The sequence below is a fragment of the Anabrus simplex genome, chromosome 3 (genome assembly GCF_040414725.1).
Source record: "Anabrus simplex isolate iqAnaSimp1 chromosome 3, ASM4041472v1, whole genome shotgun sequence".
Classification (NCBI taxonomy): Eukaryota; Metazoa; Arthropoda; class Insecta; order Orthoptera; family Tettigoniidae; genus Anabrus; species Anabrus simplex.
The window spans coordinates 17,423,869-17,545,764 of NC_090267.1; the positions used below are offsets into that span (position 1 = coordinate 17,423,869).

A 121,896-nucleotide genomic window follows, 5' to 3' on the forward strand; every position below is an offset into this window, starting at 1 on the left:
ATGTCATTTACTGTTGTATCCACATCTTGAAAGTTTAGATTCTCTTTTCTGTTGGTATTTAGTAAGTATTTAGTCCCAACAAGTGACAATTTGCTAACCAAACTTGGACATGATAGGCAAGAGTTTGAGATCCAATATACTGTATGTCTCTTTGACAATCAGTCATCTGTGGGAACACAAGGCATAAACAAGTGACAAGTCATCTAGGAAGACTAAATAGGATGAACACGATGACCGGATGTTGTGGGAAGAGAGAAAAAGAGATGTGGGTATTGTACTTGTGCTTCTAGTTTGTCTTCTTCTGTTACTCCCTCATCCAGAGCTGCCCTTTTTATCTTATTATCAGTTCCTTTTCTTGCTCCTGTTCTTTATATAATTATGATACATGGAGTTTATTTCATTTTTGCATCGGGAGAATATATTGATGTTTTTATTGTGCAACTATGAAATTTATATTGTCAGCTAGGTCATGTATATTTATAAACATTTACTCCAGTTATCTCTTTACTCTAAATTTCTTACCTTTGTTTGCTTATTTGTTCCTTACAGCATCCTACCAATGTTAAAGATGAAATTAGCATCGATGAACCCACAGTTAGTCAGCTGGTTACTTGTCTCAAAGATGAAGACAAGTAAGTACAATTTATCTCAATTAGATTTTACACCCCTAACAATCAACAATATGGAATTTACTTGTCTTCGGACAAGTGTTCAAGTGAAGACCTCGAGAACCCATTATCGAGGCTTGAGAACCAGCACAGGTCCATCCACATCACTCTTGAATTCTGTCACTTGTATGTTACTTGCGGTATTAACTTGTTGGTTCGATCGCAGCGTGACAGAAAATCCCACAAAATAAAAGTAACTTCACCCATGGTATCTAGATGTCACCACTTGGTAGCTGAGTCAGTAAAAATGTTATTAATATTACCACCACAGTTATGTTCATTCTATTGTAATAAGTGTTTTCTGGGAGGGTGTATCTGGTTGACCATGACCTTGCTTTTGGCCATTGACCAGTCCAGTGAATCAACCTGCAATGATTTAGACACATGATTCTGTCTCCATTCATATATCTGTAGATTTCTGCATTCTGCTATCAAACCGCATTTTCTTTAATTAGTGGCACTTCGCAAACATCTTCTTTCTGTGATATCGGTTGGTTCTTGAAAAGACAACTGGATTTTCTCTTAAGAATTATTCCTGCTGATGAATCATGTTTCACACATTATGGAAGTCGTAATTTTCTTACCACTGATATGCAGAGTGGTGAAAATCCTCATCATGTTGTTCAGTCATGTTCAGCATGTGTTCTCATTGAATGTATACGTAGAAAGCTAGGACTGAATCATTGGCCCTTAATACTCCTACTGCATTTGCTGGCCAACAGTACTGGCAATTCCTATTTGAAATGTTGCCTGAGATTCTCAATTACATTCCTCAGCACATACAATTAGGTATCATGCTCCGTCATGGTTGTGCTACCCTTACATTTTTCTGTCATGCAGGAGTACTTAAACTCCCACGCTGGTATCTTCATCTTGTCGCGATGTGGGAGCTTGCGTGCCAAGTGATCCTGAGAGCTGTGCCGGCAGGAGCATAAGCTCCTGGTAGGGCCACCCAAGTCGGACAGGTCAAAGGTGATAGGCCAGACTAAGAGGGATACCCTGGTCCTCCAGGTTGGGGGTTGATCATGGGGCTAACAACCCTATATCGGAAAAACAACTCGTTACGAAACTCACAGACAAGAATAGCCGGACTGATGATAATGGTAAATGACCCACGCGAGGAAATGGAAGATGCAAACGGAAACATGATATGTATGTAGCAACCTGGAATGTACGAACCCTGAATAAACCAGGAGCCCTAAACAATCTAAAACAAGAAATGGAGAAATATAATATTGGAATAGCAGCAATTCAGGAAGTCGGATGGAAAGGAAATGGTGTTTTTAGAAGTGGTAGATATACAGTTCTGCATAGTGGAGGAGCCAAAGGTACAATAGGTGGCACAGGCTTCCTAGTGGATGACAGATATAAGTCAGCAGTTTTGAATTTTAAACCTGTAAATGAAAGAATATGCACTCTAAGGATGAAGGCCCATTTTTTCAATATCACCCTTGTGTGTGTGTATGCACCTACAGAAGAGGCTGAGGATGAAGAGAAAGATATGTTCTATGGACAATTGGAACAAGAAATAGAATGCATCCCAAGACAAGATGTAAAAATCATACTTGGAGATTTCAACGCTAAAGTGGGTAAAGAAGAAGCCTATAGGGAGACAGTTGGGAAGGAAAGTTTGCATGATGAGTCAAATGATAATGGACAGAGGCTAATTGATTTTGCCATGAGAAACTCAATGGTGGTAAAGAGTACATGGTTTCAGAGAAATAATATACGGAAAGCCACTTGGTGTTCACCAGATGGTGTCACCTTTAATCAAATAGACCATGTAATAATTGATAAGAGACATGCATCTGACATACTACAAGTTGACAGTTGTAGGGGAGCTGATTGTGATTCGGACCATTACTTGGTACGGATAAGATACAGGCAACGTATTGCAACTTACAGATCTGCTAAGAAAGGGAAAGCTCCAAGGAGATATATGGTCTCAAAATTGAAAGATAAAGAAACTGCACAACCATATGAATGCAGGATGGAGAAAAAATTGGAGGCTAAACAACAAAGCTGGGCAGTGGAAAACATCGAAGGAAAGTGGATTTTATTGAGGGATTCATTGCAGGAAACTGCGGATGAAGTACTAGGAGTTGAGGTAAAGACCGAAAGGCAAGGATGGTTTGATGATGATTGCAGTAGAGCAGTTGAGGAAAGAAATGAAGCAAGGAAGAAAATGTTTAGCAGGAAAACAAGAACATATGTAGAAGAATTTAGGAAGAAGAGGAAAGAGGCAGACAGAATTTGTAGGAGAAAGAAGAGAGAGGCAGAAAGGAAATGGATTACAGATTTGGAGGAACAATATGATATGCAAGAAGTACGGAAGTTCTATGGAAAAATAAAGGACGTACAGAAAGGTTTTCAACCACATGCTGTATTCTGTAGAGATAAAGAAGGAAACATGATTGGAGGAAGAGACCGGATTCTTGACCTATGCAAGTGATAAAAATCATTGTTATCCGTATTGAAGATACTGAATGTAGGATGTTAAAAGGTTTGTTTTTTTCCACCTATTCAATACATATATATTTTATAATTAGGAATTTATTGTAGATTCCACTTGAGACATGTTTCGCCCTTCATTGAGGGCATCATCAGTCAAAATATCACCTCAAGGTAAAAAATCAGGTAACTGGTTAGTAGTAGACATGTACAAATTAATACATATTATTAACAACATATAAAAATTAAGTATGGGAAAAAATTTGCACAAAAGTCATGGTTGAACATGTAGGTTTAAATGAAAAGTCAGCACCAATGCCTAAAAATAACAAAGTAGAGTTCTGCAGTGGTGCTCTGGAGAAACAGTTGACGCAATCATATGAAAATAAAAAGTTTAAAAAATATTTACAATAAAACAATTAAGGGAGAAAAGGTGTAGTGTTTGGCATCAATGTTAGTAACCAAAAATTGATGTCAAAGGTTGGTAACTATACAGTATTTACATAGTTCAGTTGAACAGTTGAGATAAAGTTTTTTAAAAATATTTACATTTAACATTCAGCGTAAATGTTTGTAATAAAAACATGTTAATGATTGGTAACTATATAGTAATTACATTATCTAATTGAAAGTTGAGAATTTACAATTATATACATATTTACACAAGAGCAGCTGGTGCGCAAGGATAAAAAGTTTTAGTACCAAGTGCGTCCTGATGTTTTAGAGGTTGGAAGAAAGAATTAGCATTGACATTTCAGAAATATGTAGAGCAGATTATTTTAGTTAAAAATCACCGGGGGTAGGGGAAATTTTTTATAGCCAAATGAGGTTTTATAGGCATCAAGCTGAAAGTTTTCCAGTTGAAGCTCCGTCCCGATCTCGGCGCTTCAACTGGAAAACTTTCAGCTTGATGCCTATAAAACCTCATTTGGCTATAAAAATTTCCCCTACCTCCGGTGATTTTTAACTAAAATAATCTGCTCTACATATTTCTGAAATGTCAATGCTAATTCTTTCTTCCAACCTCTAAAACATCAGGACGCACTTGGTACTAAAATTTTTTATCCTTGCGCACCAGCTGCTCTTGTGTAAATATGTATATAATTGTAAATTCTCAACTTTCAATTAGATAATGTAATTACTATATAGTTACCAATCATTAACATGTTTTTATTACAAACATTTACGCTGAATGTTAAATGTAAATATTTTTAAAAAACTTTATCTCAACTGTTCAACTGAACTATGTAAATACTGTATAGTTACCAACCTTTGACATCAATTTTTGGTTACTAACATTGATGCCAAACACTACACCTTTTCTCCCTTAATTGTTTTATTGTAAATATTTTTTAAACTTTTTATTTTCATATGATTGCGTCAACTGTTTCTCCAGAGCACCACTGCAGAACTCTACTTTGTTATTTTTAGGCATTGGTGCTGACTTTTCATCTAAACCTACATGTTCAACCATGACTTTTGTGCAAATTTTTTCCCATACTTAATTTTTATATGTTGTTAATAATATGTATTAATTTGTACATGTCTACTACTAACCAGTTACCTGATTTTTTACCTTGAGGTGATATTTTGACTGATGATGCCCTCAATGAAGGGCGAAACATGTCTCAAGTGGAATCTACAATAAATTCCTAATTATAAAATTTATATGTATTGAATAGGTGAAAAAAACAAACCTTTTAACATCCTACATTCTTGACCTATGGGCGGAATACTTTAGTGAACTGTTGAATGTGGCTGCAGAGATGGTGCGATTGGAAGAAGTGGATGGGCAGCCTTGGCAGGATCCTAGCCTAGATTTAAAACCAGTGCCTGTACCATCTATAGAAGAAGTGAGGACGGCAATTAAGTACTTGAAGAATAATAAGGCTCCAGGAAGTGATAACATTTCAGCTGAGATGATTAAATACGGGGGTGAGCAGTTGATGCAACTTGTTCACCAACTAATTGTGGAAGTTTGGGAAACAGAACAAATGCCAGAGCATTGGAGCTTAGCAATTATTTGCCCAATTCATAAGAAGAAAGATAAAGCAAATTGTGAAAATTATAGAGGTATATCTTTGCTTAGTGTGGTTTATAAGGTCTTAGCCAAGGTTTTGTCTATGAGACTCACTCCACTGGTTGAGCAGATACTAGGAGACTACCAAAGTGGCTTTCGACAGGGTAGATCAACAACAGATCACATCTTCACTGTCAGGCGAATAATGGAGAAATGCTATGAATATAATGTGGATGTGCATCAGCTGTTTGTGGCCTTTCGGCAGGCTTATGATAGTGTGAAGAGAAGGAAACTTTATCAAACAATGATGGACATGGAGTTCCCAACTAAATTGATAAGACTGGTACAAATGACCCTAACAGGTACTAAATGGATGGTTAAAATAGAAGAAAATCTTACTAAAGAGTTTGAAGTAAACCAAGGTTTGCGGCAAGGGGATGTGTTATCTACCCTGCTCTTCAATGTGGTTTTGGAGCATGTGATGAGAAAGGTGGAGGTCAGTAATCCAGGCGGTACGCTGTTCAACCGTGTAACACAGAATCTGGCTTATGCTGATGATGTTGATATGCTGTCTAGAAGATTGAAAGACCTAGAGGAAGGACTGGATAGATTAGAAAAGGAAGGAGGTGAAATGGGCCTAAGAGTGAATAATGCCAAAACTCGTTACTTGTTTGCATCTAGGAGGACCGTAGTAAGGGAAGACAAGTGCATGAAATTAAATGGGATTAACTACGAGAGATGTGAAAAGTTTAAGTATTTAGGAGTGCTGGTGACAAAAGATAATGACATGAAAGAGGAAATAAAAGCGAGGATTGCTGCGGGCAATAGGGCTTACTTAGCTTTATTGAAAGTGTTTAGATCACGCAGCCTTGGTAGAAGATTAAAGTTGAGAGTCTATCGAACAGTATTACGACCAGTGGTAACTTATGGCTCTGAAACATGGACAATGACCAAAGTAGATGAAGAACTGTTGAACAGAGGGAGAGAAAAATACTGAGAAAGATTTTTGGCCCGGTGAAGGAAGGGGAATTGTGGAGAATAAGGAAAAACAAGGAATTGGAAGAACTCTATGGACATCCAAGTATCGTAACCGAAATAAAAAGCAACAGATTAAGGTGGTTGGGACACGTGGAGAGAATGCCAGATAATAGGGCTGTCAAGAAGATCTATAAGGGAAATCCAGATGGTAGAAGATGGAAAGGAAGACCCCGGAAAAGATGGCTGGATGATGTGGAGGAGGATTTAAGAAAGATGGGAATAAGAAGATGGAGGAGGCGTGCAGAAGATCGTGAAGATTGGGCTACAATCGTCAGAGAGGCCAAGGCCCTACAAGGGCTGTAGCGCCGAGGAGTAAGTAAGTAAGGAGTACTTAAACACAACTTATTTTGGGTGATTGAATTAGTTTTAATCATCTATTTCAGTAGGTGGCATGAAGCCTTGAAGTAAATCCCTTTGATTTTTATATCTCTTTTTTTTTGCTAGGGGCTTTACGTCGCACCGACACAGATAGGTCTTATGGCGATGATGGGATAGGAAAGGCATAGGAGTTGGAAGGAAGCTGCCGTGGCCTTAATTAAGGTACAGCCCAAGCATTTGCCTGGTGTGAAAATGGGAAACCACAGAAAACCATCTTCAGGGCTGCCGACAGTGGGATTCTAACCCACCATCTCCTGTATTCAAGTCCACAGCTGCACGCCTCTACGCGCATGGCCAACTTGCCTGGTTTTTATTTCTTGGGGCCTTTTGAGTGGCTCAGGGAGTTGAGGTGCTAACCTTCTGACCCCAACTTGGCAGGCTCAATTCTGGCTGAATTTGATATTTGAATGTGCTCAAATACGTCAGCCTCATATTGGTAGATTTACTGGCACGTAAATAAAGTTCTGCAGGACTAAATTCTGGTACCTTGGCATCTCCAAAAAAGCAGTTAGTTGGACATGAAGAAAATAACATTATAATTTTACCAGCGGTATGTCCTGTCCGTGAATTCAAATGCCTACTTTTCATGGTTATGCTGTCATTTAATTAAAAATCACCAAACTATGTGTTGTCCTAAATGTTTTATCGTTAGGGATGAAATGTTCCTAGCATCAATTTATTAGTGATTCCTGGTGTTCAGCAACTCTGTCATTGAGAGTTTTTGTGTTTTGAAGTTGGGTTACCCGATCAACATTCAGTTGTTTATTAATAATACTGGAGTTTTCAACACTGCGTCTAATTTAATCCACCAGTGATATGGTTTGATATCACAACTATATCACCCTATCAAATTTTAGTTGATATTATTGTTTACATTACTTTATGTTGACTGCTCACTTTTGTAATCATTTAAGGAAAAGGCTAACAAGACAACAGATATGGAATCTGCTTTATGGGTGACTGCCTTAAATACATATTATTATTGATTGATTGATTGATATATAGACCAGGAGTTTTGAGGGACCTAGTATCTTGAAGCAGTGTGTTATTGTGTGTTCCATGTAAGTGAGGAGATCAGCTTCGGGAGACATATGGAGCATGTTAGAGTAGTGATAGTAATGTAGTTCTCAATATACCTAGTGAAAATAGTTTAATAGAAAGGGAAGTAGTAAGGCCATCAGTGGATATTTATAATGACAGTCACAGCAGAGGACTTGCTGTGAAAATTGTGTGGGAATGTAGTGTCAGGGCAATACACGGTAGTGTATATCCTGGGGCTAATCAATATTATTTATTAAACACATTGTGTACAAGGTATTAATTCATTAAACAAAATTAGCATCATTTGCATAGTGTGACAGAGTCAATGTCCTGTCTTTACCCTCGATGATATGATAAGTGTTGCATGGTCGTCCACATATGGTGCACTGACATCTGTCAGTGGGGCTGTGATATCCCTTGGTTGAACATATTCAGTGATGTAGTCCATGGGCAGGCACTCTAATATATAAATGGTGCAGTTGGTAGTTGGCTATCCTGGGGCTATTACTTCTGTGATAATGGTAAGTCTTCACAAAAAGTATTAAACATCTGAAATCAACTCTGTCCCTCTTAAATTCAGATAATTTCTTAGTTGTGAAATTACCCCATAGGAATGATCTTCCAGAATGGTCTTTAGTGAATAAGGAATTTAGCAAACCTCACAATTTTTTTATTAGTATCTATAAGCACTTTAATACTATTAAGGCATGTTATGCATATCTACAACAGGAGTATTGGTTTATCGGTTTATTGGTTTATTGAATATTGAACAATACAGTCGATCAGCCCCGATACACATTCATAAAAAAATATTAAAACCAATAATAGTAACATTAATGCTAATAATAATAATAATAATAATAATAATAATAATAATAATAATAATAATAATAGTCTTCCTGTCCCAGTTTAATACAGTAAAACTAATCATACTAACTGGATACTCTAAATAAAACCAGTCTAGCCCTTCTCTACCCTTACATTCTATACATAACAGTTACAACGGATCATTGCTGCCAGAACCCCGACTTCGCATTTCAACCTACTCAGCACATGTCCTTGACTATTCAGCTACTGAGATCACATTCCTTGTTCACTGACCTACTACTCACTGGAATCTAGTGCAGGGGTAGTCAACAATTACGTAATAACCTGCCATATCACAATTGATAAGGTCTCTTACAGTTATAAAATACCACATAATTCACATATACCTGTAACTCAGCAACTAAATTCTCTTCGATATAACTTGCTCATACTTAACCTCCAGGCTAAAATTCTACCTTCTCAACTATGAACACATCTCCAGAACTCCACTTACCATTAAATCTATCATACAAACTCAATCCACTGTATACCATCTAACTATTAAACAAACCTCCCATACACACTCTTCACCATCATAAACACATACCACCATATCCCTTGTAAACTGTATTTCATCGTTGAATTGACTGCACATTCCTCATAACCACCTTCATTCTTGCCACATACATTACGTAAACATACCTCCAAAATACCTTTCACCAATAATTTAAATTCATACCATCTAAACTAAAAACAAAACTCCAACTCCATACTCCAATTCCACTTCCTTATACACACACCTCTCACTTTACATCCTTTTCGCATACACATATTCATCCCATGTCTCCTCCTCTTTCTTCTTACTCTCACAAGATATCTTAATCGCACATAAGTACCTGTTCAACTCTCCTCCGTCTTCCCATTGCTTAATAATCCACCTTATAATATTCTGCTCATCCCCTTTTCCTAATAGTTCATGATGATTGGCACTCAATAAACTATTTCTTATCTTACTGGTTTCTTTACAATATCAAGTAATTGAAAATCATTGTTTACTGCCCCACATAGAACACAAACTGTCTTATCTCTACCATTTAACCAACCCTAATTCCTGTATAGTCCCATCAACTACCATACCAACCCACCCCTGCTTAACCTATCAACGTATCTAATATTTATTCCCGTTACTTTCACTACTTTATTAAAAACACTAAGGGAACTTCTTAGCCTAATTTCTTCCAATAATATCTGCCTATGTATATCTCTAATCCTCCCCGAAAGCACCTTCAGCCCTTTTGCTTCTTTCTTCGTCCACACCTCCCCCCACATGTACCCCAAACCTATGTTCTCCAAGTATCTTTTAATTTTTTCTAGCCAGCATACCTTATACAGTCTCTTCCGTTGTTGTTCGTACGCAGGTTGCAATGCCCTCCCGCCTTCTTCTCTTTTCAAAATCATCCAGTATTTAACTATTCTTTTCACACACTCAACTTCCGTATCTTCCCCACACATTAATTCAACTCCTGCATTCGCTGTGCACTGAGGAAGCCGCATCACTGACTTAACCAAAATTACTAATAATTTGAATTAATTCCTCTCTTTTCTCATCCAACCCCCACACTTCTGCCCCATACATTACCCTACTGAAAACAACCATTCTTAAAACTAACCTCAAGGTTTTATAACTAATACCCAGAAATTTTACAAACAATTTGTTGACTGAGGCTAGGGCAGCCATACCTTTGCTTCTCGCTCTTCTAATTTGCTACTCCCAAGTCCCGTTCCTGCTAATAATGGCTCCTAAATATGCCAATTTACTTGCTCCAACCTTTCTTCCTGCACCATCTATTTCCCATCATTCTTCTTTCCTTTGTGAGCCTTGGCAACTAGTACTTTATATTTATTCCCATTTCTTTGCAAAATCTGACACTGCATTTACACTCTTCTGCATCCCTCCTGAAGTAAGAGTCATCAATATCACATCATTTGCAAAGATCAACCCCGGAATCTCCAACCCGTTAATCACCAGCATGACCCAGTTTTTCCCCCCGTGTTCATCCAAGATATCGTAAATAAATGAAATCAATATCGGCGATAATTTACACCCTTGATTTAAACCCACCTTAGACTCTATGGGTCTGCGCAACCTGTCATCTCCCAGTTTTACACAGCACCTGACCTCCTTATATATCGCCTCCACTGCCCGTATCATCTTTCCCAAAACCCCCAACCTACCCAGTTTTCCCAATAGAGCCCCTCTATTAACCTTATCAAAAGCCTCTTCAAAGTCAATTGCCACTACATACACCTTACCTCTTGAGAAGCTCACATACATCTCTAAAACCGTCTTCACTATCATTATATTGACCTCTGTTCTTTTCTTTTTTTCTAAATCCCTCTTGGTAATCTGACAATACTTCGTTTCTTTCAGCCCGTTAGCTTAACCTGTTCACTAACACCCCTGTATAAATTTTACTTAAGAAATCTAACAGAGTTATACCCCTATAATTATTCATACTGTCGACTCGTTGGCTGAACGGTCAGCATACTGGCCTTTGGTTCGGAGGGTCCCGGGTTCGATTCCCGGCCGGGTCGGGGATTTTAACCTTAATTGGTTAATTCCTGTGGCACAGGGGCTGGGTGTATGTGTTGTCTTCATCATCATTTCTTCATCATGATGCGTAGGTTGCCTATGGGCGTCAAATAGAAAGACCTGCACCTAGCGAGCCGAACCCATTCTGGGATATCCCGGCACTAAAAGCCATACAACATTTCATTATTCATACTGTTTTTGCTACCCTTTTTCTTATATATTGGAGATACAATTCCTGTTTCCCCTCCAGATGGTACTTCCTTTTGTCAAAAATCTTATTGAATAATATAACTATACCCTCTATCATTGTCCCATTTTTGCTCATTTCTTTCCAAAACTTATTATTAATACCATTACAACCCCCTGCTGACGTGCCTCTGATTCTTCTTATCACCCACAAAGTTTCTTCTCTTGTAATTTCTTTGTCTAGTTTGTATATTACAACTCTTCTATTCCTCCAAATTGCTTCTTCCCCCGTCTCACACAATCATTCCTCCCCCTTCCTTCCAAGTAACTTACTAAAGTAGTTCACCCACTGTACATCTTCAATACTAGTTTTCTCTAGACTGCTGCCACCCTTAATTATTCTGTTTATCCTTCCCCAAACTTTTTCAATACTGTTCAACTTACATTCTTTATTTATCGCTTCAGTTTGTATGCCTTTTTTGCCTTACAAATTTTCTTTCTGTACTCTTTCCTTAACTTACAGAATGCCTCTCTTTCTGCACTCCCGCCTTTTTTCCTATACTCTCCTAGTGCTCCCAACACCCTCTTTCACATTCCTTCATACTCTTTATTAAACCATTCATCTCCCTCTTTCTTTTCTCTCCTTCTACCCTTTTCATTCTGAGCTATCCTCTTTATTGGATGTAGCAGCAATTCCAAGGCTTTATCAATATTATTATCCTCTAACGCCCCTTCCCATCCATATTTTAGTAATTGTAATTCTTCTTTTGCTACCTTATCCCAGTCACGTTCCACATTCTCTGTCCGTTTGTACTTCTTGTACCCACTCCCTAGTTCATCCTTAATCTTCTTTCCTTATATCCCCCTCTTTTTAACAGTACCCACACTGGGAAATGGTGTGATTTAATACAGTCTCTTACTTCCATTCTTGCAATATCCTCTAACACTCCTTCCGAGCTTAAAACTATATCTATCACGCTACCTCCATGCTCTGTAACATGGTAATTTTCCCCGTACTGTCATCCTCCTCCCATCCATTCAGAATATATCAATTCCCCGCTGCGTACATCTCTAAGAGCTTCTCCCCATAGCTTTTTATGATTTTATCCTCACTTCTTCTACTTTTCAACATACACCTCCCTTCACTCCTACTATATACTGGGGTCTGTTCCCCTATTCTCGCGTTCCAATCTCCAAATAGCAACATGTCATCTTCTTCTGCAAGCTTCTCTCTTATCATACTATCCAGGTAATATCCACCAATAGATCTTCAAAAAGATGCTTATTTGTATATACGGAACTTCTAGGATGGCAATATACGAAAGCTAGATTTATTTTCTTCATCCTTCCCTCTACCCATCCCATATTAAATCTCATCCAGATAACTTGTTGCATGTCTGTCCCAGTATCCTCCTAGTTCACTAATTTTTTCCTTGATTAGTACTGCCATTCCTCCTGGGGCACGCCCTTATTCCTCTCCTTTCTTCTATATTTATATTTAACCACAAACCCATTCCATGATATTCCTTTCCCTGTTTCCAGCCACATTGCTAAAAGTGCCACACCGGGTGAGTTGGCCATATGGTTAGAGGCGGGAGACTATGAGCTTGCATCTGGGACATAGTGGGTTCAAATCCCACTGTCAGCAGCCCTGAAGATGGTTTTCCATGGTTTCCTATTTTCACACCAGGCAAATGCCGAGGCTGTACCTTAATTAAGGCCACGGCCGCTTCCTTCCCATTCCTAGGCCTCTTCTGTCCCATCTTCACCATAAGGCCTATCTGTATCAGTGCAACGTAAAGCAAATTGGAAAAAAAATGCCACAACATCAAAACTTTCTACTAATTCCCTAACCTTTTTATTTCCTAGTTTGCTTGCTAACCCCTCAATATTTACACATCCTATTTTCCAATATAGTAATAACTCATCCTCCCTCCCTTCCATATTTCCTCCCCTATTCTTACTTGTTGTAGCTTTTGCCCCCTCACTCCCTGTTTCTATTCCTCCTTTTTTAATATTTTTTGCCTTTCCATGCCCTCCATATCCTCCATCCCCTTGCACACTTTACCCCACAAATATTTTAGGCTCCTACTTCTTCCTCTGCTCATAACAGGTTTACCTTTCCATCGATCAGCCTTATCATGTCCTTTCTTGCTCTTTAAACTACTGCACTCTTCTCCCACCTGTTCTTGCAGCTCCCCCTCACTCACCCCTTCACTGCTCAGTTTTTCTGCATCCACATTGCATTGGCCACTTTCACCTGGGTTGATCTCCATTCCTTTCTCCACTCCATCCCTAGTTGTTCCTGCTTCCTTCCTTCTTCTTTTCACTGCCATCTCTCCCACCTCGGTACTGACGTGTACGTCCATCTCTTTCAGTTTCGACACTGAGTGCTCTCTAACCCATCGTCCATTTGTCACCACTAGTCTCTGACCTCTTATGCAAGCTTTTAACCCTTGCTGTGTCGCTCTCCAATGGTGCCTGTTCAGAATCTTCATATTTTCACCACCTTCTTTTCCCATGTCTCTTTTCAACCATACTTTCTGACCCTGTAAATTGTTGCTGCTTCTTAACACAATTTCTGCCATTAGGGTAGAGAATAACTTTATTCTAATTGGTCTCCATCCTTTAGCCTTGCCCACTCTATCCACATTGTCTATGTCAGCTTCACTGAAATTAACCTTCATCCTATTCTGTATGACCTCTACAACCTTATAGATTAAATCAATCTTGCCTTCTTTCTCACCTTCCTTTACACCATATATAAATACGGCTTTCTTCATTCTCTCCTGCCTGTACCCCTGTGCTTCCTTCTTCATCATCATCACCTCCTCTTCTAGATATTTTACCTTCCCTCTTAATAACTCTGTTTCTTTCTCCTTGTAGCAGGCTCTATTATTTGATTCTTCATTCTTCATTTTTAAGCATTTCTTCATGTTACCAATATCCTTTCGCTGCTGTTCCATCATGTCCTTTATCTCTTACACTTTATCCCATTGGCAATTTTCTTATAACACTTCCCTCACCAACACCTTAAGTGCTGCCAAATCTTCCACGCTGAATTTGCCACTGGTATTTGGGCCTGGGTTTAATTCCCCCCCCCCCCAATGACCAGAAGCACAGCTAACACTGCTGCTACCAGCACTCCTTCACCCATTTTTATCACCTCTTCTATTATTACCGGTCCATTCTTGTTCCTGAGCTTCCACTGCCACCTCCCAATCGCAGCCCGGTACTGCTCAATACCAACCACGCTCATGGTGTGCACTGCACAACACGACCTTGCTCCTCACTTGCTCGAGCTGGACTGTATAACAGGAGTAGATATTTCTTGGTGAGGGAACCATGTACAAGTATTAAAGATTTTACAGTACCACAGTATGTAATTGCACTTCCATACTCTTAAGAGGTAACTGAAGGCACTGGAAGAAGTATAGAAGAACAGAGCCATGAAATTCAGAAAACAAACCAGGAAAGAGAGGAATTTTAAGTTAGCCAATTGCTACAGTCAATCTTTAGCGAGGAAGGGGTTCTCAGATTGCTCTTGGTAAACTGTCAAGGAGTAGTAAATAGACCATTCAAATTCAGTATATTGGTGGAATCTGATGAGATTAATGTGATAGGATTTGAATCGTAGAGCATGGTTGAGTGAAGGTGTGGTAATAGAGGTATTTCCAGAAGGTTATACTGTCTATCACAGAGACCAAGGATATAACAAGGATGTTTATTCTGGCAAAGGAATTTTATAGCTGACATGAACAGTTTACTAATGAAAGGGATAAAATATTAAGGATAAAATTAGGTTGTGATAATATGAAAGAGGTGAGAATTATTGGAACATATAGGCCTGGGAGAGGGGAAAGAGACATGGAAATATTTGAGAAACTAATATATTATACTCGTAAAAACAAATATAATAATATGGTAATAATTGGGGGAGATCTAAACTTGCTTGAAGTTGAATGGAATGGAGCTGCAGGTCATGTTTCTTAAGTATGGTTCGTCATTTGTTGGAATATACAAACAGTGTTTGGGATTTTGACCAGGAATACATAATAAAAGAAATAGATTCTGTGCAGAGACAAGCAGTAGAATATGTACTGGATTTCAGGAGAAAAAGTAATGTATGAGAAAAATTAAATTAACTGTGTGGGGAGCTTCAAGTAAGAGAAGAGACAGGACTAGTCTTAAAGAATTATATAGAGCCCATACAGGAGAGTAGACCAGTGGGGTGTGATATCCGAGAGAATCTTCATTTGGAAAATAATTTTGTCTGCTTGGCAGACCACAAGCAAAAAACTACATGCTGTTTCAGCACAAGTGATTGAGGTAAATTTTCATTGTCTGGAAAGGGCTTGAAGGTGTGGAACAGTTTACCAGGGTAAGTGTTTGATTGTTTTTGAAAATGTGTGCATATATTGAAAAAAAATGAAACTGCAACAAAGAAATGAAGTAAAATATTTGAGGGCATCTGACCTGTGCATGTTGTTGTATATAAAGTATTCTTGTGAATAAATTAATTCCGTCCCTTTGTCTATGGAGAATGAATAGCTGCAGTAGGGGACTGCCCCTAGGAGTGAAGTACAGTGACCAGTACAGTAGCTGTAAAAACCCATCAGGAACTCTGAAACGGGGTGGAAAAAATGGCTCTGATTAAGACTCATCAGGTTGTTAAGGCATGATAAGTACCAAAATGGGACAAGAGGTAATGTAATTTAAATCTTATAGCCATTGTTTAGTATTACTAGATGTGATTCTACATGCTGTGTATGAGTTGATTATCTGTAAGTGCAGTAGGTATGTTGTGTAGAATTTTATAAATAATATAAATTTATTACAAATGAGCTCTGTCTTTAATAGAAAATTTATTACTGTAAAATGAATACTACTATCTTTCGTGAAATTTTCTTTTTTAAATAAAAAATTAATGTTTGATAGTCATGTATTGTTGTGTATCATTTGCCACTGAGGTAGACACCTAATTTGCAAATACAGTAAATTTGATTTGATCTGATTGGACCACTTTGCATGAGCAAGTAAATCTGTGTTTTGGCACTTGTTAGCTGAAAAGTGTGGGGCCACTACTTGTAGAGAGAACAAAGAAAAGGAAGGAGCCCTAGTGAGCGTAGCGTGTGAATATGCATGTGTTCCTCGTAAGCCTGTGTTATTGTGTAGAATAAGCAACTAGATAAAAAATCTTACATAGAAGCTACCAGTTGAATATTTATTTACCTACCAACATGTTAACTTGTTAACGTATGAAATATCAGTTTTACCATTGGGCTTTGCCTGCGGTACCATTTCTTACCTTGGGTAAATATTCTAGCTTTGTACAATATCCAAAAGTATGCTTTCAAGACAACCTCCTTTTTATGTGCATCTGTCTACTGATGGTGGTGTAAGGCTGCTTAGATTTTCTGTTTGTGGCTTAGTTGCCTGGTAATTTGAAAAAAATTACTTTGGCATCTATATTGAGTTTGCTTTTGGATACTGTATTTGATCTTGTTTTTTTGTAGGGTTCCATTGGATAAAGGTAATACTAGTTACAGGATATTGGAAAAAGGAATTGACCTGATGTTTGATTTGCCACCTCATAATGTACGTGACATACTGCTATTGTCCCACTCTGGTCAAACCCCAATCCATCCTATTAGTGAGTTGGAACTCTGGTGTAATGAATGTGGTAGGAAGTTTAAGCAGAAATCTCACCTTAGAAAACATCTGCTAACTCATACTGGCGAGACTGGAATTTCGTGCAACGCATGTGGTAAAATGTTTTGTGAAAACCACCACCTGAGTAGACATCTAATAACCCATACTGCAGAGCGACAGTATTGTTGTAGTGAATGTTGTGAACGGTTTACTGCGAAAGGTGCTCTTATTAGACACCTGCGTAATCATACAGGTGAGCTTATACAGAGGTGTAAAGAGTGTGGTAGAAAATTTCGTGATAAATACAATCTAAGAATCCATATGATGTCTCATACTGGAGAGCGTCCGCACTGTTGTAGCCAATGTGGTAAAAGGTATCGTGCGAAGAGTGCTCTAAATAGACATCTCCTCTTTCATACTGGAAAACCTGTCTATGACTGTAAGGTATGTGGTAAAAGATATAGTGAAAGATGGAAGCTTACTAGACACCTGCTAACTCATCACAGTGACAAACGGACGCTTACTAATCACCTGGCAGCCAATCGCAGTGATGGGCGTCTGCACACCTGCAAGGTGTGTTGTAAGAGTTTTCGTCATAGAGAATCACTTGCTAGGCACCAGCGTTCTCATAATTTAAATTGTCCGTATAAATGTAAAAGATGTGGTAAAAGATTTCTTGAAAAACGCGCGGTTTCCGACCACATGCTCACTCATACTGGAGCACGTCCACACGTTTGTCATCAGTGTGGTAAAAGATTTCGTCTGACAGGAGCCTTAAATGCTCATGTCACTATCCATACAGGAGAGCGTCCACATATGTGTTTACAATGTGATAAGAGATTCCGTCTGAAATCCATGCTCGATAGACACATGCACACTCATAATGTACATCGTCGATTACAATGTAACTTATGTGCTAAAACATTCTGTGTGAAGTTCTCGCTTATTAGTCACCTGCGTAAACATTCTGAGGAGCGCATAAACGTTTGTGTGGAATGTGGAAAAAGATACCGTTTAAAAGCCAAGCTTGATAAACACCTGCTCTCTCATAGTGCAAATCGTCCGTTCTGTTGTAACGAGTGTGGTAAAATGTTCCGGGCGAAGGTTGCGCTTATTAATCATTTGCGTACACATACTGGAATGTATCCGAACTAATTTCATGAATATGGTAATATACTTTCCCTTCAGTGTTATCTTGAAAGACACCTAATCGCTCGTACATGGAATTTGCTAACCTTATTGTAATGACTTTAATTAGAGTTCAATTAATAAGCAACTGTTTACAAATACTGGAATGCACTCTCCCGTCTTGAATGTTGAACTTTACTTTCCCTCAACTATAATTTTCAAAAACACATGTTCGCCCCCACTTATAAAGGAGAGTGGTAGTGACTTTTAATCAGCAATCTAATTTTCGAACTCACCTGCAAACTCATGCCGGAAAACGCTCACGGTTTGTACGAACGAGGTGCGAGTCTTAGACACATTCGGTCTGTCATTCCATGCTACAGGAGATAAATTTGCTCAATCATTTATTAAAATTTACTTAAGGTGACTCGTGCTGTGGAACGAGGATATTCTCCTTACGGATTTGGTAAACTTTTCTCACACTCTCGTTCCGAATTTGGTAATAGGTTCTCACACAAGATTGTAACCAATATGGTAATAATTTCTCACACACCTCCTCTCTCACACTGTATAACAAATGTGGGAGAATGTTTATTGTAAAGGCAAATTTTATTTAACCCTTTCCCGCCCGCATTTTCACTCCGCTTATTCCCAGGTTTCAAGCTATTATTTAGCAAAAACTGAAACAGTCCGTATTGTTTCAGAAAAAGTTAAATACAGTAAAAACTATTGATCACAATCAATTCAAATTTTCAATAACATCAGAAAATATACCACCACATCCATTTCTCTGTTTATTGAGTCATAATGTGTGTTTCACCCCCCTCCTCGTGATACTTGACACAGAGACAGTCTGCATTTGTTACATTCCCATGTTGTCTGAATCCCTCAAAACCAATAATCACGTGATTTTGGAAGTGGAATGATGCCCATGTATATAAGATTTTATTTCATCTGGGCAAGGGTCTCCCGATTCTGTTTTTATCTTACCGGAATGCGACTGTTTGAAGGCTGCATTGTTATATGCGCAATAGGCTATGTCACTGAATTGTTTTTCTCCTAACACACTTAAAAACAATCTCTTTCCCCTAGCACTCTTTCCGAATTATGCCGAGGTTCAACATCATCCATTTAATCATTCGGAGTAACGAAACGTAATATTTGTGTTACCTGAATTGCCGTGGCATCGCCATCAGGTCCGATTTATCGATATTCGTTTTCATTCATATCACTGTTATCACTAAAGTTATCTTCGTTGATACATTATTCACTCATTAAAAATTCACCTGCACCCTTACTCAAAGATTATGTGTCACTTTTTTCGCCCATATTCAGCTCAGTTTCAATATACACGATATTCAATCCCGCCATGTTTACGAACGAAACAGCTGACCCCCGCTCACGGAAGTTCAAGACCGTTGCCTAGGCAACGTCAAGACAGATTATCTCTCTTCCTTTATTCCCTAAGACTTGTAGATTGCACTGGGTGCCTTATAAATATTTCACTGATGAGAAAAATAAAAAAACTATCGCACAGATCGCAGACGAATGCAGATAATGCAGCCGGGCGTTTTCGGGCAATAAGGACCGGAAGGCTAAATGAACAATCGGGCGCTAAGGGCTAACTCTCGTAACTACTTTTTGTAAGAAGTGAGGAGGAACGTTTTTTAGAAGACTTAGGAGGACCATAGTCGCTAACTCTGCAGAACCGACACACCATTTGTATACAACAGTTAAAACTTTTTCGACGAGTCACATCTTCCAACAGATCTGGTAGCGCACTCTAGTGAATAGCTACTCTGATGTAATGTATCATTTGTCGTTACTTCTTTTTGGAACTACGCTCCGCAGGAACATAGGTTTAGATGTTACTGATAACGACCATGGTATGTTTCAACGTTATATTCAGGAATTCCTAATCTTTAAAAGGATTCAATTAGAATGACTACACTCTTATATTCAACGTGCAAATATGCTGAATTCCGAAGTCTCAGCTTTTTTGACAACTGTTATTCTGTGCTAAGGCCAATCCACAGTGATGTACACAATATTAAATTTTCTCAGTAGTACAATCGTCGGTGTTACCAGTCCTCAAACGGTTGATGTGCAGGCTTCCTGCCCCTAAGTGTCAGGTTTGATCCTGGCTCAGTCAGGTGTTCTTTGAAGGTACTCAGTTACGTGAGCCTTGTGTCGGTAGATTTAGATGACCCAAAAGAAGGCCTGCGGAATTTAATTCCGGCACCTTGGCATCTCAGAAAACCATAAAAATAGTTAGTGGGACGTAAAGCCAATACCATTATTAGTATTGTTATTAACCAAGCGAACATCACGCCTTCGGTTCCCTCGAAAAGGCCTTGAAAGGTCGACGCTTCCTGACGGACGCTGTTGTGCATGAGGCGGTTACGGTCTCCTTCACGCAGCAGATCACGGTGTTTTCCCACACGGGTGGTTCGTCGGTGGAATGTGGACCTCGGTGCTCACAGCGATCTTTCCCGATTGGGATCGGAATTCAGAACTGTACGGCCGTCGAACGGAAACCTCTTGATCGCTCCTTATTTTAAACATCTATAGAACTCGCGTTATTTCCCTGGAGTAAATGACGAAATTTCCTTTTTCTTCCGTACAACTGTGATGTTCCGTATTATTACTATACTAAGGACATCCGCATCGAAATGTCCGCGTGGCGTAGGGTGCTGATACAACGATGCAAGTTACTACCTCAGCTTGTAGTTAAAAGATGATGCACTTAGCTTAAAGCTGACTTGTAGCACACTATATTACAGTGAAATTTCACAAGTCATTTATTCATTAATTCTTTATTCAGCTGCCATTGCAATCAGAAAACTCCTGAGTTCAATTCCAGGCGTATCAATAATACCTGTTTCTTGTGGAAGTATGATGGCCAAAATTGGCGGTGACAGGAAAAATCAAACAAAAGTATTTATTTGTAAGGAGATTGCACAGCGTTGTCCTCACCCAGCTCAGCGTCCACATACTAGATGAGGCACATGAGTTAACGCTGACTTGTATCAAGCAGACATTACAGTGAAATCATTCAAGGCATTTGTTCATTAAATTCTGAAAATTCGACTGCCTTTGCAATGGTACATCCGCCGAGTTCAGAAAATTTGTATGACGAAGGTAGATTAGGGAAATGTTCCCACAAGCTATGACGCGACCAGAAACGTCTCATCTTGTAATTTACATAGTTGGGAAAGTAGTGAAGGAATATCCCGACACAGCAGGTGACTAATTCCTGAAGTGTTGTGCAGTGTGGTCAAAAAAGAGACAAACGGATTTCATTGTTCTGACATTCGTCGCTTTCCTTAATTTGAAAGGCTTGCATTAAGAGTTGTAACTATTTTCCAGATGATAACAAACATGTAACAGTGTTGGACATTTTGCTTATTTGAAGCTAATCGCGGCATGAATTTTGTCTTGCAGATAACACAGGAGTTTTTCTCCGATAATATACCTATGTGCGTGATTATACATCGTAATTCCTCACTATGATGGAGAAGATTGAACTGACACCGATATGAATTCGAAGATAGTATGACCAAGATCCGTAAGTATGAAATGTAGGTGTACTTTACCGTGCTATTCCTTGTACTTGCAATTGTTCTCCTAGGGCACACCCAAGTTTCAGTTAACCTGGAATGTTAAGGCATCCGTTTAAGTGATGATTAACAGAAGATGCGTTATTGCACCATTGATATTTTGCAGTGAAGTTATTTATTTCCCCTGCCCTGTGTGTCGCCACACGATTAATATTCAAATTAGAGGACATACTGTTGAGGCTCGTTCGTCACCGATGCTGATGAGCCTGCGTGGTACATTCTAGTGAGACATGATATGTGCTGTACTACTTAGATTGGCATAGCATTAACGTGGCCGCAGGCACTGGCATATAAAAGAACTTCTGTGGGACTACATCGGCGTCTCCGAAGACCATAAAACTAGTTAGTGGGACGTAAAGTCAAAAAATTTGCTTTGTTAGTCCAACCCTTGTCCCATTTCACTACGCAATCGGGTATAGGTGAGATTAATATGTCGTGGCGTGTTTTTATGACTGGATGCCCTTCCTGACATCAGCTTCATCAGAGGCGTAATGAGATGAAATGAATAACGTGATACATGATATTAGGAAGGAGAAGGGTGAAACCCGGTGCCGGCACGTAGCCCACTCCTGTCGAATAACACCAAGGGGTCTGCTCGTAGCTTAACGTCTTCACCCGACGGCTGAATCACCATCAACTTCGTCATATGCCCTCACTCCATATGAGCCCTGCGGAGAGTTTTAAAATTTAATCCAGGTATTTGGCACGCGTTGTAGTGATTAGAAATTCTATACCTCAACCTCCCCCACCCTGAGCGTCAACATTCTGATAGTGAAATTTTTTCGACCAACTGGACTCGAATCCGCTAACCACGGTGTCAGACCATTTGGATTTCAATGCCTTAACGATCATGGCCACTGGGCGGGCTACGTAAAGCCAATAACATTATTATTAAATATTTTAACCGGATAAATCGTAGTTGACCCCGGAGTTAAAAACCCAAACCTGCAAAAGCAGGGTCAAATCCTCACAGCTGGCGAATCTAATCAGAAATATTAAGTGTGCTCCTGCAAACTTTTGTGAGGAGATTTGATTACCCGACAGAACGTATGCTTCATAATGGTTCTCATATAGTTGGTGTTAAGAGTCAGTGCCGTATTTAACAAGGAAGCTGACAGCTACTGGAAGTGTAGTCTGATGTTGAAAGAAAGAACATGAGAGATTTCGTGGGATTGAATAAAATGAACACTCAGTTGTATCCTCCTGGCTGTTAGAAAACAGAACTGCCACTGCATGTTTCTTACGGACTTTTATTCAGTTATGGTGTGACCAGTTTGACGTAGACAAATAAGTATTGTATGTAATTATTTACTGTCTATAAGACAATTCCAAACGTGAGCTTTTCCTTTTGAGCGAGGGTCTTAAGTTTTGTTGGTAGTAGCTGTTAAAGTTTTGTTTTTCGACAATAATTGTTGCAATTTCAGTTATTTATATATTTGGATAAATAGCTGCTTGAAAATGGAGGCCTGATATTGTCGCTGACCACAAGAACTTTACTCTAATCATTATGTCTGAATAGAATGTATCTTTTTTAAACTAGGCTAATAACCCTAGTGTTGTAGCTATGGTAGCACTTAGCGAGAGACGGAAGGAAAAATGGACTATGAGGACTGTATATAACATATTTCTTCTCCAGCTAGTTCAAGTCCAACATTGTGTCTTATTTGTTTTCATTATCGAGGAGCCTTCATATACTCGAAATCAACGTTTGTGGCCCATTTGCAGTGTCCGACGGAATTTGTCACCCCTGCTGTGCAATACTTACTATCCCCCGAAGACAGTTACTAAAATGTGTACCGTGTTTTCCAGAAACACAGGTTTATCAGTAAAATTAAGTGTAAAATCACTCAATTTTTATCTGCATTTAGGACAGTCCCCCACGTGGCAGATTACCAATCTATTGTTTTCCTAGCCGTTTCTCAAATGATTGCAAAGAAATTGGATATTTATTGAACATCTCCCTTGGTAAGTTATTCCAATCCCTAACCCCCCTCCTATAAACGAATATTTTCCCCAATTTGACCTCTTGAATTCAAACGTTATCAATCAATCAATCAATACTGACCCGCATTTAGGGTAGTCGCCCAGGTGGCAGATCCCATATCTCTTGTTTTCATAGACTTTTCTTAAATTATTGTAAAGAAATTGGGAATTTATTGAACATTTCTCTTGATCCTATCATTCCAATCCCTAACTCTCCTCCCAATAAACGAATATTTTCCCCAATTAGTCTTCTTGAATTCCAACTTTATCTTCATATTGAGCTCTTTCCTATTTTTAAAACACCACTCAAACTTATTCGTCTACTGATGTCATTCCACGCCATCTCTCCACTGTCAGCTCGGAACATACCACTTAGTCGAGCAGCTTGTCTCCTTTCTCCCAAGTTTTCACAGCTCAAACTTTGCAACATTATTGTAACGCTACTCTTTTGTCGAAAATCACCCAGAACAAATCGAGCTGCTTTTCTTTGGATTTTTTCCAGTTCTTGAATCAAGTAATCCTGGTGAGGGTCCAATACACTGGGACTATACTCTAGTTGGGGTCTAATCAGAGACTTATATGCTCTCTCCTTTACATCCTTACTACAACCCCTAAATACCCTCAAATCCATCTACAGAGATCTGTACCCTTCATTTAAAATCATATTTATGTGATTACCCCAATGAAGACCTAGGTACACCTAGGTACATACAATGATCCCCAAACGGAACTCTCACCCTATCAATGCAGTAATTAAAACTGAGATTTGAGAAACACAACCTGAGTTTCAACCCCGTTTATTATCATACCATCTCGCAACATTATCGAGGTCAAATGTTCACAAACTTATAACTTATTTATTGCTCTATAGAGAATAACATCATCTGTAAAAAGCCTTATCTCTGATCCCACTTCATTACACATATCATTGATATATATAAGGAAACATAAAGGTCCAATAATAATGCCTTGAGGAAGTATTATTACAGGTACAGTAAAGTTTCGACTACTCTAATTCCCATAGTTGTATTTTCTAGAAACATAGCCACCCATTCAGTCACTATTTTGTAAAGTCCAGTTGCACTCATTTTTGCCAGCAGTCTCCCATGATCTACCCTATCGAACGCCTTAGATAGGTCAGTCACAATACAGTCTCTCTGAAATCCTGAATCTAGTATATCTGCTATATCTTGCCGGAATCCTACAAGTTGAGCTTCAGTGGAATAACCTTTCCTAAATCCAAACTGCCTTTTATCAAACCAATTATTAATGTTGCAAACATGTCTAATATAATCAGAAAGAATGCCTTCCCAAATTGACTGGCCTGTGATTTTCAGCTTTATGTCTATCACCCTTTCTTTTATACACAGTTGCTACTATAACAACTCTCCATTCATTTGGTATAGCTCCTTCGTGCAAATAAGTACTTCAGATATGGTACTATATCCCAACCCATTGTCTTTAGAATATCCCCCCGAAACCTTATCAATTCCAACTATTGTTCTAGTTTTCAAACTTTGTATCTTACTGTAAATGTCATTGTTGTCATAGGTAAATGTGAATACCATTTTAGCAATAGCCAACTCCTCTATCTGTACATTATCCTTGTAATCAGCAATCTTTACATACTGATGACTTCTGCCTTTTGAAGATCCTCACATTAATGATTCCTGGAACGTCCTTCTTGGAACCTGTTTCTGCCTTAAGGTACATGAATATACGCTTCCATTTTTCACTAAAATTTGTATGACTGCCAATTATGCTTGTTATATTCAACTGATTTCTTTGTTAGATTCAGTTTTCTAGTAAGTTCCTTCAATTTCTCCTTATTTCCATAGCCATTTCTAAATCTATTTCTTTCCAACCTTCACCCCTTCTTACTCTCTTTACTTCCCTGTTATAATGTAGTGAATCTTTACCATTCCTTACCTCCTTTAAATGTACAAACCTATTTTCAAATTCCTCAAGAACTGCTTTAAACACATCCCAGGGTTTGTTTACATTTTTATTTACCGTCTTCCACCGATCATATTTACTTTTTAAAAACTCCCTCGTGCCTGTTTTATCAGCCATATGGTACTGCCTTATAGTCCTAATTTTAAGACCTTTCCTTCTTTCACATTTATTTTTAACTACCACAAAACAGTGTTGTGATAAAAAAATTACCATATATTACTTAGGTTTCTTTATGGAGCCCACCTGGTTTTACCAGCACCACATACAGAATATTCTTCCGTCTAGTTGGTTCCATCACTTTCTGCGTTGGATGCCCTTCCCATCTATACATATAAAATAAGAGTCTTGTCTGTACATTGCTCAGAATTTGAAAAGAATGGTATTTCTGTATCGATCATGTCCACAGTAACAAGAAAGTGCAGTTTTTACTTTTCCGTAATTTCTGTCTGTCTGTATGTATGTACACGCATCGCGAAAAAACGGCTATGTTAACATGAATATGGATTTTTGTTGCTAAGTCCATATGAACGCCGAGCCCCGACAAAATGGGTTAACAGAATTTAATGAAAATCGGTCTATAGAGTCTGGGAATAATAAACTACAGTTTAAGCTATAAACAATGTTATTCACCCTGGATGAAATGGTAGTTTAGGAGAAGGCACCTAAAATTTAATTTTTAAATGCCTATGTCCTTGGTCCTATGGAAAAGTACTACATAACAAAAGTTATAGAGAATACAATTTCCGATCATTTATGTTTTATTCAGTTTTACCGTACCAACTATGATAAGAGTGGTATTTCAGAGTCGGAAGACAATTAATAATGTGAAGGCCTACAATATCGGAAGCGCGTAACATTGATCAACAATAACATTACACTGACCGTTGTTTGTTGTAATGTTCTTTGTCTCTTATGCTGACATTCAACTCCGATAGATGGGATTACTGCTGCGTACCGAGTATAAGAGCCTAACTGAATATTGGCGGGAAATAGCTGAGGAGTTAAATAACTTTCTTCTTTAGCATGCCAATCCTCTGGTTCATACATTTTCTGATACTGCTGGTACGTAACACACTGGTCCATCATAGTATGCCCCTGTTCGATACCTACTCTAACGCGCTGTTTTGAATGAGCAGTGTGCGCACTTAAGTCAGAGGCTGTTAGTAGTCGTAGGAGTAGTAGTATGAACTGGTCTAGAATTACAATTTAGGCCTATTTCAAATTATAGTACCGCAATTCACTAAATAACTCAAAATTCAACCCTGAAAAGAGCCGTTTCTTAAGAAAAGCTTCTTTCTCTTCACTTTTATTATATCTACATTAATTTAATTCCAAATTAGCAGCGATGATTTGGTTTCTTCTCTGGCTTAGAGAAAAAATTGCCTCTACGTCAGAGAGTTCTTTCCCCAGCCAGTAGAGTGAATTGAGATTTTCCGACTCATCGGGTACTCCCAGGAAACATATAAGTAAACGGGCATAGTTTTTGCCCTGGGACTATCCACTATTCGAAACCCCCCCACCACCGAAAAAAGACGAAGATTGTTCACGGATGTCTGCGGTTTGGTCATTCCAGCTCTGGAACTTTGGACTGTTAGTTCGGCAGCATAGTACTGTTCGTTAAAAGTGAGAAAATGTGTGGTTTTTCATTTGATCGAGTATTTCATATGAAAGCATTGTTTTTAATCGCGCCATTCCTACCGACGTCATTGTAATGGCCCTTGTTCATTTCTTTTGCTATTTGCTTTACGTCGCGCCGACACAGATAGGTCTTATGGCGACGGTGGGACAGGGAATAGGAAGGAAGCGGCCATGGCCTTAATTAAGGTACAGCCCCAGCATTTGCCTGGTGTGAAAATGGGAAATCACGGAAAACCATCTTCAGAGTTGCCGACAGTGGGATTCGAACCCACTATCCCCTGGATGCGAGCTCACAGCTGCGCGCCCCTAACCGAACGGCCAACTCGCCCGGTCCATGTTCATTTCAGTTGGGAAAACCACTAAGAGAGTCTTTCTGAGAATCTATAAAGGTAGGCGGAGAGTGAGTGTCTGCCATTATTATGAAAACTCCCCAACCTGATTGTGACTGACGGTAGGCAATCTGGCCTACCATTACAATGAAAATTCCCTAACCCAGTCTTCACATGAGAAAAGACGTTGGTGACTTCCCCGTCGTGTTTCTAGGGCAACGTTAAGAGCTATGCAACTAATACAATCTTGCTCACAACGTTCACACTACTTAACCTAGAATTCTGTATAAAATTTAGAATTCCGTAGCGAAGCACGGGTGCGTCAGCTAGTATTAACATATTTGCCATTTGTTGGTCATTCTTCCTGTCGTTCGCATTACGTTCCCAATTGACATTTGGTAAATTGAGATCACCCGCTGCAATCACGTTCCTTGCTTTATCGTTTCCCACATAGCTGATTATCTTATCAAAGAATTCTGAATCAGCGTCAGCGCTACTATTTTCCGGTCTGTACACTCCAAAGACATCAAGTTGCCTGTTATCTTTTGAGATGAGCCTCAAACCTAGAATTTCAAGTTTGTCATCTTTAACATTTTTGTAGCTTACAAATTCTTCTTTCACCAGAATGAATACCCCCCTGCTACTATTCCTATCCTATCTCTACGATACACACTCCAATTCCGTGAGAAAATTTCTGCATCCATTATATCATTTCTCAGAGATGATTCAATATCTGGTAAGTATACGGTATATCTATTAAATTACTTAATTCTATTCCTTTCTTCACAATACTTCTACAGTTCAGCACCAACATTTTTGTGTCATCCTTACTTGAATTCCAGATCCCTGTTCCATTATAACCGTCCCCCAGGCCACCCCGTTTTCCGTTACCAGCATTCTGCTTCTATCTACAAGTTACGCTTGTAATTTCACAGAAGATAGTTTTCGACTATCAGGACAATTTATTAGCGAAACAGACTATCTCCTCAAGATAGAACTAAGTGTATATAGAACTCTCGTATTGTATAATTGTACATTTGCAACAGACATTCAATTTAGGATTTAATTTCAACATTAACTGCGTGCATTCAAACAAGTTACAAGAAAAATTCAGTTTTATTTCTTATATATATTGTATCAAATCATTGAAACAATAAACTTTATGTTGTGTCACTGCATACCAAGTTCCTTGTATACAACAGTTGCAGTATTCATGCTATTTTCTGTAATAAGTGAGTTCCAATCTGCAATCACGTGTCACTGACTGTCGGACGTAACGATTTGCCTGATACTGTCATCTGACCAATCCATTGCTAGGATTATGACAATAATCAAAATCTAAAACTAAATTCTATAATTCGTTTGTGAATAATGTAAATAAATGTCGTGTATCTTATGTGTCAATGTAGAGTGGATGCAGTAGTTAGCAAAATAATTTCTGTGATTTATTGAAATGTGCTTTTAACCTGAACGCGTGTTCACCACGGTGGTCTCAGGTAATTTCGGCGTTGTTTGCGTTAATTTATCGTGCAGAATTAATGGTGTTTAGTGAATTTTATTATAGATTTAAGTAAAGCTCACATTGGAATTCTATTAAAGATGAATAGTTTCGTATTACTTCCACCTCGCACGATGGAAGGTTTACAAACACATGTAAATATTGTAAAAATTCTAAGGCGTGTGTACCGTTAATTTATTAATGTCGTTAATTATTTTCAATTTAATTCTGAAGGATTTTCATGGGAACAGTGCTTCTTTACACTCATGATAATGTTTGTGAAGTCTTAAATCATCATAATTGTTCGAAATAACGTTAAGTGAAATATTTTGAGAAAGAAATCTAGTCAAGTTTCGATTAAAAATTATTTAATTATCAGAGGAATTTTCTGGTAACTAGATAAAATGATAATGTAAATATCTCAGTGTTATTTGTCAGATTTTCGCGACGTTATTATTATTTAAATTCGTTTTGTAATTGTGATAAAATTTCAGAATTTTTGGTTGTAAACGTCCTATCGCGTATTCAAAGAATAATTATGATTTTTCTCGACCCATGTGAAGGCTAATTGTTATTTTTATTAAGATTTCAGTGTAATTCAGGCTTCGTTGTGGGATGACCAGGGAGTCAGTATGTTATCAATCAGTCTTATGAGAAGAAATATTAAAACATCAAGATTTTATTTGTAAATTTTATTATTCGAGGAGTGCTACTATAAATAAATGTCAATTTTTTAAATCTGTTTGTTTTTCCATTGTTGTCTGTCTTTGTCCCTTTAACTGCCCCTAAAATAAGCGACGCCAATGATTGAACGGTCCACCACTGGGACTCTTGTTGACCGGCTGACCCTACCCGGGAAATAGGGGGCAATTAAAATATCATTATTTTCATAAGTATATTTTAAAACTTTAGTCACCTCCTTTATTTGGACATTTTCCTTGTAACCAACAATCTTTATATACTCCCCTTGTTCATTAATGATACCTGGAATGTCCTACTGGGAAGCTGTTTCTGCCTTGAATTATCTATACATTCCCTTCCATTTTTCACTAAAATTTGTATGACTGCCAATACCCACAGAGGATGTATTTGGTCCCTGCGGGTACGCAATAGCTAGCCGTGTCCCACTCTCTGATTCCTCTAACGAGTCAACGTCGCCTTGTGAGCCAGTCAGTGAGGGGAAAATCCCAACTGCGGCTTGACAAAAGAGTTGCTATGTACCTTATAAGGAATGAAACTCTGATATTGTTACACCATGCAAGGATGCTTGGCACAGACAAGGATTTACGGGAATACGAAAACAAAAAATAGGGTACAAAAACTTCTGGAGTTGAAGAAATCACACCATGTGGAAGAAGAGGCAAGAATACTAGCAGAGTCTGCAAAATATTGATCCCTTTTGGCACCCAGAAAGGAAAAAATCCCAATGGATAATGGGATATTTGGCAGCTTTGACACATCAGATAACTTTGAACAAACTAATGGAGTTATACAGGCAGAATGCATGAGCGCAGTCTTTTTCAGTATATTCACAGGAGACATCACAGACATCCTGAAATGTACGACGGAAACAGAACTCCTCCTTTACCCAGCTTTTCTAAGCCATGTGGGCAAGAAATTTCTTTAGAATAGAAGACAAGGAACCGGCAGAAGCGTATAAAATGAATGATATAAAGGTACCAGCGGAAGAGAGCACACAAGTAACACCCACATAAAACTCTCAGACGATAAAGGAATAAAAAAATTAAAAGGCATCAGGGATGGACCAGATCAATGTAGAACCCCTATAATGCAAGACCTTCAAACGAATAAATGAAAACGGGAGACATTCCAGTTCACCATTCAGATATTAGGGGTATTGCTGTTACCCTAATAGTGTTTGCATGACCGTGTATGTCGATAAATAAATTATATCCGAAATAAAGGGAGTTTCATGTTTTTGTGAATGTTGTCAGTAGGCTACCTTATTTATCCAGCGGTCCCTCATTGGCTTGGATACGTCACTAATGTTTTAAAACTTCCTTATCAATTTCAAAACTCTCTTCTTCTTGAGTGACTTGAAACAATGTTCTCCAATACAGGTCTCAGACATTTTTCAGGTAGGAAGGGAGGTACACTTATTGTAGACAACCTCTTATTATTCAGCATTCTGCCCCACGTTGGTACTAGAGAAAAATAATAGTTATCACCAGCTGTAAAAATCATATAACCACATTTAAGTTGATAATTGTAGTGTAGATATGGCCAGTGGCGAATGCTGCAATCAACCGGAGTAGCTTACTGTGCTGTCGATGCTGTTTCAAAACTTACTGCCCTAGCTTCTACCACTTCCAATACTCAACACCTGATCAGTGGAAATGGTAGCTGCGGGTTTAACCAATTATAGTCCTTTATGGTTAAATGGGTAGAATGTTTGCCTTTGGTCCGATGGCCCCGGTTCAGTTCTCGGAATCAACCTCCTTGTACTCTTAATTCCCCTCACTTCGGAACTGGGTGTTTATGACATCTTCATGGGGTCACCACCAAGCCTCTCCAGAAGCTATGCATCAGGTTATTATTATTATTATTATTATTATTATTATTATTATTATTATTATTATTATTATTATTATTATTGTACCGGGCGGTACACATCCACGCCGCTAATTTAAAATTTGCGCCAGTTGAAACTCCTCTGCTGGAGGAAGTCTGAACTTTATTGACGGTATTAATTTTCAAGTTTCTCAGAAGATGTCACTACTTGGAAAGTTTGGAGTTTTTGAACTGTGCCACTTTTGATGTACTTTCGTTTTACCGGTAGTAAGAAGTGTGAACTTTCTCTTCTAGAGGACACTACTGAAAAATTACTATGGTGCACCCTAGTGCGGAGTGAAAGAACTGTTTTTTGGAGAAAATTTAATTTCAAAAGTTTGTTCTGTGCTAAATTTCTTTTTGTTATTGCTTAAGTTGGCTGTATACCCCTCTCTTTCCCCTTGTTTTGTAGTTAGCCAATCCCGAATTTCTTTAATTAATTTCTGACCAATCCGATGTATCTTCCCCCAACTTGAATATGCTGCTTATCCCTAACAAATAAAATCCTTGTGGGAGGGTGTTCTCATTCCTGAAACGCCTCGAACTTTCCGCGAGAGTATATAAACTGCTGATTTTAGGGTCTCTGCGCCACTTCTGTTCCATCTTTTAGTGTGTAAAGTACATAGCAGGGGGCGGGAAGCGCCTCTTTTCTTCGGCAGCGGTCAACAACAAGGTAATGGCCAATTAATAACTTCTTTTCTAGCTAGCTCAGCATTTTAACTCTCGGGGCGGGTCCGAAGCGTTTCTATCATGAAACCTTTTCCTAAAATGTACCTACTCTTACCATCTGTTATCTTTTAAAGCTGCATATCGGGATAGAGAGTGCTTAACCCTCTCGAGCTCCCAATCATATTGTTTTGAGGTGAACTTATTTTTCTCAACCTATTCTTCGTTAACGTAAAGCAAATTGTTCTTTTCTAAAGTCACCTCAGTAGTATGGGATTAGCCCTTGCATTAGTGGCCTAGAGCCAAATTAGGGTTTGAAACAAATAAATTAGGAGTGCAGATCGCCTCCTCTCAAATTGTTATTTTAGAGGTCATGTAATTAACCTTTTTCATTTAATAGACCTCATTAGGTTGGGTAGGTTACCCCTGTGTCTATGTCCTGAGAGGACAACTTGAAGGTGGAGTTTGGTGTGGCCTTTGAGAGGCCTAAAGGTTGAGAGCGTGTGGCTCTTTCTTGAAAATTGAGTGTTGTATGCCTCGAAGAGGCTTTTCTGTGTAATTTGGAGCAAGTGCTCCTGAACATGAATGGGGTTTTCTGCCCCTCTGGTAAAACTTATTTTTGGAGTAAAATTGGGCTAATTGCCCTAGAAGTGTGAATTCAGGGCTCGAAGCCCAAATACTGTAAATACTGTAATTGCTCCTTTTGTTGCCTTGCTACTCTGTACCTGCCGTACTTGTTTTATTTCTTAATTTTGAAAAGAAAATATAACCTTGTTAAATTTTACATTAACTTTGAGTCCGTAGTTTGAGACCCGTTCAAGCCCGCACCTTCTTTCACCTCTACCTACCGCTAAAACACGGTAACAAGTGGTAGCAGAGCGTGGTTGAATGGGTCTCAATTTAGCCCCTTTTGACGGCTAAACATTGCTTTGATTCAAGCTCTAACAATTTTCTCAGTTGCTGGAATTTTCTGATTTTTTCAAAATGGTCTGTCATCATGCCCGGCCCTCGCGATGTTCTCCATCTTAACTATTTGCGCAAGGAGGAGTTGATCTATGAATTAACTATCAGAAATGTGCAATCTGGAGGCACGGTTGCGGTAGACACCAACAAGCTTAGAGAGTCCCTTGATTTGCCCATTTCCATCCCCAATTTGGGAGAGAAAGAAATTGACGACTCTCTTTCCACGATCACCGAGAATACTACTGGGCTAGCATCGGTAGTTAGTTTTTTTTGACGAAAATGATCCTTCTCCTAATCAAATTAAGCGTGTGCAAGCCAGGCTATATCATTTTTCAAATAGAGTTAACGATCTGTTGTCTCTGAAATTGAATGACGTTCAGAGGAAGGAAGCTAGTACGTTGCTTGAAAGTATTTCTGAATTATCTAGCAAGGTCACTCAATTGTTAACTGGGGAAGTTCCTCCGAAAATTGATCAACCCACCACGATGAATGTAGGTAGCGAGGAAGAGCCTCCTAAGGGAGAAGCCAATAGGATAACCGTTGCCGCTCAAACTATCTCTACCCCATTGGACAACGAGTCTGAACGCCGTGAATCGTTGAATAATATACGTTCTGAATTAACTTCCTTGCCATTGAAACCTTTACCTACTATGTCGCCCGGGTTTAGCAGCTTGCCTCATCCATTGGCAATGTTGCTCAGAGGTATCTCTAAGTTTTCCGTTAATACCACCAGTGAAGTTATTTCCTTCTTAAGGTTTTTAGTTGAATTTCAGGATCATGCCCTTGTTTTTTTTCTTTCTCCGTGTCAAATTTTGCAAATCATCTATCCTTATGCAATTGGTATTCTCTCTGACAAAATAGTAAGAGCCATAGCCGAACAGTCATCTATTGAAGATTTTCATGCACACTTACTTGCAAATTTTATTCCCGCCCGCGCGAGGTCATCTCTGATTCAGAAGTACTATTATCGGGTACAGCGCTTGGATGAAAACTTGGCAGATTTCATCCAAGATATTAAGTTCTATACTAGGGTGTTTGCTCTTCACTTCCCTGAGGATCAGATTGTACAAGCTATTGTGGAAGGAATTTCACCATCCTATAGGTCATATTTGTGTTTCGCGGCGTGCCCGCAAACCTTCTCTGAACTTGAAGCATTGGCCGTCTCAGCGGAAGGAGTTAGATACGCCGACTCTTTGCGTGTCGCGAAAGAACCCCCTCCCTCTTTTAGTAATCTTCGGCCTCCACCTCGCCGACCAGTCACACCCCGTAAATGTTATGCTTGCGGGTCGCCCGACCATCTGCGCAATAAGTGTCCACTGATCAAGTCGAGTGGGACAAGGAATGGGGCTGGTTCATCACAAGGCTGTTTTAAATGTGGGGCTTTCTCACATATCGCCAAAAATTGCCCAAATTCAAATAGCACCCCCTCCTGCTCAACTTCTGGTGCAAACTCCACCAATGCCAATAATAAAAAAAAGACTAGTGGCTTCGGCTGAGTCGACTAATTCTGCTTCCCAAGGCTCAGCCCCTGGCAAAAAGGTCGTAAATTCAGGGAACGTTCAATTTGCAAATCCACCTTTTGAAAGCCCCAAAGAGTGTCTTAGGATTGCGGCGGATACCCCCGCACCTGTTCCTTTTCTTAAGATTGAGTTAAATAACGAGCCTATAACCGCTCTATTAGATTCAGGCAGTGTTTGTTCAATTATTTCGGACCAATGGTATTCAAAATTGAAGTCTGTTTGTAAATTACCTGACTATGTCTCATCTCCTGTTCGATATGTTTCGGCTAATTCATCTCCATTGGAAACCCTAGGTTCTGTAAATGTCAAAATTCGTATTTTTAAATTTACATGGAAAATCAAATTGTTTGTGGCTAAGCACTTGTCTTGCCCCATTATATTGGGAGCTGACTTCATTTCTTACACTGGTCTTGTGCTCGATCTCCAGAGTAGGTCGTGCACATTCAAATTTGCGTCCAATTGTAAAATTCCCCTGTTAAAGTGTAATTCTGTATCATGTTCATCTATTTCGCCTACCCATGATGAGATGTTGTTAGACCTTAGACATCTACCTGAGGAGCAGGCTGATAGTATTCGTAAATTATGTCAGTCATTTCCAGAGGTGTTCTCTGATACTCTTGGTGTTACTGACCTTATTGAATACAAAATTGAGGTTACGGATTCGATTCCTGTCCGTTTTCCACCATATAGGCTATCTCCACCTAAAATGAAGGCATTGAAAGAAATCATCGATCAAATGTTGAAGGATGGTATTATTAGGCCCTCTAAGTCGGCGTATTCTTCGCCTATTTTTCTAGTCCCGAAACCCCAAGGAGGCTTCAGGCCTGTCATTGATTATAGGGCTCTCAATCGGAAGGTGGTGTTGCAATCTGTGCCCCTTCCTGACCTTCATTCTTGTTTTTCATGGTTTCGTAAGGCCAAGTTCTTTACTATCTTGGACTTGAATCAGGCCTATAATCAAATTCCCCTTGCCGAAGAGTCTAAACATCTTACAGCGTTTGCCACGGACTGGAACTTATACGAATACAACCGCGTGCCTTTCGTGCTCCCCACGGGAGCAGCTGTACTCACTAGGCTGCTAGATAGGGTCTTCTCCGACATCAAATTTGAGTACTTGTATCACTACTTGGATGATGTCGTCGTATTTTCGGAGACCTTTGAAGAACATCTAGATCATCTGCGAGAAGTTCTCAATCGCCTTCGTAAAGCTGGGTTAACTGTCAAGTTGTCCAAGGTTGCCTTTGCTAAGCCCTCTATGTCATTCCTAGGGCATATTGTGTCACCTGATGGTGTTGCCGTCGATCATTCCAGAACACAGGCCATCCGTGATTTTAAACCTCCCAAGGACATTAAAGGTATCGCCAGGTTCATTGGTATGGTGAATTTCTTCAGGAAGTTTATTCCTAACTTCGCTAATAGAGCGGCGCCCTTAAACCATCTTCGTAGGAAAGGCATCAAATTCGAGTGGGGACCTTCTCAACAAGCCGCTTTTGAAGATCTTAAATTAGCTCTCTGTAATGCCCCTGTACTTGCTATGCCTGATTTCTCGAAGAAATTCATCGTCCACACCGACGCGTCGTCGTCAGCAGTAGCTGCAGTCCTTCTTCAAGAGACTGAACTAGGGAGGCGGCCCATCGCCTATGCATCTAGGACTCTATCGGCTCAAGAAGCCAAGTATTCTATCTATGAGCTCGAAGGTTTGGCAGTCTTATTTGCCTTAGAAAAATTCCGTCTCTATCTTGAACATGTCAAATTCGACCTGGAGACAGATAATCAAGCCTTAAGCTGGGTCTTAGGTAGGCCGCGTCGTACTGGTCGTATAGCCCGTTGGGCCATCCGTATTTCTGCCTTCCAATTCGATGTCCGGCATATCAGAGGTACCGAAAATATTGTTGCTGATGGACTCAGCCGTATGTTTTCCAACGACGTTGAGAACCATGAACCGGTCGATAGTTCATCTCCTCCCGAGTCCATGCTATCTGATGTTAATGCCATCTTAACAGATGCTCCCATGCTCTTTAGGGATATCGAGAAATACCAACGTGAAGATCCGACGCTGGCTCCGATAATGGAAACCCTTTCTTCTGGGGAACATGCTGTCCCTTATGTTCTGAGGAATGGTGTTCTATGTTGCCCTTCGAGGCATGATAAGATGATGAAGGTTGTCGTTCCAGCTGTTCTTGTGCCTATGATCTTCAAATACTATCATGAGACCCCATTAGGGGGGCATCTTGGAATCTTTAAAACTCGTGAAAAGATTCGTGAAAGGTTCATCTGGAAGGGTATGGACGGTGAAATCCGTGAACTTGTAAAAGCTTGTAAATCTTGTTTGCTCAGTAAACCAACCATGTCCACCAAGGTAGGCCTTCTGTCTTCGCATCAAGCGTCGCGCCCCATGGAACGCCTGTATATTGATTATGTAGGACCCTTCCCCCAGTCAAAGGGAAATGCCAACAAGTTCATCTTTTTATGCGTAGATGGTTTCACAAGATTTTCCTGGTTATTTCCGACTAAGCTGGCTACCGCTCAGTCCACCATTACTTGCTTAAATTCTATTTTTACCTCTTTTGGTCCGTGCCAATATATTGTGTCTGATAATGCTAAGGCGTTCACATCAAATCTTTTTCGTAAATTCTGTTTTGATTTGTCCATCTCTCATGTAACTACTTCTGCTTATTACCCTCAACCATCTCTGGCTGAACGGGTTAACCGTAATCTTAGGTCCGCGCTTATTGCCTATCATCATGAAGATCATTCCAGGTGGGACACGTCCCTGCATTGGTTAGCTTTTGCTTTGAATTCGGCGGTTCATGAATCACATAAATTTACTCCAGCCTCTTTGATGTTCAAGTTTGTTCCCAACACGCCGCTCTCTAACCTTTGGTCTCTTAATGATATTCTACCTGGGACAATAGATCCGGACAACATTAAAGATCATTGGAAGAAGGCTAAAGCCAATCTTAAAGTGTCTCATGAAAAGGTTAGGGAAAGGTATGATCGTGGACGGAGACCCACCCCTTTGAAGGTAGGTGACCAAGTGATGGTCAAGAATTTTGTTCCCGCGGCCAAGCTTGCCCCCAGATTCCATGGGCCGTGTGTCATTCTCGATTTCCTTACGCCGGTTACGTTGTTATTAAGCAATCCAGCCACCGAGAGGATATTTAGGGTTCACTTGTCGCAGGTGAAACCTGTATAATTTCTGTGCTAACTTGCCTCATATTATCTTGAAAGGAATATGAAGGTTATATATATTTTTTTTTGAGTTTTCACTTTTAAGGCATTCTGCCCCTTCTATAAGATTTTGTTTTATATGTAAGCATTTTTGTGAAACCTGCCCCGAACCATTAAACTGCCATCCTGTCCTTGCCACGGCCATTACCACGCTCCCGTCTCCTGCTCCACTCTACACAGTGGCTTAATTAATGCCATGGATATCTGCACGCCTCTGGCCCCTCAACCTCTCCACAAGCCTGTGCCCTCAAAAAAAAAAAAAAGATGATGGTCCAACAAATTCTGCCGCCTAGTTTTAATGTTTCAGTGCCCCCGCAGCCGCGCGGCGCCGTGCCGCGACTGGGCTAGAGGAAGGGCCCCCTCGACCCCAGCGAGGACGACATGTGCACGGCGAGCCGGAGCTATCCTCCCGGCCAAGGCTGATGTGCGGCGCACGACCTGCTACTGGCCCGCAGCCTGTATATGTTCACCGCGGGCGCGGCGTGCTTCAACACCACTGCTCCCCTCATAGTGCGGGCGAGCGGTATCTCAGGGTACTTGTGGGGTCCGAGCGGCCTCCTTTGGACGCAAGCTGCAACGGCCGGTCTGGCCATCCAACTTAATCAACATCAACTACATGGACAGTTACTATCAGCAATTACTACACTTGGGAATTCAAGAGCAATATTTGGTGGACCTTACAAAATTTTTCATCACTTTCAAGTATTAAAAGTTTATCTTCTGAATTCAACTTCTACAAACATAAAGACTTTACTTCACCAGCAACAACAAAATTTTGAAACTGAATCAAACCCAATTAAGGAAATTTTATAAATACTTCTGCAATTAATCTCCATATCAGCATCAAAACTTGGACCTGGTTTTCAAACAAATTTCATGTGTCACCCCTGGAGGAACTTTTTTTTTGGGGGGGGGGGAAGTCTGTACCGGGCGGTACACCTCCACGCCGCTAATTTAAAATTTGCGCCAGTTGAAACTCCTCTGCTGGAGGAAGTCTGAACTTTATTGACGGTATTAATTTTCAAGTTTCTCAGAAGATGTCACTACTTGGAAAGTTTGGAGTTTTTGAACTGTGCCACTTTTGATGTATTTTTGTTTTACCGGTAGTAAGAAGTGTGAACTTTCTCTTCTAGAGGACACTACTGAAAAATTACTATGGTGCACCCTAGTGCGGAGTGAAAGAACTGTTTTTTGGAGAAAATTTAATTTCAAAAGTTTGTTCTTTGCTAAATTTCTTTCTGTTATTGTTTGAGTTGGCTGTATACCCCTCTCTTTCCCCTTGTTTTGTAGTTAGCCAATCCCGAATTTAATTAATTTCTGACCAATCCGATGTATCTTCCCCCAACTTGAATATGCTGCTTATCCCTAACAAATAAAATCCTTGTGGGAGGGTGTTCTCATTCCTGAAACGCCTCGAACTTTCCGCGAGAGTATATAAACTGCTGATTTTAGGGTCTCTGCGCCACTTCTGTTCCATCTTTTAGTGTGTAAAGTACATAGCAGGGGGCGGGAAGCGCCTCCTTTCTTCGGCAGCGGTCAACAACAAGGTAATGGCCAATTAATAACTTCTTTTCTAGCTAGCTCAGCAGTTTAACTCTCGGGGCGGGTCCGAAGCGTTTCTATCATGTAACCTTTTCCTAAAATGTAACTACTCTTAGCATCTGTTATCTTTTAAAGCTGTATATCGGGATAGAGAGTGCTTAACCCTCTCGAGCTCCCAATCATATTGTCTTGAGGTGAACTTATTTTTCTCAACCTATTCTTCGTTAACGTAAAGCAAATTGTTATTTTCTAAAGTCACCTCAGTAGTATGGGATTAGCCCTTGCATTAGTGGCCTAGAGCCAAATTAGGGTTTGAAACAAATAAATTAGGAGTGCAGATCGCCTCCTCTCAAATTGTTATTTTAGAGGTCATGTAATTAACCTTTTTCATTTAATAGACCTCATTAGGTTGGGTAGGTTACCCCTGTGTCTATGTCCTGAGAGGACAACTTGAAGGTGGAGTTTGGTGTGGCTTTTGAGAGGCCTAAAGGTTGAGAGCGTGTGGCTCTTTCTTGAAAATTGAGTGTTGTATGCCTCGAAGAGGCTTTTCTGTGTAATTTGGAGCAAGTGCTCCTGAACATGAATGGGGTTTTCTGCCCCTCTGGTAAAACTTATTTTTGGAGTAAAATTGGGCTAATTGCCCTAGAAGTGTGAATTCAGGGCTCGAAGCCCAAATACTGTAAATACTGTAATTGCTCCTTTTGTTGCCTTGCTACTCTGTACCTGCCGTACTTGTTTTATTTCTTAATTTTGAAAAGAAAATATAACCTTGTTAAATTTTACATTAACTTTGATTCCGTAGTTTGAGACCCGTTCAAGCCCGCACCTTCTTTCACCTCTACCTACCGCTAAAACACGGTAACAATTATTATTATTATTATTATTATTATTATTATTATTATTATTATTATTATTATTATTATTATTATTATTATTATTATCAAATGAACGTGTGGTATTTTACAGCGTTACAAGCGGTCCTACACATTCACTGGTTTATTAGCTTTCTCAGTAAACCAGTGGTGGTGTCCGACCATGATCACGGGTTTGATTCCAAACAACAAAAGAGAATACTGAACCTCAAAGAGTACATATCATTTTAGCAGATTTACGTATAAAAAATATACTACTCCTATAATAGCAGACATTGCAGTCTGCCTACAAGGATGTACAAGTAGACGAGAGTAAAACTGAAATACTAGCACTCTGTTTTCTACGTAATTAAGTCAGAAGTATGAGGTGAGGAAGTATATGTGATAAGGAACGCACGGTTGCTCTCTCTTCCTGGTTAGCAGTGTCGATCTGACGGACTGAAGCTTTGCACACCTATCCCCTCGGTCCCTTCACCAATCTGACATACAGCTGCAAGCCGCGCGAGGTGAGTCGAGGGGAGAGGGACGTACCGTCAGGACTGCAATGTCGGTCTCCGATGCCTCGCACTCAGAACTACGAGCGACATTTTTTCCTCATTGCTTTCAAGTTTTGTAAGTGGAACAATGTGTCAAATGCTTGCATTGTAATGTACTTTAAGATTTCCATGGTCTAATTTGATTTTTGGGCTTCACCCGTAGCCTTGGTAGCCCTCAGTATACGCCAGTGGATATGGCATATTTCGATAGTACAGTATCTTGCATGCCATATTTGTGTATCATTCGCATGTATCTATTAGAGCATAGTAAGATAAATAGTACTAATTATAAACTGTCTAAGCATTTAACTTTTATTGGTAATATTTGAGTAATTCCAGCAAATTTCTTTATTGATTTTGCTTAGTAGTAACAAATGGTATTGTAATTAGGATACGTCTGAACGTAGTTTAAACTTATTGTAGTGTACTGTAGTATACGAGTAATCTCTCTTAGAAATTAGCGTGCTTATTCTATTATTGTAAAATATTTGTGTAGTATAGTAGAGGTATCCGTACAAAATATCTTAATAGAATTCTGTTGTAATCAGGATAGGCTAACTGCAGTTTGGAATTGTGTAATTCTTGTGTATTCCTTTCGGAATTCAGTAATTAACAGCAGTTCTTATGCTGTTAGGGTGTTGTAGGATAAAAACTAGAATACAACTAAATATAGCGTAGTAGTATATTAATTACCTTATTGTCGTGTGGTCTTTGTGTACTATCCTAGACTATATTTCTTTCCTTTCATTTTTTGCACATAATAATTATTTAATTTTTCCTTTCCATTTCATTTTTCCGTAAAGAATGACTAAGGAGTGCAAGTGTAGGAACTGTGAGTGTGACCAGGCATTAAGGAGTATACGGAAGGAGTTGGAGAGTTTGAGGGAGATAATTAGGATTCTCTCAGAAGGCAGGAAGGAAGGTAAGCCTCCCTCAAACAATGTGCAGGATACAGTAGGTGTAAAAGAAGTTTGAGAAGGAAAGGGGGGGGGGTTGTAGATGTCAGATGGTCTAATGATCTGAAGGGAAGGAGATTGCAGGCTAAGGGCTCTAATCAGGATCAGAATTCAGGAGAGGTGTCTGTGAGAAATCGGTATGAGTCACTGAAGGTAGAACAACAGAAGTAAGATGAGGAACAGGGAACTGTTGCTGAGAAGTGTGGAAGCAGGAGGAAGGGAAATGTAGAGTAGAGGATAGGACAAGTCAGGTGGAGCAGGGTCATGGGAGGGAGGAAAGGGAGGAAGGAATTGCTTCTGCAGCTGTCGGTAAAGATAGCACTGACCAGGAGGTGAGCGGATCAAAAATACGTGAGTAGGGATGAGTCTCTCGTCATAGGGGATTCCATTGTTAGACATGTAGGGAAAGTGAGTGGATGAAAAGGAACCAGGTTAGAGTGTTACCCAGGAATTAGGTGGAGGCAGATGTTGAAGAAAGTAGAAGGGAAGGAGGAGGGAAAGGAGAAGGTGGTGGTGTTTCACGTTGGTACCAACAACGTAAGGCAAGCTGGTATAAGTACCAACATTACTGGGGATATGTGGGATCTGGCAAATGCAGCACGAGTGAAATTTAAGTTAGCAGAGATTGTTATCAGTAGAATCCTGTGTAGGAAGGATACTGACTGGAGGGTGACTGGGGATTTAATTGGGACTATAGAATGGGTATATCAGAAACTGGAACGAGATTTCTGTATCCTATTGGGTGGGTAGGAGATAGGGATCTGCACTCAGATATCCTTCACTTAAACCGCAGTGCTATGTATAAGTTAGGAAATTTATTTTGAAGTGTTAAAGGGAGTACATTCAGGGAAACAAGGTGGTCTAGGAAGCGGTGATAAGGGTAGAGGGATCTGGAAATCAAGTAGAGATGAGATAAAAATGTTAGTGTTGAACTGTAGAAGTACTGTAAAGAAGGATCAGAATTAAGTAATTTAATGAATGTATACTTACTGGATATTTAAACAGGAGTTGAATCATGGCTGAAATATGATATAATGGGTGCAGAAATTTTCTCACGGAACTGGAGTGTGTATCGTAGAGATAGGATAGGAATGGTAAGGAGGGGGACTTTTCATTCTGGTGAAAGAAGAATTTGTAAGGTACAATATAGTTAAAAATGACAAACATGAAATTCTATGTGTAAGACTCATTTCTAAAGATAATAGGCAACCTGATATCTTTGGAGTGTACAGATCGGGAAAGGGTAGTGCTGACACTGAATCAGAATTATTTGATAAGATAATCAGCTGTGCAGGAAACGACGTGGAAAGGAATGTGATTGTAGCGGGAGATCTGAATTCACCAAATGTCAATTGGGAAGAAAATGCGAACAACAGGAAGTATGACCAACAAATGGAAAGTAAGCTAATATCGGAAGGACAGCTGATTCAGAAAGTGATGGAACCAACTAGAGGGAAAAATATCCTGGACGTGGTGCTGGTAAAACCAGGTGAGCTCTATAGAGAAACTGATGTAAAAGATGGTATCAGTGATCATGAAGTTCTTTTTGTCGTAGTTAAAAGTAAATGTGATAGAAAGGACGGTCTTAAATGTAGAAGTATTAGGCAGTACCATATGGCCGATAAAAGCAGGCATGAGGAAGTTTTTAAAATTAACAGTGATTGGTGGAAAATGGTAAATAAAAATGTAAACACCATCTAGCAGTCTGCGTCAGCTGGTGGTTATTTACAGTGGCATCCAGTTTCTTGTATACTGTTAATACCACTCAAGTAGATTTGGTGATTGACGACCTGACTACAGAATCAACATTTGCCAGTTCCTCCTTTGCAATTGAAATTGCAATGATTAGCAGTGATGGAAGTAACAATCGTATGAATATTAATGCAGGAAAAAGTTTGGATGATGAGAATAGTATGAGAGCATAGTTTATTTTTCAAATTTTACACATAGTACATCCCAGATTGTTAATGTTAATTGTGTCTTTGTACATTTGCTTAGTCATTAGATGGATTACATTTAGGCTGATGATGGGCAACCAAGGCCAAAACTACTGTAGTCCCTAGTTTAAAAATGTAATTTAAAAAATAATGCATATTATAGTATTGAAATATTGGACGATTATTACATTAATTTTATAATTATTATTGTGATCACAATTCAATACGTAACAAAGCCATAAAGTATATATGCTATGAAAATTACAGGCCAGTACGTTTGACATGCGTTGCATGTAAGCTCTGGGAAGGCATTCTTCCTGATTATATAAGACATGTATGCGAAGTCAATAACTGGTTCGATAGAAGACAGTTCGTGTTTAGGAAAGGTTATTCCACTGAAGCTGAACTGGTAGGATTCCAGCAAGATTTAGCAGATATCTTGGATTCACGAGGTCAAATGGACTGTATTGCGTTTGACCTGTCTAAAGCATTTGATGGGGTGGACCATGAGAAAGTACTGGCAAAAATGAGTGTAATTGGACTAGACAATAGAGTGAGAAAATGGGTAGCTATATATCTAGGAAATAGATCTAAGAGAATTAGAGTAGGCGAAGCGTTATGTGATTCTGCAATAACTAAGCGGGGAATTAATCATGGAAAAATTACTGGACCTTTATGTATTCTTATATATATAAATGATACGAGTAAGGAAGTGGAATCAGAGATAAGGCATTTTGCGGATGATGTTATTCTGTATAGAGTAATAAATTATTTACAAGATTGTGAGCAACTGCAAAATGAACTCGATAATGTTGTGAGATGGACAGCAAGCAATGGTATGATGATAAACTGGGTTAAAACTCATGTTGTGAGTTTCACACATAGGAAAAATCGTCTCAGTTGTAATTACTGCATTGGTGGGTTGAACGTTCCTTATGATGATCACTGTAATTACCTACGTGTTCATATAAGGAAAGATCTTCATTGGGGGATTCACATACATGGGATTAAGAAGTAAGTATAAATAACCACCTAATCGATATTTTATTAATGCCTCAGGCAAAATTGAATAAAATTAAAACTTACAGGACATGTTTCGACCACTTAGTAGTTCTCTTCAGCTGTATAAATAAAGATCTGAAAAGAAAAACATTGACAATAAGCACAAATAAAAGTTCTTTGGAGACTCCTTTGATAAAAATGGAGGTCGTCAGAATAGGTCATCTTGCCTTTCGTTCTTGTTTGGAAAAGATGTTTATTCTGCGCTGTCAAGAGGGTCTGTCTTTGAGCGCGACCTGGTGAAGTAACGATGTGATACAGTTTGACAGTTCATGGAAAGCTCTGGAGAGAAGGGAAGTAGAGTTTCATCGTCATCTAAAATAACATGTGAGGGAGGAGGGAGATTGGGCTGTGCCTGAGGCATTAATAAAGTATCGATTAGGTGGTTATTTGTACTTACTTCTTGATTAAACATCGATACGGTCATGAAATGGACAACTTGTAATACATGGGATTGTAAGTAAGGGTACAGATCTCTGCACATGGTTATGAGTGATTTAAGGGTTGTAGTAATGATGTAAAAGAGAGAGCATATGAGTCTCTGGCAAGATCCCAAATAGTGTATGGTTCCACTATATGGGACCCTCAACAGGATTACTTGATTCAAGATCTGGAAAAAATCCAACAAAAAGTAGCTTGATTTGTTCTGGGTGATTTTCGACAAAAGAGTAGCATTACATAATTGTTGCAAAGTTTGGGCTGGGAAGACTTCGGAGAAAGGACGTGAGCTGCTTGACTAAGTGGAATGTTCTGAGCTGTCAGTGGAGGGATGGCATGGACTGACATTAGTAGATGAATAAATTTTGGTGATGTCTTTAAAAGTAGGGAAGATTACAATATGAAGATAAAGTTGGAACTCAAGAGGACACTTTGGGGCAAATATCCGTTTATATTAAGGGGAATTAGGGACTAGAATAACTTACCAAGGGAGGTGTTCAATAAATTTCCAATTTCTTTGAAATTACTAAAAAATGGCTAGCAATTTTCAACAGATAGGAAATTTGCCACCTAGGTGACTAAATGTAGATCAGTAATGATTTATTGTTGAAATAAATACCATACTAACAGACTGAGTAATCCTTGAGCTCTCTCTCAATTTCCTCGTTATCGACGGGCAATTCAAACGTTAAGCAGAACCAACCCCTCCCCCCTGCCCCAACAATATCCACATTTATGACTGTCTACAGTCGACTCTTATGTTACCAATAGTAGATAACTCTTGACCTTTAGCATGTTTGCTTTGAGAGCAATAATTTTGTGTGCGTATTTGTAGCCTTTTCCAGACTTTGTAAGGCAAACCCTCTGGTAAGTTTGGGCTTTATGTCCGTACTTCAAACGCGTGCCAGGTCTGGACCTAGCTTGCTTGTTATATCTCCAGTGTTGCATAGCTGCACGGAGTTCTGTCCTGTCCTGCCGTTCGCTATCAGGGGCTACAGATTTAAAACACTAAGCTTCATATGATTACCTTCCTCATTTCTTTGCAGTGTGAGTTTCAGTTGTATTGGTTTTTATAATAATAATAATAATAATAATAATAATAATAATAATAATAATAATAATAATAATAATTATTATTATTATTATTATTATTATTATTATTATTATTATTATTATTATAATAATATTATTATTATTAATAATAATAATAATAATAATAATTATTATTATTATTATTATTATTATTATTATTATTATTATTATTATTATTATTATTATTATTATTATTATTATTATTATTATTATTATTATTATTATTATTATTTTAGCACCCATCAACTGTTATTCCAACTGTCCTCCAACGTACAGTGTTCAGTTGAGTGTTGACAATGCTGTGTCTTGAGTTAAAGAAATTCTGACATCCCGCGGACAAAGAATATAAACACAAACAACCAGCCAGTTTTAAAACGCATGCCAGTCGTTACCGACGAAATTGCGAGAACTGTGCTTTGGGTTAGTGCTAACAAATCCTTTTCTACATTCAGCCTGTTCTACTGGCTTACAGAAGTCTCATTTTTTCTTCATGAATTTAGTTTAAGTGATAAAAGGTTATAATTTACAGTTAATAACCCACTAAACGGACAATGATATGGAAAAGTGAAGTCATGTAGCTATTTCAGACAAAGAAAGGAATTTTTTATCGACTCTGAGCTGGCTGCAAAAATGTTACAAAATTGTCAAGAATTTCGAAACATAAAATTCTGAAATTTATAAACATTGTATAAAACATTCCACTGTATAGCATGTTAAAATTTGGATTTGATCAGATAAAGGATTCTTAAGAAATAATTTTGTAAGTTGACGTGTGGTCGGAAAACGTTTAACCACCATTAGTAGTGTTGTCCTCACTTACGTGAGAGGTAGTGTTTATATGTGCTCACTAACAACAGCTTGGTATATGATTTTAGTTCTTATACAGGCTCTTCTTATCAGTTTGAATAAATTATACTAGTCTTTGGTTATTTTCTATCATTGTCCTGTTCACTAATTCCGTTCAAATTCTTGAAAAAAATATTGAGCCTAGGCATACTACTTTTCTTAGTTCTGTGTGCTCTTTGCATATTGAGCGTCTGCACCACCGAGCACAGAATAACATAGAGATGGCAATGTGCCGTCTGAGTTGAAGTCAGTGGACAAAAGCGGCCGCCATATTGTTTGTACCAAAACATTGGAGACCAGTTAGTGTAAGTAAGTGAACAGTGCACCACGTGTGAAGTAAATAAAGGAAGTTTGTGTTATGGTTTTAAAATGCCGACTTGTGTAGCGTATGGATGTGCAAACAGAGCTTCAAAGAAAATACCAGGGATAACTTTTCACAGGTAAGCAATATGTTTTTGCGAATATTCAGTGCCGAATTGTTTTCCCCTTGCACATGCAGTATAGGTTAAGAAGCCCCTTTATCATTTACAGTTTTCCTAAAGATAATGAACGACGGAAGAAATGGATAAGAGCTATACGAAGGGAAAATTGATCCCCCACACTTTTCAGCACTATATGTTCAGCTCACTTTACTAAACGTGATTTTGATCGTACTTCATTGTGTGTCGTAAGACTGAGGGAATGGGCTGTGCCATCTGTGTTTGCTGCTTTCCCAAAGTACCTACAAATAAAGTCAAAGGTTAGTTTCTCTTCATTTTAGCATTTGACTGTGAAATATGTCGAAATACATATTTACGCATAAACCGGCTTCGGTGTTGGGGTCATGTGAGGCGAATGGAGGAGGATAGGTTACCTAGGAGATTAATGGACTCTGGTATGGATGGTAAGAGAAGTAGATGGAGACCAAGACGACGATGGTTAGACTCAGTTTCTAACGATTTAAAGATAAGAGGTATAGAACTAAACGGGGCCACAGTACTAGTTGCAAATAGAGGATTGTGGCGACGTTTAGTACATTCACAGAGGCTTGCAGACTGAACACTGAAAGGCATAAGTCTATAATGATAATGTATGTGTGTATACATTACAAAATAATCCTTGAGATGACCGGCTCCATGGCTAAATGGTTAGAGTGCTGGCCTTTGGTCACAGGGGTCCCGGGTTCGATTCCCGGCAGGGTCGGGAATTTTAACCATAATTGGTTAATTCCGCTGGCACGGCAGATGGGTGTATCTGTCGTCTTCATCATAATTTCATCCTCATCACGACGTGCAGGTCGCCTATGGGAGTCAATTCGAAAGACCTGCACCTGGCGAGTCGAACTTGTCCTCGGACACTCTCGGTATAAAAGCCATACGCCATTTCAATCCTTGAGATGAATTAATTAATTTCATCAAGTGTACTAATGAAAAATATTTCTCTGTTTTTGATATGATTTACTTGGCTCTACAATTCTATAATGATTAGGCCTATTTACCTCATACTTACTGGTCTTCCAGGATATCTTTATTATTGACCGTGTATTATTTTGTTTATAGGCCTACAGACTGTGTATATTTTTATTGGGTATGATATGTGTGGATGTGTACTGTATATGGTATCTCTAAAATAGGTCTTTATGAACATGTTCCATTATTTTTAGCTGCACCTTGCAAATCGGCGATTCGTTTGAGCTAAATACAATCTGATATAATAACAGGCTATTTGTGCTCATATTTCCGAATTTTTAACTACCATTACTGCGATTAAAACAGTGTTCTGGAGTGTCCCGTGTTTATAATTATGACTAAGGAGCTTTCCTACTGCGTTATATATGTTAACCAATGAAATAATGTTACAGAAATCTTTTATAATGACAGACTCTGATAGGAATTAACGTGACTCGGATAAGAATTAACTAACACTGCGGGTAATACCAACATGGCGATGCGCGCAAAACTCGGCTTCAGCGAGCCAATGCATTGCGGTAGGCATTGCCATCTCTATGTTATTCTGTGCTCGGTGGTCTGCACACATCACAGGGAGCTGACGTAAATCAATTTTTTCAGACTGCGCAGTAGACACATCTTGGTTTCCACCCGGGAACGCCTGAAAAATATAAATACCCCAGTTTTTTTGTAATGAGTATAAAGAAGCTTTACAAAATGCTCAGTTAAATTTTTATAAAAATGAAGAAGTGATATCTTTTAGCAATCATTACCTGGGGCTGCTGGTATTGCATTTCTGATGGGAAGCTCTTGGACAAGGATGGAACTTCTGAGACCAATTGACAGAACATCGACTGAAGCACGTCGCAACAGATGTGGCTGTACGATTTCCAGGGCAAAATTGGTGATGTATTTTCTCCGTGGAATTGAATCTCCTGTGTTAGAGAAATAAATAATCTGGGCATAGACAGTAGCCAGATCCAAAAGACCACAGAAGACTGCAAAAGGCCATCTACTCTTTACCCTCTTCACACTGTTGTCCTTTTTCTTCCTGTCAACCAACTCCTCCTTTTGTAAAGTTGTAAAACGGAATGACCTCTGGCTTGTTGACAACTCCGGTCGCAGCGTCGAAGGTGTCATCATTATGTAAAGTGGACAGCTTAAGAACTTTTTTATTTTTCTTGGAAACATATGAATCTAATTGTGTACTATTAGGTTCTTTGCCGAATACGAACATGCTATTTCCAACAGGTCTGTTCTTGACATTGAAAAAGTCTGGTGGCAATTGAGGTTTGTTTCTTCCTACTGAGCCAACTATTGTCATTCTGTGTTGAGTAAACAGATCATTGACAAGTGGAAGAGATGTATAGTAATTGTCCATAGTGATGTTCCTTCCTGAGTTGTCAATTGGTTGAATTAGTCACTTCACAACAGTGGATGCAGAATTGTCTGTAGCCTAAGGGCTTCTAGCTGGTTCTCTATCGGGATAAATATCCATATTTACAGTAAAAGAAGGTCCTGGCATCAACCAAGGCATAGATTTAAATTCCGTATTAGTCTGGTTTATCCCTGATGGGACTGACAGAATTTACACCTTCCTTGGAAACCTTCAAGCATTTCACGAATCATCACATATTCCCCAGGTGTAAAACTTGAAATACAACTGCTGATGAAACTATCAAAAATTTGTCTAATAGGGGCCAGGTTGTTAATTATCATACAAGCATTTCGAGTACGTTTGTCATCAAATCGAATAGCTCTGTACAAATGGTAAAATCTTCTTTCGCTCATGACCTGAAAAACTCAGGAGCTGTACCATTAGTTTCCCACATTTCTGATGTGTTTAGATGATTGCCTTTCTTCACACCCAACATATTTATATAAAACACAAAAAAAAGGTAATAGTTCATCAACATTGGTTTGTAGACAGTCCTTTTCACCACCTTTATAAGAACTGGCCATTTCAGAATATTTGTGAATGATTGTTTCAATAGAAAAAAAAACTTTCCGACAATCTACAATACAACAGCTTTACAATTTTCTGCAGTATCCTTGACAACTGGCAATTTTCCAACTATATTTTGGCTTAAAGTATTTTCTTTCTTATTTTTGTTTGTTTGTTTGTGTACGTACCATTTGGTATATTTATCCTTTCCAATGTACTTAAGTCCAGAAGGCTACGTTATGACTGTAGCAGATGGACGTTTCAAGTTTTCCCTTATCTTGTGGGCTGTATTGTGGTTCCTTCAGGTGCAAAAATCCCAGGTGACTGTGTTGTAGATATGGAGGGTATAGGCTGAGTTACTTCTGTACCAATATCACTTTCCGATTCGTTGGATTGCTCCGTATGGAATGTTCAGTAGGAACATCAGTAAATGCGTTGTCCTCTTCTTCAATTCAGCTCAAAAACCTATTCGCCATTATAACTTCACTAAAACATTACACCAGCACAGAACGCCCAAAGGTATCGGGGCTAGAATGCGCCTAACAATACATGTGACGCGACCGATATCGTAGCGAGGCGCGGGCTAACACGCCAGACCGTTGCCTACGAGATACACAAGGCGGGAAATACAGCACACTAGACTCGTCCTCGAGATACTTCCGGCAAGTGCCGCTAGAGTTCTCTTTACTGTTCTGTCTCGCCCGCTCATTAAAACACATTCGAATATGAAAAACTATAAAAATTCATTAAAACTAGTAATTTCAGAAGGCAGCAAACAGATATGAGGTCAAAGATAGACCAAGAGCAATTGTTTGACTTATTTTCTACAACGTATTTCTTACAATATGCTTAAAGGAAACAAGTAATTCACGAAAGAAGCAGAGAAATCTGGTAGGGAGTTTGTCACTTCTTACCGATTCCTTTAATTGTGCCTCAGAGTGTCCGATAAGCGGATCGAGATTGCGGTCATAAATAACTTTAGGTTTAATCGCCCTTTATCCAATTATCAGCGATCTAATCTTTTCCTCCGCACATCTGATATTTTGACATTCGTATTGAAGCCGCTGTTTGGTGAGCGATGTTATGCCCGTTACGCAAATATTTAGCGTCGTTTCACCGTATTTCTCTTTTTTCTTCCCGTAAAATTAAATTTGTGTTCGCCTCTGTGGTGTAGTGGTTAGTGTGATTAGCTGTCACCCCCGGAGGTCCGGGTTCGATTCCCGACCCTGCCACGAAATTTGAAAAGTGGTACGAGGGCTGGAACGGGGTCCACTCAGCCTCGGGAGGTCAACTGAGTAGAGGTGGGTTTGATTCCCACCTCAGCCATCCTCGAAGTGGTTTTCCGTGGTTTCCCACTTCTCCTCCAGGCAAATGCCAGGATAGTACCTAACTTAAGGCCACGGCCGCTTCCTTCCCTCTTCCCTGCCTGTCCTTTCCAATCTTCCCATCGCTCCACAAGGCTCCTGTTCAGCATAGCAGGTGAGGCTGCCTGGGCGAGGTACTGGTCATCCTTCCCAGCTGTATTCCCCGACCCAAAGTCTGGTGCTCCAGGACACTACCCTTGAGCGGTAGAGGTGGGATCCCTCGTTGAGTCCGAGGGAAAAATCAAGCCTGGAGGGTAAACGGATGAAGAAAGAAGAAGAAAATTAAATTTGTTCTAACAGGAATAAAGCTCCTAAATGACCAATTTTAGCATGCTTTTCAATTTGGTTTGCTTTTTGGTCAAGTTCAGATACCGTAAATTTTTTTTTTTTCTGATTTCATTAGCTGTATCCTACTTCTCAATTTACAGATTATTTTCTGTAATCTGGTACTTAATTTTCTCATCCGTATATTTTTTAGATTTAACAGAGATACTCGTAGACTCTTCTTGATATAGAAACGAGACTTGTACTCCTTTTTCGTTTGTGGCTGAAGTATGTTCATCGTTATCTGAATCGGAACTTTTACTAAATTTTGATGGCAATACATCATTTTTGGGAGCTGGACGCTTCCTGCTTTTGACATTTTTCTGTTTGTGAACAGGATACACAATGAAAACAGAAGGCAATTTGATTGATGTGCATACACTGAAATCTGTTTTATGAGAAGAATTGCTAGGTACCTAAAGAGATCCTACTATATCACTTTGCCTAGAAATAGTTTGCTTCCATTTCTCCCTTAAACCGCACTCGGAAGGGAAACTATGGAACGTCAATTTTCATGCCTTTTTAGTGTCATCCGAAATACAGAGAGGTACACAACAGTGCACCTTCTTCTCAACCTTTTCTAAATAAGGATTGTATTTGTCAGGAGCTACAGAACAACGCTACAGTACCGATTGCAGGTTAAAAAGGCCACTCTTTTGCGTTTCACTTGCGGTAAAAAAAATATTAAAGTTCATAGCCATTGACGTCAATGGCGTCTGTGTAGATTCATGAAGAGTTACAACGCACAGTTTAAATTTGCTGTCTGTTCTGTCGTGAATGTGAGATAAAATTTTCGCGAACATCTTTAGTAACCATCATAAAATATTGTTAATAGTGTCGTAAAGTGTCTCATTCTTAAAGTATTGGAACTGAATACCCCGTCGTGTTATCATAGTGTTCAGTGTTGTATATAGTCCGTTAATTATAATGTGGGGATATAATTGTGCAAGAGCAGTGTAAAATTTGTGACTGGTGTATGTGATAGAGACGTACTCAATTTTCTGGAAAACATAAGCTAGGGCCTATATCAATTTAAATTTAATGTGACTTGTGATTATCCATCGATCTGAGTGTGTGTGTGTTTCATCTGATAAAGTGAACATTTGGAAACCACAAGAGAATTACATCTTATTCGAGTGTTTCAGTTTTGTAGATATAAGGATAAACTAATTTTAGGCATTATATTATTTACTCGTGATAAGTGTGTACGACTTAGTGCGAATATCCTTCCATTAAAGACTGCGTGAGCGAGCGCGATTGTTGATTTAAACAAGTATATCGATAGTGACGGTTTACTATTTGAAATCACGGCCTACCAGATATCAAAACTGATCCAGTGTATCCAGATACGGTAAAGTTTATTTTCTATAGTGAACTTCTATCTGAATAAGTGTTATCTTCGAGTCTATTTGTGTAGTGGAGTAAATATCAGCCAAACGAGCATTTCAAAATTCTTTTAGTGTGGTAGCCATATTGCTTTGCTCTGCAACGTCTTCGAGGGTGTGTTCCTAATGCCAGGGAAGGACGATACCGAGAGCACAGGAGACAACACTCCGTGCGGAGAATGTGGAAAACAGATAACAGAGACCAGTGCTGCTGTGGGCTGTGATGGAAACTGTCGTAAGTGGTTTCACAAGGAGTGTTCCGGAGTTAATGCGGGTGACTTCGCGACTCTCAAAAAGCCTAGCACTACATTGCTATGGATGTGCAAGACATGCAAAGATGATTTAATTATGTTAAGACATGGAAAAGAAGAATTAAAAGCAATATGGGAAGAAATAAGAAGTCTTAAGGAAAGCATCAAACAAACGGTTGCGGAAGAGATAAATAAAGCGATGCCTAGACAAAATGAAGAACATAAGAACAGTTCTAAAGGAACCAGTACTTCTGTTATAGTTCAGCATCCTCAAATCACTGCCAAGAAAGGAATGGCCCCGAAACCACCACAAGTGGAGTCAAATAGCCACGAACAAAGCATTCGAGTAATTGAAGACAAAGAAACATCATCTGATAACACCGAAGAGGGGACTTGGACGGAGGTTGTGAAGCGAAACCGGCACCGTAGACAGGTAATCATAGGTTCGAGAAAGGCTGATGAAACTAGCAACCTAAGAGCGGCTAATAGAACAGCCTGGTTGTACATAGGCAAACTTCATCAGAACACGGAGAAGGAGGATATTATTAAATTCCTTCGAGATAACAATATATCTGATGACATTATTTGTGACCAATTAGACACAAAAGGTACAAAGAAGGCGTTCCGAATTGGTATTGGATTTGACCACCTAGAAAAAGTAAATAACCCAGAATTCTGGCCAGGGAGGATTTTGGTGAGGAGGTATAATTTTCGAGCCCATAACGACTCGGGTACAATGCTCTCAACCAAATCCCGATAAGGACAACAACGTTTTGCCTACATCAAAGATTAAGCTACTATTATGGAATATTGAAGGACTGCTGAGCATGACAAACACACTAGAAGAGATGATACAGGAATTTGATGTAATAATCCTAGTGGAAACATTTTTAACGCATGCGTGGCAAACTAGTAGACATTATTCAACATTCGTCATGGCAGAAAAACCTCCAGTAGGGAGGCCCAAAGGAGGCATTGCATGTCTGTTCACTGATCAGTTCTCACCATTTAGTGTACAATACAGATCTACGAACGTTTTAGTAGTTCGAACCAAGCCGTGTGTTTGTGTATGTGTATATTTCCAGCCAGATTTCTCATCAACTGAGATTATTGAGGAAGTTAGTAAAGCTTTAACTGTGACTACTAGGGATGATGCCATTATCCTTGCCGGAGACCTAAATTGTCGCATCGATGCAGAACATCGAAAATCAACAGAAGTTTTGGACTTCTTAGAAGAGGAAGGTCTTCGGTTGGTGAATGCCTCTGACATGAATACCTACATGTCTCATAATGGTGCTAGCACAATAGATCTGGTGTTTATAAACTCTAAGTTTATGTCGATCAAGCAGGAGGTTATTCTCGAAGCGCAACGGAAACACCTACCAGTTGCAACTTCCTTACAGCTGGAGAATAGGCCTAGTACGCTTGATACAGTTAGAGACCGTACAAAAATAAGTAGGAAAAGTAATCCGTCTCTTATCTGTGGTGAAGATAATCAAACGATACTTAACCTATTACGAGAGGGTAATCTTAATGAGGCTGCATTATATCTAGAAGTGCTGCTCCAGAATGCTACTCTACCAACAATACCTGTGGTCAGGAAATCTCAACCCTGGTTCACCAATGAATGCTATAAATGTCGTAGAGATGTGCTGGAAGCATTAAATACAGCCCGAAGAGAGAAAACAAAAGAATTCCTTGAAATATATGCCAGTAAAAGGAGAGCATACAAACTACTACTAAAAGAAGCCAAAAATCATTATAGAGAGGAAGAAGAAAAGAAACTTATAGAACGTGCCAGTCTAGATCCTTACCTGGCTCTGAAGCCTAGACAACCGAAGTTCTCCAGGAACTTACCCATGGAAGTTTGGGAAAAGCACTTGAGTGCAGTGCTTCAAGAGAGAGACACACGACCTACTAATTATTTCATGCCAGTTTTTCAAATAATCCCTGAAATTGACGAATTTTCAATTAATGAGGTTGTATCAACTATTACAGCATCTAAAGATAACAAGGCATGTGGCCCAGATCACATTTTTAATGAACATCTTAAAGCTGCTCTCCCAAAATTGGGTGAATCCATCACTCGCCTAATGAATGAATGCTTACGGCAAGGTAGGATACCAGACAACTGGAGAAAATCTACTATTAAAATGCTATATAAAGGCAAAGGTGATACCGCAGATCCCAACTCATATAGAGGAATAGCGCTAGAGTGTACTCTACTAAAGACTTTAACTTCATTAGTGGGCAAACGTCTCATTAAACTGGTGGAAAATAACCTACCGGAGTCGCAATTCGGATTTAGAAAAGGAAAATCAACGACTTTAGCTATCCGCTGTCTCCAGAATGACATAGAAGAAGCCTTAAAGAAACCAGGGGGTAAATTGCATGCCATTTTTATAGATTATTCGAAAGCTTTCGACACCATAAGCAGAACCATACTGTTAGAAAAATTGGAGAGTTTTATTGGTAGTACGAACTACCTTATACCGCTGATTAGGAACTTACTGCTCAACAATTCAATAGAAGTAGATGATGGCATTACCAAATCTATTATTTTGGATCAAACAACCGGGGTATTACAGGGAGACCCGTTAAGTCCATTATTATTCATCATTGCGACAGCAGACATTGTAGATTTGGTAAACCAGGAAAGCGTCAAACTATTAATGTACGTTGATGATATGGTCTTAACATCAACGTCAGAGAAGGAACTCCAGGAATCATTCAACCAAATAGTAGGCTGGATAAAGAAAAATGAGCTCAAACTGAATGTAGAAAAAACAGTGTCCATGACGTTTAGAAGAGGGGGACCTCATGGAATCTTCTATTATGAAGACCAAGAACTTAAGTCCGTAAAGCATTTTAAATACTTGGGTGTAATTTTTCAAACCCAAGGTAATGTTTTCACCCTCCATCTCATAGACCGTCTAAATGCATCTATGAAAGCAATATCTGACATTAAGCACCTGAGAAACTTGTCTTTAGAAACGGCCATAAAACTCTTTCATCTAAAAATCAGCCCTATAGCAACATATGGCTTGGAAAACATTTGGGAACATTTGAGTATGAAACAGTTAGATAAAATCGAGAAGTTGAAGGCAACCTACTTGAAACGGGCTCTGTGCCTCTCCAAATATTCTCCTTCCCGGCTCGTGTATGAGCTATCCAGAGAGGGATTTTATGTGGAAGAGCTAAGGTTACAGTTGTTACTTCCAGCAACAACACCCTATTTACATCTGCTTCGAGACCTACGATCGAAGAAGGCTGACATCTGGGAAGATTTCTACTCTACCGATGCCATGCTAAATCGCGAGTGGGTTCAAGGTGGATATGAACTGCGACACCTGCTGACAAGGTTCTCCGTTCATGGGTTCCATTATAAACTGTGTAATATAAAGCGTTATCATGAACCAGGTTTGAACTGTGTATGTTTAAGATGTGGAGCACACTGTACTAGGTACCATGTTTTAAATTGTAAACAGCGATCAGAATCACTGGTGAAATTTTGCAACGAAGACTAATGTTTTTATACAGTAATTCTTTGCACATTGTGCGCGTTAAATAAATTATTATAAAGAATTAAAATTTCCAAACCTACATTATCTAACATGAAATGAAACTAAGAAAATGACTTGAGTTTTTAGACCTTCTGCAAGAGTATTGGTTATTTCATAAACAATTTCCAAACTCGAGTGCAATTAATGTTTTGATTAGTACAGAACCATACCCGGATTGGTTTCGAAGTGGATTCTTGTAGAGTGCTTGTTAGGCATATCGGGTTAAATACAATTTTATTCTGTTAACTGTGTTTTTGTCTTAAGATTGTCTATTGTATCATTTTACACTGTGTCCACAACCTCTGAAATATTGTCGGTAAATTTCAAGTTACTTTCGCCGATCTTCTAAATCTCAATATAGATGTAGTACATCGTAAGAAATAAATAAAATGCTTTCACAATCCGGAATCATACTAAACTCTTCCAGAATTCCACACTTTTTGTGATGGTTCTATATTTTAGGTTAAGCCTTATAAACTAGCTTTATTTTTAGGAAATTCTTAGCTTTCGCTTTACAAGTGCCAGCAAGCCTTCTCGTCTTGTGTTGTAACAATGACTGTCTGTGTCTCAGTACATCGGGTATCTAAATTTTATGGCATGGAGAATTTTTCTGATTTACGCAGGTGAGGATTTGAGAAGAAGATACAAAATTTGATTATTTTATTGCTGTGATATCCGTAGCATTTTCCTGGTGTGTAAATGGGGAAACCACGGGACGCTATCATGAGGGCTGCCGACAGTGGGGTTAGAGCCCACTATCTCCCAAGTGCAAGCCGTCAGTTAGACGACCCAAAACGCGCAGCAACCTCGCTCGGTTACCCACCCCCCCCCAAAAAAATATAATGGTGATGTTCCAGGATTTAAATCGTGAGAATTGTGTTCCATTTAAGTTATGTTAAAGGTTATCTGTATTTCTGTTTTGTTTTTTGTTTTGTTGTGGAGATGCTTCTGGATCATATCATTACTCCACAGCAACTATATGCAGTTGACAGCCAGTATTTGCTGCTGATGTTTTATTGGTGTGTGATATTAAAAGTTGGCTGCAACTCTCTCATAAGATATTTCCTGAGAATTCTTGGAGCATACAAGGACTTCTTCGGGATTAAATTCTGGCTCTGGATACCGTGAAAGTTAGTTATTAGCATCTTAAATTGATAATATATTAATTGAATAACCAGTGATGGCCAGAATAAATACTGTAACCATACTACCTTTCAGTATTGTCCCCCTCATTGAAGTATACAGTTAGTAAAACAAATGTTATAAATCTTACCTTTTATTATATGTGGGCAAAATAGTGTTAATTGCCAGTGCTGAGGACCAACCCCACCAATTTCTCCCAGTAAGTATGCATACTGTATGACTGTCGTTTTCATAGTAGACACATGAACGAACAATGCTATTGGGTGAAATTAATTCTATGAGGTGTCACTCCCAGAATTTGACACACTTGTTTCATTACAGCCTGGAGAACAATAAACACTCCTAAATATTTAGACAGTGGACTGCTGTGAATCTTCCTTTAGTGGTAAGCACCTCCAATTTGTGTCAGTAGTCGGGACATGTGTAGAGCTATAAGGAAAGTGCACTTCATTAACAGTTGGTACCATTGCTGGAACAAGTGAGCAAGGTGCTAATTTTTATATTCAGTGTGGAGTTTGGCACTGTAAGGAAGTGAGACATGGATAATAAGTGATGCTGATAAAACCTGAAGTGAAGCATTTTAACCCCTTAAGTGGGTATGATGTCTTTAGATGTTTCTCGCACTGGGCTTCTACAGTGGGTATGATGGCATTAGTCGATTGTAAAATTTATTGCGGATTTATCTTGAGTGTGAAGGCATATTGCATTGCCATGGAATCTATCGCATTAGTTGATATGTTTTCCACGAGATCACACTGTGTGTTGTTTTTTAGAGCTGTCACAGCTTCGTGATACGTATTTGTTTTGGCGCCTTGCACAAAGTTTCCACTCAGCCATTTATGTCGCGAAGCATGGCTTTCAAACATAAAGTAGATCGGCTAGATAATGCGGGTATTTCGACAATTTTAGAAGCGGAGAGTGATGATGAGGAATCTTCTTTATCTGATGATGAGTGGATTCATACCGATGATGAGGACTGTGAAAGTGATCCTGAAAGTGAAAGTGAAGTTCTTCCAGATGAATGAAATGATGCGGATGACTAAAATGTAAGTCTGCTCAGCCGGCTCACTTCGTTGCGAATGGTGCCCCAAGATCAAGGTTTGCTTGTACAGGTGTAAATTAGATAAATATAGACTTTAGTGACGTGCACAATGTTGCTGGTAGGTGGTGATATATTCCAGTTATTAGCTGAACAGACTACCTTTAACGCTCATTTTTCTTGAGGCTGTTGGCATATGGCATTGCCATAGAATCTATTGCATTAGTTGATATGTTTTCCATGAGGTCACGCTGTGTATTGATTTTTAGAGCTGTCACAGCTTCGTGAAATGTATTTGTTTTGGCGCCTTGCACAAAGTTCCCACACAGCGATTTATGTCGTGAAGAACGGCTTCCAAACGTAAAGGAGATCGGCTTGTTTGTACGGGTATTTCGACAGTTTCGTAATGTTAGTATCTCATTATTGAAGATTAATAATTACAATAGTATTACATTAAACTAATTGCGTAGACATTTATGAAGGAAATATTTAGATATCATGAAGTGGGAAAAAAGTACTCAAGGCAGGTTACGCATGTGGAGAATTTAGTATCCGTTAGGTGTTAAATGTGGTGTTAACCAAAGTTCTTGAGGGTCAGATAGATAGAATGGGTCACTAATGAAGAGGTAATGAATGATCTTGAGAGCAGAACATTTTGCAAGATATTGATCCTCTAAAGAAAAAAATTGATAAAGCACACCTTGAAACACCAGGAACTTGTCCAGTTGGTTTTGAAGGGAGATGCAGAGGATAAGAATGGTAGAAAAATACCAGGCAAGCAGATTAGCATATATGTAGGATGTCACAGGTATGTAGAAATGAAGATTTAGCACAGGTTAGTATTATGGAATGTTGCATCAAACCAGGATGTGGACCTTGTGTTCAAGATGATGAGCAAGTGGCCTATTCACTGTCTCTGCATTTTCATGAAGTTTCCTGCAATTCAATCCTAATCAATGCATATGAGTTATTTTAAAGAAAAGACATGTCCCTGTGGTTTTAATTCTATATAACGCTGTATATAGAATTGGTCATAATATTGACAATCATGTAGGCTAAAAATTGTATGTTTATGACTATGGTCACGATACCAACAGTCATGTAAAACTGGAGGCCCTTGGCTATGATCACTGTATCAGTCAGAGAAAAATTGAGGTCAGGTGAGACTGAATGTCCTATAGCTATGATCGTGGTACTGACAACCATATAAAATTGTAATCTTATGCTTAATAACTGGAATGATGACCTAAACAACAACATTATGAAAATAATGATATATATTTTTCTGACTCATGTTTCAGTGGAAATAAATTTTAACCCCAGCACCTTCTAACTATATCATTTGCAGTGTAAAATGGACCTGGATTTAGAGATCAAAGAGGAACCAGTCTGGCTTGAAGAAACAGGAAATACTTCACTTGTAAGTGTAATTCGAGAAAACTTAATAGCAATTAGAATTTAATCATTTGCAGTAAAATAAGTCTGGCAGGTTACTGTCAATATACCACACCTAAAGCTAAAACTCTGTTATCAGTCAAGTAAGTCTGGCAGGTTACTGTCAGTATACACCATAGCTTAAAGCAAACACCCTGTTAGCAGTCAGTAGGATAGACAGGTTACTGTCAGTATAGCGTAGCTTAAAACATACACCATGTTAACAGTCAGTAAGTCTGGCAGGTTACTGTCAGTATGGTCGAGCTCAAAGCATACACCCTGTTAGCAGTCAGTAAGTCTGTTATGTTACTGTCAGTATAGCATAGCTTAGAGAAAACACCCCGTTAGCAGTCAGTAAGTCCGTCAGGTTACTGTCAATTTAGCATATCTTAAAGTAAACTCCCTGTGAGCAGTCTGTATGTCTCACAGTTTACTGTCAGTATAGCATAAGTCAAGCCTAATACCATATTGGTAGTCAGTAAATCTGGCAGGTAACTCTCATTATAGCATAGCTCATAGCTCATACCCTGTTAGCAGTCAGTAACTCTGGCAGGTTACTCTAAGTATGGCATAGTTTAAAGGTAACACCCTGTCATCAGTCGGTAAGTCTGGTAGGTTTCTGTCAATATAGTGTAGGTCAAAGCTAATACCCTTTTAGTATTCAGTAACTCTGGCAGGTTATTGTCAGTATGGCATATCTTAAAGCAAACACCCTGTTAGTGGTCAATAAGTCGGGCAGATTATTCGCAGTATAGCACAGTTCAAAGCAAACACCCTGTTAACAGTCAGTAACTTTGGAAGGTTACTGTCAGTACAGCGTAGCTCGAAGTAGACACCCTGCTAACAGTCAGTAAGTCTGGCAGGTTACTGTCGTGTAGCATAGCCCAATGCTAACACCCTGTTAGCAGTCAGTAAGTCTGGTAAGTTACTGTCAATACATCATACTTCAAAGCAAATACCCTTTTAGCAGTCAGTAAGTCTGGTAATTTACTGTCAGTATAGCATAACTCAAAGCAAGCACCCTGTTAGCAGTCAGTAACGCTTGCAAGTTACTATCAGTATAGCTTAGGTTAAAGCATACTCCCCATTAGCAGTCAGTAAGTCTGGTAGGTTACTGTCAGTATAGCGTAGCTCAAAGTAAACAACCAGTTAGCAGTCAGTGGTAGGTTACTGCAAGTGTAGTGTAGCTCAAAGCCAACACCCTGATGAAGGCTGAGATTCTATGAAGTGTTTTATTTGTGAAGGAAGTGATTTTCTTCGTCTCTCTTTGCTCTGTACGTTGCTGCACACAGTAGTCTTCTGAGTATTTTTCGTGCAGTTTACTGGTTCTTGATCTTGACAGGGAAAATATGTCTCACTAGTGCAGAGGGTAAAGCCTGCCATTTCCATGTTGATGAGTACGAACCTAGTTTGGTCTAGTGGTATCTGGAGATGTTAATGAATCCCTGCACATGTTGTTATTAATGATAATGATGATGATGATAATTGTTGATGAAAGGGGCCTAACATCTAAGTAATTGGTCCCTGTTGTTATTTATACTGGTATGTAAGTGAACTCCTGTACGACAAGATTCTGACACCTTGGTGGCTTCAAAGACCTTAATTGTGGGTAGAGAGATTTTAAAATAATAATAGTGACTTAACAGGAATAACCTATTACATAAACTGTGACTACTACTTTATAGATGTGATATTGCTTCCCAAGAGTTGCAAAAAGGTAAAAATATGCCATTAATGCATATTGTTGTCAGAATAAGTGTGTGCTGGGAGAGTTCTAATGTAGAGGTAGTTTCATTCCATAACATCTCTGAACACTTGTAATGGCAAGTTGAGAGTGAGTATTGAGCATAACAAACACAGTGTTGATGAAGTGGGTGTTCGCCATGTGTGCTTGGACTGAAGGTAGACTAGTGCTTAACTCATTGGGCCCGAGCCACGGAACCGTTCCGTGTTTCGTCTCGGTGGACCAAACGCCTGATCACGGAACTGTTCCGTTGTCTCATTTTACTACGTAATTCAACTTTCCCTCAAGAGATGGCAGAGTGAGTTGCATTTGTGATTTGTGTAGGGACTCTTTCTTTCCAATTTTATATGCTCTTTGCTTATATATATCGATAGTGTGCTTGGTAATATTAGTTTGAAGTGGGGTATCTCTAGCTTTGAGATTCGCTTGTAAACAAGATGGCTGCCACTATAGAACTGATATTTACCGATATATAACCTCCTTTAGGAATTAATGATGATTAGGAATGTAATTTTTTCAGTGAAATTAGTAGTAAGTTAATATTAGTACTAGTGTGAGCAACACTCCTGAAGAACAAATAGATGTGGAAATCGAAGAGGAAGTGCAAAGAGAAGACTGTGTTACAGCTTAGCAGGCGGGCTGAGTACGGCCCCGTGATGATAAAATGTTTTACAGTATTCCTTGTTCCACAGTTTGTGGTATGAAAGCCTTTTGTTTTCATGTATATTTAAATATTTAATGGTCTTGTAAGTAAGAAATTTCTCACGATATGAAGTGACACTATATTCCCTCCAAAATAATCTCAGCGCCAATGCAGTTTCAATCCAACAAATATGCAGGGCTCAATGGGTTAAACTATCATACCTCAGGAATTTGCAGACATATTAGTGATTCTTTCACTGAATTGGTATGAGTTCCTTTGTGTCTGTACTGGTTGTTCCTTAAAGAATGAAAATTATATGTAATGCGCAAAAGAGACTATTATTTTGGGTCTGATCAGGTATTGTTTTTATCCTCATCTGCTATAGAATTTTCAGTATTCACTGAAGTTATGGCTATTTGACACCTTGAAAACTTAAAGATAGTTAGTTTTGCCTGTAATTTTCAAATATTCCATCAAATAATATTCTATGTCAGTACTACCACTAGTTCTTGAGACAATGTCCATGCTGGTCGAAGGCAGTAATACAAGAGTGCGGTGTCAAAATGGGATCAGGAGGTTAAACGTATTATTATAATATTACTAACATTCTTTAATGAGATTTAGAGATTCAGCATTTAGCATTTTGATTTCAAATTTAGCACTTTGTAGCATCTATAATTCTCAAATTGAGCATTTTGTAGCAAAATTGTTAAAAATAGGCACAATTTGCAAAATACAACATACAACTGTTGGGACTAAAATCATAGTTTAATCACACATTGCTTGTCATTCAGTTTTGGATACACTATAGAAAATAAGACAAACATTAACATAAGACTGCAGGAAGTATTAACACACACATGAATATGCATATTTACATGTATACAAACACAATTTCTAAGTGATTAATACTATTCTGAACGTATTTGTTTATCACAGTACAACAGACCTACAAGGAAGAGAAATTTCAATGATGATTGAAGTATGATTTGCCAATTGTTTGAATGCTGTCCTTCATTCAAGACCACCTTGCAGTTACAATCGTGCTACATCAACACTGTTTGTAGGAACCCAAAGGCACTGCAGTGCTGCCGAGGCAAAGGAAGGAAACTTTAACCAAAATGCCATCAACATTTGAAGAGGGTCAGTGTTTTTTCCCAATTTAATTTTCTGCAGAATCTGTTGGTGATATGCCTCAGAGCCCTCGACAAACTGATCAATTACAAGTAATAAATCTCATTGTAGACCGTATTGGACATCAGATATGAACATTAAAACAAGAATAATAATTAACACCACCTTTCCAATACTTATCTTTCCTTATATTTAGGAAATAAACATTACAACAGGCGTTGTAAGATGGGACATGTTTCGCTTAAGGTAACCCATGAGTGAATTTTTGTGAAAATCGATGAAAAAGTTGAAATTTTGATTTTGACGTTGTAAGATACCCCAGGCCTTCTTCTATCGAAATATTGCATCACCGAACTGCAACCACCATTTTTTATGTCCCTGCAGTGATTTAAATGTCTCGCGGAGCCCACTTCTTCAGTCCATGCATCACTTAGTTTTCATTTACATTTTCGTTGCATTGTGTTTGAATGCAAGAAGCGAGGTTCTACCAGTGGAAAGGACCAGAGAAAGAAGAAGAAGATTGCTAAAGTATCAGCAGAGCAGGAGAAAAAGAAATCTGAGGGCCCCACATATGTACCAGGAGGATTTTAGGGCAGGTAGTGCAGGCAGATCTTTAAGCGCTGTTTTCTCATACTTCAAATTTTCAGTACCTTCCTGCGTATAAAATGTCCCTTGCGTTACAGTTTTTAAGATAGGCAGTTCAAAGTTGCTACATTAGTTCACAGATATATGATGGATTAAAATTGCGAACAGTTTCCTTCTAGGAAAAAAATTACTATTATTCTTTTTCAAATTACTTTTTTTTTGCTGATATTTAAGGAAACATTTATGATTGCATAAATTTATAAAGTTCTAGTAGATTATCTATCATTAGCACATTAAAACCAAAGGTAGTTTTAAAAAGTGCATGTTTGATGAACATCTTGACAAAATATGGAGTTGAAAAAATCAAATTTGCAATACAAGGAACTTTTTCTATGGCATCCCATAAAAATGAAGTAATTTGACCATATCTTCTGCACCATTAAAGCTACTGAATTGAAAACTTATAAACAGTCCTCTGATATCATATTACATCTTTGGTATAAATTTGAAAAATATAGCTTTGATAGTTTAGGACTTTTGAATTTCACTCGTGGGTTACCTTAACAGTCGCAAGCATCATCAGCCGAAAATAAATCTTAGCCTAAAGTTAGGTCAGGGCCCCGAACCTAGTGTCCTTAACATATATAGCACCCTAAGAATCAACATTTATATTTAGAAAATGAAAATAGGCTTAAAACTAGTGTGAAAAAAGCATAGAATGTTACAACATGGCTAAGAGAAAAAAACACAATCGAGTTGAGACAGAGGATAAGAACAGAAAGTACAATACAGAGCTGGTAGTGAAATAATTAAGATCATTAGGATATCATTGTTACCAGTCAGTCAATCAGAATGTTCAAACATAAAAACAAGGTGAAAAATATATAAGAGTGTTTATCATGGCTGAGTTAGAAAACACGTAATCGTGTTGCCAGAGGTTAAAAACATAAGGTACATCACAAAGCTGGCAGTGTTTAATTCCTAAATATAAGGAAAGGTAAGTATTGGAAAGGTGGTGTTAATTATTATTCTTGTTTTAATGTTCAAAACTGATCAATGGTGACAGTTCTAAAATATGGCAACTTATGCTTCAAAGGCACAAGTGATTTGGGTTCCAGAGGACTGTTTTGTCCTGCAACTGCAGGATTAATAAATTGCACATTTCGTTGAAAAACATGGTAGTACCACTGACACGCTTGTGCTTCGAGAGCTTAGTTATGCATTTAAGCATGTATGTATGTATGTATGTATGTATGTATGTATGTATGTATGTATGTTTAGTCCTCAGCCTGAAGGCTGGTTGGATCCTCAACAGCTCTGCCATCAGCTGTCATAGATGGCCTAGGCATCACTGAAGAGGTGTACTAGGGAAATGAGAAGTGAGGTAGTTTCCCGTTGCTTTCCTCGCTGAGCCAGATGTTGCTATTACATATCAGTCTGCCAAGCCCACTGAAATGCATGCACCAAGTGATCCTATGAGCGATATCTTCACACCATTCATAGCAGGGACTGGCTGCAGAAGGAATGGCATTACTAGCATCACTCATACCTCAGTCTCTTTCATTTTGTCGAAGCCAAGGATAAAGCTGAGACAGATCAATGAAAGTAACAAAATTGCTCTAGCCCATACCAGAAGACATAGTGCACTGTAAACACTACGTCCCGCCAGCAAAGGCATCATTTAAGCATACACTGCTTAAATTGCACCTTAATTTACTCTTTCTTTGTACTGTGTTCCAAATATACTTGTTGTTCTGGAGTTGGTGTGACCTTCCTGAATAGAACAGCAAAAACACGTCTGCCTCGGTTGTTCTACATCTCATCTGCGACTACTTCAAAGGGTTTCCCGTCCATTGTAGCATTCACCTTTGCACTTGCTGAATCTCCACAATGTGGAACATAATCTCGCCTAAGGGTACTACCTTGAGGCAGATCTCCTGATCCTGGGACATACCTATGGGGCCAATAAAATTTTGTTGAACATGCTAATAATAATAATAATAATCCACCTAAAAAGAAGCCCAACTGGATAATCTCTGAGGAGGAGAGAAAAATACGAAGCGAGAGAATGAAAAGGTTCTGGGAAGAGAAGAGAAGAAAGGCCAACAAGCCTTAAGTTCTATGTGGTCCACAGTTGGCCAAATTCGGAATAATAATAATAATAATAATAATAATAAAGTTAAGAGGTAAGGACAAATTGGTGTAGTGTTGGTCTAGTGAATCACTGAATAAGTTTTGAAGCTCTTCCTTATAAACTTCCATTTATGTACATGAAAACAAGCCATTATTTTTCATCCTAAATACATACACATACGTACATTATCATTAAAGACTGTTATGCTTTTCAGCGTTCAGTCTGTTAGCCTCTGTGAATTTACTAAACGTCGCCACAATCCTGTATTTGCAAGTAGTGCTGTGGCCTCATTTAGTTCTATACCTCTTATCTTTAAATCGTTAGAAACTGAGTCTAACCATTGTCGTCTTGGTCTCCCTCTACTTCTCTTACCCTCCATAATGTAGTCCATTATGCTCGTAGATAAGCTATCCTCCTCCATTCACCTCACATGATGTCGCCACTGAAGCAGGTTTATGTGTACAGCTTCATCCATAGAGTTCATTCCTAAATTAGCCTTTATCTCCTCATTCCGGGTACCCTCTTGCCATTGTTCCCACTTGTTTGTACCAGCAATCGTAGATGATCTATTAAAATGTAACATTTTAAAGTAACATCCACCCATGTTTGTTTGTTTTTTTTGGTAAAAAATTTGAATAACCTAAACTGAAATTCCATGTGGAGTCGTTATATTAGGAAACATGCATCCACGTGGGTTTTGGTCGAAAGTATAAGGGACCTAACCTAAGAATCAATAAGACTGTATTGCAATCATTGATACTTCGAAACTACCATCCACGTGGTTTTTTTCTTTGTGGGGGAGAGGGAAATAGGCGAATTTATGAATATTTCACAGTAAGGTAGGCTATACCACTCAAGATGGTGTAAGTGTATTTGAACCCTTTTGCTCTCAGGCTATTTTCACCAGTCAAGACCGAAACACATCATTTCTCATGATTATGCATGTTAAGGGGACTTGGGACACATTTTTTTCGGTAAATGGATGAAATTGTCGGAATTTGAATTCTGGCATAAATAAATTATATTAACCTTGCTCTACATAATAAAAGTGGTTTTGTGCTGCTGTGACTATTTTTGACGTAGTTACGGCCGTTTTTAAGTGGCTCTGCACGGTCATTTGATTCTCCACCACGCCCCCTTTTCTCTGTGCGCTCGGCTATCCGTGTCCCTTCTGTTACCATTAATTCCCTCTTTTCAGTAGCATTGAGATGACACAATTTTTGAATTTTGGAATATATACTGCCATCTGTTGGCTATGTTATGAACTACTTCAACCTATAATTTAGTCAACATAAAACTTTATATTTTAGAACATGTTTATAATTATATCCATTCTAGTGACATGTTTGACTTGAAAAATTCTGTGTGTTTATAGAAGTAGTATTTTAATATGTTTGAGAGTTGTAACCAAATGCATATATTTAATAAGTTAGTGGACAGCCTGACATCAGCCTATACACTTCCTTGTTTACTATTGGGTTTGTTTTGGTCAGTTTTGTGAATTGCAAGCAAGGTTGCAGGAAATTGTTAGTGAATATTATATCAAATCATGAGGAAGTAGATCCATCCAATGTAGGTAAACAAGTGCGTGACATTGCTGCATCATTTGACGGAACATGGCACAAGCGTGGCCATACATCTCTCTATGGCATTGGCATAGTGACTGACATTCTGAGTGGATTAGTTATAGATTACCATGTGTTATCTAAATTTTGTCACATGTGTGTTGTAACTGCTCATGAACTGGGTGAAGATTCTCCAGAACATAATGTATGGCTGGAAGGTCATAAAGCATGTGGGGAAATGCTCCAGAATTATGAGGGATCATCTGTAGCAGTGAAAGTATTTGCAGCTGATAATTTATGGATAAGATCAGTGGAAGAATGTGGCATGCGCTACACAACTGTGCTTTTTGATGGGGATGCCAAACCATTTCTCCACCTGTCAAATGATGCAGTATATTGACCAGATGTACAATTGAAAAAAGAAGAGTGCATTAACCATGTTGCAAGAAGGATGGGGACTGATTTGAGGAATTTGGTGAAAGAGTGGAAAGTAAAAGGAACTACACTTGGTGGAAGGGGGCCTGGAAGTTTGAAAGAAGCAACTATTGTGAAGCTCACAAATTATTATAGGCAGGCAATATGTCCAAATATTCCCTCAGTAGATAATATGAAATCTGCAATATATGCCTCACTATACCATTACTCCTCCAGAGATGAAGATCCTAAGCATAAGAAATGCCTCTTAGGACCTGAATCATGGTGCTTCTACAACAAGAGTATCGCAACAGGACAAACCCCTCAAAACCCACAAAAAATGTCAGTTTAATTCACAACTGCAATGCTGCTGAAAATTGTGCCTGTATACCAAAGGCTGGCATCAACAGAACTTCTGTCTAGATGTTGTAGAGGGGCTACTCAAAATTCCAATGAAAGTCTTCATGCATGTATATGGAAAAAGTGCCCAAAAGAGACCTATGTGTCCTCAAAAAGACTTGGAATACCTGTTTCTAATGCAGTTTCAGAATACAACATGTGATGGAGTGCAACACAAGAAATAAAAATCGCTGTAAGGAATTATAAACTTTCACCAGTATCCACCAAACTTGCCACACAGAGATGAAAGAAGAAAATTTGACAGTCAGCGGTCAGTCACCCAACATAAGAAAACAGCCAGGAAAAGACTGAAAATCCTCAAGGTGCACAGGGAGGAAACCAAGAAGAAGAAGGAGGGTAGGAGGTATAATGCTAGTGAATTTTAAGAGATTTGGAAAGGCCATTATGAAAATTTGTAATGGTTTTAGAACTAAAATTCATTTAACTCAAAACACAATTTTTTGTAACCTGCAGTGTTCCATGCGGGTCAAATCTAAACCTATATTTACCAAAGTTGGTGTGTAGCTTCTATGTGACCTAACAAAGAAATTGTAGGATGGATTTTGCATTCTTTTTCAATATACTCATTTTATGAGGCAAAATGTACATAAAATTAGTGGAAAATTACATGAAATAAAATTAAAAATTTGAAACAGGAGTTAATTGATCAACATAGGGTGAATCAAAAATTCCATCCTAGAGTTTTTTTATGTTATAAGGAAGAATCATTTCACAAGTTTTCAAACTCTCAGGTAAAAATCCATCCCGCAGGGAACTTTTTGAATGTTGCCTGTTTTGCGAGTGTCATAAATACAAAGTACACCATATCTCATAAACTAATAAGGATATTCAGCTGAAATTAAGATATATTCTTTCCATAGTAGTCCTACATATTCCATAAAAATTTCATTGTGATTGCTCAAAAATTGTGGAAAATAAGAAAATGTGTCCCAAGTTCCCTTAAAATGTAAAAAAAAAAATTGCCGTATACAGAAATCCCCAGATACAAAATTGAAAAAAATCACAATAGTACACTATTCAATATAGTTTTAGGAAAAAAATATCCCATAATTGTTCATGGCATATTTTACTACCAAAAAATTTGAAAATTAGAAAATATATTACAAAAAATATAAACCGGTTTTCAAATACTAAAAAAGTAATCTGTTCTTTACTGATATTGTTGTTCAGTCATTCTGAAAATAAGAGTATTTAATTCTGTATAACATGATATAATTTTTTTTTGTATTCTTATTTAGTCATGAGTTATAGCACTTGACGTAAAGAACTGTACTCATACCTTCTGGAGTCAAGAATTATGTTTTGGAAAATTTTCCTAATCATCACTACTTGTAAACTTCGAATCACTCTTCTTCCTTATCTGCAGCTTTTCCCATACCTGTGGGATCATGGGTGTGAACTGTGTCGCACATGTGGATTTGGTTCTGTTTTATGGCTGGATGCCCTTGCTGATGCCAACCCTATATGGAGGGATGTAATCACTATTGCGTGTTTCTGTGGTGGTTTGTAGTGTAGTGTGTTGTCTGATTATGAAGAGGAAAGTGTTGGGACAAACACCTAGTCATTGAGTCAGAAGAATTACTCCAAGATGATTAACCCTTTGTTGACAGACGGTACTTTTAAGTACCAAGTTATATTATTGCATGTAAAAGATATAGTTCACTTCAAAATACATAGTTGACCAACGGTACGTTTAAGTTCCATGCTTAAGGATCATGGAACACTTATTTCTAGATTGATCAAACTGTTTGCGTGTTTCATATTTCATCTGTTTATTATCGATGCAGTGTTCCAGATTGAGTCATTCAAGTGTGACAATAGTAGTGCTCATTGGATTGTTATAAACAACAAATAAGGTTCATTATTGGTCCTAAAATGTGCATTATGAAAATGTTTTGTGATTACTGTAGCAATTTGAGTGGATAGATATATACATTTAGTAACATTACCGTAATTGTATCTTGTACTTATAAGTACTGATGGGTAACTAGGCATACTTGCCTATAGTCCAATCATAACCTAATATCTGATTTGTTAGCTCGTGCTATAAGTTTACAACTTATTTTTCAGAGCTTGCGATAACTGCTCACAGGCAAATTTATGTATATGAGAAAGTGTTAAAAGAATTACTGGATATTCCATTGGATAATGATGCCGACACAGACACTGAAAGAGATGGTGAAGAATTTGGACCTGGCGTGAATGGATTTGATCGAGTATTTCTGTAATTTTGGGACATGCTTGATGTGCGGTTTGTCAATGCATACATCATTTATAATGAACTGTTTGAAAAAAATACATTGTTACAGTTTAGGAGATCGGGAGCTTGCGGAATAATGGAAATGAAGACAATGCTACCATCCAAGAGACTGTCAAACATTCCGAAGAGGGCAAGTCCACAACAGCAGCTTATTCACAACAAACATCGTCGTAAAGCATGTGTTACTGTGGCCAAAACATTCGTCTTGCAAATCGTGGAGCACATTTGGTCAAATATTGAAGTACATGAGGCAGATGCGAAGTGTGCTCAAGTAAACAAATTCAATCAAGACCAAATTCTCAGTGTCTTTTTTGTGGCATCTTTCTCTGCTGCAACGAGAAGAACTGTTTTGCTGAATATCATTGTGTAGATTTATAATTTGGTAATTGTTAATGAGAATGCAAAATAATTGAGTGCTGATTCTGATCAGAAAATATAGCTCTTATGACACTGCAAGTCTGATACAATTTTGAGTTTTACCATCTGGTATTTCTTTTTTATTATTTATTTTTATTATTTTATTATTTGTTAACATTTTATTATACAGCTCACAGAGTAAATACAAATTAATAATACAAATATACTTTTGTAGACCAGATATTGTAAATTTTTCATTTTGTTTGGGGTCACCATTACCTTCAGTTACCTCATTGCTTGACGGTACTTATAAGTACCATCCAAAAAATTTCCATAATTTGTTGAGGTAAAATTTTTGAAACATTAACTTACTGCTTTTGAGCTCCCTTGACGAGAATTTTACAGGAATCAATATAAAATATTGAATATTTGTAGCCTTGGGCAACAAAGGGTTAAAATCCCTGACATGGACATGAATCAAACCCGGGCCCTCTGAACCGAAGGCTTCAAAGCTGACCATTCAGCCAATGAGTCGGACAAAAATCCGAATCACTATCGGCTATAAAGTCACTGTCATCGTCTAAAGCATCTAAATAACCCAGAACATCGGAATTATTCAGCCTAGAACTTGGCCCAGCCATTTACAAAAATTAGGCCTACTCGTGGCACGAAAATCTAATAACACGAAATTTTAAACTAAACTTCACATGAGTACACCAATAAATGTTGAATATAAACAAAATATAATAAACAATAAACAACTATTAAAATGGAAAAAATAAAACGAAGGAAAACGCATATTTTGAAGCTTAAAGGGACTTCAGAAGCAGCACATTTCAACTCACCATGTGGTAAACATATGTGGTTTGATAACTTCATTTGTTCCAAATAGATGAGCTTAGTTTCTCTATCTCTCGAGAAAAGTGTAAACTAAATCCAAAAGCTGGTATTGCGGTCTTTTCCTGACATCTGGGAGTCCATTAAGGTACTAATAAAGCCATTCGAACACAGAGCCAGTAGATCGGCACACTGAGTCTTTTAAGCAATACCACTCGAGCCAATAGATCGGCTCGCTGAGCGTATAAGAGTTAAACACAAATATAAATAACGTTGAAAAGTATATCTGAAATCGGCACTTACTTTTCAAGGTTGTCCTGGAAAGCAGGATGGTCCAGCCTGTGGAGGCTGCAGCCACTTCTTCACAGTATCTTCAATGAAGCTTTGCTTCTTGCTTTTTGCTCTTTTTGTCTTTCCATCCATTTCTGCTATTGCCGCTGGATGCTTGATGCCACGCTGTTCAAATGCTGGTTATGAAAAACATCGCTTCTTTAGTTTCTGCTTTTTCAGTGTTTATACAAAACAACTTTCTTCTTCCATTCAAGTCTCTGATTACCAAGTCGGCACATCAATATATTTGTTTCTCTTATATAAAAATGTTGTGATCTGTAACTCTCGGCACGCTGTTTAATCATCACTTCGCTTCTACCCATTGCTACCAGACAATAAATTGCTACCGCACTTTAAAACAGAACTACTACTAACAAAGTGAATGAATGCATGTGCCTGAAAGTGTATTAAGTTTTTTAAATGGTTGTTCTTAGCACTGCTGTTTGGCCGGTGAAAGATATTCCACACATTGAAGGATTTAAGACACCGTAATAATTCTTTCCCCGAAGTTAACAACATATATCTTATTTTTAAGAAAAATGCATCATTGTTAAAAAGATATATGTTTGTTTTACATAAAACTGAGAAATTTGCATCTATTTTGCATAAATTATATAATTTCACATTTTGAAGCGATTTCACATTTTATCACTAATTCAAAATCGCTGAAAGCCACTCGCAGGTGTCATATAATATGAAGGCACATACACTGACAAAGTTTCAACATATTTTGCATTTATTGCAAATGCTAAAAACCACAAACTCTAGTAATATTGTTATTATAACTATGTAAAAATCCTCTTTCTTGTAAAATTAATGTACAAATAAAAAACAACTGTGTAAAAGATGTATAAAATATAGTAGTTTGGATTCTGGTTCCAGTTCTTTTCCGGTTCTTCAATACGACACATTCTTTCTTCATCTGAAGCTTGAATAGAGTAATCAGACATAGAATCCTTGTCACTGCTGTCACTGTTGCTATTGACTATGAAGCAGAGACATTGAATTTCTGGCTCCAGTAAAGGTTTATTTTTCATGTATTCTTTTTCAACTTCTTTCATGTGATGATGCACTGGACCCCCATTTCTGAAAAATCACTGTTCACAAAGCTGCCACACTTCATTTAGCTAGAACATTAATTTTTTTGGGTGACCAATTTACTGTTAAGATCAGGGTGTTGGCTGGTAAACTAAGTGCAGTGTGACAATGCTTATTTAACATTTGATATAACATGCACTTTTGAAGCTTGATTTGTGGCATTTGATTAGTTCATAAAGTTCAGACTTATACATATCATTTGTAAATGGAATTTTGATTTGCATCACCAATCCTTCCTATCTTTTTTTCTTTGTGTGAGATGTTGGGGCTTACCAATTTCTACATTGTGGTAAGATGAATTATCTACAATTAAAACTGAGTTAGGTGGCAAATTAGGAAGAATCTTCTGTTTATCCATTGTTGGTAGTAGGTAGAATTCATCGCACTATGGTAGTCAATTGTTTTTATGTTCAATTTAAAGATAAGAAGTGTGTTTGGAATGAAACTAGTTTCTCCTCTAGCATACATCGGATGTCCCTTAGATACTGGACTTTTGAGGCCTTCAGTATTGTCTTCAGCCCATGCATTTTTAGTGGTTTGCGAACTGTGAATATACATTTCATCACTCTACACAAATGGTTTACCCTCTTGCTGAAATCTTATGATAGTTGAAGAAAAAAAATTCTTGCCTTTTTTTGTACCATTCCTCTCTGTCTACAGTCTTCTTTCACCAAAATCCTATTTTCTTGATCATTTTCATTAGGCCAACACAGTTAAATAGAGTCATCATCAGACACAGATGTCACTGCTGTGATTTGCTATTGGCTATTGCCATTGCTTCATACTGGATTATCTCACACAATTTGGGAAGTAAGATTTCTGACAGTAGGCACTTCTTTGTCATTGATATACAACTAATTTATTGTTCAGCTCACACACATATCAAAGTCATCCAAATCTGTACATGGTTGAGGTCTATTTTTGTTTTTGTTTGGTTTCCTGAAGCTCTCTGAAGTTCCAGCTTCAATATTATTAATTAGTTTTTAATCATCTTAATCCTTTATAGGGCAAAAGGGTGAGGCACTTAAGAAAAAAGAAGAAACTTGGCTATTATTCATGTTTTGCCATGATATGAACAGAAACTTTTCGAAAATTCTCAAATGGTGAGGTTTTGGGGTGGTAAATTATTATACCAATGCCCATTTCTGTCAACCATATACCTCAAATAGGCAGTGGTATAATAATTGCCCACCTCAAACAAAAATAAATATTACAAGCATTTAGCGCTTGCTTGTCATTGATCACAAGCAATATATTGTACCAGTGGTTTCTGATAGCTTCTACAGAATAGGGCTTACCAGTTCGTTTACACAAACTTTATGTAGGATGCTAATCAGTTCTTTATGTCACATGTTCAGTACATTAGAAATTTTAAACATTTAGGAATTTATCATTATTTCCGTATGAGACATATTTTGCCGTTCTTTGAGGGCATCATCAGTCATAGTACTACCTCAAGTCATAAATCAGGTACCTGATTTGTAATTAAATTGTAAATACTAAGATTGTAGATTATAGATTATAAGATTATAGATTATATATAATATATAGATAACAATATATCAGCCGTTGGCTGTAAATGATCAGTAGTGAAGGATAACAGTGTCGAAATGTTAGGGTATGTCCTACGAAGGATAACTTAATATATTAACATGGGCCAGTTTAAGGGAAAGATAAGTGACTTGCACTAATAAGTAAGACCACAGGGTATTTGACCGTGTCCAGCAGCATTGGTCCATATGAAGTATTGACGTTACATTATCAGAAATGTTGGTAAGTGTTACTAAAATTTCATTAAGAAACAGTGTTCGTTGAGAAAACAATGTTCATTAATATATGGAGTTAAAAGGGGGTTATATTAACTTATTTATACACACAGTAGTTGGCACCAATGCGTAAAACCACAGGGTATTTTAGCAGGGTCCAGCAGTGGTGGTCCGAAGAATCATTGATGCTACTCTAATAGAAAATCTTAGAAAATTATAAAGTATATATATATATATATATAGATATTTACATGGAATTGGGGAGTAAGGGTACAAAGTGTCTGGCACCATGTTCATGACAATAATCACTGCCGTCGGTTGACGATTACAGTTTGACAGGGCACCTACACAGTGATATTTGCATTATTCTATAGAACATTGGGAAATTACAAGCTTATAATACATATTTACAAGGGAGCAGTTTGGGGAGAAAGGATACAAAATGTCTGGCACCAATGTGCATCACAAGTTTTTTGCCGTTAGTTGATGATTGCAGTATTAACAAGGTAACTACACAGTAATATGCAGTGTGGTTTGACCTCAGTTCACAATTATTGGAATGCTAGGAAAAATATTCCAACATTTTTAAGATTGCCAAATGAGGTTCATTAGGCAATAGTCATACTGGAAACTGTCTGGTTGAAGTCCCGGGTTCGTGAATATGGCTCCATAAGCAACGGTGAATTTGGCTGGCGTGGAAAGAAACTATTTCACTTGTTTGGATGTCGTAATGTTTAGGCATAATTTCGGTGTAGTCGAAACGAAAGGTCGCTGAGAACACGATGCATTGTGAATGGCAACAATGACGGGAGTTATTTCTTGATAATTGTATTTTCAGGGAACTGTTGCGGGGTTACAATATTTCACTTTTGAGTTTTGTTAACTTATTGATAACTGTGAATGCTATGTGAAAAATACCAGCGTGGGAATGTTGATGAGACTTTAAACTGATATATTGCTGTTAATGAAAATGTGAAGAACATCAGGATGAAGTTTTTGTTTTTGTGATGCTGGTCTAGTGAAGTAGAATGGAGTTGCTCTCGGCATAAGCCACAGTGGAGGGATTAAACGAGAAAGTACACTACTAGTGAGTGTACTAGGCTAGGATGAGACATCTTCATTTCTGTTTGTGAAGTGGAGCTGCAGTGGCACGCCATATTGGTGCTGGTACATGCTGGATTCTAGCGTGTTGTTAAAAGCTGTGGTGGATGGAGTTAAAGTTATCTGTAATCGAGAAGTTATTATTAAATTGGTGTTTAAAGAAAAGATCTAGGTAAGTAAAGAAGAGTAAATGTTAGTGTTACCCGATGTGCCGCTGAGAAGCTACTTGTTCGTGAGTGTTGACTGACAATGAAGGATGCTCAGTCTGTATTCTGCGCATGTGTTTGTGTGTTTGGCGGCGATGGGGGATGGGGGAGCATTTGGGAGGGAGGACCATGGGCAAAGTTCGTGCACAGAGGAGAATTAATGGAAAGGTGGGAGGCAGAGTGGAGGGGTAAGCTTGTAATACGTTGGGAGTTTTGGTTGATATGGCATTGAGTTGGAAAAAGAAGGTGGGGGGTGGGGAGTGAATGGTCTCAAAAATGATGTGTATAGTGTTGATGTCTTTTTTCTATTGCAGTTGAGATGTTATTTATTTATTTGTGTTGGGTGTTGTGTTTTTGAAGGTCTTGTGGTTTTTACTTCTCGTATGAGGTCATAATGGAGGGGGAAGTGCTTGGGATGGAGTAGTTATGGGCTTGCTATCATTACGTAGGGGTAAATTGGTGGGAATGGGGGAAGTAGGGGGAGGGGTTGTCTGTCAACATGTTGGGAGAGTTAGTTGATGTGGTATTAAATATTTTAGAAAGGTTGTAGTCTTGAAAATTCATTTTTTGAAACAAAGTGGGAATTCGATCACAAAAGGAGCTTTATACAGTGGTGGTCAAAATGATAGAGCCACCTGGCAAAGGTTTGGAATAAAGTGCAGATTTATTACTAGACATGTTTGTACTATGATGGAAACAAAATGTTACGTTGTACAGGAACCATTATAACAGAGTCACATTGTAGCACAGTCAGTTATATAGATAACACAACTCAAACTAATCATTAATATTAAAAAGAATACCAGACCACAGGGTCAAAAAAATAGAGCCAGTTGACACAATATTTTGTACTTGATCTCAGTCTTATGAAATTTACAGGAACAGTCGTTTTTGCACAGGAGTGCATTAGTACTTCGTGGGGTAACCCTTATTTTTGAGGATTGCCCTGCACCTCTTATCCATAGAGTCGACTGAACGCCTGCATTCATCGCTGCTGATTGCATACCAGGCTCTCTCTATTTCTATCCAAAGTTTATCTAAAGATGTAGCTTTTGAGCGGTCAATTCTCTTGTCTACAATCTCCCGTAAGTTCTCAATGAGTGATGCGTCAGAGGATTGAAGTGGCCACTCTAATACTTCGATATGGTTATCTTGATAAAACTGCCTTATGATCTTTGCAGTATGCTTGGGATCGTTATCGTGCTGAAATTTCCATTTCAGCGGCATTTCCTCTTCAGCATGAGGCAGCATCACATTTGCCAAGATGTCTTTGTATATTTCTGCGTTCATTCTGCCGTTGATACGGTGTATTGGACCAATGCCGTACCATGTAAAACATCCCCATACCGTAACACTTCCGCCACCGTATTTTACAGTTTTTAAAGTGTACTTGGGATTATATTCCTGGTTTGGTGGGCGGCTCACATAGACTTTTCCGTCTGAGGTAAACCTATTATACTTGGATTCATCGGACCAAAGGATTTTCCTCCACCAAGTAGTAGGTTTTTATTCATTTCTCCGGGTGAAGGCCAACCTTTTCCGAACATTAGCTTTTGAAACATGTGGCTTCTGTCTCGCAATGCGCCCATTCAATTTTGTGGATTTCAGTCGTCTTTGAATCATTGAGGTTGATGGTTGAACATCATTTTTGTCGCTAAACAAAATAGACAAGAACTCATTCTACCATCAATTCTCACTGAAGTCCAATTGTCAACATAAATGCCTTTGATTGATTTTAATAATTTACCTTTCATTTCATAGTCGCCCAGTATAGTGAACACCTTTTCCCTCGGTACCCTGTCATATGCTTTCTCTAGATCTACGAAACATAAACACAACTGCCTATTCCTGTCGTAGCATTTTTCAATTACCTGGCGCATACTGAAAATCTGTTCCTGACAGCCTCTCTGTGGTCTGAAACCACACTGGTTTTCATCCAACTTCCTCTCAACGACTGATTGCACCCTCCCTTCCAAGATGCCAGTGAATACTTTGCCTGGTATACTAATCAATGAGATACCTTGATAGTTGTTGCAATCCTTCCTGTTCCCTTGCTTGTATATAGGTGCAATTACTGCTTTTGTCCAATCTGAAGGTACCTTACCAACACTCCACGCTAATTTTACTAATCTATGAAGCTATTTCATCTCTGCCTTCCAACTGTATTTCACCATATCAGGTCTAATTTCATCTATTCCTGCTGCCTTATGACAATGGAATTTTCTTTACCATCCTTTCCACTTCCTCAAGCATAATTTCACCAACATCATTTTCCTCCTCCCCATGAGCTTGACTGTTTGCAACACCACGAGGATGATTGCCTTTTACATTGAGAAGATGTTCAAAATATTCCCTCCACCTCTCTGGTGATCCCTGGGGTCTATTTTTAGTTCACCTGAATTACCCAAAACACTGTTCATTTCCTTTTTCCCTCCCTTCCTATGATTCTTTATTACTGTCTAGAAAGGTTTCCCTGCTGCTTGACCTAGCCAATCACCCTTTCGTATCCTTCAGTTCTGTTCCCAACTCTCGCATTGAAATCACCCATTAGCACTATTCTATCCTTGCTGTTGACTCTGACCACGATGTCACTCAATGCTTCATAAATCTTGTCAACTTCATCCTCATCTGCACCCTCACATGGTGAATACACGGACACAATTCTTGTCCTAATTCCTCCAACTGACATATCTGCCCACATCATTCGCTCATTTACGTGCCTAACAGAAACTATGTTGCGTGCAATGGTATTCCTGATAAACAGCCCTACCCCACACTCTGCCCTTCCCTTTCTAACACCCGTCAAGTACACTTTATAATTTCCTATCTCTTCGTCATTATCTCCCCTTACCCAAATATCACTTACTCCTAGCACATCCAGATGCATCCTCTTTGCTGATTCAGCCAGTTCTACCTTCTTTCTTCCATAAGCCCCATTAATATTGATAGCTCCCCATCGAATTCCATTTGGTTCGCCAAGTTGTTTCCTAGGAGTCCCTCGCCTGTTAAATGGGAGTGGGACTCCATTACTCCCATAGGTCCGAGGCTTGCTTGAAATGTTCTGAGCTCGGTAAATTCATGAAGCAGGACGCTACCCTACTTGCACATAGTCCAAGTGAGGATCTCTCCTCTAACGGGTTATAGACCACCGGTGAATTGTATAGTCCTAGCCGCCTGAGCACAAGGAGGGCCATGACTCAGAATATGTCCGAGGTGCCCACTCCCATTCCATAGCAACTGGTATCCCGACTCTCAGGACCACATACTAGGCCACTCAGCTGTTGCCCATGGTTCACGAACTAGGACGTGACTACAGTAACCCACAAACATGAACTATAATAAAATTTAATTTCCTGTACCTTTGTTGTGGTTTTGAGTTTCAGTCGCATTCTCATGATGACGAGTATATAGTCTAAACCACATTCCACATTCAGCACCAGGGTAACTTGTGCTATTTAAAACAGATGACTTCCAACAACTTCTGATCAGGATAAAATCAGTTTGATTTCGTACCCTGTCTCGAGGTGATATCCATGAATATCAGCAGCGAGGGTGATGTTGAAAGAGTGTATTTCCTTATCTATTCAGAATTGCAGAAGACGCTCTCCTCTATCACTTCTAGTCCCAAGCCCTTATGGACCAACGTGTACGCTAAGGTGGTTTGGATGATGTGTCACCAATCTTAGCATTGAAGTCACCTTGAATGATGAGAACTCTCTTTGAGGAATATTATCAATAAGGCATTCTAATTGACTGTAGAATTTGTCTATCTCTTCTTCAGGGGCAGCAGATGTTGGTGCATACACTTGTACAATATTTAATTTACAAGGTGTTGAACTTATCTTGATGGAAATAATTCTGTCATTAACTGGATAGTATCCAATTACTGCACTACATAACTTATCTGGAACAATGACAGCTACAACATTTCGACTTTGGTAATTATGTCCAGAGAAATATACTGTGTTACCATTGGTAGTGGTGAAATGCTCAGTACCTTTCCACTGTGTCTTACACAGTCTCAAGATCTTCACTCCATATAGTGTCATTCCTCTCTCAACAATTGATGGTTTGCCAGTCTGTAGAAAACATCTCACATAATATCTCTCTGCGAAGCAAACATCAACCCTGCCCCCCACCCCCTGCCGGAGATCCAATTGGTCGACTTGAAACTCTGGAATTATATTTACTGTAATAGTAGGTACGAACATTTCGAATTGAGCAAAGCCATTGGGTTTTCTTGGGAAAAGTAATGAGGTGGATTCCCGTGTCCTTCCTCATATCAACTAAGCCGCTCCTATGATGGAGAACAGACACTGCCTGAAGACAACTCATCTGGCCTATCGGCCATTGTGGTATTAACCTTCCTCTGCCGTCTAGGTCGTTGCTTCTCTTCAACTATTGCCTCATCTGCTTGCTGCGCCGTTCCAAAGGCCACCTTCTCTGCCGATGCAACCTTTAAGGACGTCACTGTAACTCTGGCAAGGAACCCTTACATGGGACTATCAGCCGGGTCAGCTGGACCAAGGTTTTTTAAAAGGTGTTACTCTTCTAAGGTAATATTTAGGCCTCCCCTAATATGGAGATCAGACACCATTCGCAGTCACACCGCTGGAGCACAGACGCTGCTGATTTGCCCGTTTGAAGGATGGTTTACTTAGATCGGGCATAGATGTAATTGAACAATACAGATTCTATGGTCTAGGCAACACCAGATATGTAGTGTAGAGTTCCAATATGAATCGTACTTTCTATGGCAATTATGTTAAATTGGACAAGATGGCTGACACTTGGGGCATAAAACTTTCACAAATATAACAACATTAACCTCAAATAAAGATTTAAAACTACTAGACAACACCAACACTAGGTCAGCACATCAAAATAAACCACAAACACCCACCAGAAAACACAACAGAGACACAATTCTTGCATATAGATCAATATATTATGCAGCACAACTTCACTACAACACCACCGTCACCTGCTATATTATAAAAAAAAAGTCTCATTGTCGAAATTCCATGAAGATTAATTTCCGAATCAAGGCTAGAGACCTTCATTTAGTCGGGCAAAAACCAAGCTCAAAATTAAAATCCCCCGATGATGCGATCAAGAATCTATCACAACAAGGGCATATATCAAAACATAACAAACATGCAGTCTCCCAGAGATAGATCGTGCATCAATTACTCAATGAACGTGGAATTAAACAAGAGGGAAAGAAAAAATGAAAAACCAAGTATAAAGTCGACTGGCTCCCATAACATCATAATGATAACCAAGTAAAAAAATAAAAGACCAAAGTTGCTAGGCCCGCATACAGTAGCACACAAAGAAAAGCGTTTTCGACCTCAAGTCATCAGAGCGATTCACCAATTCAAATCACATTTAAATAGGTAGAAAAACTGATAATAACAGATATATCGGTAAAAGATTTCCACCATTTTTTTTTTGGAATTGGGCAAAATTTAAACAAGGATTAATAATGTTTAAAAAGGAAGAGAAAAATATCTCCACGAGATGGGACACTCATGCCATCTACAAATACAAAGAATGAGATGTAAAAGAACAGTTGTGGGAATGAATTCAAACCAAATTGAGAGTAATTATGAACCAAGGGATGGATAATTATACATGGAGAAACAGCACTTAAAATTTCAAGCTGCCATTCATATTGATTTATATCAATGGTGCACAATGTTTAAACCATGTTGCCATCTCCTTTGTTTACATTCACCATATGATTTAACTGAGGGTGTATGGCTTAAAATGTCACTCTGGATGAACTTCACCCTATGATAATGTTTGACAGGTGATACTATGGCAGGTTCATTGTAAAAGAGTGTGAAATTAGTAGTAAAATGACTAGTGTAGTTACAGTAATCAATCCGCTTATCTTGTCCCATATTAACTCCATGGAAAAGTACTGTAAATAAGTCCATTATTAATATTATTGAAAAAGGAAATGTATTTTTGAAATCTTGCAAGGCTTACAGTAAAGTTATTGAAAGTGAATAGTTCAGTTGAATCGACTTGTATGTGATGTCCAGCTTCTTGGCTGAGTGGTCAGCAGCATTGAGGCCTCCAGTTTAGAGGGTTGGGGGATTTTAGTGGGGTATGACTTGAGGACTGGGTAATGGGTTTGTCTCTATCTATACTCTCCTGTTCATTATACTACAAACCACCACAGAAATACCTTACATCTGACTTAAATAATAATATAATTGTTTTTACGGTTTTCGGAGGCATCTGGCTTTGAAACAGGGCAAATTCCTCATGTGCTACACAGTTCACACAATCAGTACGTGAGAAAAGCAGTAGAGAAAGAATAATAATATATAGCTGAAACTCAGTTTATTGTGTATGCACTTATAGTATATACTATTATTCTTATCAGAGTACATTGTTCACAGTTCTTTTATCTTCTGCACTTTTATACTTAAATGAAATTTTATTAGTACACTTATTTTATTTTTTTACTTCTTTTGGTTAATTTTGGCCTACTAAGGATCACAGGGCTCATACTAACACTTAGCTCTGGGCTGCTTTCCCAGTATGCCTTCATTTTCTGGCTGTGTGCCTGCTTCCTTCCATACATCCAATTAGGTCTGGTGGTCCCTGTGCTCTTTTTGCTTGTGAAGAACAGTGGGAAGTAAATCCATCTATACATACATTACATACATTACCATTATAGACCAATATACCTTTCAGTGTTCAGTCTGCAAGCCTCTGTGAATTAACTAAATGATGCCACAATCCTCTATTTGCAACTAATGCTGTGGCCTCATTTAGTTTTACACCTCTTATCCTTAAATCATTAGAAACTGAGTCTCCCTCTACTCCTCTTACCCTCCATAACAGAGTCCATTACTCTCCTAGGTAACTTATCCTCCTCCATTCGCCTCACATGACCCCACCACCAAAGCTGGTTTATGCGTACAGCTTCAACCATCGAGTTAATTCCTAACGTAGCCTTTATCTCCTCATTTTGAGTACCCTCCTGCCATTATTCCCACCTGTTTGTACCAGCAATCATTCTTACTACTTTCATGTCCGTTACTTCTAACTTATGAGTAAGATATCCTGAGTCCACCCAGCTTTTGCTACTGTAAAGCAAAGTTGGTCTCAAAACAGACCAATGTAAAGATAGTTTCGTCCAGGAGCTGACTTCCTTCTTAGAGAATACTGTTGATCGCAACTGTGAGCTCACTGCATTAGCTTTTCTAGACCTTGATTAAATCTCACTTACTATATTACCATCCTGAGAGAACACACAACCTAAATACTTGAAATTATCTATCTGTTCCAGCTTAGTATCACCAATCTGACATTCAATTCTGTTGAATTTCTTACCTACTGACATTAATTTAGTCTTCGAAAGGCTAAATTTTCATACCATACTCATAGCACATGTAGTGTTTACAGTGCACTATGTCTTCTGGTATGGGCTATATCAAATTTGTTCCTTTCATTGACCTGTCTCAGTCTCATCCTTGGCTTTGACAATATGAAAGTGACTGAGGTATGAGTGATGCTAGTAATACCATTCCTTATGCAGCCAGTCCCTGTTATGAACAGTATGAAAATATCGCTCATAGGGTCGGTTGGTGCATGCATTTCAGTGGCCTTGGCAGACTGATATGTAATAGCAACGGCTGGCTCGGTGAGGAAAGCAACGGGAAACTACCTCACTCCTCATTTCCCTAGTACGCCTCTTCAGTGACGCCTAGGCTATTTATGACAGCTGTTGGCAGAGCTGCAGAGGATCAAACCAGCCTTCGGGCTGAATACCCTACACACACTCATAGCACCTATTTTCAAGTTGCAAGACATTGCACTGCAGGCTTTCAGCACAATTTGCCATTAAGACCAAGTCATCAGCATAGGCCAGACTGCTTACTACATTTCCACCTAACCGAATCCCTCCCTGCCACTTCATACCTTTCATAAACTACAAACAGCAAAGATGAAAGATTACAGCCTTGTCTAACCTCTGTAAGTACCCTGAACCAAGAACTCATTCTACCATAAATTCTCACTGAAGCCCAATTGTCAAAATAAATGCCTTTGATTGATTTTAATAATCTACCTTTAATTCCATAATCCTCCAATATGCTGAACATCTTTTCCCTCGGTACCCTGTCATTTGCTTTTTCTAGATCTACGAAACATAAACACAGCTGTCTATTCCTCTCATAGCATTTTTCAATAACCTGGCAGATACTGAAAATCTGATCCTGACAGCTCCTCTGTGGTCTGAAACAACACTGGTTTTCTTCCAACGTTTTTCAACCACTGATCACACCCTCCCATCCAAGATGCCAGTGAATACTTTGCCTGGTATACTAATCAATGAGATACCTCGATAGTTGTTGCTATCCTTCCTGTTCCCTTGCTTATAGATAGGGGCAATTACTGCTTTTGTCCAATCTGAAGGTGCCCTACCAACACTCCATGCTAATCTTACTACTCAGTGAAGTCATTTCATCTCTGCCTTCCAACTGTATTTCACCATATCAAGTCAAATTTCATCTATTCCTGCTGCTTTATGACAGTAAAGTTTATTTACCATGCTTTCCACTTGCTGAAGCATAATTTTATCAACATCACTTTCCTCCTCCCCATGAACTTGGCTGTTAGCAACACTACCAGGAAGATATCCTTTTACGTTGAGAAGATGTTCAAAATATTCCCTCCACCTCTCCAGTGATTCTCTGGGATCTATTATATGAGTTCACCTGAATTACCCAAAACACTGTTCATTCCCTTTTTCCCTCCCTTCCTAAGATTCTTTATTACAGCCCAGAAAGGTTTCCCGGCTGCTTGACCTAGCCTTTCCAGGTTATTACCAAAATCTTCCCATGACTTCTTTTTGGATTCAACCACTATTTGTTTTGCTCTGTTTCTTTCATCTACGTACAGATCCCTGTCTGTCTCGGCCCTTGTTTGGAGCCATTTCTGATAAGCCATCTTTTTACGTTTACAAACTGCTCTCGCTTCATCCTTCCACCAAATTGTTCCCATCTTTACACACAGTTGTTCCTAGGCATTCTATTGCTGTTTCTACTACAGCATCCCTGTATGCCACCCATTCTCTTTCGAAATCCTCAACCTGCTTACTGTCTACTGTTCGAAACTTCTCACTGATCATATCCATGTACTTGTCTAATTTCTGCATCCTGGGGATTTTGTACCCCGTTCCCTACCCTAGGCCTAGAGATACTCAGTTCACTACAGATCCGGTATTGGTCTGTATCATTGAAAAATCCCCAGGAAACTCGTACATTCCTAACAGACTTCCTGAATTCAAAGTCGGTTAAGATATAATCTATTATGGATCTGGTATTCCTCGCCTCCCATGTGTAGTGGTGAATAACCTTATGCTTGAAGAATGTATTCGTAATTGCTAAACGCATACTAGCACAGTAGTCCAGCAGATGCTTCCCATTGCCATTAGCTTCCATATTTTCCCCACATTTACCAATCACCCTTTCGTATCCTTCAGTTCTATTTCCAACTCTCGCATTGAAATCACCCATTAGCACTATTCTCTCCTTGCAGTTGACCCTGACCACGATGTCACTCAATGCTTCATGAAACTTGTCTACTTCATCCTCATCTGCACCCTCACGTGGTGAATACACTGAGACAATTCTCATCCTAATTCCTCTAACTGCCAAATCTATCCACATCATTCGTTCATTTACATGCCTAACAGAAAGTATTTTGATGCAATGGTATTCCTGTTAAACAACACTACCCCATACTTTGTCCTTCCCTTTCTAACACCCATCAAGTACACTTCATAATCTCCTCTCTCTTCCTCGTTATCTCCCTTTACCCGAATATCACTTACTCCTAGCACGTCCAGATGTATCCTCTTTGCTGACTCAGCCAGTTCTAATTTATCTCTTCCATAAGCCCCATTAATATTGAATTACATTTTGTTTGCCAAGTTGTTTCCAAGGAGTCCCTCGCCTGTCAAAAGGGAGTGGGAATCCGTTACTCCCATAGGTCCAAGGTTTGCTTAAAATGTTCTGAGCTCCGTAAATTCATGAAGCAGGATGCTACCCTACTTGATCATAGTTGAAGTGGGTTAGGAACCACTGGTGGATTGTATAGTCCTAGCTGTCTGAGCACAAAGAGGGCATGACTCAGAACATGTCTGAGATGCCCACTCTCATTCCATAGCAACTGGTACCCCAACTCTCAGGTCCACTTACTAGGCCACTCAGCCGTTGCCCATGGTTCATGAACTAGGATGTGACCACAGTAACCCACAGAACATAGGTCTTCCGGCTCCAATTTCTAAGGGCCAGCATGCTATCATTATTCATGGAGGTGGGAAAGAGTGTTTTGTCCAAAAATCTCTCCTTATAATAAATTCAGTCATAAAGACTTGAGATTACCATGATGATATGAACTTAATGAATTATGGGAAGTGGCCAAAAAATAAATTAATATTCAGTCTTCCCCCTAAATCTGTCTTAGTGTTTGACAATGGTCCTTACCACAATGTTCAAATTAACCTTGGACCAAATTCCTCTTCCAGAAAAAGCAGATATGATTTACTGGGTTAATACCACTTGATTATTTTTTTTACCCCAAAATGTACAAACCAGGACTATATTCTCTGATTGCCCGCATGAAATCTGATTTTAAAACATATAAAATTGATGTTGTTCTTGCTGAACATGGCCACTCCATTCTGAAACTTCCCCTTTATTGCCCAGATTTAAAATCTATTGAGTTAATTTGGACCTCAGTAAGAGAATGTGTAGCGAAAAGAATTGTGGACAATTTTTCACACAGCTATGCAACTTGTGGTTGAGAAAAGTTCATCTATAACAGCCGCAAACTGGTCTGAAAAATGCCAATGAGTTCAACATATAGAAGGTACTTGCAGGACTTGGGAACCACACGTTGATTCCGTGACCGACCAGTTGATAATTAACTTGGATGTCAACAGCGACAGAGATAGGGACATGGGCGACAATCAAGAAGACGACGATGGAAATGAGATTGTTATGAAAGGAGCGTATTAAGGTTTTAGAGATTCAAGAAACGAATCCTGTTACTGGTGAGTATTGTAATTTCTTCAAAGCAAGTTTTATTTCCGTCCCATGTATAACAGTACAGAAATTGTAGAGTGTTGCTTCATTTTAGGGACTAGGGACATCATAGGTTATCAGTCAATGCCTTTAACATACCGTAAACTACATTTATGGTTTTTCGGAGACTCCGAGGTACCTGATAATTGAGCGCCTTCAGAATAGGAGACTAAGCTGATCAAACCCACCATCCTGAGCCACCCACTTAACATGAAAGCACAAGTTATTCTCTGTGAGGTTCCTTCGAATGTTGCTCTGCTGTTATTTTCATATCAAGAACTACCCGTCATTCTTCCTTTTATTTCTCTCTCTAATGTGTCATCACCATCGAGCTGGAGGCAAGTGGGCATGTGGAGAGGAAAGTACCTTCCCTTCTGTGCATGTTTGGCTCATGCTCCATCTCCCGTACTGTAACGTGTCTTGTGAAGGTGCTGCTATTAAGATTTTATAGTGTGTAGAAATCAGTGAGACCAAGCAAGTTGGCTATAGCAGTAACGATCTTGTAGCTCCTAGATTGTATTTGGGAATTAATGGGTCTGAACCCCTCTGTTAACAATCCCAAAGGTAGTTTTCTGTGGTTTCCTATTTCTGTACCTAAAATAAAACTACAGTGCTTCTAGCCAGCCCCAGCCCTCTCCTATCTTATCATCTCTGTAATGTATGTCTGTTTTGGTGTGATATAAAACAAGTAATTTAAGAAAAAAGTTCAGTGTGCTGAGCAGACTAATGTGCTATTGTAGGACTCATTCACTCCTCATTTCTTTCCTATGGGCGCTCTGTTGCAGATAATTTTAGATCTGTTGAGGGTCTAAAGGTGGGGACTTAACATATATCTGGCTAGGTGGAAGAGATAAACTTCATGCTGAGGTGTGGTTGCAAGTGTGCAGTAAAGCAAAGCTTGGCACTGTGAACCTCTAAGAGTGATTTTCTTTGGGAAGAGTGAAATATTTTTTATTCCTGTGCATTTTTCCTGACATTTCTCTGATGTTTTAAGGGTATAATTAAGATATAATTACTTCAGTATAAATAGGTGCTCCTGAGCATTTAAACAGAATGGTTCTTATCTCCTGAGATACACCCCTTGATTTTAAGGATCCTGTATGTATAGAAATTTTTCCTGAACATTAATGAAATTTTGAAGTTAATGGAAATATTGGGAGATAGTGAATTATCTGCTCATTTCTTGGTGACTAGATTGACAGATGTGTGTGAAAAGCATGCCTAATATATATATTCTTCTCCCCAGGAAAGTTTTCAAGTTGTAACAGAAATGTTACCTCTGAAAGAAGAAACCAAACCAGAGTTAACAGAGCCAGGGCCAACACAGGAAATCACACTTGAGGTAAAGTACATAATTTAAAAAGCCATAGTGTGAAAATGGAAATAGTGAAGAAAAAAGCTAAACACATTTCATTTCAGCACACACAATGTGGAAGTCCTAGGGAAAATATAGCTTTTTATACTTTGTGATTTTCATCTTTCCTTCCAGTAGTTCTAAGGTCTTGCACTAGGTATAATGTGGCAGAAGGTATAGTTCAAAAACCTCCCCTACATATCATATGGGAGCTGGTATCATTGCTTGACTATGTCATTATCTTTAAACTGAAATTGTTACTGTTGTTGATGATATGTAGAATAGTGTGAGAAAATTATTAGACTTATTTCAGTGAGAGATTGCCAGGTTTGTTCATAATATCCTAATTTTCGTCAAGTAGCTCCAAGGGAAAACTAATACACATCTACTTGTGTGACAACTAGCATTGTTCCAAGGCCCTCTGCTCCGTACCAAACAGAAGTTAATATAGTTATAAAATACATTGCGTGTGGCAGCTGGTATCAATGCTGCCAAGGGTATATTGCAGGAATTGCCTATTTCAGATGGTAGCATATTAGCGTGTTGTTTGGCCAGCAGCATGAATTTTCATAAGCTGTTGCTTGAAACTTTGATATTACAGATTGACAGAGTTATCTTCACTATATAAAATTTCATACACAAATAGGTTTACTACATTGTATCCCGCTCCCAGTGGGAACGGCAGTCGACATGCACATGCAAACTCTTAGTGTGTATTCATAACCTCATGCTGACTTTCTGCATAGCCACAAGGCAGGCAGTTACTAGAGTTTGTGTGTTGTGAGAAGCCATGAAGTGATGCGTTTGTTACAAGAGCATGTGCAGCTGAATTACAGTAGACTTATTCACGTTAATACACCATTGAAATGCCAGTGAAATTCTCACTTGAACAAAGAGCTTTTATGTACGACACATACGTAACAACCAAGTCATGTAGAGAGATGTGTAGGTGATTTTAGGAGTGATTTCCCAGGGTTTCAGTTCCAGGTAGAGAAACAGTTAGATTTCTCTTGAATAAAGTAAGAATGTGACGAGTTAATGCTGTAATTCCTAAACTGAAATGAAGGGTTCTGTTGGAACAAAAAATTGATGATGGTAACGCATAATTCATACAATCTCCCACTAAATCTGTACAACGTGTTACACAACAAGTCAGTACCTCAAAATCCTCAGGTACATAGGGCTATTGAAATATTGAAATTAAAACCTTACAGAGCGACTATCTTCCACTAATTACGACCCCATGATGATGAAGCCAGAGAAAAAACCTATAATTGGGATGTTGCAAAATATTGCGGGCAGCATTGTTGACCCCCATTTAATAATTTTCATACATGAGGCATGATTTAATTTGAGTGGTCATGTTTCTCCACAAAACAATAGGTACTGGAGCACTGAAAATCTGTGCCTTTGCTGGTGGGATTACAGTGCACTATATCTTCTGGTATAGGCTTGAGCAATTTTGTTACTTTCATTAACTTGTCTCGTCTTATCCTTGCCTTTGTCAATATGAAAGTGACTGAGGTATGAGTGATGCTAGTAATGCCATTCCTTATGCAGCCAGTCCCTGATATGAACGGTGTGAAACTGTTGCTCATAGGGTCAGTTGATGCATGCATTGCAGTGGGCTTGGTAGACTGATATGTAATAGCAACTTCTGGCTTGGTGAGGAAAGCAACAGGAAACTAACTCACTCCTCATTTCCCTGGTATGCCTCTTCAGTGATGCTTAGGCAATCTATGACAGCTGATGGCGGAGCTGTTGAGGATCCAACCAGCCTTAGGGCTGACGAATGAACATATATACAATTTACAAAATTCCTTTACATGTCCAAAAATTGGTGTATGGTATGCTGCAACTGCAGAAGAGAAATTAGGCCCCATATTTTTCAACGATACTATAAATTCCGAGAGATGCTGCACAAATATTCTTGCATCATTTTTCAAAATGTTGACAGATAATTAGATAAGATATGGCTGTTTTCAACAGGATTCTGCTACGGCTCATATGGCAGAGATTCTTTGCATGCCATGGAAGCGGATTTTGATGATAGGATATTATTAAAGGGGTTATGCCCCCCCCCCCCCCAACCGATCTTGCTGTGTGCAATGTTTATTTGTATGTGAACCATGTGACCTCGTCGCGGTATGGAGGCTTGCTTGTCCCAGTGAAGCAGATAGCTGAGCCGCAGGTGCAACCATATCGGATGGGTATCTGTTGATAGACCAGACTAAGGAATGGTTCATCGAAAGGGGGGTAGCAGCCTTTCGGAAGTTGCAAGGGCGGCAGTCTAGATGATTGACTGATATGGCCTTGTAATAATAATCAACATGGCTTAGCTGTGTTGATACTGCTACACGGTTGAAAGCAACGGGAAACTACAGCTGTAACTACCTCCCGAGGACATGCAGCTCTCTCTGTGTGAATGATGTACTGGTGATGGCTTCCTCCCGGGTGAAATATTCCGGAGGTAAACTAGTCCCCAATTCGGATCTCCGGGTAGGGACTACACAAAATGGGGCGATCATCAGGAAGGTGGATACCGACATTCTGCGAGTCAGAGCGTGGAATGTTAGAAGTTTGAATCGTTGTGGTAGGTTAGAGAATCTGAAAAGGGAGATCGGTAGACTAAAGTTAGATGTATAAGTGAAGTACGTTGGTAGGAAGAAGAGGATTTTTGGTCAGGCGACTACCGAATTATCAACACAAAATCAAACAGGGGAAATGCAGGAGTTGGTTTAATAACGAATAAGAAAATAGGGAAGCGGGTAAGCTACTACGACCAACATAGTGAAAGAATTATTGTCATCCAAGATAGACACCAAACCAATACCCACCACAATAGTGCAGGTCTATATGCCTACTAGCTCAGTGGATGATGAGGAAGTTGAAAGAATATATGAAGAGATAGAAGATTTAATACAATATGTAAAAGGTGACGAGAATCTAATTGTGATGGGAGACTGGAATGCAGTGGTAGGCCAAGGAAGAGAAGATGGGAGACTGGAATGCAGTGGTAGGCCAAGGAAGAGAAGGTAATACAGTAGGAGAATTTGCATTGGGACAAAGGAACGAAAGAGGAAGTCGGCTGGTTGAATTCTGCACTGATCATAATTTAGTCCTTGCCAATACTTGGTTCAAACAACACAAGCGACTGCTGTATACGTGGATGAGACCTGGAGATACTGGAAGGTTATCAAATAGACTTCATTATGATTAGGCAGAGATTCAAGAACCAGGTGTTGGATTGCAAAACTTTCCTAGGAGCAGACGTGGACTCTGTCCACAACTTGTTGGTCATGAAATGCCGTCTGAAGCTGAAGAAATTGAAGAAAGGAGAGAATGAAAAAAGATGGGATCTAGACAAGTTGCAAGAAAAGAGTGTGAGGGATTGTTTCAAGGAACATGTTGCACAAGGACTAAATGAAAAGGCTGAAGGAAACACTATAGAGGAAGAGTGGAGAGTCATGAAAAATGAAGTCAGTAGGGCTGCTGAAGAAATGTTAGGAAAGAAGAAATATCAGCTAAGAATCAGTGGATAACTCAGGAGATACTAGACCTGATTGATGAACGACGAAAATATAAGAATGCTAGAAATGAAGAAGGCAGAAAAGAATACAGGCAATTAAAGAATGAAGTGGATAGAAAGTGCAAGATAGCTAAGGAAGAATGGCTGAAGGAGAAGTGCAAGGATGTCGATGGCTGTATGGTCCTGGGAAAGGTAGATGCTGCATACAGGAAAATCAAGGAAACCTTTGGAGAAAGGAAATCTAGGTGCATGAATATTAAGAGCTCAGATGGAAAGCCACTTCTAGGGAAAGAAGACAAAGCAGAAATATGGTAGGAACATATCCAACAGTTGTATCAAGGTAAAGATGTAGATAATTTGGTTCTGGAACATGAAGAGGCTGTTGATGCTGATGAAATGGGAGACCCAATTTTGAGGTCAGAGTATGACAGAGATGTGAGTGACCTAAATAGGAACAAGGCACCTAGAATTGATGAAATTCCCTCTGAATTACTGATTGCCTTAGGAGAAACCAGCATGGCAAGGTTATTTCATTTAGTGTGCAAGATATATGAGACAGGAAAAATCCCATCCAATTTTCGGCAGAATGTTGTTATACCTATTCCCAAGAAAGTCGGTGCTGACAGGTGTGAAAACTACCGCACCATTAGTTTAGTATCTCATGCCTGCAAAATTTTAACATCTATAATTTACAGAAGAATGGAAAAACAAGTTGAAGCTGAGTTGGGAGAAGATCAATTTGGCTTCAGAAGAAATGTAGGAACACGTGAAGCAATCCTGACTTTACGTCTGATCTTAGAGGATCGAATCAAGAAGGACAAGCCCACGAACATGGCATTCGTAGATCTAGAAAAGACATTCGATAATGTTGATTGGACCAAGCTATTAATGATTCTGAAGATGGTAGGGATCAGATACCGAGAACGAAGAATTATCTACAATCTGTATGAAAATCAGGCTGCTGTGATAAGAATTGAGGGCTTTGGAAAAAAAAAGCAGCAATCCAGAAAGGAGTGAGGCAAGGCTGCAGTTTGTCCCCCCTCTTTTTCAGTGTTTACATAGAACAGGCAGTAAAGGAAATCAAAGAGGAATTTGGAAAGGGAATAACAATCCAAGGAGAGGAAATCAAAATCTTGAGATTTGCCGATGATATTGTTATTTTATTTGAGACTGCAGAATATCCTGAGAAGCTGCTGAATGGTATGGACTATGTCATGGGTAAGGAGTACAGGATGAGAATAAATAAGTCCAAAACAAAAGTAATGCAGTGCAGTCGAACGATGGCAGGTGATGCAGGAAATATTAAATTAGGAAATGAAGTCTTAAAGGGTGCAGGTGAATATTGTTACTTCGGTTGTAAAATAACTAACAATGGCATAAGTAAGAAGGACATAAAATGCAGATTAGCACAAGCAAAAAAGAGCTTTCATAAGAAAAGTAATTTGCTCACTTCAAACATTGATATAGGAATTAGAAAGATGTTTTTGAAGACTTTCGTGTGGAGCGTGGCATTGTATGGAAGGGAAACATGGACGATAACTAGCTCAGAAAGAAAGAGAATAGAAGCTTTTGAAATGTGGTGTTGCAGAAGAATGCTGAAGGTGAGATGGATAGATCGGATCACGAATGAAGAGATACTGAATCGAATTGGCGAGAGGAGGTCAATTTGGCTAAATTTGACGAGAAGAAGAGAGAGAATGATAGGACACATCCTAAGACACGCAGGACTTGTTCAGTTGGTTTTTGAAGGAAGTGTAGGTGGTAAGAACAGTAGGGGTAGACCAAGGTATGAATATGACAGGCAGATTAGAGCAGATGTAGGATGCAATAATTATGTTGAAATGGAAAGGTTAGCACAGGATAGGGTGGCATGGAGAGCTGCATCAAACCAGTCTATGGACTGATGACTCAAACAACAACAGGTGTCTGTTGGGTATTTAGTCTGAAGGATGGTTTGGTCCTCTAAATTTCCACCAACAGCTGTCATAGATAGCCTAGGCATCACTGTAGAGGTGTACTACAGAAATAATCCTCACACCATAGATGAACTTATAAAGACTATACCAACAGTAATTTGGACAATTATGCAACAGAAACTTAGGCATGTGAACAATAATTTCACTGGAAGATGCCCGAAATGTTTGAATGCTGGACAACATCTCTGCCTGTAAAAGAAGCTTAGTACTCATGATGAAGGCTATTGGGTGCATAAATAAGCAATAAATGTAATAATATTGATAATAGAATTAAATGGAGCCCTTGGAGGAGCCAGTTAACCTCTAAAGGTGCGTCACCAGGTGGAGGGTAGGGGCCTACAGCAATGTGGGCTGGTGAAAATACCTCAGAAATGAACCTGCGAACCAACAGGCTTTACAATACTCGGACACCCTCTCTCCAGGGGTCATAAATATGGAGGGCCCTAACACAGGGTGATGTGTGAAGACCCCAACAACATCAACAGCAGACAAGATAGACTTCAGTATGGTGGTGATTGCAGAAGAGGCAGCCCTGTACTTGGGATTAATATGAGTGCAACTGGTCAATGGCTTCCAAGGTGGAGGAAGATGTTTAATACCATCTCAACAGCAAGAAAGGCGGAAGAACCACAACAGGGAAGATTGGTTTCCATAGCTGAGCAGGCAACTAATCTAAGGGAGTATAGCCTGAAATTAAACCTGCTGGAGCTCACAATCTTGGTAGTAATATGTTTGAATGTACCACCCAACACAGTTTTCAACTAAAGCATGGGGGACAAACATACAGAAATGATTACCCCAGGTGGTTCCCAATCCACCGTCACTTTCTGTGTCATTCGTGGGCCTTCAGATTCTGGGGAGCCCACACCGACCTGCTACAAGGATGAGTTGGAGCATCCTGGAAGTCTTGCAACCAGATATGGCATAAGCAGCCCAACTGTTTTGCCGCACTGAATGTCAAATCCCTAATCAAGATAGGTAAACTGAAACATCTAACAGACACTTTGACACAACATCAGATTCTGATCACAGCAGTGCTAGAAACTGGATATTCTGATGAATATGCATTCAAGTCTCGGGGATACCGGATCTTCAAGGGAAAAGTGGTGTATCAGAAGGTAAAAAACATCCCTCATTTGGGGACTGGCTTCATTGTCACCCACAAAATACTGGATTCAGTTATCGACTTCCATTCACCCAGTAGCAGAGTATCTCTACTAACATTTTGGTGCACCAATAAGGTCTACATAGTTGTGCATGTACATGCACCCATTAACCAGAACAACAACTGGAATCCTGAAGACACAGACAAGTTTTGTGAAGAACTCAAAGCTACGACTAACAACATTCCAGAGCGCCATACAATCATATTATTGGGTGCTTTTAACGCTCAGCTAGGGAAGGAGCATGAGTATAAGCACATAGTGGGAAATACCTAGCTCACACGCGGACCAACAGAAATGGGGAATGACTTGTTGGACTCTGTAAGACCTTTAATCTAGTAATGAAATCAACAGCTTTCAAATGTCTACCAAGAAACCAGAAGACATGGATTTCACCAGACATACTCCTTGGAGAATTTCAGATAGACCATGTGGCTATTTCAAGGAAGTCCTGCAGAGAAATACAAAACATCAGGGTACTAAGAGGGGTGAATCTGGACTCAGACCACTACGTCTCCAAAATAAAATTTTGGTTCTCACCCAGAAACACAAGAAGAGTGCGGACACCCAAACTCACTAAGTTTGACCTGGAGAAACTGAAATCAAGCAACGTGATTAGAGAGAAAATGCAAGCACTAGAATACGAGTTACAGCTGGGACCAAAGTTGCCACAGAAGTCGGCCCCATTAATGAAACAGAAGAAACACACCTGGTGGACTAGTATCTGTGACCAAGCGATCGCACAGAGGCAGGTAGCTTGGCTACGATGGAACTCACAGAAGTCCCAAGTAGGGACAAGTTCTTAGACCAGCATCGAGTAACTGCCAAAATCGTCAGACAGGCTAAGCGTCAATACACCAAGGATCAGTTAACGCAATTGGATGAAGACTGTAAGAAGAACAACTCCGGAAACTTCTACAAGAACTTCAAACGAAACCTCAGGCGTTATACCCCACCCAGCCTACACTTCAGGGGAACAGATGGGAACTTAACCTATAATTACAAAGACGACTGCCACGTATTGACCTAATACTCTGAGAATCTCCTCAACTGTGAGTCCCCTAAGATTTCGTTTGTCTATCAAGACAGACCCAGATAACCAAACTCTCTTCCTCCAACAGAAGAAGAAGTAACAACAATCATCCAATCTCTGAAAACTAACAAAATACTGGGAGAAGATGCAATAATTGCCAAACTATGGAAGGGGACCAGGGACAAAGCAATCAGCAAGTTAACAGAGATCCTACGTAACATCTTAGAAACAGAGGCTACCAGAGGATTGGACATCTGCTCTGATCCAACTGTTAAATAAGAAGGGTGGCTTGACTGACATAACAATTATAGAGGGATCTCATTGATACCAGTTACCTACAAGATATTATCTAAGACCAGAGACGAACCTCAGTTGGATCCACAATTGGGGGAATACCAAAGTGGTTTCAGAAAAGGACGTTCTTGTTCTGAACAGATCGTGAACTTGAAGTCTGTACTAACACAAACTAAATTAGCGGGAAAGAAATATGAAGTCACCTTTGTTGACTTTACAAAAGTGACTCAGTAGACAGAACTACCCTCATGGGAATTCTGCAGGATATGGGCCTGGACCAGAAGACCCACAGCCTTTTCCAAGAGAGTGAAGTTCAGAGGAACACTTTTGGAAACTTTTGAAATAAAAACAGGAGTTAGACAGGGAGACTTTTCAACTGTTCATTGTACAAGGTCATCAGAGAGTGGCAGAAAGAACAGGAAGAACAAAAGATACCAAGTGGTATTTACCTGGGACACAAACGGAAAGGGCTACTAGTTGACTGGCTTTCGCAGATGACCTGGCACTTCTAGCAAAATCTGTAGAAGTAGCAGTGAAACAACTCAATGCACTTAAACAACAGGCTGCCAAGATGGGATTACAGGTGTCTGTAGAAAAGTCAAAATGATTCACTGATACTCCCAGCAAACTACAGTTGGAACATGACCAGATTGAGAGAGTCAACAGATTTAAGTACGTGGGAGAATGGCTGGAACCCAATATTTCAGAAGGGGCAGCACTAACAACCCGGATTAACAAACTAGAGTTAGCATATCGACTGACCAAGAACATGTGTAACAAGAAAACACAAAATTGAGGCACTGCCAGAAGCCCTATACGCTACAGAATGCTTGATGCTGAACAGGAAAGGATTGTTGGACAAACTGGACGTCCAGGAGAGGAAGATCTTATGAAAGATACTGGGACCGATCAAAGTAGATGGCGAGTACAGAAGGCGACCGAACCAGGAGCTATAATCACAGACGTAGCCATGAAGAGGCGTCTGACCTTCTATGGACATGAGGATGAACCCAACTAGGATGACCTACTGGCTTCTCAACTACTGGACAAACAGAAAGATAGGGACGCCATGGCTAACAGAAGTGAAGAAAGACATGCAGGAACTGGGAGTAACTGAAAATGACATCAGAAACCAAGTACCTCTCAGAAGAATAATCAAACAAAAGAGGTTGTAGGACAGACCATCATGGCCTTTTGGACAAAGGAAAGAAGGTAGTAGAAGCATAGCCAGAGAATGTGCGAGTATTGGTCAAATATCAAGTCCCTCTCCCAGCAGAAAAGTTTATGATCCATAGAATACGCTGGAGGTTATGAATGTACCACTTGGAACATGCATGTTGTCTCCTGGCCTTGCTGGGAGTGGGACACACTCTACTAGGTCTGTTAGGGGATGTACCTATCTGTGTGGTCAATCCTACTGAGATTCATGTGACAGGAAACTTTCTGGATGGTACCAGGCCAAATGCAATGAAACCGGATAGAACTATCCATGAAGACAATGAGCTTGATGATTATAGTAATCATGGAGTAATATAATATATAAGTACATAAAAGTGGTAACAGCAGTTTAAATGTAAGATGGTGTATCAAAGGTGTCAATTACAATGAAAGTTGGTAAGATGGTCAGTGGAGACATCAAAGCATTGGCAAATTCTAGGGTGTCCACATAATAATGATATAAAAATGGGACATTTAAAAGTAGGAAAAGAAAAAAAAGGGGACAAATTTTTTGTTGACAAAATTTAGTGAACATTTAAAATTTATCTTCGTATTGTGCATACAAATAACCCAAAGACTTCATAAACTCATTCTGCAGCCTGATGTAGATAATTTCTTCTGCAGCGCAAGACACCTAATTAACCCCTTACTTTTCACGTTTATGTATTTTATCATGAAGTGTCTTTTCTTCTATTTTTTTTTTTTTTTTTTTTTTTGTAAAAGTTAGCACATGATGCCCCATTAAAGTGTGTTCTGGCAATGAGCAAGGCCTTCGCTGTTGTCAATTTCATTTGTTTTTTCATCTGACCACAGTGAGTTGGAGAGAAAGACATGTTCCTTATCAGCATCTGACCCAGAAACTGACAGACAAAACCATACCAAATGGATCACGATCTTACTATTAAATTAGGCAATCATTTTACACCACTTTTCAGAAATAGTTTCATTGTTTCTTGCATCACTGCTTTTAGGAAAATTCATCAAAGCAGTTTGTCTTAATCAGCAGAAAAATTTGGTACAACACTTTCAACAAAAGCACAACAAATCATGAATATTCTTCCATTTGAACTGTTCATTTTCAAAAATCAATCAAATGCATTCAAAGGTGTGAAAAATGATAAACACCATTCATTAATACACTCAATAAAAGTGTCATAGAAAATGTCTGCATAACTGCGAAATTTTTTATAAGTAATTTTGTCCTCCTCTTCCCGCTTTCTTAGTTGATCATGTTACAACATCAGTGGGAAACCTTTCAGACTTTCTGCATTGCGATTTGATTATTAACCTGCTTACTTTTTTTATAGACTTCTGCTACTGTGATTTGTTTCCCATTACAAACAATTGTATTAACATACAATAGTGGGAAATAGGATTGATCCACCTTTTTTTGGTACATAATATGATGTTAATATGTTTACAACATTTTTATTCAGTACCGGTTTTGGTGTCTATAGGCACCATCATCAGCTGAAACAGGTTGGTATGAACAAAGATATACAAGTATGTAGTACATATAATAGACCCTTGGTAAGAAGTGGCATTAATAGGATGAAGTAAAAAATACAATACTTAAAAGAATATAAACAAGTTATGTGCTTGTTGATCGAAGTATAAAATGAAAGTGAAGATATTAACAAATGTTTGAAGACTTGATCACTTTGAAATGGTTAAAAAGTCTCAAGCATAGCACTGCTAAACACTGGGTGAAAATAAAACATTTGACATCCAAAAACTGACATAGTATGCAGCCTTTCCACAGAGTATTGATAATAATGTAACATAAGTAAGTTTGATGGTGGTTTGTAATATCAATTCACAAAAATAAACCGTCAGTTATGAGGTACTCAAAGAAGTGGATAATGTTGCAGGTAAAGAGAAAGTAGATATATGGCCAGAAAGTTCTCGATCCTATTCGGAACCTCGAGCGGCCTGATGTATGCATGGAGAGTGGCAGCTCCGGTACTTTCTCTGGTATTACAAAAATGTATTGGAAAAGAAGGAGTGGTCATTTTGTCATTGGGACAATAATATATAATGGAGAAATTGTCTTTGGAAAGAAACAGTCTGGGAATGATGGTGGGCAAGTCATCAATGTGAAGAGCTTTGTCGGGATGAGAACCATTACTTGTTTGCTTGACGATCAGAATCCTCTACATAGGAAAGGGAACAAAGAAGTGTCATATCAAGTCATGTATAACAAGATGGGAACAGGGAAAGTTGCACATAATAGGTAGAAATGGGGGGGGCCATATGAAAAGAGAAAGCAAGGGATGTAGAGATTGTCCTCGTTTTGTGTTGATACCCGTCCTATTGCTATCCTATCGTGTGTTCGTGCATTAGGTGGCTGCAATTCAGTAATGGGTTTAGGTTTGTGGATAACAGGTGTCATTTATTCTGTAACTCATGTTATATGAGTAACCTTCTGACTAGAGAAGGTTTTCTACTTATTTATTAACTACAGTAATTGTACCTAATAGTGTTTATTTTAATACAACATTCCTGATCATTCAAAAATATGAAATTAAGATAAAAACAGAAAATAGCAAAAATATTTTTTGTCCTGATTTTCTCTGACTATTTTGGATTAAATATGTATAATTTTTTATTCATGTGAAAAATTTCATGAACAGCTATTTAACATTGCCTGTTCTTGAAAGCAATAACTACACTGCGAGTATAGGAACTGTGGGTGTGGCAAGTCAATAAGGAGTATGAGGAAGAATTTGGAGAGTTTGAGGGAGATAATTAGGATTCTCTCAGAGGACAGGAATGAAAGTAGGCCTCCCTTAAAAAGTGTATAAGATACAGTAGGTGTAAGAGAGGGATGGAAAGGAAAGGGGGGAATTTTAGAAGACAGGTGGTCTAATGTTTTGAGGAGAAGGAGATTGCAGGCTAAGGGCTCTATTCAGGATCAATATTCAGGACAGGTGTCTGTGAGAAATCAGTACGAGTCACTGCAGTTAGAACAACTGAGGGCAGATGAGGAATAGGGAACTGTTGCTGAGAAGTGTGAAAGTAAGAGAAATGGGAAAGGTAGTAAAGGGAAATGTGGAGTAGTGGATAGGAAAAGACAGGTGGAACAGGGTCATGGGAAGGAGAAAACAGAAGAAGAAAGAGCTTCTGAAGCTGTCAGGAAAGATAGGGCTGACCAGGAGGGGAAGGGATCAAATGAGATGGGTAGGGTTGATGCTCTGGTCATGGAGGATTCCATCGTTAGACATGTGGGGAAAGTGTGTGGAGGAAAGGGAACCAGGGTAGAGTGTTTTCCAGGAATTAGGTTCAGGAAGATGTTGAGCAAAGTAGAAGAGAAGGAGGAGCAAAGGAGAAGGTGGTAGTGTTTCACGTTGGTACTAACAACGTAAGACAGGCAGGTGTAAGTACCAACATATTTGGGGATATTTGGGATCTGGTGAATGCAGCATGGGTGAAGTTTTAGGAAGTGGAGATTGTTATCAATGGAATACTGTGTGGGAGGTATACTGATTGGAAGGTGATTGGGGATATAAATGAGACTCTGGAGTGGATATGTGGGGAAACTGGGGGTGAGGTTTCTAGATCCTAATGGGTGGGTAGGAGATAGGGATTGGCACTCAGATGGCCTTCACTTAAACTGCAGTGGTACATATCAGTTATGGAATTTGTTTAGAAGGGTTATAGGCAGGTACATTCAGGGAAACGGGGTGGCCCAGGGAGCAGTGATAAGGGTACAGGGAACTAGAAGTCAAGTAGGGATGACATAAAAATGTTAGTGCTTAATTGTAGAAGTATTTTAAAGAAAGAAATAGAATTAAGTAATTTAATAGATACATACTGTACTTAACCAGGAGTTCAATCATGGCTGAGAAATGATATAATGGATACAGGAATATTTTCACAGAACTTGAGTGTGTATTATAGAGATAGGATAGGAATGATAGGAGGGGGAGAGTATTCATTCTGGTGAAAGAAGAATTTGTAAGCTACGAAAAAGTTAAAGATGACAAACATTAAAATTCTACATGTAAGGCTCATCTCTAAAGATAATAGGCAACTTGATGTCTTTGGAGTGTACGGAATGGGAAAGGGTAGCGCAGATGCTGATTCAGAATTAGGTTCTCCGTGGTTTCCCATTTTCACACCAGGAAAATGCTAGGGCTGTACCTTAATTAAGGCTACGGCCGCTTCCTTCCCCTTCCTAGCCCTTTCCTGTCCCATCGTCGCCGTAAGACCTATCTGTATTACATACTATCCACTTAATTCCGTATCGATATTGCCCCCATTATTGCCTAGCTAAGCCCAGCCAGTGAGCGAGAGATCCCAAGGGGGACCATTTGTTCATTGGCTATTGTTTTCTAGAGGCATTTAAGGGAAAAGGGTTGATGACCAAGCTCAAAATAAATTTTAAAACAACACACTGACATTTATTAACATAAGCAAATCACAAATAAAAATATTCTAGCTGATTTTTTTTTTTTAATCATTGGAACTTTCATAACATCTGTTTCTTCCTTCTTCTTTGAGAAGCACGTATTTCTTAATGGACAGCCTTACTGGTCTGTAACGAAAATCAAAATAAAATTAGGCCTACCGCCTTAAAAATCAAAATATAATCGGCTGAAAGAAATTCAGAAACTCAATAAAGATGTTCACAAAATAACTTGATAACTTCTTGCTAGTATTTTTACAATAAAGTAGTTAAAGGCTTCATGACTTTAAAGTAGCCTCCACACGTGGTTTAAGCTGAATTCTACTAAGTTTTATCATTTAAGACATTTAACACTGGTCCATAACACCAGTATAAGCTTTAATAGAAAATTGAAATTAATTTCAAAATTCAAAATTAATTAATTATTGTTTTTATTATTATCAGTCTCTCTCCTTATTTAATTAACACGTTCTTCACTATCACACGATCGTGTTTCTAATTAATTCCTCACAACATCATTCACTTAGCAATAATCATTAACACTCCAAATAATTATTTTCCAATTAATTATTGTGACTTATTATCACCAGTATTCAAAGTAATTATGCAGCTAGTGAACGTCTACTTCTGATCCTTGCATGGCATTTTCTGTTTCAAATTAATTTTAAAATGTTTCCAAATTCAAATATAAATGTGATAGAAAAACCTTGATATCCACGTGTGAGCTAGTTAATATTTCATTTTACAAATCGATTGCCTTTGTGAAAATAACGAGATGATCTTTCCTTTTAAATCACGTTCATCAACAAAATAAATCCTTTCCTAGTCTTCCTCGACTTAAACTTATAAAATTTTCCCTTAAGGGTACAAAAATTATTTCTTAAAGTAGCACATAACGATGAATGTAATCTGCGTCATCACTAGCACATGACCAGATTAAGTTAAATAGAAGAAAACATGAAACAAGAAGAATACACATATTTACACACATACACACACTCATTCATACTGGGAAACACGTATTTTATATACAATATTTACATCAAATCCTATTCCTGCAAGTTTACTTTTGATTTTTAGAATGGTCAGGGCACGTCATATCCAGTAGGAGATAATTTGTGTACAGAACTTCTTCTCATCATTAATCGTGACTAGTGATCGAAGTTAGGGACATCACTTGGGTAAGAATATGCTTCTCATACAGATGGAAATCATCTAACTTTTGACATAATAATTGAAGATTCCAATAAAATCCGTAATCACTACCAGTACATGGGTTACCAGTTGAAACTATCGCGTCCGTGAGCCTCAATCGCATTATTATTATTATTCCCTATCCGTGAAATACACACGCAACACGTGCTCCAATAATTATAATTTATCTTGCGCTCCCAATAACACAAGAATAAGTCAATCATCATAAATAACTCATCCAATAACTCAATTACATAACAAATATCCCGCAGGATTGGTCATATTCCAGACACTTCATAAATGGAGCACATTCAATCTCACATATAAGGAATCTACTGGTTATGGCTCACAAGCATTTAATTCTCTTTTAGCCAATCTTCAGTCATTTTTATTATTAGTCAAGTGACTATTACATCTACTGATCCTCGTGAAATATCATAAAATCAGATGACTCGATCCTAAGGAATGTAAGTGATCTTGAAAAGACTCTAGGTTCGACCCTATCTCACAAAAATGTACACGTAAATTTAAGTCCGATAAATTTCGACATCACACAAAAGTAGATTTATCGCGTAGTCATGATTTTTAAATATTTAGCTCAAAAGCACGGGAAATCATCCAAAGACAAACTACATGTCTACTCTAACAGGTTCAAAATTTCATTCACACATGTGACTCGTCTACCACGACATCTTAAGAATTGGAAAAATGAAATGCTTCTAACTACAACAAAACTAATAGCTCTACGATTTAAGGAAGAAAGACCTCTAGTTTACAAAAAGATGAGACTAATTGAATTAAGTGGTACTCAAGTTTTAGATGAAGTTCGATCCCAGGCAGCAGTCAATCATTCCAGCATTTTCCCGGTCAGTTTCCTTCCCATGACCAGAGACGCCTCACATTTTAGAGATCCATGGAGACTTGGTCGTCGATATCCCTCGATGACGTTGAGTTGCAGATGATTGTAGAATTATCCATGTTGGTGTACTGCAGCTTTCAAGACGACTTCTATTAAGTTCCGGACGTAAGCTGTAACTGAGATGGCAAGAATAAATATGTGCACAAACACACGCAGAATTTTGATTATTCTTCTAGATAGTCACACTTAACTTGGATTTTAAGGTGATTTATACTCTTTAGGAGTTAGCTAATTAATTCACTGAATTGTTGGCGGAATGGGCGTCTGCTTGCGCTGAAAATTACTCTTCCGCGTGGTCGTAGCAAGTATAGAATCTTCAGAATGCAGCGTAGAACATTCAAAGCAGAGTAGAACAGAGTAGAACAGTCAGAGAGCGATTTGCTCGGAATGAGGCTTTTTATATTCTCCGCTTGGGAGAACTGTAATTGGTCGTCAGGTCTTCTTTAATTGGCTCAGACTATTCTGGAACCAAGCTGTCTGTCGTTCGCGCGTGTCAGGCAGTGTGGACACGTCACGTGATTTGCTTTGGCCTTGGTCGAAGCTCGATCAATATGTCGCCCCTCTGAATGACGAAAAAAACTTGTTTACAGCTCGCCACTCTACTTCCCAAATGACAAGTTACAGCTCCAGGCAGAAAATAAAATTTTTAATATCCGCTTGTTGGAAATATACTAAATATCGCCAGATTTGACGGGGACAATATTGTAATCAAATAAGAATTGAATAAAAAAAATTCCACCTGATCGATACTTTTATTATTTAACCTTGGGTTAAATTATGTCATTAAAAACTGCAGTACATGTTTCAATTGCTTGGCAATCATCATCAGCTGCTTATCTTATAGGTTAGGCAAAAGAATATAAAAACATTTGATAATTTTGATAAAGAAATTAAAAAGCTATTTCTAAACTAAAAACTTCCTAAACTTCCTTCTATGGCACTACATTCGTTCTTCATTAGTTTCAGCTGTGTTTCACTCAATGCACAGTTCTCTTGTCTTGATTATGTGTTGTCCTTCATTTTTCTAGATCATTCTTATTGTCCACTAGAAGAATTTATGCTAACTATGGTCGAATTTATTCAGTATTTCACTTAGACGGGTAGTTTGAAGTACGACCTGTAACCGGCAGGAAAGATATAATTATTAATTAAAAAGATTTTTGTTTAAGATTCTGTTATCCAAATGAATTGTACGTATTTGAAAAGAATTGTAAAGGCCAAAACTTACCCCTATTTAATTTTTCGTTGTGTAAATTTATTCTAAATCTTCAAAAGATTGGCACATTTGGTGTGACCTGAAACCGGCAGAAGAACATGTTGGTTATTTAAGAGAATCGGGAAACATGTTTCTTGCATGGAGTTATTATGCCATAAAGAAACTGTTTTTAAACTTACCCCTGTCCAATTTATTCTGGTTACGGAGTTTACGTGTTTGTTTCCTTCTCTACCATCTTCGACCTAGTGTAATAGCTGTAATAGCAGTTATCATTAGTGAACAAGGGGAGTGTGTATGTGAGGATCTTGAAAAGGCAGAAGTATTTAGTCAGCAGTATATAAAGATTGTTGGTTACAAAGATAATGTTTAGATAGAGGAGGTGACTAATGGTAAGGCAGTATTAAAATTTGCATATGATAACAATGACAATTACAGTAAGGTACAAAAGTTGAAAACTAGAAAAGCGGCTGGAATTGATAAGATTTTTGGAGATATAATAAAGACAATGGGTTGGGATATAGTACCATATCTGAAGTACTTATATGATTATTGCTTCCATGAAGGAGCTTACTAAGAAATTTAATCTAGCAAAGAAGTCAACTAAGGGATTGTAGTAAGGATGTATAAAAAAGTGGAATCAGAGATAAGGCTTTGTGCAGATGATGTTATTCTGTACAGAGTAATAAATAAGTTAGTGGAGTTTGGTTCCAGCATATGGGACCCTCACCTGGATTACTTGATTCCAGAACTGGAAAAAATCCAAAGGAAAGCAAGTCGATTTGTTCTAGGTGATTTCTGATGAAAGAGTATGGAGAGTTGCTATAGTAGCCCCTGTGTATAAAGGAAAGTGTGATAGACATAAAGCTGAAACTTATAGACCACTCAATTTGACGTGCATTCCATGTAAGCTTTGGGAAGCATTCTTTCTGATTATATGAGACATGTTTGCAAAATTAATAACTGGTTCGATACAAGGCAGTTTAGGTTTAGGAAAGGTTATTCCACTGAAGCTCAACTTGTAGGATTCCAGCAAGATATCAGATATCCTGGATTCAGGAGGTCAAATTGACTGTATCACGATTGACCTATCTAAGACATTTGATAGGGTAGATCATGGGAGACTACTGGCAAAAAATGAGTGCAATTACACTAGAAAAAGAGTGACTGATTGGGTGGCTATATTTATAAAAACTAGAACTCAGAGTAGTCAAGGCTTTATCTGTCCCTGTAAAATTAAGAGGGGAATGTATAAAAAAGTGGAATCAGAGATAAGGCTTTTTGCAGATGATGTTATTCTGTACAGAGTAATAAATAAGTTAGTGGAGTTTGGTTCCAGTGTATGGGACCCTCACCTGGATTGCTTGATTCCAGAACTGGAAAAAATCCAAAGAAAAGCAGCTCGATTTTTTCTGGGTGATTTGTGACGAAAGAGTAGTTTTACAAAAATGTTGCAAAGTTTTGGGCTGGGAAGACTTGGAAGAAAGGAGATGAGCTGCTCAACTAAACAGTATTTCTGAGCTGTCAGGGGAGGGATGGCGTGGAATGACATCAATAGACGAATAAGTTTGAGTGATGTCTTTAAAAGTAGGAAAGATCACAATATTAAGATAAATCTGGAATTCAAGAGGACAAATTGAGACAAATATTTGTTTATAGGAAGGGGAGTTAGGGATTGGAATAACTTACCAAGGGAGATCTACAATAAATTTACAATTCCTTTGTGGTCATTTAAGAAAAAGCTAGGAAAACAACAGGCAGGGAATCTGCCACCTGGGCAACTGCCCTAAATGCAGATCAGTAGTTCTTGATTGAATTGATAGTGATGCGCTCGGCCTTAAATGAATTGGAATCTGGTGATTTATTTTTGTCATGGTGTTTTGTCAGGATAAATAAATTTTAGGCTGAATTTACTTTTAATTGGCGATTTGGTCTTCCTTTATAGACATAGCTGGGTATGATGAGGTGAAGCAGGATGTTGATGCCAGATGTGTCAATGCACCCAATGCTGAGACATTTCACATTCAATCACATTTCGTCATTCAGTTAGCTCAATTAGCTGTACACACATCCATCAGATGTTGGGACAGGTCCAGTTTTTGCACTTTTTACACTATTATGTTGTCTTGTTCCGACTTTGCCCACATTGACGACAGTGACCTCTATTGCCTCAGCATTCCCTGACCAGTGATTCAGTTGTCATTTTAAATACTAATGGGCTCATTTTCTTATATCTTTGTGAATTTGAGCATTTTTCGCTCTCCGTTCAATCTGAGCTTTCTGCACCCCTCCCCCCCCCCCAAGCAGCACTCTGTTATGATCACTTTATGTCACATGGTCATCAACATCAAGGTCATTTTTATCAAATTTTCTTCTTGATCACTTGTTTCAAAAACTAACTGAAGTTTAACATCTGGATCATGAGTTTGTTGTTCTGATGGTCACTACCTTATATTATTCATTTTCAGTCAGTAATGCTTGTTGTTTGTTTGTTGTTTAAAGGGGCCTAACATCTTGGTCATCGGCCAGTAATGAACAAAGTACTGAATTTCAAGGGAAGCCTGAAAATAAATGAACAACTCACTGATAAAAGGTTTTCAATAGTTCAGTAAAACAACAGTGATATTACTGACGTGTTCTGTGTAATAATAACTAACTTACAATGAACTGTGTAGAGAAGCCTACAGTGAAGGGGCAGTTCAAAATCAATAAGCGTGATCTAACCAAGGGCTAAATTTGGACGCGTGGATGACAGTTGTCCTCCAATTAGCTAATTAGCAAAATCAATGTAGCGCACTGCAGTTGAGATGCTTAACTGCATGATTAGATAGGAGATCCCCAGAGAGGTACACAAAGCCATGCATATGTAGCTGCTCAGAGTTTTAAATAACCATTGTCGACAGCTGATTAGATGTCAGCTGTCATCCACGAGCGTAAGCTAGGATTAATTTATCTCACGTTGGTTCCCTTCCTTTGATATATTTTTATATTGAATGATAAATTATTGATTCTTTTATTGTGTTAATGTGACATTTATTTTATCATCTGTTTCTTGTTTATATATGTTTTTTCTTCACCTCTTTACTCTACTTACGTTACTTCCTACTTATAGCCTTCTGCAGACATTAAGGAGGAAATATCCATAGAACAACATATGGTTGAGCAACAGGTCCCATATATTAAAGAAGAAAACAAGTAAGTACAACACTGACCCTACATATTATGGAATATGTTATTTATCTATTTACAGTCATGCTCAGTGTATTTGATCTTCATTACCTGGGCTTTTGTGATAAATTTAATCCTTTAGTTACAAACTCTAATATGCTTTAAAACTAGTGGTGAGAATTAAGTGAAATGTTCAAGAAATGTATGAACATTTTTATTCAGTTTCCTGATACCATATTTATGCAAATAATCCCTGCACCCTGATTTTAGAAAGGCTCATTTTGGAAAATGAAATAAACTAAAATTCCTTCCATTGAAAGAGTGGCATAGGCATTAACAGATATTTCATGTTACTCTGTGAAATCCACATGGTCTTTACGCAAATATGAACATGTAAATGAAGATAGCTGTTTTGCCTGAGATAATAAGAATACATTATCACTGATATAAAATTCCATGAAAATTAGCAAGTAGGCCTACTTATGTGACAGGTGTTTCATTAATCTGAACTTGCAATAGGCTCGATTCCCTATAAATCAGAAGATTTGTTGTCTCATGCAACACCAGAATCCTCTCCCAAATTACTAATTCGTCACACTCTACATCGGAAACACTTCTCACATGCAGTCTCTTTTTACTTGGATAGAAACACTGTGGATAATTATTTTCATGCAATGTAAACACTTAACACAGGTACACCAGCAAACTCGGATGTGAATTTTGCGATAGGCCTACTGTAAAATCATGATATTATCTGATTTCAAATTAACAGCAAACTTGTAATTCAGAAAGGCCAACACTTGTCACATCACAAAATATTCTGATACTACTGCATGCAATTTACCTTGATTCACAGTTTAAACCTTTCAGATGTCATGGAAAACACTATTTCCAAAATGTATTAACCCCTCAGCGTCGCAGCCATTTAAATAGCTTCCTACCCCGCGGCCGGATGAGATTTCAACTACGCGTGACTGAAATACATCGATTCACTTAAAGCGTTACTACAAGTATAAGAGTAGCTCGGTTTTCATGAAATTTGGAATACCTTATGACAGAACTATGTACGTGCAGATGATTACATAATTGTTTCACATTTCCTTAGTAATTTAGTTCCGTGTGATAGAGTTTGAAGCACTCTTTGAGACAGGGACTCAAGTCACACTCCTGGAAGCAGTACACTGACGTCTTCTTTTCGCCGTGTTTTGAACACAGGATACAATGTCTCTGAGGTTTGGATTTCCAACTCTTTGGTGCTAATTTCCTGATAAAATGTCTTTCCTGCAACCTTGGAACTGTATTATCTGATGCGCACCGGCCTTGAATATTTCGTTCCCCTCCCGAGCGAGCGTATTTTGTAAACAAACCTTTCACCAGCTGAACCCGATAAGGTAATTGCTCAATATTTGTCTCTGTGACCTGTGTGAGTATTATTAGAGAATTTAGCAATCAGAATTCACTGTTGAAAACTTCTCTTTGACCTGTATAATTATCTAGTCTCTTACACGAAATTTCCTAGTACTGCTTCCTCCTCATCGTCACTCTCATCATTTACCACTGCTACATCATCTATTTCATTATCACTGCTACTAATACTGTCACTACTACTTCCGACTAAACTTTCATCTGAATTATACAATATTTCAAGCATGTTACTGTCAGTCATACCACGGCTGAGCGCGGCGCGTCACACGGACTGATGAAGCTGCAGCGAGACCGAAGGCAACAGGACGAAACTGAATGAGGGGAATAACATTTATGACGAAACAAACCAACTCAATACATATTTCAGATAAAAGGTCGAGACATTGTCTTTCAAGCGAGATATATACCATGAACAACTGGTTCTCATATCGTATGACAGAAACCAGCAATAACTGATGCCTACACAGAGCGCTCGTGGAGAGTTACGAAATATTACAAGCTGAGAAATAAAGACAAATATAATAAATAAACTGCACTCCCAATGTACAAATAGAGCAAAGAACATCACGCGAAAAGACAAACTACTCAGATCATCATTTCTTTATTTTATTCTGTGGGAAAGAATGAAGCAAACAGACTTTAAGAAAAGCAGAGATTAGGGCTCAGACTTACTTGACAAATACTTATCCTTGCAAACAATTATAACAATTTTTCAGTTCTTATTTACAACACTGATAAACCCGAAAATGTCTTCTCGGAAACAAAACAATTTGCATATCAATAACTCCAAAACTCTTCGCGCTATAGCCGTAAATGTGAAACCATGTATGGGTCTATACCACGTATAGAGGTCGGCGCTGATGGGTTAAGCAAGGTGCATTCATAGTATTAAAATAATAACTCACTTGTGCAAACATAACCTGATGCAATGAAAGAAAATATATTATTCAAAGATGAGGAGAAATCTATGCTAGCTTCCCTCTACAAGTGCTTTATTCATTGGATTCCTGTAACCTGTACTGTATGCATTTTAGATGCCTTGTACTTCTTGCACGGAAAGTACTTGATCAGCTTAAATCATTGTGGCTGATCGAACTTCTCTATGATGAGGGGAGGAAGTAGGAAGTCTCTTGCTCCCCTCTGCAGTGCAACACAGGACAATGACTCTATCCTTGTATGATTTCCTACCATGGTACTTCTCTTGTAATTCAGAAATGCTAACGCTTGCCACATCACAAAGTATTCTAAGAACCATTAATGCTTGTAATCACCTTGATTCACAGTTTAAACCTATCAAATGCCCTGGAAAAACTATTTCCGAAATATCCAACATGGTGCATTTACATTATTCAGATAATGCACTTGGATAAGTCACTGACAAACATTTATTTTTTGGCTTACTGTAGAGTTTGCATTTTTAGATGCCCTGTACTTGCGTGGAAAGTGCTCGACGCCCTTAAAACATTGTGGCTTATCAAACTTTCCTATAACGAAAGGAGGAAGTCTTTCACTTCCATCTACATTATAACACAGTAACACCCATCTCCTTTAAAACCTAAAGTCCATCTGGGCTCGGCAGTAAAAAAAGAAAAAAAAGCATTTTCATCAGTATCGACAATTGTGTTCGGTGCATAGGAATTGATTATAATTATGAGCCATGCTTTTTAGCCAACTTTTGGCATTCCTTAAAATGCCATATACAAAAGAATTACGATTTCACTCCAATGTAGCAAGTATGAAACACACTATAAACACACCAAAGTGAGTGAAAGTGTGGAATGCTACCCCTGCACGTTCTGGAAGACACATTCTGTTGTGATGCAGATAAATTTTGAATTTAAATTATTCTGTAAATTACTGTTTTAACCCTCAAATGGTCTATTTATATGACTGTTATTGGCACATGATTATCAGGATTTTTGTATACTTTCAGTAAAAATACTCAAGTTCAAATATCATAGGCTAGTGAAATAAAAATATTTTTGTTTTCTACCTTTTATTATATCTTTACTGCCATCCTGAGTTTCCAAAAAATATGTTTGAAAATTTTGGTGTCAAAATGTCTCCATCCATACCAGTCACTAAAATACTCGACTTCTCCGAGAAAAAGTGATAAAAATCATTTTTCGTCCGTATTGAAAGTTTCATAAACTGTATATAGGATAATATCTTTTGTTTATTTCCACCTATTCAATACAATACAAGATGTTGGCAATTATATTAAAACATTTTTCAGATGAGACATGTTTCGCCTCCTAATGTGAGGCATCTTCAGTCATTATCAAGAAACCTTATTATTTTACCAGGCATCTGGTTAAAGATATTCTAAAATGTGTTTGATGATTATAAGAGAGATAAGATTTATACTTGTTATGAACATGTTCATGAAGTAACTAAAAATCTAATATAGTGATAAAAACATAGGAATAAGACTTTGATTGTACTATAGTAAAAAAGGTGGCTTGAAGCCGTAGTCATTAATAGATGTCTAGTATATAGTGGAAGGCATAAAATATCAGTTCTATGAGAATATACATTACATTCAAATGCTACTAAAAACTGGTGGATTCATAGGTAGTACATATAAAATGTTCAATGAAATAACTAAAAATCTAATATAGTGATAAACACATATGTAGTTCTTTGTTGAATAGGACGTTGTATGATTGTACGGCTTGAAACCATAGTCATTACTAGATGTCTAATACATAGTGGAAGGCATATGAAATCAGTTCAATGAGAATATAAAATACAGTCAAATGATACATAAAAACTGGTAGATTCATAAGCAGTAGATTTAAAACATGGAGGCGCCATGTGACTATAAATGACAGTTGATGGCTTAAAGCCGCAGTCAATGTTTGAAGCATAGGTCAAATAACTGCTAATATATGGTAAAAAGATATAAGTCAAAATATAAAGCTGAGTATAAAAATATGAAGGAAAAACATTCCAATTGCTTCACAAAAGTTACTTGACGTTGGCGTGCATTTGTCTGTGATATTTATTGGTCAACAGTTCATAGGTTATTTTAGATTTATTCGGCAAGATTGCGTTGACAAGAAGTTCACCAGATGTTTATAGTTGGCCTAATTTGTATTGAGTCATCAAGAAAGTTGCAGAGATGATGATGGGCTGAAATTCTCAACGTTGGTATGGTTTTTTTGATGTGAAGGTTGGGGAGCTGTTGTTTTCTTCTTCGATGACAATATATTTTATAAAAAACGTTGATTGTGATAATTTGTACTATTGAAGAGTATTATGGAAGTTTGATGGGGCTGTTGAATTATTGTTGTTATAGATTGGTTCTATGGCATTGTAGGCCTGTTTGACATGCTGTGTGAGGCGCTGTTAGGATCCTAACAGGGAAATGAGATGGCATTTTGCTGGAAAGAATTGTTCCTCATCTACATGAACAGCTTGCTGCATGCAATGTGGTTTTGTACATATGCCACATGCTTTAAATTGTTTCATGCACCAAGACAGAGAAGCAGGATGTCTAAGTGAATTCTTCAGCTAGCAACAGTACCGTACTTCTTGCACTTTCTAGGCTTGCATATTGTATAGAGTTAACATATTGTCATACATACCCCAATCTCATGTATTCCAGGATTATGTTAATCATATATTAAGTTATCAGAACGTAACCACCTAGCGTTACTATATGATAATGGCCAGTTATTTTACAAACTTCATTCAAAATGTTTAAGAATGTTATTTTTGTTTTAAAATGTGTTAACGTGAAAAGCTTAACTGAAACTTTTAACAAGAAAATGTTCAGGCTTGAATGACAGTCCTCAACTTGGCTTTGAGAAGTTTTACTCTATTCTCGAACTCTTGCTAATATTCGAGACGTTCTTGACTTGAATCGTCGTTAATTTCTAGGCCTTTGGTCACGGGGGTCCCGGGTTCGATTCCCGGCAGGGTCGGGTATTTTAATCATAATTTGTTAATTTTGCTGACACGAGGTCTGGGTTTATGTGTCGTTCTCATAATCATCTCATCCTCATTAAGATGCGTAGGTCACCTATGGGAGTCAAATAAAAAACCTGCACCTGGCGAGCCGAACTTGTCCTCAGACACTCCTGGCACTAAAAGCAATATGACATTTCATTCAGTTGGTACTAATTGAAATTCATAATTTACAATGAGCAATCTTTCGAGTTTTGCTTCAGTCTGGTCAGCGTCCGAAAAATTCAGTTCTGAAGTAACGACTTTTTGTGTATGAATTAAACTAGCCATTTACCTGATTCTCTTCATTCACTTGTTGGGTTTATATTGATATATCTTACTTTTGTATGTAGCAAAGGCTTTTCAGTCTGTCAAACACATAGCAAATACAAAGTAAATTAAAACACTAACAGCATATCTGTAAAACACACACTAACATACAGATATGCTGTTAGTGTTTTAATTTACTTTTTATTTGCTATGTGTTTGACAGACTGAAAAGCCTTTGCTACATTTAATAAGTCAACACTGGAAAACATGGCTTCATTTTTAACAAAATATCTTACTTTATTATTACTAATGTTATTTTCCTTGATAATTGTCTTAAATTATATAGTCATATTGTGTATTATAATGTGTTGGCTGGGTAAATAAATAAATACAGAACGTGGTAGCGTTCTACTTCTAAGTTTTATTAAGTACTTTGCTAAGACTGCACATTAACACAAAGGATTAGCGAGCTCACAAGTACACACGCCTACACAGTTCCGTCCTCTCTTATTCTCACTGTTTATTTATGATGAATACACACCGACTCCGATCACTCGCATTAGAATATCATTCAATCACACAGGCACTCTTGTTGCCGCTGCCACGGCCTACTGATGTCAGTCTTGCATTTCAAGATGGTATCCACTGTTCCTGTCCCATGCCAACATTCCAGTGTTCTCTTCCGCATATGCCCGAATGGGTGATGTCCAAGAGACACAAACACTCAACAACGGACGTACCGAATGACTCCCATAGATGGACGCTCCGAAAGACTGCCTTTCTCATCTCATGCTGTACTCGCACCCGGCCACAATACCGCGCGATTTGGCCGTGCGATTAGGGGCGCGCAGCTGTGAGCGTGCAACGGGGAGGTGGTGGGTAGAACCCCAATGTTGGAAGCCCTGAGGATGGTTTTCCATAATTTCTCCATTTCCACACTAAGCACATGCGGGGGCTGTACCTTACTTAAGACTACGGCCGCTTTCTTTCCACTCCCAGGCCTTTTCTATCCTATCGTCGGCATCAGACCTATCTGTGACGGTGTGATATATAGCAACTTGTAAAAAACACTTGGCCACGAACTGACGGAGCTCACACTGAGCTCGCCCATGGCTGTAACTCCTTCCATTCTCCTTCGCTCACACACGCACTGAACTAACTGCGCATTTGTCCTTCGCCTTAGATGCACGTAGCTGGCCTTTCGAGATACGGCGGTGACACAAAGTTTGTGCAAGCTTCCGAATATGGAAATTTCTTGGCCTATAAGCTAGTCGTTTCCACGTCCCTTAGAACCACAGAAACGTAGCGACCAATGACGGCACTTGCAGTGGTGTCTGACCAATTTGCACCGGCCTTCACCCGTCAGAATGGTTGTGCAGCAGAAAGTGCGGCCGGGCAAGTCGACGTCACTGCGGGCAGGGACACTCTGAATTGCTTTCCCCTCTCCAAACCCACTCCGCAAAACAGCAAACACAACACAGCCTTCTAGAAGTATAACTCTATTATTATTATTATCATCTCCATATTTTATATTAGTCGTACTGTGCATTTCAATTTGTTCATGTTTTGTTGAGGTTTTATATATAGTTTAAAACTGTGTAATTTTAATGATGTGGTTAAGTGTAAGAGTGGGTATTGCATTCAAATGTTGCTACAAATCATGACTACAGAACATGCATAACATCCACTCACACACGTCCCTACCCTGTATAATTAATTTCCGAAGTGGATCTGTGCTGGAATGTGTTCATATTGTTTTTGAGAAGTAATCTTTCTTTTTGTTACAGGGTGGAGAATCATGTAGTATCGGATCCTTTATCTTGTTCAATTTGTGGAATGACGTTTACGAATGAGAGAACTAGGAAATACCACAGTATTAAACACAGCGATGTTCGACCATTCTGTTGTTCGATTTGCGGGAAATCTTTCAAAAGGACAACTAACCTTAGAGAACATTACAACTCGCACTCTGTTACTAGGTACTTTAAATGCTCGATATGTGGACAGTCATTCAAAGCACTGAAAACCATGCAGACGCACGTTACCAGACATGGTACCAGCCGTCCATTCTGCTGTTCAATTTGTGGGAAATCCTTTAAGGTGAGAGATGAACTGAGGATGCATGGCAGGACACATAGTGACGTTAGAAGCTTTTCCTGTTCATTATGTGGAAAGTCGTTTAAAAGAGCAGCAAATCTTCGAGAACATACTTTTACACACACCGACGATAGGCGTTCTCATTGTTCTATATGCGGATTAAGTTTTAAGGCTGCGAAATATCTTGAACAGCATCGTCTCAGGCACGGCGATGTCAGAGCCTTCTCCTGTACAATTTGTGGAATGAGTTTCAAAACTGCAACCGATTTAAACGGACACAGCATTAAACACAGTGACCGTCGGCCACATTCGTGCTCAATTTGTGAAAGAACATTCAAAACAAAGGCCGAGGTTAGTATGCATAATATTGCTCACAGTAATAATCGGCCGTTCAATTGTTCAATATGTGGGATGAGCTTTAAAAGATCGCAAAATCTTAGGCAACACAGTATTACACATAGTGATAGCAGGCCATTCCTCTGTACAGTATGTGGAATTGCTTTTAAAAGACGGTCTGATGTCAAAAAACATGAGAGCACACACAGTTAAATTTGCACTTTCTTTGGCCTGTTTGTGGATTGTGTTCGGGTACGAGAACATAATGAAAGGTCACGTATGGGTTAGATAGTGTTGTCCGATTGCCCAAACAATGACAAGTTTTAAGGTTGAGACAAAGTCTAAGGCATGATGTGCCATTGTTAAACAATGTTCAGCTAATACTTAGCTAGACGCCATTTAAAATTTCTATGAAAAGAAAAGAAAATGCACAAATAAGAATATCCATTTTGGTGGAGATGAAATTTCATAAAAATATCGAGAATAAAGCTATACGCCACCGGACGAGAAAGTGTAGCTGTGATTATACTGCGTTACAGTAAGTGTAATCTAAATAGCATTGGCGAAGGGAAGATGAAGCCATAATGCTGTTCACGTGAAGCTAGATTTACGTTACATTCTGGAGCTCCTAGATTGGAAACACACCATCGGCAGCACTAAAGATGGTTTTCCGTAGTTTTACCATTTATACATGAGGCGAATGCTGAGGCTGTAATAATGGTCATGGCCTTTCCTTCCCAGTCCTTGCAGTTTTCTATCTCATACTGTCCGAAAATATATATGAATTTGCAAGACAAGTATACGTTAAAAATATACTTGTTTTATCATTATTATGCGTGCTTTCTTAGAAAATATAACATATTAGACTCCCTCCCAGTTGATGTATGTGACTCTCCCCTTGGCAGTCAGGGCAAGTTATCTTGATACAGATGTACTCCATATGAACCATTATTCCAGGGTACATTATTCCAAATATAATAAAATATATTGGTTGCCATGAATAGCAGTCAAGTTGCTGGACTCAAGAAACAAGTACCTTACATTCAAAATCAAATCAAAGTATCCTTATTTGCAAATGAGGTGTCTACATCGGTGGCAAATGGTACACTAAAGTACATTATTGTCAAGCACTAAATTTTAAATCAACAAGAGGAGAAAATTTTCTTAGAATACAATATTGTACAATTTATGCTAACATTTTTTCTATTAAGCACACAGTTCATCCTTAATAAATTTACATTGTTTACAAAAATTCTACTTATAATATCTCCTGTACTTACAAACATAGTAAACTCATATTGAACCCTTTCTGGCCTGGGATACGAAGCCACAGTGACAGCAAAGTTCATGTATCTATGACAACAAATATGGCAATGCCCAGGGCCTGTGCAGGATTCAAACACACTTCTCCACACCCTTGATCTTAACAACTGGATCTCGTGGGGTGGATTGTCCATATCTAAAGTATACACCTAGCTTTCAGGCTTAAGGGTGTGGAGGAAATTCAGGAGGCACTATTCTACGGCAAAATGAAATTCTTCCCATAAGAGCAAACTAAATTTTAATGACCTTGGCAAAATAAAATAATATTTAAGATAATATAGTATACAAGTCTTTGGGACCATTCTACCGAGTACATGTAACTACGAAATATACAAATGAACAAAATAATATTAATTTTCGGATGAGATAATTTTAACCATTGTTATGCAGATAAATGTATCCCCAATATAGTATCTAACAAGTCACTGTAATTAGGAATGCGTCAGCGAAACCTATATGACATTACCTTCGACACAGGGAACCAAGTTACAACTAAACAAGAAAACACTTGAAACTGGTTGAGTGGTTATTCCCCCTCCTTTACCATTAATACACAAAGCACAAAAATGAAGTGAAACTATAGACATAATAGAGTAGTCCACTACCGAGGACAGAAAAATACGAACCCAACATCATTACGTGAGTAAAGTCAGAATTAACTTATAATACATAATCAAATCACTTGTATAAACAGTCAAGAAATACAAAGAAAACAGTTAAAAGAAAAATACACATTCAAACACTGGCTGTATGAATATATCTGTCCAGGTCAAAGGAACCCGAACGATTCCACGTTGGATGTGCTGGGATTCGAATCATGGGTCTTCTGGTATCGTAGCGGGTTGCTACAAGAAAAACCCTATCTATTTTATTTAAAAGGGACCCTATCAGCTAAATTCATTAATTAATTACCTGGCCCTAGGGCTGAACAATTTATTTGTATATGACACAAACATAATGCATTTTAAAACTCTTTGTGACAGGGAATACGATTCTGGCCCGGGTCTGTCTTTACTGTAACACAGCCTCCCCTCAGTCATCCATTTCATGGGGACAACCGAAACAAATGGGACACAACCCACCTATCCTTCTCTTACAACGCCCTTCTTTAAAATCCCTGTGTGGCCCTCCATACTATTCTTAACGTCTCATTCTATTGAAAACAAATCACATGCTTTTAAACTTCTCAAATAAATTACCATAGCAGTACCCTTTGGTAAGATTGCAAGTCAAAACTTTAATTAATTGGATCATTAACAGGGATCTTCTCACTATTTAATTCACACTAACACAGACTCAAGCAATACAGACCCGGGTTCGTGACCTGAGCACGCCGAAGGATAACAAAGAAACAATGCTTTTAAACTTGATAATTAGTCACATAAGAAACATTATACTTCTTTACAATGCAGGGGAATAGAAGAATTAACATAAAATGCTTCCTTACGGAAACCCCTATCTAAAATGGAGGTTGTTGATTCGAATCCCAGCGTTGTTCATCATACAGCATATCTGTATGCCAAAAAAACCTTACGCTATAAATCTACGACTAATTTGACATTTAAAGGAAAATTTATTGAGTGCATACCTACTTCTAGAGAAAATACATGCATTAATTATACTATATTTACATGTAGTGACTATAGGCCTATGATATATATTCCACCATCTTAATCTTTAACCTAATGCACTCATAAAGTAAATATTATTATTATTTAATATCCAAAGCAGTTTTGAACCCTATGTTACATAGTATACTAGGGTTGTAGTTAAAATACATATTCAGTTTTACAATGAAAAAGAATTCATGTATCTAATCGACGGAAAATGAAGTGAAGTTAATAAATATTTGTAACAGCATGGCTTCTTAAACAAAATGATACAGGGGTTTTGATAATGCAATGTTGCAATAATTCAAATGAGAGTTCATGTCATCCCTTATACTTTCAAATGCAGCACATTCAAACAGTAGGTGATCCACCGTTTTTGAGGATCCGCAAACACACACGTAGCCATCAGGACGATTAATTCTGAATCAATGAAAATTGTAACCAAATTTGCCATGACCAGTAAGTAATTTCAAAGCTTGGCACCAACACGTTACTTTGTAGGTGGTTGAAAACCTCAGGGAAGAATATTTCTGTAGTAATTTGGCCTCTAGTGGAGGAAGTCCAAATATTGTTCCTTTGATGGATTCCGTGCTTTATGATTTTTTTTAGCGTAGCTA

General features: G+C 38.5%; 1 protein-coding gene across 1 annotated transcript; it reads left to right on the forward strand.

The window, feature by feature from the left end:
* The first annotated feature begins 60,963 nt into the window (after nt 1-60,963).
* Nucleotides 60,964-120,242, forward strand: LOC137498988 (zinc finger protein OZF-like). Its single transcript, XM_068226971.1, has 4 exons — nt 60,964-61,076; nt 90,045-90,140; nt 110,212-110,294; nt 117,701-120,242. Exons 1-4 carry the CDS (start codon nt 61,011-61,013, stop codon nt 118,557-118,559), a joined length of 1,104 nt encoding a protein of 367 aa, XP_068083072.1. The 5' UTR covers nt 60,964-61,010; the 3' UTR covers nt 118,560-120,242.
* Nucleotides 120,243-121,896: the final 1,654 nt, after the last annotated feature.

Coding starts and splice junctions, on each gene's coding strand:
- LOC137498988 (XM_068226971.1), top strand. CDS start 61,011: ATGGACCTGGATTTAGAGATCAAAGAGGAACCAGTCTGGCTTGAAGAA. Junction 61,077..90,044: donor AAACAGGAAATACTTCACTT/GTAAGTGTAATT, acceptor TCTTCTCCCCAG/GAAAGTTTTCAAGTTGTAAC. Junction 90,141..110,211: donor CACAGGAAATCACACTTGAG/GTAAAGTACATA, acceptor TCCTACTTATAG/CCTTCTGCAGACATTAAGGA.